The following is a 129321-nucleotide window of genomic DNA, read 5'->3' on the forward strand; positions in this document are numbered from 1 at the left end:
TACGCAAATTGGTCAGTAAGGTTGTCCTTAAGTAAAGGACTATTTTGTGTTCAATGAAATTTTGGTAAAGAAAGAAGTTTATTCACCTGTCATGTATTGAGAGGAGGTTATAGAAAGGCCAATGGATTGATAAATTATCCATCGCTGGCCGGAATCGGCAAAATCTTTATGGTGTAGGAGAGGTGAAGGGTTTAATTAGTGTAATTCATGAAGAGATCATTGATTTTCAGGCTTTGTCGGAAAGTTGTCTGTCCTGTTTAGAAGTGGTAACGAGTATAATGCGATCAATAATGCTTCGTGTTCTACGTCATACAGAGACCGCTATTCCTTTTGTTGTCTTTTAATGTAGTCGCTGAAATTTAGGGTGTTCAGCAATCTCATATCAATGGTTTAAAAATTCTTTACGACGGTATGTAGCACCATAACCAGAGTATGACGGTTTTAGTAACTGGAACATTCTGGAATCTTTCATAGAACTTTTTGGCCTAGTTCATGAAATTGTAACAGTATTCACTGCAATATTATTAAATTATAAAGTTTAAAAGCGGAAGGTTTGTCGTGCCACATATTTAGTTTTTAGCAGAAGGCTAATGTGATGAACCAGTATAATTTGATAAGTCTGGTATCGTCTATGATTCCATTGTTAGTATTTCAGCCTAGTTAAAAATGCCTTCCAATGGAAGTAAGCCGAAATACATTAGCATGAAATATTGTTTAGTTCATTTAGTTAGTACCGGTTAAATAATTTTAAAATGAACTTACACAAAATTTTATTGGATTTCATCAGAAATCATTGGTATTCTATGATTTGCGATTTTTTGTGATGTTTGAGGTGATCCAGTTGTCAGGATGTTTCAAGATTAAAATTGACAAAATTTGATCACAGAACGCTCAAAAGAAAAATATGAGCAAAATGATTTCACTAATTGCTTTAGTTGATACTTGTTACTGCGTTAATTTTGCATCGTTACGCCTCACTATTCTCTCGATCTTTATGGAACTATAGATGTTATAATCGCACCTTCGATGGATCTGAGGGTTTTAACCGTGATCAAGTTTTGTTGATTTTAGTCTTAAAACACCCTGGCAGTCAGATTACTTCAAAGGTCCAAAATAATCGCAAATCTTAAAAAAATGTCGAAACTTGCGAATAAAATTTAGTAGAATTTTGTGCAATTTCACATATAAATGATGTTTCACTTTAAAATTGAAACAAATAAAGATTTCAAAATTTAGAAACACTCGCAAATGATAAAAACACACCGATGCTTTCTGATAAAATCTATTAAAACTTTAGATTAAAACTAAAAGATTAAAACTTTAGATTAAAACTAAAAGATTAAAACTTTAGATTAAAACTAAAAGATTAAAACTAAAAGATTAAAACTTTAGATTAAAACTAAAAGATTAAAACTTTGAGTAAAAATTCATATTTAACGACTTGTAGAATGTAGAGATACTGAATGTAGAGATACATCTAGTAGCTGATAGGCTTAGGTTAAAATTATGAAATTGCCATTGGCCTGAAGGCTAAATTTGCTCAAGTTCGGTTTGTTAAGTAATAACTATTATTGAGACAAATAAAGACACGAAGCTCTGCTCAACTATAGCTTACTTTTGATTCCATTACGTCAAGCATATCATCAAATAAGTACTTGACTCATTATGGTTATCATTAAATGATCATTTAAATGCAATGCAAGTGGCTTTCAAGCCAGAAGGCAAAATTCTAAGGACTTGGTATGGTTGCAGGGCAAGAACTCCGTTCATTTTAAACGCCTCACAGTTTATGCACTTAGCAATTAAATGGGCGTTTAATTGAACGCTGGTGGCTAGACGGCAGCAGACGGGCCCTTGGCACTTTACTACGATTGGTCTCATTGAAAGAGGTCGTTCTGGCTCTGCGCCAAACTGCTACACGCAACGTACTTTATAGTACGATTAGATGGCCCGCATTCAGTCGAATTCCCTCGGCACGAATCGTCGTGGTAAATGTACTGGATGTATTTCATTAAAATGTCAACGCTCTCCGCTATCTACCAACTGTCAGGAGAGCTGCCTGAAACAAAAGAGTTAATATTTCTCATTTAGCAGCAATGACTTGTTGGACCCCCAGCAATATTTTTAAACTATACTTCCGTATCGAGTACAAAAATGAACTGTACTCTTTTTATATAGTTTTAATAAACAAGCATAGACTAGGAACCAACAGTGTCCTGATAACTGAGCAAGTAAGGGTTAGGGCTCATCCCTTGGAGTTAACTGCCTGAGATAAAAGAATTCAGTACATGTTGATGAGACACTTGCATTAGCTGAAAAGCCAGGTTTTAGGGGATGTTTTAAAGGAGCTGCCTAGAACATTTCCATCCCATCGGAAATGCTGTACCAAAGCTCTCAGCTGATCACTAGTAGCCTACATATAATGTAAACAATTCCAGTTGTTGAACTTTACGGATTTGCTGTGGCAGGGAGTTGTTGCTTTTATACCGTTTGCACTCAGCCATCGTGTAAATTTTATTTTTAGTTTTTTTTCATAAAAATTTAAAATTTAAAATTAGATTTAAAATTTATGAAACAAAAAGTTTTAATAATAAATTTCATATTCGAGATTAAACTGAATCTACATTTATATGATGCTGATATGAATATCTGCAACGAAGATAATGATATGCAGTCATAACTAGAAACAGGATATTAGGTGTAGCATGTACCAGCTCTCTTATCTTAATAATAGTCCAGTTATTGCTGATTTAAATTGGAATTATTTTAAATGTTTTATTTAAACTGTATTTGATTATTCAAATAGACATTTTTCCTAAAAAGATACAACAGTCCTGAAGCCATCAGTTGTGTACAAATTCCACGAAACTTCAATCTGTTTTTTGCATTTTAAATGTTGTTATTGTTAAGATTTGTATTGGCATTATGTTCTTTTTTCAAATAAATTATTTATTATTTCATATTTCAAATGTTTAATTAACATATTGATATTTGAACAAAGGCTTGGTATTTTCCATTTTGTTTAACCATGTTGAACGCAGAAGTTATATATAGTTTTGAATAACAAGCAAGGACAAGCATTTGCTAACGCGTGGTTACCATTTCGGCTGCGAGTCTTCGGCGGTAATCTAGCGTAGTAAAACACTTGTGGCACTCGGCTCACTGGCTGGTGATCGCATAAAACTGTGTTGCTGATTATGGCATAAAAATGGCCGCTTGCCATGTCGTTTCAGAAGTGCTAATTTTCGCCTGAACAATGCATTTCGAAAAGGTAGACAGTGCTGAATTCTTGCGTTGACCGTACTCGACGCGTAGGTTTTCATTTCACTATCAATAGCTCTGAGATCCGACCACCGGTGCTTGTGGTGTACATGGGAACCAGGCTTAAGCAAAGCATCTCTTTAAATGCCTTAATGAAACTCTTTGGTGTTTTGACAATTTTTTGGTTATTGTGTTGTGGCCTGTACTTTTTTATTCTCTGAGAGAGCGTTCAAGTTATCTGGTTCTATGTAAAGGTTATAAATCTGAACCGAGCAGGCAGAGCCCAAAAGCTATTGGCCATTAATAAAAGTACAGTGTCTTAATAAAATGAATCCGTTGTCATTTACAACTCGATTCCTTGATAAAACAAACTTTGCTGCAAGTGGTCACAAACAAGAGATTTATATAATATATATATATACAATATCATTTCAAAATTTTTAATGATTGTTAGTTATTCTTACTATTAATTATTTTTGGTAAACTTTCTGTCATTAAAACCTTAAACTCGTTATCCTGAACCTTCCGCAATACTATTAGATTACCAACTTTTAAAACACACTTTTGTTTAACTCACCAAACAATTCCTGATTTCTGTTTTTGCAATCCTTCGTTTTTTCATGATGTAATTTTATTGTTGTTGGCCATCTTTATAGACAGTTTTATCGTTAAAAACACGAACCTTTTGCAACAAATGTTTGAAAACGATGCTTTTGTTTGCATTTTTTATATTACAGTATCAAAACAACACCTAAAGTATTATTACATAAAAGAAAAATGATCGTGTCTTACAAATATGGCGGCTTTTTCATGCACGAGCGCATGTGCAAACGGCTTGATCACGTCAAAAAAACGATGGATTGTTTTTTGGCATGTAGCGAAAAACACCATTTAGTTATTATTATTAATGCTAATAAAAGGTTATAGCCTACATACGAGGCTTGTTTAACATAAAATGGGAGAAACTTTACAAAAATGGGTCTTCAATTAATTTATCAAAAGTTTTCAAAATGTGTATTAAGTCGTTGCTAGGCAACAGATGTACCTTATAAAGGCTGCTATAAAAACAATAACTTCAAGCACAAAGTTGTTTCAATATACCATCAGACGTAAAATATAAAAAAAACACTTCATATCCTTTGAACTTTTGCTCACTGTTGTGCTCAGGGTAAACAATAAACTTCAGTTACCATGGTAACATTAAAGCATACGGTAGAAGTTACTCTTCCATGCAAGGATCATAAGCTGCAGGATTGAGCCAATCAGACGCGAGCGAGACAAAGACGCTGAAATTGGCCGGTCTGTGACAATAGCGGGCTTAGTTAAGTAGCTATCATTGCTTTAGAAAGGCTTGGACTGAATGTTTGCATGCAAATAGTGAGCTGCTAACGAAGGAAGCATACGCACGTATTCTAGCTCTCGGGACTAACTCGGAATATAATAAGTTTAACAGCGATCTGTCTACTACTATTGCACGATTATAACCAGACTATCGACGGTTCCTGAACAAAAAGGTAATTTTTTAATGCGTTTCAACGCTTTACTTTGGCTGTTAATTGTCTTAGCATTTGTAATTTGTAGCAAGGTTCCTCAAGACGAGCATGAGAAAGTTTAAAGTTTTATATAGGTAACATAAAGATTACTAACCAAAATGCGAAATTTTTTAGTAACAAAGTAAGCGCAAACTTTCAATGAAATCATGCTTTGATTTGGCCCTATAGTTATGTCTGGCTTTTCCATTAGACTTTATGATTTCATCAAAATCAGGATCTCTTGATTCACTGCTTTGGATAATGGCCCTCCATTTACATAGACTATTCATTAAAATGAAACGAATGGTACATTGTTTGGTTTCTACTCTTGCGTAATATAACCCACAAGATCAAAGACTATAGTTCTTGATGTACAGTAGTCTTTGAAGTTTTATGCCATTTTATATAAATTAAGCTACTTCCAAGAGATTGAGTGTGAAATCAAGTAAGGTTTTTCATGAAAATCGGCAGCAGATCAAGGAAAAGATATTAAAAACAATATATCTTTTTGCTCGATTGTCTTACAGTGTGAGGTAGCGCACTCCGAGCTGATGCAGTGAGTGTTGTGACAAGTAAATGACATGCTTTTTACTGTTTGACTTTTGCACCTGTTGATGAATGTCATTCAGTGACATGTTTAGACACATTAAGAAACTCTATCCACTACTGTTGATAGTATGATAAAAAGATAAATGGCTTTCTAGCTATAAACAAATTACAAGTTTTCAATATGTGTGTTTGGTATTAGGAGCCTGCAAGGTGATCATAAGATAGGCTCAAACCTACAGGTTACAAAATTGAAGAAATTTTGGTGACTGGCTTTGGACTTGACGAATGCTTTCTAATTTTGTTTTTCAAATTCCAAAGTAAAAATTTTTGACAATTTCTCAGGATGTGGCTTTTGTTCTAAAACTAACAAAGCAGAATGTTTTCGACACGCGACTGACCCGTCTTTTCAGGTGATGGCTGTTCTTTTGTTTATTTTTCTTTTGTCGTAACACCTTGACTATAGTTAGGCCTGGGAAACAAACAGTAGTTGGGCAGTTTTCTTTGCGATGCATCGAAGTGAACTGAAATACGTTGTTCTTATCAGCTCATTGAGTAAAGGATTCGTGTTCCCTTTTCAAAATGCTGTGGCAGTAATAGAGATACGTGCCTGCTTAGAGTTGTGAGTGAAGAAGGCATGGAGTTGTTAGTAATGCTGTTATTTTGGGTATAGGATGTAGTCTACCTGTATTTTACAAATACAGACATGAAACAGGGTAAGATGAGGGTTTTTAAAGATCAACTTGGACTAGACTTTGGTAGCCTTTATCAAAAAGTATCAGTATTTTTTCTATCATTTGCAATGTTTTTTGTGTGATTTGAAATGATCTGATTGTCAGGATGATTCAAGATTAGATTCGACAAAACTTTGTAGAAATTAAAACGCTCAGATTCAAGAAAGTGTGATGATGATGTCTATAGTTGCAAAGAGACTGACCGAATAAAGACGCAAAGCACCAGAACTTTGATGCAATGGTCGACATCGATAACGAGGGACACAAGCGGCTAGCAACTAGGGAATTGTTTCGACACGTATATTTGCTTCTGTGTTTTAACCGCGATCAAGTTTTGTCGATTTTAATCTTGAAACATATTTGAAGTCAAATCACCTCAAACATCAAAAACAATCACAAATGATAGAAAAATACTGATACTTTTTGATAAAATCTCTCTAAAGTTTTGTGTAAGTCTATCTTTAAAGATATTTGAGTGGTCTCACTTGACACCAAATATTCAGGGTACCTTTTGAAAGTTTTGCATCTACCGAATCCAGGCCTTCAATGCAGGATTAAGCTCCGAGAAACCAGCTGCCAAATATCTTAGATTCCAGCTGATCGTTATTTCATAACAGCTTTGACATACTTCAACTGTTCAAACAATCTTGATCAGATGCCATGCTGAGCTTCACAAAGCTTTGAAAATGTTCATTCTTTTTGCCAAAGTCTGGTATTCGAGCCTTCGAGGTCAAACAGTATATAGTCATGAATCACAGAGGGAGAGAGCAACCTTTCAGTTGGTACATTGTTAAACAGCCTTAAAAACTACTTCTACTCCTCAGCAAAGAAGTTTTGTAATTCAACTGCAACAATACCTGCACAAATATACCACAATTTGTTAAGAGGTTTGATTGGTGCAGGTATTAACAATTAGTCTACTAAGCGGAATGCCACGAGTTCAACTCTCGTGTGATGCAAATGTTTTTCTCAACATCTACCTGCGGCTTTAGGCAGACAAACGCCGTTCTTACTATGCTAAAGCTTAGAGGATAGGTGAATAAATTTTAATTTCAGGAGCTTCTAGAATATCAGCTATTTTAACAGAGTAAAATAAAAATCGTTGTAATAATCAAATAAATGTATTATTATGTTTTTTTGAAAATTTCTGATAAAGTAAAGCATAAAATAAATTCTTTTGTCAACCAAGTTTTGCTCGACCACAAAGCTAATACAATGTGAAATAGGTATTCACAACTAAATAAAAAATGGAAGTGTTTTATCAGACAACCAGTTCGTTAAAAATGTAGTTGTGAAGGGCAAGAATTGTCATGATTCTTTGAACAACTTAGTCACTGGTCATATGATTCCTCCATGTGTCAGAAATTCCTCGAAGATAGTTTAACGTCTGCTTAGAAAAGGCCTTGCACGCATTTTAAGATCATTGTTGTCCAAACAATGATCTTGGTTGGGCATGTCTAAGCCCATTGGCAAGGAAACCTCGATGACAGACGGTATGCCGAGTGCAGAAAGCAATGTAAAGTTAGATGTAATTCTTGGCCTTTTCGGGGATTGCACCCGACCAGTTGTTCACATATCAGGCATTCTAGACCACTATGCCATAAGTACTACAGGAAAGTTTTAGCTAGTTTCATGATAACCTAGAGTAAGTACTGTAGGTGCCAGGATGCGTCCCCGCTAGCTACATTCTTAACTAGGAGCTTGTCAAACTGGTGCAACTTTTCCTTTTTAGCCTAACAAGTCTATTTCATACGCTGCCAGATGATGTAAGCATCTCTAGCTTGCCCAACAGCCGTTTCCTTCTGAGATATCACACTTTTAACCTACTTATATCGCTATGGACCTAAGGCTAATCATCCTGTTGACGTCTATCTGCTTAATCTCTGCGGAACTCGACTCGGTGAAAGGTAAGCTAGTTTGGACTATTGTCGAATGTGAAGATGATCGAAAACCCTTTGTAGATGATTTAACGAGATTTCTTAATCGTGTTTGAATAGTTATCAACTAAGCAAACAGAACTCTGAGTCCTTTCGTGATAGAGCAGAAATAGCGGGTCTCTCACGTGAAAGAGATAGTAGAATAGCGAATCACGGCATTTTTTGCTGTAATATTGGATTTCTGTCGCATCCTGACGTTAATTAAGTTCTATCTATTATCTCTTCAATCACCACTTTGTTGGAAACAAGTTCATCAGCACAACCGACCACCTACTCGTAGTTAGTGTTCAAACCCACTATTTACAACAGTGCAGTATTTCAGCATTTTGATTTATTGTAACATTATTTAAAACAAAAACAGCAAATAAATAATTGATAACTACTAAAAAGTTCTTTTCCAGAGAATTCAGTTCATAAGAAACCTATAGAAATGATCGAAGTTACCTCACAGAAGTTTGAAATGTAATCGACAATTTTTTAGCCTGTGATCTAAATGATAACACAATAATTACCGGTATGCTGCAGATAAACATATGAAGTGTTGTAATACGGTAGTTATAAGCTTTTAAGCTTTAATTAGCTGTTTAGAGGTAGCTCAAAGCTTTATTAGTATTTTAGAAAGCTTTTTAGTGTTAGAAAGCTTTTTAGCAGGTGAAAACTTTTGCTAGCGCTGAAATGCATTTTTCAGCGTTTGAAAGTTTTTTTTTCCGTTTGAAAGCTTTTCACCGTTTGAAAGTTTCTTTAGCATGTGAAAGCTTTTGTGTTTAAAGCTTTTTAACGTTTGAAAGTTTTTTAGTGTTCAAAAGCTGTTTTTTGGCATTTTAGAGTTACAAAGCTTTTTTCGCATTAGAAAGCTTTCATTGCATTGGAAAGCTCTTTTAGCATTGGAAAGCTTTTTTGCTATTTGAAACCTTTTTTGCTATTTGAAGGCTTAATAGCATAGGAAAGCTTTTTGGCACAATTATAAAAGCTGTAGGTTGATTTGTGGCTTACTGGACTTCTCCAGTTAAAGTCAAAATAATATAACTAACAGCAGGTTTTTTTTCATCTCATCAATAAAATAAATCTTAAAACTTTCCCAGAGCTTGCCAGTTTTTAACGGAAGACAGATGCATGGGCAGAACGGATTTACGTAGCGTTGAGCAAAAGTAGGTGCGATAATGCTATAACACTAACACTTGGGCTGTTAGTTTAATGAGGCGGTTTATTGGCAGGTTTTATGGCGCAAGGTGTAACACAACGTAAAGCTGCCAAAGCCCCTACGCAAGGCAACCCATAACCGGCCTTATCATATCTCCTTCCATCTGTCTGGCATGATCAATCAACCTTTTTGCTTGGCGCCATATCGAACCTTGTCAATTAATATTTGATAACATTAAAACAAAATATTTTCTTATCCCGATGTTTGATTAGCTCAAGTTACAAATATTGACTGCGGATATTTTACTGAATAAGAACTACGTGAAGGTTTGAGGTAACCTTGTGAATGTGGAATGTGTTTAGGAAAGGATTACTACATGACATTAGCACTACTAGAGATAAGGCAGAGAGAGCTTAATTCGATAAGACCATACAATTTGCTAATAGCATATTTTGAAAAGGCTATCAAACATGTTCATAACCTGTTTAAACAGTCTTCCGGGCCAAGGTTTACCAAAAAGTAATATGAACCAAACAATCTACGGCTGACAGCATAAATTCATCTCATTTATTATAACAAGTAATTATTTAAACGATAATAATTTCTACCTGTCATTCGGACACTCGACTCTGAGGCATAAACATGAAGTCATTCTGACACAATATTTACTGAGTTCTTTTACATGGAAATAGAAAGCTGACAGGTGCTCTGCGTTTTGTCTGTCTGTTATTAGAAACGTTACGCTACACACTTTGAGTCACCCTCAAGTATGTATTGTCAGTGACAATTGTAGCAGTTTTTAGTAGATTTTGTCAGAAAGTATCGGTATTTTTCTATCATTTGCGTTTTTTTCGATGTTTGAGGTGATCTGACTGCCGGAATATTCCAAGATTGAAGTTGATAAAAGTTGACACGCTCAGAAGAAAAATACGCAGAAAATAATGTCGCTAGTTGCTATAGTTAATATCGGCTAATGCAATCAAGTTAGTGTTATGCGTTTCTATTCTGTAGGTCTCTTTGCAACTATCGATGTTATAATCACGCTTCAACTTGACCTGAGCCTTTTAACCGTGATCAAGTTATTTGGATTTTAATCTAGAACCATCCTGGTGGTCAGATAGCCTCAAACATCAAAAACAATTGCAAATGATAAGAAATATCAATACTTCCTGATAGAATCTACTGGAAGTTGGTGTACGCTTATCTTTAATGACTGTATCTGTCATATACTTTTTTAAGTTTTTGTATAATTGCAAAAGCCCTGTTCCTACTAGTAACGACAACTCATCAGGCAGAAAGCTTATGATGAAAAATTTATTAATGCCGTAAGTTAGTTTATGATTGGGACTGGTCTGCAATGTTTTTATAAAACAGACCTCTCAGTCGTAAGGTGAGCCAAACAAACCTGCTATGTCGTTGTCTGGTCAAAGTGATCTTTTCTCTTTGATTTTGGTCAATGTCCATAATCACTCTAAATAATTTAGTTAGAATGAAATATTTAAGGGATGAGTCTCCATTGATCTGGGGTAATTCGCGAGCATTCAAGCACGGAATGGATTGGCTAGGGGAGACAGTGCTTTGTTGATAGAAGTAATGTTTGTCACTGTTTCTAGGTGAGAATGCCTGCGTTAAGGCGTTGGAATGATTAAGGGGTAAAAGTTACTGCAAAACCTCTATTAAACCACATAGTTGCTAATTATATTGTCTTGAGTATATTTCTACCTAAAAGAATTTGAAGAGACAGACACTAGATCATGGTTCGGTGAGGTTGAGATGTTTAATAGAGAGGCTACTGTAAAACCTCTATCAAACCACATACATTTAGGTGTTGATTACATTTTCTATCAAGTAGATCTCCAAATTCCAATGTGGCTAGCGATGATCTCTAGGTTGTGGCACCAGTTCAATATCAGTTCAGGGAAAAACTTTGTGCGATCTAGCATATTATCTATGTCTAAAGTGTGTCGAAAAGTAAACGAATAGATCAAGCAGCAGAAGGATAATGAATTTTGTCAATCCATCAATATCGGGGTTATTAATTATAATTGGTTCTTTTTTAAGTCGTATCCATCATTAAACATAGACTTTTATTATGTTTCCATGATGCAGTCACCGCGAATGAAAACTGCAAAAACCCGTCAAAAAGCGAGTTTTGTCACTCGCAAATTTATATCAAATTTTTCGTGCTTGCGAAAGATGGAAACAGATGGATTGAACGGAAAGAATGGAATCTATAGCCTTCTTGAATCTTTTCTAATTTGAATCAATGAGACAGGAAAGCGCTGCTGAAACCTCTGACCTTTGAGTTCCTCTTTTTCTTGAAGCATCTATATTAATACCCAAAATGCAGATGTTTATTGAAACACTTATCCTACGGTAACTCAACATACGCATGATTCCAAATCTGAACCATCTTCTCAATGCAAACATAGTGTACTTGAAAGCTAAGAAGACTTGATGATTTATTGTTGGCCTACTCACTTATATTTAAACAATCAAATTAGTAATTGATACAGGTGACAGGCCTTAACAGGTGCTCTAGCACAACCAAATACCCTATGAAAATATCGAAAGCTCCATCGTCAGCTATTTTCTCAAATTCTTGAACTAGAAGCTGCGAAGTCAATGTTTACTTTGGTAATGAATTTTGCTGTTTAATTGCCCCGTACAGACATAGCAGTGGTCATAGCATTTTTCTCATCGCCCTTGCTAGCTTTTGACAAGATTATGATAACTGAGGAACGGAAGCTATGCTCTGCACCTGGTCACTAGAGAGATGACAATGCCTAGCGCTGACTTATGTGAATAGGCTATTGATTCTTTCTCTTTAATCTCACACCTTCCGCAACGAATCATACAGATGCAATCAATATGAATGGCAATGCACGGAATACCCTCGCTCAGTCGTGAGGAGACATTTTTCATCGATCTTCACTCACTCTCTCTCTCCCTCTTTCTAGCAGAGTATCCTGCTAATTGCTTAAGTCAAAAATATTATTGTAGATACCCTTGAATTTCTCTCCTTGCTAAAAATTGAATTATAAATTTCAGTCATTATTGATACCTGCAACTGCTGATAAAGCGTTCAATGATATCGGTTATGTTCTTTATAAGTTTTTATATTGTTTTAAAACCCTGAGTGTAAAACAAAGTTTGATTAAGAATGGCTAGAAGTCTCAAATTATTTTGATGTAAAAATAGTATTTTTTTGTGTTTTTTGATTTGGCATTTCAAAAGGAAACCAAGAACAATGCCCTGTTAACTAAGTCGAATCATCCATTATAGGTATTCAGACTGCCGCCTAGACTTTATAAGTTTTATTAAGTGAAGAACAAGATTTTATACGATTAAACTCCTAGACTGCTTTATTTTGCTTTCTGATTTTCTGAAATCAAAATGAAACTGAAACATTGTTTTTACATTAACTGTTTTAGAGTTATAATTACTGTCATAACCGTTTAAAGACATCTCACTTATCAGCCATATTATTTGGGCTAATCTTTTCTAATTGGTTCAAGTCGCCTCTAATTGGGTGGTCACTCCAATTGGGTCAAGCTGTCTCTAATTGGGTCAAGTCATCTCTAATTGGTTCAAGTTGCCCCTAAACATTCAAGTTCCCCTAATTGGGTCAAGTCGCCTCTATTTGGGTCAAGTAGTCTCTATTTGGGTCAAGTCATCTCTAGTTAGGTCAAGTCGTCTCTATTTGGGTCAAGTAGTCTCTATTTGGGTCAAGTCATCTCTAGTTAGGTCAAGTCGTCTCTATTTGGGTCAAGTAGTCTCTATTTGGGTCAAGTCATCTCTAGTTAGGTCAAGTCGTCTCTATTTGGGTCAAGTCATCTCTAGTTAGGTCAAGTCGTCTCTATTTGGGTCAAGTCATCTCTGTTTGGGTCAAGTCATCTCTAGTTAGGTCAAGTCGTCTCTATTTGGGTCAAGTAGTCTCTATTTGGGTCAAGTCATCTCTAGTTAGGTCAAGTCGTCTCTATTTGGGTCAAGTCATCTCTGTTTGGGTCAAGTCGTCTCTGTTTGGGTCAAGTCGTCTCTGTTTGGGTCAAGTCGTCTCTGTTTGGGTCAAGTCGTCTCTGTTTGGGTCAAGTCGTTTCTATTTGGGTCAAGTCGTCTCTATTTGGGTCAAGTCGTCTCTATTTGGGTCAAGTCATCTCTATTTGGGTCAAGTCGTCTCTATTTGGGTCAAGTAGTAAATGGTGCGTTTCCGTAGGACAAAGCAACTTTGTAATATTGAAAGCTCTAGTGACGGGAGCAATATCAATACTTTAAAATAGATTGAACATCTCGTAAAAAGTTTTTTGCCCGAACGGCTTTGAAGTAATCTTTACTTCATGGCCAACACTGCTGTAAAATCTATCATCTGTCTCTTTATGGAAATCAATATCAGCAGTAGAAATGGTTTGACAGCAATGGAATTTATATCAAGTTAACACCAACACAGACCACTTTCAGGGTAAAACATGTTAAAACTGTCAAGGCCTTCTAAAACGAACTTTGTCGAAAAAAGTTAGCAAAGGTGAACTTTCAGTCTTCTCTGATAGCAAGTAGAAAAATACTAACGAGTACAAAGACTATCTACTAATCAGTGCCATAATTACTTATCTCTGTAACAAAAATTTTTAGATGATTGAAAGCGTTGCCAACTCCACCCAACTCCGATAAGATCCAACTCAAGTTTACTACTAAACCCTAGTATTGCTCTATATGATGTGCTCTTTGTTTCGAATAACTAACCAGTTATAAATAAGAGCTCAAAGCTGTCCTCTATGGGACGATACACCAATTAAAACCGATTAAAATACAAGCAAAAATATTAAAGCTATACAAAAACGATCATAATCGGAGCTTTATTACAAGTAAGCTGTATCGTGTTTCCAAAAACGCACTGTATTCATATTTTATTTGAGTGTTTTGGCAGATCTCTCAAAATTGAGTTGAAGATTTGAGTACTCACTGATAATTGGTTGGGTTATCTCACACATTTCAGAAATCATTGACGACATAATTGTCACTCTGTTAAAGATTTCAGAGATTTTTTATTGCGCAATAATTTTGTCTTTGTTTAAAATAATGTTATTATCTTAAAAAGCAGTGTAGAGCCACTAATTTAATTATTCAACCACGAAAAACTCCCAGAAATTTCTATACCAATGCATGCACAATTGACTAGAGTTTCACAACCTGACAAGCGCCAGCCGTGTCACTAGCGCCCTGGCTGAGTGAAGACTGTGATAAACAAAGATAATTATGTTTGGCAACAAGTGTCAAGGTCGCATAAATTATGGCCATATCATGGCATCTGCCAATTTCCTGAAGTCCTCATGTCTATTGTCGAGTGTTTTCTACAATGTTGAAAAAGCTTTTAGACTTCATTCGATTTTTGTCACGTCTCTCACAAATCGCTTTGGAACAGACGGAGTATTGATTTAACATCATGCGACGGTATTGAGGCGGGTAGAGAGAGTTGTAGGGTAAAATGAGGAAAGTTGAATATCCATTAAGGTTTGATCATCTGTTAGATCAGACAAAAATCTAGGTTTGCTGGGAAAACCATTAAAACTTTTTTGATTAGTTTGTTATGGCAACCAGTATAAACTACGCCGTACCAAATGACCACAATTGCATTTCATCATGCAGGAGGAGTAAGTTTAGTTGTGCCTACTACATATAATATACAAAAAAGTAATAAACGATAATATACTATAACATACTATAAGATAATACAATCTGTTAAAATATAAAATAGTTTCATATGAAACAAAGTAAAATGTTAAAAAATATTGTGATTACATAATATGAGATAATATGACATAACACAGTATATTATAATGCAATCTAATAAAAGATAGTTCAGAGACTGTTGAAGTACCTAACTGAAATTTCTTCTAGTTGTCATTTTGATTGTTCTGAATGTGTTTTTCTGGCTTTTTATAATAAACCAATAAATAATAAATTATATAATAAACAAATTTATAATAAAATATAGTATTTTTATAATAAACCAAATCCAGAAAGCTTAATCATATGTGTCAATGATAATCAACGAAAATAAACACTATTTGTAAGTAAAGCAATTATAGAGATTATTTGAAACTTCTATAACAAAAAGTTTCATATTATAAGTTGCTATTTCGGTACACTAAAGAACTCAATGTCTGTAAAAGAACATGAAAAATGTATTTCTTTAAATAATAAAGATTAGAAATTTGATAACGTTCTTTGGCAAGTAAAAATTCTTTGAAAAGTAATGCTAGTGTATAGCTATGCTATATTAGTAGCCATTTATGTTTACCTCTTATAAACTATGGCATCAATTAGGAAATGTTTGTATCTGGCTATGAAAAATAAAATAAAAACTAATGAGAGGACAACTCTAATGTTGACCACCATTTCCTGGTATTATGAAACTTTTTCACACATTGAATGCAGCGAATGATATTCGTGATTGTGATAGAACTTTACTAAGTGACCAGAATACGCAGGCCTAGTAATCATATCTCATCAATACAGAGTCCATAAATAGATGCGGGCATGTTGATATTATTCCATTTAATGAGTCTCTAGTGGCACTTTTACTGGAGCAAAGCACGCCGCCCCGGTCACACCCAAACAACACGTGGGCTAATTTATAGCAATTATTATTCACTTAGACCGAGTTATTACCCTTCTGGTTTAGTATTTATTGACTGTAAATCTGGCTGCTTGCTGCCAACAAATGATCTGCTAGTGTTTGCTGCCTTCTTTCAACAGGAAGGTCGCTGCCGATGAGTATTGCCGTCATCGGGTAGCAAAACAAAGGGATGGAAGCCTGTAAGATGAGTGATCTATTGGTTACACGGTTTCGGTTTTCTTAGCAATTATCTTAGACACTAGTGAGAAATAACGGTTTTAATGAGACAAGGACAAATGTTCCCACGACAGTTTTTTCTTTGTGAATAGCAATAGTGACTACTTCGGAAGATTAGCTTCTTTCATCAGATACTAATGGCGGAACTGTTTTTTGGTAAATATGGTAAATAAGCATAATTTATATTGTTTAAAAATTGGAAAACTGTAAGAAAATTGTGTAGTCATTTGTTACATAATATTGGTAAACTTTTGAAAACAACTCTTAAAGATGTTTTTTGCCCAAAACTGTTTCTTCTTGATCTACCACTCCAGAATTTGAACGAATTGCATTTGTAGATAAATCCTTGATAAATGATTCTATCGTAGCTGGAAACCTTGACTAGCTTTGCCACCTGTTCACTCACTAGGAAATGATCAATTGCACACTTTGTTTCATAAATTGAGTTTATTTCAAAACCAGACGCAAACACACGCTTGATATGGATATAAAAATGACAAGTGATAACAGGTGTAATTATTACTAGCCGATTGAAGGCTCAGTAAAGAATTATGTTAGTGCCATAAGTGGCTCTGGAAAAAGAGATAGCATGGGTGAATCACACCATGTCAGTGTGAGGCAATGTTGTGGGCAAGCATTGGTCAACCAGTGTCCCTTTTTAGTAGACAGAATTTTCATGATTTCTTAGCTAAAGGTTGAAAGTCTTTACTCTATCAGAATAATGGCTGAAACAGAAACGGAAGTATTTTTTGTTTGTTGTATTTTTTGCTTTGGTTCTCATTGTCCGTAATTTACTGCATACTTAGAATACAGTGTTACCAAAACTGGATGATTTTGGATATGTGTTCATTAATTCACGAAAAACAGTTTAGACTGGGCAAACAAGGGGAACTGCTAAAAATGACTCTGTTAGCATGCTTTTTTTCAAATCAAAATTTTTTTGATTACGATCATCAGTTTCCGATTTGGCCGCCTCGAACCTTGAAAACTCAAACTAAACCAATACTTCTTAGCCATAAATTCTATATTTGACTTGTCTAATTTAAACTTTGGTTTAACTTCAACAATAGAAACGCGATCAAAACTAAACATAGAGGCGTTGCTCTCACTCATAAAATCAATAGAGGACACAGATTTAAAAATAAGCGTCAACTAGCGAGCATAAGTGGGTGAGTGAGTCATACGATTGCAAATACAGAAACTGTCGAAGTAGGAAATACACTACTCCAGTATTTTCAGCAGCAAAACTAATTTGATTTTTCAAATGCCGCCTTAAACAGTACCTTATTGTTATTGTTCTCTTATGAAAGAGGTAATAAACCAGCTGTCATTTCTATTCATACAATTTCTGATAGGTTGTTTGTTTTAGGAATGTATGTTTAAATTTGTCGCTAACTCAAACTGCCATGTTGATTCTATAAGCTGGAGGTTATTTGTTGATAGGGAGATAAGCGGTGGCCTTTTTGACATATAAAACTCAAGTTTGTGAATGAAAGAGTTACACGTGAACCATTTCATCAAACCTCTTCACCTTTTTACTATCCCCCATTCCTATCCTTTTTTTGTCATTTTACTAACACTTTCCCTGTTTACCATCTCCCACCATTTTCCGTCCCTTCGTACTATTTCATTGATACTTTTCCCATTGTGTTCCCACTTGGAAGAGCACAATTGGGAAAAGGGTTATCTATTTTTTAAAGTGTGAACTTTAAACTTTTCTAACTTCTAACTAAGTTCTACCCCCCCCCTTCTCGGTCTGTTCTACTTTTGGATCTCTGCTAGTCAAGTCTTTGTGTGGGAGTATAATCCAGACAGCGTAAAGAGATCATAAAAAGCCAAGATGTGGGTACTTTAAAATTCGATTAGTAGAAAATGTCTGGACAGGAACTGCTCTTGTGTCTTATTGCGTAGGATTCTACTACAAATAGATCGTATCGTATTGTATTAGGTGGAAGTTGGGTGCCATGATTTCCTGTTACTAGGCATCACATTTAAATGATATTAAATGGTTGCACTTGCGTATATTAAATGATAATTTTTGCTGCGTAAATTAGAAAAGTATTTAATTTAAAACAAAGAAATTTTGCTGTAGTTTAAATTTTCGAAATCATGTCATTTTAAAAAAGCTGAGTTTTTATGATACATATTAAATTTTTTGACACAGGTCTTTGAAAAGGTTGTGGGACAGTAACTCTGCTTTGCGGTTCCCTTTCATCATCATTTTAAAGCATTGTTAGCATTTCAACATTATACTAGCATATTAACATATGTTAGCTATATATGTTTATTTTTAGTATACTAACATATGTTAACATATGTTAACATAATGTTAACATGTTTATTATTAGTATATTAACATATATTAATAGTGTTAGTATATGTTAATAACATATATTAACATTATACAAGAGTTTCATGAAGTTAGTTTATTTCTTTGTAACACAGTGACAGCCATGTGCAAGAGACGGCTAAAGCACGGAAAGAAGTTAGGTAGTCGTTGCAAAAGGTTAAGCCCTAATGATTCACCTGCAGCAGGTACTGCTAGCTTTGCAAAACACTGCATAATGCTGCCTACTATGTGTGTGTATTTGTACGGGTGGCTCGTGATAACAACGCTTTAATGGGCTAAACTGTCCAGCTAGTAAAACTTTCACAATTTTCTGCAAGATGATTGGTCTGTCAAATGTGAATCTTTTCCTGTTATAACCTTCCTTCCACACAATCTTATAAGCGTGATTGGTCGTCTTTCTCGTAGGTGGCCAACGATCTGCTGTCCATAATTTAAGGTTGGTCAGTAGCAGGTCTCTATGTTGAAAGGTTGGTAAAGATAACTGACATCATATTAGCAAAGATTGGCAAAATGCTAGAATTCAATCAAAATAATTTTTAATATAGTTTTGAAGTTCGCTACGGTTACAGAAATATCGCTTCTTGAAGAAATACGGGTCTGAACAATTAAGCCAAAATTTACCAAAAAATTATTCATTGCATCGTAAAAAAAACAATGGTTATTGGAAATTTGGGGAGCAAAATGTTGTCATAAATCATAAAAATAAAGTAAAATCACACATTTTTGGAAAACTAATGCTTTGCTAGTGCTAAGGTTTACGCTTTGGCATTCATTTTTTGTTAAAGCTAATTTTAAAAAGGTCAATTTTAGGATGACTAACACATCAAATTTATTTGTAACACAATCGCAAGTACAGAAGATCGATTTACTTTTGAACCTGAAAACCAACTAATACCCTTTCTTCTAAGACCCTGACAAACAAAATCTGTAAGCTGTATGTTTTTATTAATTGGTTTCAAATGTAAAAATGTGTGAGAAAAATATTTTTTTAACCATTTCAACTTGATACGAACATGCCGATACGAGGAGCCAGACAATTACTCTCGCTGCTAGAAACAAGGACACATGAGTAACTCCTCTCCTGAAACCCTGATACCTCATCAGAGCTCTTGTAATTACTGTAATCGTACACACATTAATTTCTGCTGGCCGATAGCATAACTCTGCGTGTAATTACAGACTTGTTGTTGGTAGGTGAAAGGGCTGTTTAGCCCATTCACTCTATTGTTTTCTCCTTCATAAAGAGTGTTACATTTGTGAGCTTTCCTGACAACAGGGTAATTCTCTGTAATCAGCGCATAGTTGCCTTTCATTCCGGCATCGTGTCAGCATCAGGTGACGGCTATTATACTTTTATCTGATCTTCTGAAAATGATTAATCTGTTTTCACTTTTGTTGCCCGAATCACATCAGTAATCAGGTTAATAACATATCAGTTACAATAAAAGTGTGCAGGATTTGTTGTAGAAATAATCAGTTGAAAGAAATCGAGGAAAATGTTTGAACTAATTGGCATAGAGAATTTGATACTTTGACTAGTTGGCTCAAAGAGCTCAAAACTTTGACCGAGTTAGCTTAAAGAACTTTTTTGACTAATTAAGATCTCTGTCTTGACCAATTGTCCTGAGGAATGGAATATTTTGACCAATTGGCTTAAAGAACATAATATTTTGACCAATTGTCCTGAAGAATGTAATATTTTAACCAATTGGCTTAAAGAACGTAATATTTTGATCAACTGGCTTAAACAACTTAATATTTTTACCAACTGGTTTAGAGAATGTAATATTTTAACCAATTGGCTTAAAGAAAATAATATTTTGACCAACTGGTTTAAACAACTTAATATTTTGACCTACTGACTGATAGAATGGAATATTTTGACCAATCGGCTGAGAGAACAATATTTTGACCAATTGGCTTAAAGAACATATTTTGACCAATTGGCTTAGAGAACAATATTTTGACCAATTGGCTTAAAGAACATATTTTAACCAATTGGCTTAAAGAAAATAATATTTTGACCAACTGGTTTAAACAACTTAATATTTTGACCTACTGACTGATAGAATAGAATATTTTGACCAATCGGCTGAGAGAACAATATTTTGACCAATTGGCTTAAAGAACATATTTTGACCAATTGGCTTAGAAAATTTAATATTTTGACAAATTATAAAACTGCTAAGAGAAACTAATTCTGAAGATTGATGGTGCATGTCTCTGCTCTCTGCTAGCTGCTTTCTCTTGCTGAGACTGAGGAACTTCTTTGGGATTTTCATGCTCTACCCAGTTTTTCATTTTTACCATCTTTTCTTACTGCGCAAGATTCTGCCAGCAGCCAGTAGATACCCATATAATATCTCCTAGCTTTAAAAAACATTTATGAAAAAATGTTGGTAATTATGTAGCACTCTTACTTAAAAACTGCAAGTTTTGTGAGAGATTAGATTTGAAAACAAACTTACACAAAATTTTAGACTATTCCATAAAAAACATCGGTATTTTTCTATTGTTTACAAATGTTTGATGTTTGAGGTGATCTGACTGCCATTGATTAAAATCAATAAAACTTGATTGCGATTAAAACGTTCTGAAGAAAATACGTGTGATATGACGTCACTAGTTGCTATCATTTCTATAACTGATATTGGCTATTGCGTTCAAGTTACAGCATTATGCTTCTCTATTCTGTCAGTCTCTTTGCAATTATAGATGTCTTACTCAAACTTTTTTATGATCTGAGCACTTTAATCGCGACCAAGTTTTTTCAATTTTAATCTGGAAACATCCTGGCAGTCAGATCATCTCAATCACGAAAAATAATTGCAAAATGATAGAAAAGTTTTGGTATATTTTGACAAAATCTACTAGAATGTTTTGCTAGTTCATCTTTAAAATATTAACTAGTCTGGAGAAATCTCTTGTTTCAGCTTTAGGAAGGCAGTTGATATAATTACCTACTAGGCATTCTGATTTGTATTAACAACCATACAAGTTTTGCGCTATGACTAGTGACAACGAAGGGAATATATGCATGCATCATTGGAATAGCTGAAGAGTTTATAATAGAGCTAAACTCGGCTGATAGCCTGATTTTTTAATCATTCAGCAGAGGAAGTAGAGGTTTGTCCAAGAAAGGAGCATTTGATAGGAGGACGACAGTGTAAGAGAGCTTGCACCAAAGACTCGGAATGCAAGGGAAGAAGAAAGAAATGCGTGTGCGATGATATCTGTGGGCTTACTTGTCTCAACCCTAGTAAGTGCTACAACTACAACTAGTGATGACAACTCCTTGTCATCACTTGAGTCAATTTTGTTACTTTTTTATTACAAGTGGTGACAACTCCTTGTCAACGTTTGTGTTAATTTGGTTACTTTTCTATCACAAGCAGTGACAACTCCTTACTACCAATTTGTTACACTGGCATATACTTGCAAAAAATGTAGCTTTACTTGTAGGCCTGTAATAGCTGTACTTTCAAAATTGAAAATGGTCAAAATTAAATATAGTTCACGATCTAAACTGGTGGCTAGAGCTTTGACTGCCTTGGTTTGATATTTTATCTATAGCCTAGAAGTTGAAACTCAGTTAGGGGTCAGTAAGCAAAAACGCTTAACTTGTTCATAAGCATGATCAACTAAGGTTTCTCATGATTTTTAGAAGGCAAATGTCCAACACCATTAGAAATGCCAAATGGAAGAGCAAAAATTCAAGGAAGAAATAAGCTAGGAGCCATAGCTAAATATTCATGCAACAGAGGCTACGAGCTAGAAGGGGCGGAGACAAGGGTAGGTGCCTTTACTAACAGCTTCACAAATTGACTGTCTACACACATCAAGTAATTTGTCTTTTATTTAATTAAAGTAAAGTAATTTTTGTTTCCGAAGGATTTTGGTGTTGTAAAATGTCATCTAGATGTTTGATACTTAATTGAGCCTTTCAAAAAAATTTTAAAATATTGAACTTTTGCCAAATTTGGATGTACATGGAGTTTTTATTCTTTTCAGTTGTCTTTTGACAACTGCAGTAAGTATTAAGTTAATACAAATTCATCTTGATTGTCATTTATACAGAAAATTAAAAAAAACTTCACTTTCTCGTTTTACTAAATAACTCAAAGAAATATATATACTAAATAAATGATAAAAGGTAAAATAGAGAGAAGACACCAGGTAAAAGATACTAAATTACTAAATATTTACAGTTCGCAAAAAACCTGTTAGAAACAGTAATGAAATATTTCTCGTAAATTTGAGTGGCACGTATTTGTGGCACAAAAAATCAGGTTAGATTTATCTTCTCTCGGACCAACAGCCAGCTCTACCGTTCTTCATTTAATGCTCATTAATATATCATTTACTCATGTAACATGTGTTTGCATTATATTATTTAAATAACGTTTATTCAAATAATGTTTATTCCAATAGCGTTATTCAAATAACGTTTATTCAAATAACGTTATTCAAATAACGTTTATTCAAATAACATTTATTCACATGATCATCGAATCAGGTAAAAAAGTTTAGCACATCCCAAATAAAGATTTAACACATGAAATCTTTATATAGATATGCAATGGTGATCGAGAATGGTCAGGAACCGCCCCAAGATGCCTACCGGTGTCTACCTCCAGTGATAGAGAGCTAAGGGATCCTGTGTCTGATCTACCTCAAAATATCGAGAGCCAGAATGAGAATGTAAACGCAGGAGGTAAGAAGCAGTCATTCTACAGATGACCCCTTGGTGACCAGCTACTCCCATGCGTAGCTCTTCGCTGGTTGCTGACGGTATGCTAGTCATTGCAACTGCGGTGCTGCGCTGAGGAAAGACAACTCCTCACATTGTGATTTTTTGTTCGCATGATTGGGAACCTTCTTCTGACTGTTGTTGGGAACTTCTTGGCTTACTAACCCTATCTTGTCCTAGTCAGGAGTGGACAACTCTTGTATCTCATCTACAGTACCTCGAGGGGCCAAACTAAAAATGAGCAAAAATGCCGTTATGGTTTATTTAAAAGTTTATTTTATGTGAGTTGTGCTGACTATTACATCTATAGTGGCTAATTTTTATACTTCATTACTGGAAGTTGTCTTGTAAAAAACAACCTCTGTTTCGGTTGGCAGCAAGGAACTTACTTTAAATGAGATCTCTTAGAATCTTCAACTCAGGAAGCTATGATGAAGCTGTGTACTAAAATTATTTGCACTTCGTAAAATTTGATATTAGGAAAACCCAGTTGTAATTCTCTTAGATATAAAAATATTAAATTTTAAATACAAAGTTTATATATTCCACCATACTAAAAAACAATGGATGGCAACTAAATTATCCTCTTTCAAACGGGTCATCACATTTTTTATTTCAGCCTCCAAGCTAGAAGTTGAGGTTTTATAAAATTTGAAAATAAAAATATATAAAATTTGTTTCAGTTTTCATCCATATTAAGAAATTGATAATAGCGGCATAGACGTGTAGATGTTGTACCTTATTCATTGCATATTTCTGCAGTTATTGTCAGCTATGGTCAGCTGGTCTCACCTAACGTGTCGTGTTGGTGAAAGCTTCAGTGCGGCTCTGTTAACCCTCGCTTATAATTTATAGCATCCAAAATGTGTCCTGAACCTCCCTCCGTCAACTATGCTGACCACAATGCTCCAAAGAAAATTTGGTTTAAGCATAAATTTCAAGTCGCATACAAGTGTCGCTCACCTTACATCAGCGAGGGGATAACTACTGCTGTTTGCTTGAGCAATGGAACGTGGGCGGGGCCAGTGTTTGTCTGCAAAGGTGAGAAACTTGGGCTGCTAACTCTACTGTCTCTTCTATTAAACTACTAACGCTATCAGCCGCTGTTACATCTGTGAATCATGAAGCGTGGTTTCTGCTATTCCAATGAGAGAAAGCAACTCCAGATCCCATTGTTATTTGAAAAGAACTAAAATGTATTTTAGTTTTTTCTTTTTGCTAAACAGGTTCGTGTATTCTCATGCTCTAGATGCTGCCTCTAGTTGCTGCCTCTAGATGCTGCCTTTAGATGCTGCCTTTAGATGCTGCGTCTAGATGCTGCGTCTAGATGCTGCGTCTAGATGCTGCGTCTAGTTGCTGCCTCTAGTTGCTGCCTTTAATTGCTGCTTCTAGATGCTGCCGTAAGAAGTTTAGCAGACGATAATAGCTACATAGGGCAGTGTTTCTTTTTTATATTAGCACAATGCACTCACCACTTGTTTTTGGTGGCATAAGCATTTGGTTTGTGCAAGCGCTGTTTAATGCTTTTCGTTTTACTCCCTTTTCCCTTGTTGCTTAAAAAATACATGTTTTAAATTTTTGAAAGTTATCAAAAACAGTAAGCTCATCATTTTTACTTCCTAAAAATGAACTAAATTAAAAATTAAATTAAGTCAAGTCTAATTAAAAATGGCTGGACTCAAGCCAACATAAAGCCCTTATAAGTATGTCTGAAAACTCAGTTTCATATAAATTAATGCAAAAAGGTCAAAAGGTCAGATCCATTCAGCTACGTTGAAACTTTAGTCTGCAAACTGCTGTAACAAAAAATTGCCCTGCATTTAATAACTCTGGGATTTTTATGAAATGAACAACATTGTAGCTGCATGATGCAACTACAGCTGAAGTTACCCACTCGTGCAATTGGCTAAATATTGTTGTTGCTCATTGAACTTCAGCTGAAATTGAATTTGGGGCAACCAAACACTAACCAGTACTTTAACAAATTAAGATAGTGAAAACTGTTTTTTTAAATTAGTATGTCATCAATAATAAATGTCAAAAATATTTAGCATAAGTGATTATCATTCTCTTGCTATCTGGCAATGTGCTTCTGTCTAGTCTGGCCAATAAAGCTGTGTGTTCGCTAACTAATACTTTTGCCGAAATCTGGATTGGTTGAGAAATTAAAAAATTAAAGGAAATTTGAAACTTTGCTGAGCTAAAACGGTTCCTTAAGATTTTGCCTAAAGACTGTTATAATTTGTTAGATTTGCAAACAACTTTTCACTATCGGCAACCAATCGGTCAATTTTGTAGACAAAAAAATGAACATTTTACTGTAATGTAATGGTGTAATATCAATCAGCGGTGCAGATCAGTTGAATATGCTTATTTGCAAAGCAAATTTTCAGCCAAAAAATTAAGCGAAAGGTTATAACAGAGGATCAGCTAGCATACACACAGCTGAAAAGATCTTGCTACACGATTGAACCAGCATTAGGCTTTTAACTTCAGTGGTTTTATTTGGGAGAGCCAAAGCATAAATCTGTTAACAGCATGCTTGATCAGGCTCAGTTTAGATAGGCCAGGTGGGGAAAACTCACATTCAATAAAACAACATACTGTCAGCAAATGCAATATAAATTAAGATTCTCCACAAATAACGGACTTAGTTAAGAATCATAACAATAAAGATAACGATGCGAAAATAAAGCAAGTACAGTAACTAATCGTCTTACGACCGTGTTTGGTTCCGGGTGGCCACTCGTAAGACGAATTGGACGTAAGTTGATTTTGTATATTCTGTCGATCCTGATTTAGCTTAAATGAATTTAGCTTACTAAACACATACTGAAGGAAGTCTTATTATGCATTTTAGTAAATTTCAAACTTTAACAAAGATTTTATCATTTATCTGTTTGGGAATCCGTTTTTAAAATAACGGATAACGCTGATCTCGCCTTTGCGAGCAACGTATATCTCGTAATAACGTTTATAACCATTACACAAATTGCCAAATTTTAGTTTTGAGAGAAATTGTTGATTTCGTGTGGCAGAAAAAAATCGCCTTAACGAAAAAAGGAAAAGTCCTAACAAAAATAACCAAGAAGGCTTTTGCTACGCTTATGCAAAGGTTGCATAGGTCGTAAGCCGACGATTTACTGTACTAGTTATAGTAACGTTAGTATTTTGTGGTTTGTTTGATCAGTGTAGATGCTCTTTGCACACCTTAACTGGTGACCTTTGGGGCCACTCATAATCAGATAGAGACATAGAGGTCTAGAGAAGCTAAAAAATGCTACAAAGACTGTGTAGAGTGATGCTGCCTTTTAAGGAGAATTATGAACAACGATATGAGGCCTTCGGACTCGATGAACTTTTAGTAGTCTTGAATCTCTGTTGCATAATTTGTTCTGATAGAGTAAATTATTATCATAATAATATTATGATAATATTATTATAATTAATATGATCATATTATCTAATAATTATAAAATAACAAAATTAATACATTATAATATTATTATAATATAACAATTATATTATATATAATTATTGTAATATTTATAATATAATTATAATAATTATTATAATTATAATGTATTATAATATTATGCTATATTGATAATTAATTATTAATATAATATTATGTCATAACAACTTATTTTAAATATTTTTGAATTTCCATGTTAGTATTTTTTTCTCAATACAACCTGATTTGCTTTTGTCAGCCTTGTTTGCTAAAATTAAGGTAATATCTAATCAAACATGTTATATCATGAAGCAACAACTCCCAAACATGTCATAGCATTGTTGCATCATCGTTACTTATACACACTATGCTAAGTTTGATATGTGATATACTATAAATACTGTTCCAGAACATTCTAATGATTCATTACTATATATAAGCTGTAAGCTATACCTATAAACTGCAAGCTATATCAGCTGTACTAAGTCGGTAGCTGTGTAGTATAAAAACTCTTGGTACAGCAAGTTGTTGTAGGTAAGCTGTCTCTGATTGAGTTAATATACCTATGATAATTGGAAAATATACACCAACTTACTTCAACGAACATATGCAAATATAAAAGATGTCATGAAGTGACAACTCCCAAATGTTAGTGCAGATTCAAGTTTTCATTAGTACGTGCACCTTGCCACACAAAACTTGTACAAATATATAATCGAACCATTTAGTACTTGTTTGCGATGTTATGTTGTTTTACAGAAGACAAATGTCCTGATCTTGGAGAGTTGACCAATGGGGTGAGGTATGGAGACTCCCTTGGGGTTAACTCAAAGGTCAACTATGAATGTGACAAGGGCTACAGGCTCATAGGAAGTCCGACCTTGACTTGTCAGAAGGGTCAAGTGTGGGACAAAAGCAAGCCAGTTTGTGAACTTACAGGTATGTGTTAGTTATCACAAGTTGAAGGGTTTATTACAACACTTCTAGCAATGAGGTAAATTAAAATAATATGAAAGTTTAGATACCCATTTAGGATGTCGGTTACACAGCAAACAATTTTTTCTGTTGAAAAGAAATCAGTTGAAAATCTTTTGGAAGGAGTGTTAGTTCATGATAATATAGTTATGCAAAGCAACTCTAAGACTACACATGTACAGCTTACCCATTCTATGAAGAAAATGCTGACACTGACCAAAGTTTTCTAGTTAGAGTAGTGGTCTAAGTGCCTGACCCTCGAACACAAGGTTCTTGGTTCAATTCCCAAGAAGGGTATTTGAGAAGTGAAAGAAACAAACTATATAAAGAAAATGCTTACATTTGCCGAAGTCTTCTAGTTGTTGTGGTAGTCGAACTGCCTAACCCATTCTAATGAGGTTCTGGGTTCAACTCCCAAGAAGGGTATTTGCTCTTTGGGTGCCCTTTGCAGCTAGCACATGTATATGCTGCCACCCTTGCTATGGCATGGAATATTATACTAATATTTAGTGCTGTCGAAGAGTTTGTCAATAAAACTATTACTATTTAATAAATCTCTCGATGGGTGTGTAGGCATTTTTACAGATATAGTTTGTGTCCTGCAGCCAACCTGTTCAATAGTCCAGGTAATGTTACTCCAACCACCTGCATTCATCAATACACTCGCTCATCCAGTTCCATTGGAAAAGTTTGTGTTGAATTCTATTTGCAGCTTCAAACACCTGCGAGAAGGTCAAGTCACCCAGACATGGCACCAAAATAGGCCGGTCTTATGTATTCGGTGACAGCGTGACAATAGTCTGTGATCCTGGGTACAGGTTGAGCGGTAGTGCTAAAAGAACTTGCATGGAGAATGGCGAGTGGAGTGGAATTTCGCCTGAATGCTTGCGTAAGGAGTCTACAGCTTTCCTTTAGCTTGCTATCAGAAAATAGTTAATTTATAGTTGGTAGTTGGGTTATTTCTTACAAAAAGCACCTGATTATCTAGCAAAGACTATGAACCTTCAGATTCAGATTCACCTTTTGCAGCAAATACAAGTGATAGCAGGGATACAATTCTTTCAAATGCATCTATTAAAACAAACGCGATAACATTATATATATATTATACATATAAATGTTATAAATACATTTAGTATAAAATGTTTTTATATCAAATTTATTTAAATCAATTTTATATAAATTACTATATCAGATTTAGTATTACTTTTACTATGCTATATATTATGTATATATTTTATTTTTATTATATATTTTATGTATATTATATATTTTATGTATATTATATATTTTATATATTATATACATAAAAAGACAGGTGTTGGTAGGTGGCGTCATAAATGCAAAAGCAAAAATTTCTGTAAGGAATCCTTGAAATGAATATTAGTTTTTGGTTAGAGAAAAAAATAGGAAAAATTAATGAAATTTTAATGAAATGTTTTCAGCGATAGACTGTGGTCCTCCAGGTGACCTTTGGAATGGCTACATTGAAGGTCAAAGATACACGTATGGCTCGATCATTCGCTATCGGTAAGTGTTGAATAATTTCTTATGTTTTCACTTTCTAGTTTGGCACAACTAGTTTCAATTGATATTTTTGAGTGAAATTCAAGCGGAATAGCATATTCACTGAAAATAGAACAACATTCATTCTATAGAGCAGGGATGGCCAAATAATCTTGGTCATGATCCGCTACAGCCAAATCTGACAAAATAAAGATCCACAATAAGCTGAAAATGTGCATGTTTTTTTTTTACCATACATAAACATGCAACTATTTGTGTATATCTTGAAACAAAGCGTCAAATTTGATTTTTTTTAAACGTTGATTATATACATAATTTGACTAAAAATGACTGAATGTGTTATAATAAATATGTCTGATATTAATGAGAAACGTGATGACCGGGCTTTGACTTCACGAATACTATCAAAACACGATTTCCTGCTATTTACAGCGACTCTTAAAGTTCATGACGAGGAGTGTTTGTGAGTCGTGTTCTAGGATTGTTTTTTTACAAAATTCATTGCTGAAAACAATGAGTTTACAAAAATGCTAAGAAAAGTTTGCAAAAATCGTTTTTAAATCGAATTTTTTTTAAATATTGGAAAAATATCTTTTGACAGCCAACTTGAAAGATCCACAAAAAAGCTACAGAGATCAGGATCCGCCATTTAGCTTTAGCTGCTATAGAGTACTCTTTAAAACTGGCTGTTGATATGTGATAAACTAGCTATTTTCTCCTTCTCCCCCTGCTTCGATTCTTAGATTTATCTCCCATGTCGTTGCTCTATAAGCTTGAGCTAGGCTTGAATATTTGGAGAATAAAGAATGTGACACTTGTTTGCAGGTGCTTGGATGGGTCAAAGTTTGACGGATTGGCTGTTACAGCCACATGTTTAGAAACAGGGCACTGGTCATTCCCAGTACCGCGATGCCACAGTAAGTTAATAACAGAGTTGTTACGCTAGTTAGTCTTGTGGCACTACTAGTTGGTACGAATGAACAATTTGTAGAAACTTTACCTCGTCTCCAGCTATTCTGACATTTGCCAAAGAAAGACTTAATCCATTATTTGTTTATTTCAAGTTGTATGCATGCAGATAACTTGAAATAATCAAATAAGATTTTATCTGATGAAATCGTATCTAAACAGATTGTTATCTTTAGCCATTAAAAAATTAAACATTCACAACTTAGCCTACATAATCATTCTAAAACATAATTTCACAGCTGTTCAGTTTATGTATTTGAAAGCAGGACAAATAAGGATTAATTTAATATATAATTAAATTTATAATAATATAACAATATTTAATTTAATATATACTTTATGGTTATTGGCTAAATTCACAACTGCCAAGTTTCCATGCTTCGAATGGATTCGGAGTGGACCTCTGCCGACGAATTTCGCACTTTACCGTTTCAATGATTCGAAGTTGCACTTGACCAATATTTCCAAGACAAGCGATGTCTTCCTTAAAACTGAACTTATTAAAGTAGACGCCCTTTTGGGTCATGGTTACTTTTTAATTCACGCTTCGTACACTTGTTGCAATAACTCATCCAGGAAACCTAATCAGAATTTTCTTTTTGATCAGAACCTAATCAGAATTACTATATTAGATTTAGTATTACTTTTACTATACTGCATATAGTAAAAGTTGTTTTTTTATAGCTGCTCCCTATATTACAAAATAGAATATACTACTTGCTATACAGTTATTACTTTAAAGGTAGCATGAAAGACAATCACTTTTAATATAAAAAACTATTTCTATGCTAGAAAATTACAGCCGAGGAAAAGTTCAGCACTTGCAGTGGGAATCAGTTCAGTCATTTAATGAGTAAGGTAATAAAATAAAAAAAGTAATTAATTCATCATTTTCATATGGACGACTTATCGTTGGCAATAGTAGTTAGAATACACCCACATGGGAGTGTGATGAAATGCCCTGAATTTTATACCTCCGCTGCCGAAAGCTTAGCCATGTATTATCGACCCGAATTGATCCATCATTGTGACATCGAATAGCAGTTTCACTGTGAATGCCTTCGCACAAATTTTGTGATACAAAGTGGCACCAAATCCTTTAAAATTTTGCCGCTTCTGTGATTTGGAGTGGAAGACACTTTGAATCCATTCAAAACATGAAAACCCAGTAAATGAGTAACTATGCTGCAATTGAAACTTTCAGTTTTCCAACAAAGGAGTCCGGTTTATTTCACACACTACTGTAGATGCGATAAAATTCTGCAGACTAATGACACAATTCTTTTTGCTAAGACGATAGCTGGTTGTCAATATCGCGGCTAACTTCCTGCGAGGTCTTAAATATTTCCTCGTTGCTTTTTTTTGAAGCTATTAGACTGTAGCCCCAAGCATACAATGATTACCGGTATATTATTTCTGACTGATAAAAATACTCAATTTCCATGATACCATTCCATCAGAGGACGCCATTGCTTGCCATTCCCTGAGCAACTGGGTACTTTGCGTTGGTCCACACTAGATTTTGTTTTCACAGGGAGCTGTGCACGTCCTGACATAAGCAATGCACAAATTTTTGTTGGATCGAGGCAAGCCCCAATAATTCTTGACCATGGAGATAGGCTGAATGTGGTGTGTGATGAAGGACTGGCTCCGAGCGATTCAAACCAACCCATATGCAATAACGGAACATGGTCTAGCCTTCCTATGTGTGTACAAGGTATGTGTCAGCATTTGGCAGCAAACATCTGGATAAAATGACGAGAATAAACAATGGGGTGCAAGGTTTTATGTTTATTTAACTTGGCACTGCAAAAATGGATCAGGAAGAGATTTGTCACTGGCATTTTCATGAAAATTTACAGAATCTTATAGGAGATTGTTGGAAAATGAACAAAGTTTTAGTTTCACTTGACAAAGCTTTTTCTGTTTAGAGCGTAATCGAAGCAGGAATGTGAAGAAGCTCTGACGTTTCGTAGCTTTTAACATCTATGCGCGACCAATCGCAAAGAACATCAAAGATTTTTTTCAACACAAAACTGTTTAAAATGTAAAAAAACTACTAGGGCAACTTATAAATTGTACTAAAGTTGAAAACCCTTTTTGCTGCAGGTGGCTGTGACCACAGGCCACAAGAGATAGCCAATGGTCTTGCATTGTACCGAGGCACCAAATACGGAGACAGGGTGAAGTATCGGTGTAATGCTGGCCATAAGCTCTTTGGCGATCAATATCTCACCTGCAGCGGTGGCGAATGGACTGGAACTATCCCAGAATGCAGAGCGGGTGAGTACAGAGTTTGTTAAATGTCCTTGAAATATTCTTGAAAAACAATTAAAAGTGAATGAACCATTTCGAGATGTGAAAACATTTTTTGCAGTTAGGTTTTGGTTATTCTATGAAACTGCTTGTTTGTAATTACAGTTTTCTGTGACCATCCTGGCGACCTTGAAAATGGAAAAATACTTCTTGTGGGGGACATTGGCAAATTTGCATATCGTCCGTATGTGAGGCATGCAGGACATGGAGAGAAGATTGAATATTATTGCAGTACTGGCTATAGGTGAGTTCATACTTTGTGAGAAGTGATATGATTGGCCATCGAATAAATAGGTTTCCTTATTGGCTGCAAGATGGAAGTTAATGTATTGACTTGTTTTATTGGAAAAGAATCTGGTTGATGAAGCGAAACTGTTTCACTATGGAATTTTCTTCCTTATTCAAGCGGACCTAATTTGTGCGGAACAATTTTTTGCTGATTTTCAATTGGTATTTTTGGCTGTTAAAGCTAAAGTTGTAGTAATTTAATCTTTTATCTAAGGTTTTTGGAATCGGCAGAAAATTCTACACAACAATCCATGCAATTGAAAAACAAAGAATATTTAATAATTTTTGATAGCTTAGTAAAATCAGATGCAAAAAAACGCTGTTGTTTTTAATTTAGCCAAAATGCAGATCCCTGTTTTCTAATATTAAAATGGAGTTATCAGAAATATCTTACCACCACTGTTAAAAACTTTCACCAGCAGAAATATGTTTAGGTAACTGTCTACAATTTTTTTAATCCATCCTAAATCAAAACTGCGAAATTATGCAGTGAATCTTGACTGAAAAGTAACAAAAATTGTCCACTTTTTAAGCAAAATGATAGCTCAATTTCGTACATTTATTTTGGCAAAATTTTGGTTTAATTTACGAACTCTGTAAATTAACTCTAGTAATAATTCGTGTTCGAAGTTTTTGTATAAGTACTAAGGTGAGCCACAACAAAGGCTTTTAGGGGTGAAAACTTATAACAAACATTACTTATCCTTTGGCAATCAAGAGAGGCAGTCGCTGCTCACCTGGTTTCAAATCTTAATGTTCAAACATTTTGTAGAATTTTTAGGCATGGTCAACAAATAGCCTACTATTGCACCAGAAATTTTCGGTGAGAATAATCATTAAGAGCTTTTGTTGTCTGTGCTGTCGTAGCGTAGTTTTTGTAACATCATACGTATTTTGTACTATTTCTAGTTGTACTAACAAAAATGTACTTCATTGAAGATGCATGTGTTAATACGTTTATGTTAGACTAAACGTTGTTTCGCAACAACTGATACAATAGATTATCGAACTTAATAGGACAAACAACTGAAATTTTCATCTATGTTAATTTCGAGAGATTACCAGTCTAGACGTGAGAATCGGCACTGATAGCTTTTGAAGTTGTCATTGACTTTAATTACAAACGAGGTCAAAGGTAAAAACCTTTGATGACAAGTTCAGCAGAAAGAATTTTTGTTGTTTAATCGAATTATGGTTTTGGCCAAAATTCAATTAAACATCACTTTGCTTGCTTCTGTCGATGCTAAATACCCAACTCTTCCAATCTAAAGGTTCTCTCGGTATTACATCAAATAATATGAACAAATTAAAATATCCATTGATTTACATGATGATTGTTCCTGAACATGAGTTTTATATTCTATTGTCAGACTGGAAGGACCATCTGCAGCTACCTGTATAGGTGGAACGTGGTCTCCAGATTCGAGACCAAGATGCATAAATAATCAACATCCAATGCTACCTGACACACAAGAGCTCTTCACGAGTTAGCATTTGTTTGCCATAAAGCATCTGATGACGACATACTGTGATATACTAGCGTATCAGCATGAGGAACTAAGGCTAAAAATAGATGCCAATGATGACAATCGTACAAGCAGGGCTATGCAGGAACAGGATCGCTCAACTTTACCTACTGGACCTATTAATATGGCCAACGTGTATAATTTACTGATCATGAATATAAAATAGTTATTTTTAATATATTATTGTTGTTATCGTTTAACTTCAATCAAACATATTTAAATTTCAGTACATATTTTTGCAAAATTACCCACAGTAAGTCGGGATGTTGTAGTTTGATTTATTGAAGAGCATTCCAATTTTACTGTTTCATGTCAAATTTTTTCCTTTTATTGTAAATACTGATTTACTGACCACTATTTTAAAACTACTTCTCTATGTACATTAGGTGTGCCTGTCTAGAAGAGCTGATAACTCCCAACACTTGTATCTATTTAGTAGGGCAGATAACTCCAATACTCATGTATTTCATCTTGTATTGTCTCAGTGAATTTTAATTGATGATTTTGTGCAATATGTTAAGAATCGCAAGCTATTCGAGGTCAGAGATGGATGACCCAATTGTTCGCCGAGCACACGACTACATCCTATAACGATAAAAATATAGCTGAATCGTAATGTTTCAAGGTTACTTCCTAATATGGTAAACCATTGTTTTAGAATGTTCTTGCTTGTTAGCGGTACAAAGCAATGAGGAGACTAATGAACTTTTAAGAAAAACTAGGGATACCGACCATGTAGAGGTAGAAACTGGGTGATCTCGACATAGTCGCTTGGTTTGCCTTGTTGGTGTAACAAAATTAACAAATTAAGTGTCACTCCAAATGCAATGCTGGAATATGAATTTTAACAGCCATATATGAGCTCGGTTGTGAAAATGCAAAGATGCAGGATTTTAAAATCTTGTTAATAGATCTAGGCACTAGATTGCCATTGCAATAACTAAAAGATTACAGCAGTGTATTTCAAATACAACAGCATATACTTAGAAATAGACTTCTCTGTCTAAAAGAGCACAAAATGTAAATTGTGAAAAACCAACGAATATGAACCAATGAATAAATATTATTGTTATAAGAGTGATGTTCCGTGATGTTAACAAATTTTCACGTTAGGACGAGCGATAAGTGCGGACTTGCTGTGACTTATGTGCAAAACCAGTTCACCTCAAGCATTAACAGTATCAATTGGGAATCCAAAGACTGGTTCACACTATATCGTCATTGTCCACTCGGCCTTTATTCGTCAATTATGTGCACTGTAGACTGAAGGCATTGTCATGAGCTAATTATTCTATTCGAGTATGAAACTCTGATTTTGAAATCTTGGCTGAAACCGTCACAAAGAAAAAGTAAAATATGTAAGCCATAATTTGAATACTTCTTAAAATATTGCTTTGTAAGGGTCCCAGGGTTGATACCCCCCCCCCCAAAAGGCTCATTAGGCTCGTCCCAAAATCACGTTTTAGGGGAGGGTTTTCAGACCATGGGACACTGTCAGTGAATTTGCTACTTTAGGGGCCCAAATAAAATTTGCTAAGTTTTGCTAACAATTTCTTTCATTGATTGGCCTGATTAGGTGTTCCCCTAGATACATAGGGAATACATATGCTTAGGCCTAATGAAAATTATTTTTATAGTTTCTTAATCATATTGGATGTTTAGCGGGGCGTGGAACCTGGGCGCCCCTTAGGGAACTCCCAGTGTTTAGGGGTTTATTTCAAATTGACCAACCACGAGATTGGGGGTACAATATGCAAGTCTGGGCCTAGCCAGGTGAGTGTTTCTTTCAGAGTATCGACCCTGGGGTAAGGCTCTTCAACCGTTGACAGTCACCTTGAAATTTGGTAAACTAACACATTACTAACTACTATAGTTTAATTGGTATTGAAAAGCTGCAAAAATGTTTATTATAATGAGAAACAGGAATGGTTGTAAGAGCAGACTCGCTCCGTCCCATTTAGTGTGTAAATGAAGGTCGGCTTCAAGCGATGGCAGCATGAATTGACAATCCTAGAACCTTGGGTTTCACTATGAATCTGTCACAATCTATTGGATAAAAAACTCCCAAAATTCGTCTTCAAGTGCATCAAGGACATTTGTACTCAATGAATGAGTTGATGCATTTTTGATATCTTTTATGAAGTTGGCAGCTTATATACCACAGTTGACGTCTATATGTAATATTTAAAACCTAAAAAGGTGCTACAAGAATAACTCGAATTCAATAACAATAATTCGAAGAACAATCAACACGTCAATGAACACGAATTTTGGTCATGGAACGATTTGCGTTGATAATGAAAAAAATTCCAAGCATCATCAGGCTTATTGCTATTTTATGATAAAATATTTTTCTCGTGAAACATGATAACAATTTTATCATATTTTATGATAAAAATTTAATTATAATATTTTATGATAAAATAAGAACTTAGTGGAAAGAGACAAACAGAAACTTAGATATAGAAATTTTATTTATTTATTATTTGCTATTATTCCATAGAATATTCAGATAATAATAGAACATACGCTAATAAATAGTTGAGGCCAGATGCCATGAGCTATTCATCAAGTCAATAGAGAACTATTAGGAATGATGCATATTTGTCCCTGAAGGTATTAGATGAGATCGGCTGGAATAGAACTCCGCTTTCCTCTGCACAAAAGCTAAATGACTAGCAACATGGAATGAACAGAAAAAAGAAAAATTAGACAGGCCTTACAGATCAATTACAGCTCGTCTCGCGGTTTCCGAGTGAATGCCCAAAAGTTGACTGGGAGATCTTGGACGCGACGATGCCTCACAGCAAATGCAGAGAATGACGATACGCAGTTTCCTATGAAGTGCTCTGCCTTGCTTAGGACGGCTAGGTCAAGGTGAGGATGGTTTGAAGGCAACCAGTACACGGGCACCTGTAAAATATTTTACAACAAATTATGTTGTTGTCAGAGCACGCATTCGCTGCCTGTTCCGCCCACAAGCAAATCATCGACCTGGAATGGCAAGTTCTTTACAATGTAGTAAAAATTCCCCAACAGACATTAAATTTTTCTTCCTTTTTCACTCATCCTTCTAGCGACAGCGAGAGCCAATGCTGAATGATTCTCAACATAACACGATCATTTCATGGACTGGGCAATGAGCCTTACACTAGTGAAAAGCTGTTTATCACCGATGTTTGGGACATGGAAACCGATGTATGGCAAATCAAATTCATTGTTAATAATTTAAACAATCAAAAGTTGTTTATTCAATATTTTCACAGAATTAGTACTGTACTTTTCGGACGACAAGCCGCTACTTCTTTCTGATGATTTGAGCCATGCGGCTTATATAAGGATGCGGCTATTCTGTGGCTTTTTCTTTCATCACTAGGGCGCATTAACAGGAATCTCCGGTGAGTGCGCTTCTAGCAGTGAAAGAAAATATGAAACAATGCCTAACAGTACTGTTCTGTTAGGCACTAGGTTAAAAAGCGTCGGTTAATACGACTTTAGACTAAAACGGTTAGGCACTATTCCGTTTTAAACAGGAAAGTTGCTGCCGTGTTAAAAAGCACCATCCTGGGTTCTGCGACCTATGTATTGTTTTATTATCGTTTTCTGGAAAATAAAGCAGATGCCGCTTATATAGGGGTGCAGTTTATAGTCCGAAAAGTCCGGTATATCGATGGGCAGCTCGAGGATGATACACTGACAATAAAAACACAAAGTGATGACAAACATACCTGGCTAAGTTTCTAATAAGGATGAAGACTCTTATAGTAAGAAAAAGCAAACAACCTGACAATAAATCTCAAACCTGATTGGTTTCTGGTCTGGTGTATGAACTAATAATAGCATTGATTGAATGAATCTCCAGCTGCTTTATTTAAATATTTAATAACTTTCTCACTCCTACACCTAACTCTCTCTCTCTCTATCTCTCTCCTAAACCTATCTCTCTCACTCCCCCACCTATCTCTCTCACTCCTACACCTATCTCTCTCACTCCTACACCTATCTCTCTCACTCCTACACCTATCTCTCTCACTCCCCCACCTATCTCTCTCTCACTCCTACACCTATCTCTCTCACTCCTAAACCTATCTCTCTCTCACTCCTAAACCTATCTCTCTCTCACTCCTACACCTCTCTCTCTCTCACTCCTACACCTATCTCTCTCTCACGCCCCCACCTATCTCTCTCACTCCTACACCTATCTCTCTCTCACTCCTACACCTATCTCTCACACTCCCCCACCTATCTCTCTCACACCTACACCTATCTCTCTCACTTCTACACCTATCTCTCTCACACCTACACCTATCTCTCTCACTCCTACACCTATCTTTTACACTCCTACACCTATCTCTCTCACTCCCCCACCTATCTCTCTCACTCCTAAACCTATCTCTCTCTCACTCCTACACCTATCTCTCTCACTCCTAAACCTATCTCTCTCTCACTCCTACACCTATCTCTCTCACTCCTACACCTATCTCTCTCACTCCTACACCTATCTTTCTCTCACTCCCCCACCTATCTCTCTCACTCCTAAACCTATCTCTCTCTCACTCCTACACCTATCTCTCTCACTCCTACACCTATCTCTCTCACTCCTACACCTATCTCTCTCTCACTCCTAAACCTATCTCTCTCTCTCACTTCTACACCTATCTCTCTCTCACTCCTAAACCTATCTCTCTCTCACTTCTACACCTATCTCTCTCTCACTCCTACACCTATCTCTCTCACTCCTACACCTATCTCTCTCGCTCCTACACCTATCTCTCTCTCACTCCTAAACCTATCTCTCTCTCACTTCTACACCTATCTCTCTCTCACTCCTAAACCTATCTCTCTCTCACTTCTACACCTATCTCTCTCACACCTACACCTATCTTTCTCACTCCTAAACCTATCTCTCTCACTCCTACACCTATCTCTCTCACTCCTACACCTATCTCTCTCTCACTCCTAAACCTATCTCTCTCACTCCCCCACCTATCTCTCTCACTCCCCCACCTATCTCTCTCACTCCTACACCTATCTCTCTCACTCCTACACCTATCTCTCTCACTCCTACACCTATCTCTCTCTCTCTCACTCCTAAAACTACCTCTCTCACTCCTACACCTATCTCTCTCACCCCTACACCTATCTCTCTCACACCTACACCTATCTTTCTCACTCCTAAACCTATCTCTCTCACTCCCACACCTATCTTTTACACTCCTACACCTATCTCTCTCACTCCTACACCTATCTCTCTCACACCTACACCTATCTTTCTCACTCCCACACCTATCTCTCTCACTCCTACACCTATCTCTCTCACTCCTACACCTATGTCTCTTACTACCCACCTATCTCTCTCACTCCTACACCTATCTCTCTCACTCCTACACCTATCTTTCTCACTACTCCAACACCCATCTTCCAGCCAACTCACCCAAGTGCTCATGATAAACTTGTAGAATATTCCATTATTATCTCCTTCGTATTATTACAGGGCACTTACGTTCAATTGCTAGTTACATGTATTTCAATCAACCAAAAAACATGCTTTATAGTTTTTTTGGGTCAATGTGAATGTTACTGGTGGATAAATTAGTTTTCAGTGAGTTTTTGCAGAAAAGATCCATTTGAGAAATGTACAGACAAATATTATCTAGAAACAAAATAATAACTTATTTAGAAGATTTACTGTTATAAAATGTTGGTCACCCTGAGTTCGATAATCGTTTTAAATGCTCTGTTTTACATAATTTTGTCATATACAAAAACCTGTAGTGGAAAACCTGTAAATCAGGAGTTCCCAACCAAGAGGGAATTTCCCCTAGGAGAAAATTTTGAATATACAGGGAGAAAACAAAGAGGTGCCTAACTTGCTAAATCTTTGATTAATGTCCTGCAATGCCTTGTGAGTTTGGGTATTTTCTTCTACATTTCGCTTTTATGTATAACACTAGCCCCTATAATTATCTACTAGTCAAACCCCAGATGTATGTGAACAAATCTATTTGGATTTTGATTGGATAAGTTAACCAAGTCATAAACCAATTCACCGCCATGCCGAAGGTCATGTAGTGTAGAAAAATTATTAATACAGTGCACCCTCGAGATACGATGTTAATCCGCTTCAAGACTGGCATCGAATGGCGAAAAAATCGTATGTCGGGGTATAGAAACTATTGTAATTATACAATGGAAAAATGCAAGGTAAAAATCGTCCAAAATTTTATAAAAATGCGGTACATTTTGAAAATTAGTAACAAAATGGTATGTTAATTTATGTTTTAGTATGTATTTTGAATTAGTTTACTGAATTTCAACTTATTATCACGAAATTTTATCCTTCATAGGTTTCTGTCTTCACTTTCATTATAAAATTTAGCGTGTCTGGTTGAAACCTTTTTCAACCAGAATTCAATAAGGCCGAGCGATGCAGTTATCGAAAGCGGCCTCTCACACACCTGACCATTTAATGGCTACCAAAAAGAAAAATGAAATTTATTTACTATTATACAGGACGTACATATACCTTTGGAGTAACGTGACTTTAGCTGGTACATGTAGCGAATAAAGCAGAGAGGAGGTAAAAACGTATCAATGTTAATTATGTTGCTGTACATTTGAAGGTTAATTTAATACGTGATGAAACGGGATTTTTTGCAGACGAAAAAAAGTTGTCTAGTCCTGTCCAATTTTTCTTCTGATTTAAAAGATAAAATGCTGGTGCAATGCAGAAAACTGCTAGCTAGCTAACGTTTGTAGAAGGATCCAGAGAAGGTGCTACAGTAGTTTTTCTTGTATGAAACGTGCACAAGAATCAATGTAACCATACGTACAAAGTTTGTACGTATTTATACACTAAAGGACAAGGCTTTAACAAGTTTCAGAAAGTAATGTAAACGCATCAACTATCTTGAGTAGCTAGTTATATGAGTTACATACATACGATGAATTGTATTCACATAGGAGATAACAAGCCCATCTGCAAAGACATAATTAAACAAGAAAATAAAACATAAAATCAAAAGGAAACAAATAAAATGAATAAAATATGAAAAACGTGCCACACAAGAGATAAATAATATATATTATACATGTATTGTTTTAATGTACCATTCCACATCAGTAAATTAAACATTTGAAATATTTCTGCCAATGTGGGGGTTTCCTGTATCTTCTACCTCCTCGCCCTTACTAATTGGTTGCTCCTTTTGAATGCTGATCGCGTGCATGGCCTTCTAACTCCTTCAAATCTTCAGTCGTAAGCTTATTCTTGTGCTTGCTTTAATGGGGTTCTTGTTTTAATAATAATTGCAAATGCTGATTGGTCGCAATCATATTCCTTGACAATGTTAATAATACGGGTGCCTTCTTATTTGCGACATCCAAATTTGTTGACATAGAAATCATTTTTCCTTCGTTTTGTATCAGTCTCAGATTTCATAGCTAACGAATTAAATGTAGATACCCGTAGTTATATACGTATGCTGACTAAAAGTATATAGTAAAAGATATTATAACGCTACAAATGAATATTTCCTCTGCCTTGAGTACTTTACACGAAATTTTCCACGCGGAATTCTGACATGAGAGAAGTCGATCATCGTGTCCCTTCTAAACGTTCAGAAAATGTTTTCGGCGCACTATGTTTCGGTGTCTTCTTTTATTTCGACGTGCGTTATGAGCACACCGACAGCCAAATTTTAACTCGGGCGAAACTTTTCTCACAATCGTATGGTGAAATAAAATTCGTATAGCGAGGTGAAGATCTCACAATGTTTCACTTCGTAAGGTGAAAAAATCGTATATCAGGGTATCGTATCTCGAGGGTACACTGTATGTTGCTATATGTTAAGATATGTACAATAAAATGAGGTCATAATTTGTATTGGTCGATTTCAGTCCTGTGAGCTAAAAGTGCGTTGAGGGGCATCAAATTTCTGAAAAGGCCTAAAAAGGGGGAACTGAGTGAAAAAGGTTGGGAACCCCTGTTGTAGGTGAAAAGAAACTGACCGAAATGTTCTTGAGTGATGAGACTATGTCTGCGTGGTAAGCCTGGTCATCTGATGCAAGGAATACACTTTTGACTGAATTTTTCTTTACCATGGAAACGATCTTCATTACTGTCGCTTCCACAGAGGGGAGACACATTTCCTAAAGTAAATTGAAACAAAACCTCAGCAACGAAATTTTTCGAAAACCTCAAAAACTAATGACATAAATCGACGGTGCATTAGAAGCTTCAGTAATCGTTTGCCGTTATCAAATCTAAAGCAAATTTCAAACTGTTGTCAAGAATGTAATGTTTGGAAATGTTAATTACAATTATTAGAATTATCGATGAAAAAAAATTGTAAAATTTACAAAAAATCTATTTGTGAAATCACGACATTAATTAAACAGGCTTTAGAATTCATGCAATAATGAGAAACAATAATAATAATAAACAACAATTATAAATAACAACAATAATAAACAATTCACAATTGTAATTGTGAATGACTTATAAGATTGGCCTGTATTTCCAGCTCTAGATAGCTGTAATATCGCAACTTGCTAGGAGAGTTGTAATCAAAACGTTAAATTCTACTTTTCTTGTTGCAGATTTTATGGATACTTAGTATTTTTACAAACTGATTTTACAAGTTGGCAATATGTCTTTTATTCCTTTGTTACATGTGCAGACGAATCCTATAAATGGGTATGGTTGCGCCATAAAGTTATCTCCCCCTAGAGTGATTACTGTGCCTTCAACAACACGAGCGTTTCCGGTGCCAACAAGGAGCGTTTGGGCCACGCCTCTTTTTTGTGCTAGTCAGTCGTAGTGATTGACAGAACAATAACATCAGCCATGAGAATGATCATGAATTTCCACAGTTAAGATGGTAATTATTGCTCATATTAAAGAAATGATGATTATAGTTTATTACTTTAATATACGCTTATTATTTAAAGCAATTCAATACCTACATGCCTTGCAAAGACACTGAATAGATAGTGTTAAGTAAGTGAGTTAATGCAATCAGTTACTCCAATGATATACAGCCCACCACACATGGGGGCTGTATATCATTGGTTACTCATAGATAAGATAGATAGTCATACTGGGGTTGTAATACATTGGTGTGATGGGAAGCTAATCGACTGCCATCAACTGAAAGTATTGACATTGTATGGTGATAGAGTGATTCATTGACACCACAGTTCACAAACAGCCCTTGCATGTAATATTAGATTTCAATACATATCAATCAAATACATAGACTAGCTTGAAACAAAGATGTCCACTAGTTAGTGGACATCTTTGCTTGATGTAAACAAGCAAAAAACTTGAAAGTTAGAGTGGCAAATGTTGTTATATGTTAGATAAAAATAAATTATACTTAATTGTACTAAATTATAATTATTTAAAAATAACATAGAATTTCTTAGTACCTTATTTATTAAATAATTTTTTATTGTAATCATAGCTAAAAAGATTATATTTAGCCATTACTTGCTAATTATTTCACATTTACATGTAAACACATTTGGAGTTTCATTTTTCTTCCTAATTCATTTTAACAAAAAACTTATTTCATGATATGAAATTTAAAAGTTGTAGTTGTTTGAAAAGCTTGAAAACATTTAGTTGTTTTTATTTTCTCCTCTTTATTTATTTCAATTACACAAAACACTTCTCATAATATGTAGTTTGAAAGTTAAAGTGGCAAATGTTGTTATATGTTAAATAAAAATAAATTATACTTAATTATACTACTTATATTTAGCCATTGCTTGCTAATGATTTTACATTTAAACACATTTATAATTTTATTTTTTTTCTTAAATTATTTCAACAAAACACTTCTTTCATGATATGAAATTTAAAAGTTGTAGTTGTTTGAAAAAGCTTGAAAACCTTTACAGTTGTTTATTTTTTCTTCTTAATTCCTCTTAATTTCCATTTCCATATCAATTCCATTTACATAATTCATTTCCATAATTCATTTCCATATTAATTCCATTTCCATATTAATTCCATTTCCATATTAATTCCATTTACATAATTCATTTCCATATTAATTCCATTTCCATATTAATTCCATTTACATAATTCATTTCCATAATTCATTTCCATAATAATTCCATTTCTATATTAATTACATTTCCATATTAATTCCATTTACATAATTCATTTCCATATTAATTCCATTTCCATATTAATTCCATTTACATAATTCATTTCTATAATTCATTTCCATATTAATTCCATTTCCATATTAATTACATTTCCATATTAATTCCATTTACATAATTCATTTCTATAATTCATTTCCATATTAATTCCATTTACATAATTCATTTCCATAATTCATTTCCATATTAATTCCATTTCCATATTAATTCCATTTACATAATTCATTTCCATAATTCATTTCCATATTAATTCCATTTCTATATTAATTACATTTTCATAATAATTCCATTTACATAATTCATTTCCATATTAATTCCATTTCCATATTAATTCCATTTCCATATTAATTCCATTTACATAATTCATTTCCATATTAATTCCATTTCCATATTAATTCCATTTACATAATTCATTTCCATAATTCATTTCCATATTAATTCCATTTCTATATTAATTACATTTTCATAATAATTCCATTTACATAATTCATTTCCATATTAATTCCATTTCCATATTAATTCCATTTCCATATTAATTCCATTTACATAATTCATTTCCATATTAATTCCATTTCCATATTAATTCCATTTACATAATTCATTTCCATAATTCATTTCCATATTAATTCCATTTCTATATTAATTACATTTTCATAATAATTCCATTTACATAATTCATTTCCATATTAATTCCATTTCCATATTAATTCCATTTCCATATTAATTACATTTACATAATTCAATTCCAAATTATTTCCGTTTTCATAGCATTTCCCTACTTCATTTCCATATTATTTCCATTTATTTCCATTTCCAAATGTGTTTAAATGTAAATGTGAAGTAATTAGCAAGTAATGGCTAAATATAATCTTTTTAGCTATGATTACAATAAAAGATTATTTAATAAATAAGGTAATAAGAAATTCTATGTTATTTTTAAATAATTATAATTTAGTACAATTAAGTATAATTTATTTTTATCTAACATATAACAACATTTGCCACTCTAACTTTCAAGTTTTTTGCTTGTTTACATCAAGCAAAGATGTCCACTAACTAGTGGACATCTTTGTTTCAAGCTAGTCTATGTATTTGATTGATATGTATTGAAATCTAATATTACATGCAAGGGCTGTTTGTGAACTGTGGTGTCAATGAATCACTCTATCACCATACAATGTCAATACTTTCAGTTGATGGCAGTCGATTAGCTTCCCATCACACCAATGTATTACAATCCCAGTATGACTATCTATCTTATCTATGAGTAACCAATGATATACAGCCCCCATGTGTGGTGGGCTGTATATCATTGGAGTAACTGATTGCATTAACTCACTTACTTAACACTATCTATTCAGTGTCTTTGCAAGGCATGTAGGTATTAAATTGCTTTAAATAATAAGCGTATATTAGAGTAATAAACTATAATCATCATTTCTTTAATGTGAGCAATAATTACCATCTTAACTGTGGAAATTCATGATCATTCTCATGGCTGATGTTATTGTTCTGTCAATCACTACGACTGACTAGCACAAAAAAAGAGGCGTGGCCTAAACGCTCCTTGTTGGCACCGGAAACGCTCGTGTAGTTATCACTCTAGGGGGAGATAACTCTATGGGTTGCGCATACTTGCTCTTTACAAAATAATGTAGAATGGATGGCAGCATGGGTGAAAGCATTGTCCTTATTGCTGTTTTTGGCTTTTTGCACTAAATGTATGTTTTTGTAAATTTATTTACTTTATCAAAACTGGAACCTACAGTGTCGAATAATAATTAAACCGATTTCGTAATATTTTCCTATCTTTTCATAACAACCATCATTTGGCAAAACTAACATTACTCAGTGTAAGAACTATTCGGTCGACCGAAAGCCGTTAAAAACATAGATGTAACGAATTCATTTCAAATATTTTTTAAATACAGTGAAACTCGGATAACTCAAACTTCAAGGGACCGAGCAAAAGTGTTCGAATTATCAGAGCGTTCAAGTTATCAGAGCACTGTTACAAGTCCATGTATTTACTTATTTATTAGTAGATACATGTACATATACAAACTATAATATAAATCAAAAGCACAAATGACTTGTTTCAAATTTAATGCTTCTAATGTAAAGCTTAAAACGTTTTTATCAAAAAGTATAGAGACTTTTCTATCACTTGAGATTGGTTTGTTGTTTGAGGTGATGTTATTGCCAGGACGTTTTTTTAGATTGACATTGGCAAAACTTGATCGTTGCTGAAATGCTCAAAAGAAAAGACATCTTTTTCTTTTGAGCGTTTTACCCACGATCAATTTTGCCGATTTTTTTTGAATTTTATGCAAAGATTACCTCACTTTACCTAGGATTCGTTAAGAGCAACACTCCGAGGCAGTTCAATTAAAAGTTTTACGAGGTTTTACGGTACATTGTATATCACTCACGCTTTTTGAATGGATACTTATTGAATGTACACACGAATTCTGTGTTTAGGTCAAACGATGAATAGTTTTTAAGCTAAGACAACGTATACGTTTAATTACTTACAACAATTTTTAAGACGTTTTAAACATTCAACATTCCGACGTTGATTCAACACGGAATCAACGTCGGAAAACTATTCATCACGGGCTAGCCGGGTCACGCACTCAAAGATTTTCACCACGCAAATACAAAACAAAAACAACATGCTGTTTTTGTTTTGTATGTGCGTGGCGAAAATCCTTGCGCGCGTGACCCGGCTAGCCCGTGCTATTCATCGTATAGCAGGATAAATCAAATTTCACCAAACCTTTAGAAAAGTCGTTGACAAAAATATTTTGCCGATGGAGGTAATAACGACGCTTATGAATGACGAAAAGTTGAAGTTTACCTTTATGGCTTGAAATAAAGAGATTTTCTAGAGCGATAACAACCGTTTCAGTAGCCGTTGGGCAAAAAGCAGTTCGTTATAACAGTGTTGAGTTCGAGTTATATAGAGCCATTTATCATTGCGTGGGACCAGGCAAATCCATTCGAGTTAACCATGTGTTCGCTATATCCGAGGGCGAGTTATCCATGTTTCACTGTATGTATAGCAGCTCAACACTAATAGTAGTCTATTATGAAACCAAATTTTTTCTATAAAAATGTGCAGATCAGGCTTATTATATCTCTCAACTTATTGATCGTCATAGAAAGTTTTTAAAGAACAGCAGTGATTTTATCAACACTGTGAATTGCCGATATATTAAGTAACCATGCCAACAACAACCCATCATTTTTTTTGACGTCATTAAGCCGTTTGCACATGCGCTCGTTCTCGGAAAAACCGCCATATTTGTAGAAAACGATCGTTATTCTTTTATTCAATAGCACTTGTTGGTGTTGTTTTGATGCTATAATTAAAAAAATTGCAAACCAAGGCATCGTTTTCAAAAATTCATTGCAGAAGCTTCGTGTTTTTAACGATAAAATTGTCTATAAAGATGGCCGGCAACAATAAAATGACGTCACAAAAAAATGAAGGATAAAGCTTGCCATGCGACATGCTGCAAACAACATGATGCATTCATTGCTTCTATCGATAAAAGGCAGAAGAATAACATTGCTTGTCAATTATCTTAGCTATAAGTTTTCAGAGAGAAATATGTTACAAAAACAGGAAGATTTTGTCACACTCATGGCTAACCTTATATTGCCCTCAAATAAATTGCTATTAATGACGCTTTTCCAATTTAATAAATTCGCTAATCATTCGTTCATTTGCTAATTAGTTAATCTACGTATACGTATAAATCTCAAAGTCTGTCGTTCGGTCTGTCCAGATATAACTACTAAAATCTAGAAACAAAAGATTCAGTTCATGCTGGATTTGATCTTGGAACTCAACCTTCCCCAGGAGATATCCTTAGCAATTAAGCTACGCGAGATGCAATGATTCGTTAGGCGATATGAGTCGTTGTGTCAGCTAAAATACACATAGCACTATGAATTAGACAATGCTCTAAAGCTTGCTCTCACGGCTCTTATTAAAAAGTTTAGCATTATGGATACTAGCTTACGCAAATTAGTCATTGGCAATGTGCCAGGCTAATGGCAAGTGGCAGACAGCTACATTAGCTGTCACTGTTTATAAGCTGTTCTTTAATACCAGTGCAACACCGGGCATTCAGCTAGTTTTTTACTAAGACATAATTAAAAATCGGCAACATCTAATATGTGACAATGGCACATATACATGCAAGTCATTACAACTTTTAAACCACAGCGTCTGGGATAAAGATTTTGATATCAAAATAATCGGCATAAAATTATACATCAGCCAATACCACAAAAAAGCTACAAATGTGTTGCAAAATGTGCTTGGGCACTTTTTAGTCCCTTATTAGCGTGAGTAGCAACTTGGGCATGTTCCGAGCCAGATGAGATATCACTATTATTATAGTTTACAGAGTTATTATTATTCTTCTTGAAAATAAACAATAACTGTCACTAGTAATTATAGATAATCAGAAGTCCTTTATCTGTAACTTGTGAAGCCTCTCGGTAACTGTAATGGATATTGCAAAGAAGAAATTACAATAAAAAATTAAGTTTTTGCGAAGCGAAACTCATGTCAGCGTGGAATGTAAACATGTTTTCTATTGGCTCACTGCAGGTGGATAACTATTTCCTTTTGTTTAAGTAAAGACACGATAGGCTTATTATTAACTAACAACTCACTAATTAGAAGCATTTACTACTCAGACTACTACAGCTAGAGGTGGAACGAGACAGGTTTTTTAAGTTCGAGACGAGACTCGAGACACTGTCTTGTAAAAATTCGAGACTCGAGACAGTAAAATAATGAGCATTTGGTGATGATTTCCCTACACAAGGACTAGCGTACTTGATATGTAAAATTGATAAACCTCTTTTTAAATTGAATTTTCACCTGGTATAAACGAGTTAAATACAACATTCTAATAGTGATATGCATAGATTTTTTGTAAACAAAAGTGACACAAACAGCTCTAAAATAGCGAAGTTATATATTTCTAAGAATTTTGAGCTTGAATGATAATAATTATTTTATACATATTACTTTGTACATGTATATTTTTACCGTCTATTGAATAGGTTTTACTTTTTAATGTAATAAAATGTGTAATGAAACCGATAGCCGTCGACCAACAAAGAAGTACCGCAACTAAAAGAACACACGATAACACTTTCATTGTAATTGTTTCATTTATGTTAAGTTTTGTTTGTGTATTAACTGTAGTATGTGAATTGTATTTAAGTTGTACTTATGAAATTACATGAATTACTGTATATATTCTTATATTGAACTAACGAAAATGTCATTGTTACCCGAACACGGACTATGGTTGACACGGCCTTTAGTTTGTTTCGTCGTGTCCGGGCAAGTTTTACCCGCAATTGGTAGTATATAAAAAAGGCCCAAATTTTATGAAGGGCAGTTGGTGTTTGGACACGATACGATAAAATACAGACATTTTACCCGCAACAGTCTTATTTATTAAATCGGATTACCCGGAGGGTAATTGGATACGACCCGGTATCTGTTTCAAGGACACCGAACCGGACTACAAAATATTAACAGGGCCGCTGTCCGGACTACATAATTAGACTCGGTGGCCAACATAATCAATAACGGCAAGTAGTAACGGACCGGGTATAACTCTAAAGGCAGTTGCCCGCAATCACTTACAATATATGGAGTTGTTGTTACCGCGACATGCCATGTTTTAACAGCCGTGCGCAGGCGCTTTAGTTCTATTTCCTGTCTCGAGTTTGCAATAGTTAGGTCGAGACGAGACCGATACAAGACAGGTCGATACTCGAGATGTGTCATGTCTAGTTCCACCTCTAACTACAGCAGCACCACGCAAAGGCTTTTCAATGAGTCAATACTTCAACGAGTTCACTTAAAAACTTTTAATATGAAATCTGGAATTGTCTTCCCAGCTTCTCCATTGAGAGTTTTAAGTTTAATTCTCCTGATACTGCTTAAAAGTAGGCTGACCCAATGCTACTGCTCACCCGATTTGGAAGTCCGAACTCAAAACGAGATCCAAGGCACTGAGCGGTGGAGAAGAGGTGCTGAGGCTTTCCATCTTCCATGTGTCGACATGACCTTTGCTACAGAAACCAGGACGGTATTTGAGAGATTTTATTTGTGGTCTGGCCTGATCAGCAAATGAACTTATGACGACATGGTTTAAAAAACAAGTTGTACCCCTGACTATTGTACAGAGTTTGTAATCCTAGCTTTTGAATAGTGTACAGAGTTTGTATTCCTAACTACTGACTAGTGTACAGAGCTTGTACTCTTAACTACTGATTAGTGTACAGAGTTTGTGCTCCTAACTACTGACTAGTGTACACAGCTTGTACTCCTAACTACTCACTAGTGTACACAGCTTGTACTCCTAACTACTCACTAGTGTACACAGCTTGTACTCCTAACTACTGACTAGTGTACAGAGTTTGTGCTCCTAACTACTGACTAGTGTACACAGCTTGTGCTCTTTTGCCACTGATCCTGCAGTTTACAACTACACAATTATGGGAATCTTTAGCTAAGTGATTGCAAAAGCTATGAGACACCTTGTAAATAATGTCACCCATAGTAGCGGAAGTAAGGCAAACTCAATCTTGGTGATCAAGGTGTGATGTAGTGGAGTGAGAAGACAACTTATAGTGGCTAAAGTCAGAATCTAAAGATATGTGTGCACAGTACTTGTGCTGTCTTCATCAAACATTAAAGGTTGACTTGCAACAAAATTCACATTACAGTTATTTGGTATCAAAAGATTCACCATGTCTTACTCTGTTGTGTTGTAGGTGCCAAATACGTGGAAATGTGATTACAAGCTCTTAAAAGCTCAAAAACGAAAAGCCGCCGTAGATTGCAATTTCTTTATTTCTATGATGTAGTCATGAAATTTATGTATTGTCTTGTCACGTGATGTTCTCACGTGAATTGAAAGGCCAATAAAAAGCTCAATATAAAACTTATCGTAGCACTAGTTTATGACAAACACTTCGGGTTTTACTGAAGAACCCGTATCAAATATAGATGCTTGCAACTTTACAGTTTTGTTTCGGTTTGGTCTAATCGGCAAGTCGTAATCGGATCATGTGACCCAATACTTCTCAAATAATTTCTGCAGCACTTTTCGATTATCACAAGTGACCAACAGGCTCGTCATGATTATCAGACAATGATATGTACTCCTTCAAGGTAAGGCTAAAAAATTAAATGAATTTTTACAGTAAGTTATAAGATATCAGTGCTAAAAGTGACAGAATTACAATGACGATAAAATAGATGCATAAGAACAATAGACATGGTTTTATTGAATGCGTGAAGTATATTTGTGAAAATATTTCGACGAAAAAGGTTGCATGAAAGTGTAAATAGAAACCATCTACCACAACTACGTCACATTTGAGCCATTTTGGAAAGAGAATCCAAACTACGGCGGTCTGGTGTGGCTGCGCTTAACTGTTCGTTTTTGAGCTTTTAAGAACTTGTAATCACATTTATACATATTTTGCGCCTACAACACAACAGAGTTTTATTTGTGGAGTTGTGTTTCCTTGCAAGATTTTGCATTTTGTGCTGTCTTCATCATACAAACTCTACAACAGAAGCTGATTCAAAGGTGAACTTGCACAGAATTTTGGTAGATTTTATCAAAAAGTATTTTTAAAAGGTATTTTTCTATCATTTGCAACTGTTTTTGATGTTTGAGGTGATCTGATTGGCAGGATGTTTCAAGATTAAAATCGATAAAACATGATGGCCATTAACGCACATAAATTACATAATTTCTTTTATTATATAGTTCAATACATCAGAGTCTTGGCTTTCGAATGAGCCTATATTCAATACACAAAGAATAATAGAACTATGAAAAACAGGGTGTCAAAAGTATGTCCTGCAATGAAAAAACACTTGGTTGTGGTTTTCAAAATGTGATGTCATAATTATCATTTAGCCTTAAATCGTCGATCCCGGTTGCTGCCATTAAGGCTACGCTTTTCTGTGACAATCGTGGCTGTTAAACACAGAGAGCGTTAATAATAAACTAGGATTCTAGATAACCGACAATGCCCGGGGATCGTGCTAACGCCCGACCAATACAAACACATGTTCTGGGTTAATTATGCTTCAATAAATATACTGTTGTTGATAAAGGTAATGAAATCACATCGATTAAATTGTGACCTGCAGTTGCGTGGCCCTAGGACTATATGTCAATTGCACTTTCACGAGATCACGCAATGCTTGAAATTAATTAGTCTCAGTCGTGCCCCTCAACATCACAATAAAAGGAGAGGGCTAGTGCATAATATCACCGAGAAAACATAGTATGGTGCTTGGAATCTAAGTTACTTATCATAGAAATAATCTGTACATGGAGAGCTAATGACACTGATTCCTTTGTCATCTTCATCGGTTCTCTGGAGCTGTCCTACCTTCGCCTGCCACTAGCTTCATTATCGTAGTTGATCAATATAAGCAGTAAGCAATAAAATAAGCGGTAAGAGCATACAACACCGACTATGAAAATTGTGACGTGTGACATCACAATTTTCGAGCCTATACTATTGAATATTTCTGCGGTAGAACACTAGGGAAATCATATAAACACCCACCAATGTCTGTCTCACCATGACAAACAATCGCTCATTCGGAAGCCAAGACTAATGTATTGTAATATATGATGTAATATATGATAAAAAAATTATGTAATTTATGTGCTTTAAGATGCTCAGACGAAAAATAGATGAGAATTGGTGTCACTAGTTGATATCCGGCTACTGGGTTCAAGTTGCATCATGACGAGCCTCCATAATGTCAGTCTCTTTGCAACTACAGACATCATAATCACACTTTCGCTTGATCTGTTTTAACCAAGTTTTATGAATTTTAATCGTAAAATATCCTGGCAATCATATCACCTCAAACATAAAAAACAATTGCAACTGATAGAAAAATACCTAAACTTTCTAATAAAAGCTACAAAAAAATGGTGTAAGTTCATCTTTAAATGCAATTTTAGTGCAATTTATCTCGGGCCGTATTAAAACTGAAAGGTCAGAAGGTAGCCTGTGTTGTATAGGCCAACCAACACCTATCTATAGGCTGGTTCACACTATATTACCATATCTCGGCGTTGATGCCACCATACTTCAGTGATTGTCGATGATAACAATGTTCACACTATCACAAACCCATCCACAATTGCATCAACGAATACTTCGTGACGTAGTGTTCTCATTTTTCTTTTTGACTCTGTGCGAAGAAACCTCTTTGTTTTTGCATGCTCGAATCAAATACTAGTCTCGCAGCGACTATTATAAACGGAAATAAATCGCACTATAAGCGACCGCAAATTACTATCGCTGAAATGGTTCACATTGTACAGGCGGTCATCGATGCTTGGCAAAATATCGGAAAGTTTGACAACTGCAAACTTTTTCGAGGCGTCCGCGTTGCTTCGTCGATGTCATCGGTTTATGGTTCACACAATCGACGATACATACGGCGATATAGTGTGAACCAGCCTTATCCACTAAATCCTGATATCTTTATAAAAAACCTTTAATTTAATAAATGATAACTAATAAACCGTCTGATGATGAATGAGTTTCAGGGTACATTTCGAGTTTCAAAGATAAAGCTTTCAGATGCACTCGCCTAAACCGAAGAGAGCACATTTGAAAGGGCTCGGCCACTAAAGCCAAATGAGTCAAGCACTAAGGTAACACCGCATTTTATTTCATAGATTATTTTTGCCTCATAACAAACGCATTTGATGTATTCTATACATTTATATTGAATTTGTTCGCAGCACTTTTATAGATTAATTACCGTTAAAATGGTATGTAGGAGGCAACTCCGATTTTACAGGTCGGAAAACACTTTGAATTCAACTCGACGCATAAACTAATGAATGTTCATGAAATACCCTACAGGATGAAAATATTTGATGGGTTTAATAATTCACAATTTCGCGAAGTCTATTTAGCGAATTATTAAATTCCGCGAATTATTAGTTCTATGTTTAAACACAAAGGAGAACAACTACTGCCTGAAATTAAAAACTAGCCGCTAGGCAGAAGTAGTAAACGTAGCTGAGTTCCAATTTTTTTAAAAATCTTCGCCGGGGCTTTGAGTTAACCCCATTGCCAATGCATCACACTTCTTTACGAAATCATTCAAGGTTGTCACAAGTTATTCAGCATGGCGTCGTCATCGCAAAATTATCTTTTACATTTTTTTCATTGAAATCGACTCCATCAACCTCTAATACCAAAGTTGATGACGATAATGATTCCGATCTGGACATTATGGTATGTATTTGATTTGCAGTGCAGATACGTTTTTCTAAAATTAACCAATTAATTTCCTTGATCGACTTGTAGTTGTCAGCTAAATAGAAACCTAAACACGTGGTGTACGCACATCAAGAGTTAACTCTATTGCTAGCTGCAATAGAGTTAACTCTTATTGTGTTCATTCGCGAATAAATTAGTCCGCGAATATGCATGAAAAAGACAATTTGCGCGAAACTTTACTCCGCGAATATTTTCATTCTGTAGGATAATTTACTCCACTACAGATATGGTCTCATATTTTGTCACCCGCATCCCTCTAACATTGGAAATCTGAAAGCATCGTATACTACAACCAAATAATTTACTGTAAAACCTCTATTTGACCGCCACCTCTATTTGACCGCCACCTCTATTTGACCGCCACTATATAGGAAGGGTTGAAAAATAGTCGCTATGGCATTCAATTAGAGATTTTACAGTACTAGTGTCCTTATGCCATGTAAGACACAGTGACGCAGTCAAGAATATAATAGTTGGAGCCCCTCAACCACTCCTCACAACAACACTAACTGATAGAAGAACTTAAACCATAACTGTCACGTACAACTTTTATTGTATTTTCTAGGTAAATCAAATATGCTGAATCCGATTTTGTACTCAAAATAAAGATTGGTCTGCTAACTTTTAGAATAATGAAGGCTTTTTTACAGGGTTTTAATATCCGTCTCGAAAACAACACGATCGGCACAACAAGCTCCGCCCATAAATACGTGACGTAACCTAGCTTTTTAGGAACGGATGTTAAGTAGGGATGTTTAGACCGATTTAGAATAATAGAGATGGTTGTTTTAAAATCAATTATCATCTAAATTCAGCTTTAAAAATAATCTGTCTTTTCTGACAGGTAGATAAGCTATTGTACATTGCATATTTAAAAATGAGCTCAAAAAACCGCGATAAAAACGCTAGCTTGTGATAAAACCGCGCTTTTTAAGCTCATTTTTCTGGGCGTTCAGCCTATTTAAACATCATGTAACAAGCTTTAGAAAATCCAATAAAAGTTGTACATGACAGTTATGGTTTAAAATTGGGTCAAATAGAATTTTATTACCCAGTCTATTCCGATTCTCAAATGTGCCCCAAGAAAAGGCCTCTTCAAATGGCTCTCTATAACAGCCTGAGCCTTGTTCTCCATATCATCTGACCACTGCAAGTACCTGTGCAACTTGGCATTTGCCTCTGACACCGGGAACTCTGCTGGAGCACCTGTGAAAGCTATCACTGGCCACAGATGTGGAGGATATCTGCAAGATTTGTGTGAATGTGTATTTTATCAATTAGTAGAAATATAACATTAAGCGAAATAAAGATATAGTTATAATAATGATTAAGTTTTAACAAAATAAATGAAAGCTTAGTTCCTATTTGTTAAGGCATGACGAGGCCCACATGCGCAGTAGCACTGCAGCTAGTCGAGGCAGGAGTCGACAGGAATTGGCAAACAGCGAGTCTGGATTAATCTAAGCTTAACAAATGGCTTTTAACATCAACTATAAAACTAGTAAATGCAGAGGTTTTGGTTAAGTCTATTGGAAAACTGTTCTATTGTGATGGTACTCTGTATTCGATCGTTTTTTGACCTGAAGCAGAATAAAATAATGCTAAAGGTAGATTAGTTTGTAAGTTAATGCTAACGTATTAAGACATAAATTGACACATTATGCATCGTTCGTTTGTTTTTGTGGTTTTGGTGCTCACGTCAAGTATCTCGCAAAAATGTAGGCATGTGGCTGTGGGCGACTGAAGATACATTAAAACTCAGCAACTTGGTATAGGATTTCAGTTTTAAAATCACCCGTGACAAAAAACTTCACGCTAAATTGCTCGAACAATTACACTAGCTGCACAGGCTATATTAGAGCAGCTATACATCTAAAGGGATCTGTCATAGCTGATCTATAGTAGACAACGGTTGCTTTACAGAATGTAAACTGGGAAAATATAAAGGCAGATTCTGTGTTATAAAAAAAGAAACTTTACTCTTTGTTCCTCTTGCTCATCACAAAGAATTTCATAAGATTGCCTCACTTCCTAAGATAGCATAGCATCGCAAAATAACATAACTTTTCAAGATAACTCAACTTGGCAAGATAACATAACTTCTCAATATTACATAAGTTCCTGAGAAACAGCTTCCCAAAACCAAATAACTGAGCAAAAAAAACTTTGCAGACTAGCATAATTTCTCAAAGATAAAAGAACTTTACAAGATAACACAACTTCTTAATCTATATACAAAAATCTCAGTCTTTGTATTTTTGTTACAACCTATTCACCTATCAAATCATATCCTACAATAATAATAATTTATATATAGGAAACTCAGTGTTTGTCTTTTTGTGAAATCCTGTGTCCATTTATAGCAAGTAAAAACTAGCGATGCAAAATTCGTACGGCGCTGAATTTAATCTTCAAACCTCCAGATCTACAGGCAGTGAATTTAACCATTAAGCTACATGGAATATAACAGACTCATTGGGCAAATAGTCGTTACATTGGTTAAAATACTCATGCTTAAAGTGCTTGCTTGGGGTTAATAACTAGCACTGTTGAATGTTACACGTAACAATTGTTAAGCGGGTCAAAACATGAATATTGTTTGGTAAAGATCCAGCCTTCCAAGTAAGTTGCTCACATTCATTAGGTAGTTATTGCTGGGCATTTGGCTAGTCTATATAGGACACTCAATGTTTGTCTGTTTGTTCATGCGCCAAGGTATACAGATACAGCATTAGGAACGAAAAGTCCACTGCACTCTGAATTTGAACTCACAACCTCCAGTTTTGCAGACAGGCATTTATCCACTACACTAGACTGTCCAACTGGCTACACTATGGAATAAATTAGGCACATACTTATTACACCTGCTAATATTTCATGGCTTCAGGCTCAACACTGCAGCTCTAGCTCTATAAAGCCATATGTGAAGAATAATGTTTCAACTCACATGTACAAGACTATTGCAATCAGTGTAGATCTGTAGTGGGCACTGCAGTCGGTACAGTACGAATTAAAGAGAAATAAACACAGTGCCCAAAAGTAAAGAAAACACCTTCATTTAAAATCTAAAATGATAAATGTTGTATGAATATCAAAAATAAATTTTCGGTGCAAAAACTTATTTTATTCCCCGTGCAACACTGGGTATTCAACACCATTCAGCTATTATGATATATAATCTTTTAAGACAGAAGAACTTTTAGCACAAAATAACTTTGCAAGATAGCATAACTCTGCAAAATAAACTTTACAGAATGTTCAAAAGATTACAGCGAGCTTCTCATGAGTCTTACCAGCTACTGGAGTTGAACTACATTTTACCCGATGTTAGTCGTGATTATCGTAACAGAGGCGTCTAACTAAGGGAAACTCTAAAATGTAGAAGTGTATAAACACATAAAGTCTATAAACACAAAGTGTATAAACACATTATGTGTTTATAATTTTTATGTGTTTATACACTTTGTGTTTATAGACTTTATGTGTTTATACACTTCTACATTTTAGAGTTTCCTTTAGAGAAGTCTATAAATACATAAAGTGCATAAACACATAAAGATTAAACACATAAAGATCATAAACACATAAAGTCTATAAATACATAAAGTGTATAAAAGATCCTGTGATATAAAATGAACTGAAACTTTACTGGCCATTCCCTCTTGCTCACCACAAATAATTTCATAAGGTAGCCTCACTTCCCAAGATAACATGAGTTTTGAAAATGACTCAACTTTGCAAGATACATAACTTCTCAATATTACATAAGTTCTTGAAATACAACTTCCCAAAATAAAATACCTGCAAAATAACATGACTTTTTAGAAGAGCATTCATTATTTTATTATTTATTATTATATATATTTATATTATTATATTATAATATTATTAATATAATACTATTAATAATATTATATTAATAATATTAATATTATTATATATATTTATCATTATATATTATTTATATTTATTTATCAAGATGTTTAAGATTTTGTGCCAAACTTTTTATGGACCTTACCGGCTGTAAGAGAACCCAAGTAACATTTTCTGTCTATTACTAATTCACTAATTTTATTGTCTTTGAAAATTAAAACATTGTCGTGTTCGGGTCTAAGGCGCCACGAGAGTTGTTTGTATGCTCGGCCAACTGTGCTGGTAGTTTGGCAGTGGAATCGGACTGTCTTCGGTGGCCGGCCCTGTGCCTCTACACGTTTTTACTTGCGGTAATTATCCTCCATCCAAACTTAGCATTATGACTTTTGAATTCCAATGAGCAACACGCAGCTGATGTTTAATAGCCCATTTTTCTGATCGGAACATTTTGACATTTATTCTGTTAATTGGTTTCGTTGGACTACTTGAATTAGCTCTGTGAGTGTTTTTTAAAAACGGCAAAAGGTTTGTGTCGATAAATTTCCATCTTTTAGAAAAATGGTTATTTGTTGTATTGCAGTAGAAGAACTTGTCGTAAATATGTTGTTCAATTCAGTAGATTTCATGGTTTCGATGTTGATTCAATACAACATCAACGAGTCATCTCCAAATCAGTTATTCAATTCCACCTTTAGATACTCGCAAGCTACGAACCAAGCGTAAACCGGTACACGGGGTATCAGTATTACACTATGTTTTACCAAATACTCCTCTTGCTTATATTAGCAAAAGGCATCCACCTAAAGGAGGATACAAGAGGTGGGAAGTGTACGATAATCTCCAGGTATAAACACATATCCATAAATATTATTAACAGACTATAGAAGCTAAGAAGACATGTAGGTATGTTCAACAACTCACTTTTGCCTCCACTGATCGAAATCTCTTTCATTCCAAAGCAGCGGAGCATAAAACTCATCGCTGTCAAAGTCGACATTGAAAAAGTCCCAAAAAGGCCCGAAAGGGTTTCCATCCTTGGCATTGCATGAGTTGGGTTTGCTTGTGCTTGTTATATCTCTGACGCGGTAGCAGAAGACTGCAATGTTGAAGGTCAGTCAGAGGTCACTAAACATGCACACTGGTTTAAATATAGTAATAGCAACAACAATCATATACAAAAAACATGTTTTAATTGTTAGATATATTATCAATAATACATTGATAATATGTCAAGAGGTCAATACATATCTTTGTAAGATTATTTCAATTTTGCTATTAGTAATATTGTTTTAAACATATATATAACACGCTATATAACATATATATATATATTAGCCTACATATTATATACAAAATATCACATATGAATAATTATATCAATTATGAAGGAACCATATTATATATTCAAACACCCTGGTCTCATGTAAACATAGAATTATTTACAACACCAAATTAATTCATTTTTTTTACATCTAGAACAAATATTTTAATGATAATATTTTCTCTTTTTTGCCACATGACCTGATTTGCTTTTTTCGGTATTGGTCGGCAAATTAAAGGTAAGAGCAGATCAATTCTAATATCGAAAACAACCTATTATTGAAATATTAGCACAGAGATAGTTATTCAGCTCCCTACACTATTCTATTATTTATTAATTGTCAACTTTTATAATAGTTATTATTCTTATTATTTCAGTTATCAACTATTAGCCCATTTACCTGTTCTCTTGCCTTTTGGCCAGATTTCTGGAGCAAGCTTATCCATGAAATCTTGCATCAGCATCACCCTGTGGTACTTGAGCAATGGTTCCACCTTAAAGTACTTGTTAAATGGTATCTGCATCTGCAAGGAACACAGGCTACCTCATGAAATGTGCCCGAGAAGAATCTGATAGCAGAGAATACATTGGCTGACTTGACTTAGAAAAGAAAGACTATTGCCTTTAAAACATGGTAACTTTCAAAGTCCTGGCATTTAACCTGTGTTAGATGGAACCACAGAAATTGATTGAGGCAGTTTAAGAAGTTTGGCAAATTTTATTCCATTTACCTATACAATATATATATTTTCAAAAATTAATGTACCCTACAGGATAAAATTATTCGATGGATTTAATAATTGGCGTATTCGAGTACTGTCAATTCTGCAACTTATTAAAACCGCGAATTGGTTATATTTTTAACACAATAGAATAACTACTACATCAAATTAAAAACTAACCACTCGGCAGAGTTAGTAAACGTAGCTGAGTTTCAAACTATTTTGAAAACATCACCGGGGCTTTGAGTTAAGCCCATTGCTAATGCATCACACTTCTTTACAGAATTATTCAAGGTTGTCAAAAGTTATTCGGAATTCGGCACGGCATTATCATTGCCAAAATCTCTCCTCTTTACGTTGAAAAAAACTCATAACTTACCACAAGTTGTTGATTCACCAAATGCCTCCAAGTCGATGAATATTTAAGACAACCTCTGGATTTAGTCAAAAATTTATAGCTTAGCATGAACGACATAAATTTCTTAGTTAAATAGAAACCTAAACAGGTGGTATACGCACGTGAAGGGTTTTACTTTATTGCTAGCTGCTTTCACGGACTAATTTATTGGCGAATGTGCTCATCCGCAAATAATTTCCTGTAGAGTAAATTTGACACTTTCAGTGTTCAGTAACTCATAAAAGATTAAGAATCACTGTTTTAGAGTATCGGAGAAAAAACTTGGTCACCAAGAAATAAATGAAACCAATCCAAACAAGTGGAACATAAATTTGTATGGTATCTGGTTGCCCTCTATTTCACCACAACCTATCAGCATTAAAAAGGAGGAATACCTAATAGGGGAAGACAAATCTGCATGATTATAACTAGATAAACAGCTGCTTTAAAAAGTCATATTCTTCTGGTTATATATTTCTGCTGAATACAGACAACAGTCATTTGCTTAGAGTTTAGACTAACACAGACTGAGTCATTGAAAAAATTGAGAAATTGAAAATGTCCATACTGTTCGGTTCTGACATATTGTACTTAACTGACAGTACTGTACTTCACTGTACATTAAACAGGCTATATTGTCTCACACACTCCTAGGCTATAGCACAGTACACTACGCATATGCAGTACATTAGAGAGTAAAATATGGTTATATCTGCAATAGGATACAGTACAGTAATACTTCAACTTACGAGTGCCCCAACCTACGAGAACCTTGAGATACAAGCCAGCTTTTAAGCAAGTTTTAGCACTAACATACCAGCCATGTTTGAGATACGAGCCCGTGAGTCAATTGCCAAGTATGTCAGAGGTGTTTTATGAAAACGGCATCACTCTGTATTTTTCAACTGCTCAGGTTATACTTTTGTACCGTGTTTTTTGTGCGCGATTTTCAGTGCAGAATTATGTGAATTAAAAGTACTGTGCGTAGACTGAAAGTTTGCCAGTAAAATGAAAGATAATGCAAAGAAAAAGCATATGATAACAATTGATATTAAACGAAAAATTATTGAAAAATATCCGAAATGTGTATGCGTGATTGAGCTAGCTCAGCAATATGACAGAAATACACCCGCAATCATCTAACAGAAGGATTATATTTAGGGCATTTAGTTTGCAAAAGGACTAACCATAGTTTCTAAAAGGCGAAGCGATCTTCACGACTGCTGATGGAAAGACTGCTCAGGCATTGGATAAAAGACAAACAATTGGCCGGTGACAGCGTAACTGAAACGATGCTATGCGAAAAGGCCGGTGCTATTTATCAAGACTATAAAAAATAGACATTCGGACAAGTTGGCTAGTGGTCGTACATTAACCCTTTGTAAACGACACCTGTGTTCATCCTAATCGCAACATGTTGAAAGGGTGACAAAAGCAAACGTCCTTAGATAGGTTTTTCTTAAAACGGCCGGCTGGTCGTGAGAGCGAAACAAAAGAAAAATTAGCTAGCCAGCGAGAAACTTAAAACTATGAACGACGAAGAAATCTTAATTACGTTATGATAAAAATGAAAGTTTGCTTTTAGGTTTGCTTCTGAGTTTGTCTTTTAAGACTTAGATAAAATCCAAATTTATCAAAGTCCACTGTTGTAGTGAAGGATAACTTATCTCTCCCTCCTTGGCAAATGCTAGCGTTAGCTGCTATTGTATGCATTTAATTTTACATTGTAATTAATCACATTTCCTTGCATTACTTTTTATTTGTTGCTTTTTGAAAGCATGTGGTAAGTTAGGACATTAACCAACATGTTCTTTTTGTTACAATATCTTGTTTTGAGTGTTTTATTTGCATTTTTTTAGAGTATGGAAACCAATCAATATATATTTAATTGTTCTATATATAAATAAAATGCACCAACATGCAAGTAAATTGACAAACGAACTCAGTCTCAGAACGCATTAAGCTCCTAAGTCGAAGTATGACTGTATAAGTTTAATATAATATTAATAACAGTAACAACTAACAAATAATAACTAGTAGAACACTCTGGCAAGAAGCTCACACACACACACACAATTGAATTGCCTGTCGCGAAAGCCATCTGTCAGTCAAAGTTGTCATTCTTCGGACAGACACGGCTACATCGAATAATCGTCTGAACAATTGTAAGTCCCCAGAATTCAAGTTCAAAGAAGTGGGGTCGACTGTATATCTGGTTTTACATTTTATTTTGATCAGCGCATAAGATAAACAGAATACGACAGCTCCTATATCGACCTCCGTGAGCCAGCTTGCGTGGAACAAGATGGCTGCTTTCAGAGAGCTTATTAGTACAGCGCTAAACACAGCGACGTGATGCTACAAACATTATTAAAACATGCCAGGTAGCCTGGAGTAGCGAAATTATAGAGAAAACAATCAAAAAGAGAAAACAAATCAAAAAATTATTATAGAGAAAACAAATCAAAAAATGAAGAAAAAATCTCCAATCGTGAATAACAAAACTTTGCTAACACAGTGAGCCCTCGGTTAACGATGACCCAGTTATATGATTTTTTTGATTAGAACAATATGATTTTTCACCCTCTCCATACAAAATATTTCTAGCCATACGATATCAACAAAAATTTCTTTCGACTTTCAAATCTGGCAGTCAGTATGCTGAATATGTCGGAATAATAAATATATGGCAATATGCTATTCGCTGAAATCTCTCCCACAACGCATGAGAGAGATACGATGCTCGATCAGTTCGGCATTATTCGTTACTATTCATTATTAGTTATAGTCAAAAAGAAACCGGAAACAGATGAGTGATAAAATTTGTGCCAAAAATAGTTTGAGTTCAGTAAAGTAGTTTAAAATGCATGCTAACACTTAGCTTTAAGTATGTCAATAGTAAACTAAATTCATTTAAGTTAAATTTAATGGCTATGTTATACGTCTGCCTCAAAAAGTAAGAACTCCCTACGATATGTACTGTATGTATTACATTGTAACGTTACATTTTATTGCAGATCGTAACCACTAAATACACTAAAGGTACTGTAGGTAACTATAGTTACTAAGGTTAACATATTATTTTGTTAATAATTTTAAACATGTATGTAAAATTTGATGATTTTTACCAGGAGACCTTTGCATTGGATATTCACTATGGGCTTCTATACCTCTCCATACGAAATTTTGCCTTACAATGCCAACACTGCAACGAATTAAAACCGTATGGCAGGGCCATAGAGTTATCTCCCCCTAGAGTGATAACTGTGCATTCAACAACATTAAAACCGTATGGCAGGGCCCACTGCATATTACTGAAAGCTCAACACGTGATGTCCATAACCTGAGAAAATAATTTAATCCAATTTTATACTCACTGTGTTTCCATACCTCAAACGGATTCGACGTTGCCGAATGCCGACAAAGTCGCACCCTTCCGTTTCAACGATTCGGAATTGCACTATATACATGTCGATCTTTTCAAGATTCGTGATGTATCCCTCGAAATAAAACTTGGTGAAATGGACTCGCTGTCGAGCCACGGTCACTTTTCAATTCATGCGTAGTCAACTAGTTCTACTAACTAAGCCAGGATACCTGATCACAATTCTATTTTTGTGTTCCTTATTGCTGTACTCTATATTACAGGCTATCAACTATCTTGCTGAAGGAACTCGTCTCAATTACCAGATCAAAAAATATAATTATTTCGCCATCCTCATACGGACTAGCAACCCATCCTTGGCATGTAAATGTTAATGTAAAGGCGAAATGTCAAGCAGAAACAGTAGTGTGTTTTCCTAACTGAGATTCGCGTGATTGGGTGCTGAAACCTTTTACTTTCACTGGGAAGAGCTTACCAGATTATCAATTGGTGCAGCCTCAATGGCAGTAGAAGAGATCGACGACCTCAGGCTAAATGATAATTATGACATCACATTGTGAAAACCGCAGCCAAGTGTTTTTTTATTGCAGGGCATACTTTTGACACCCTGTTTTTCATAGTTCTATCATTATTTGTGTATTGAATATAGGCTCATTAGAAAGCCAAGACTCTGAAGTACTGAAATATATGATAAAAGTACTGATATAATTTATGTGCTTTAACAGAATATTATCGATTTGGATCCATCAGTAGTCAGTTTCTAAGACATCGAATAGTACTTTCACAGTAAATGCACAAATTTAGGGAAGCGAAACGGCTTCGAATGCATTCGGATTTTACTAGTTTTATAATTCGGGGTGGAAACAACTCCGAACCAAGTCAAAGCAAGGAAACACAGTGAATCTTTTTAATGAAAATGAGCAAAACCTCTTGATGTATGTCAAGGTTACAAGTAACAGAACTCAGTAAAAACCACCAAGAAAAGCACCAAGTACTACCACAAACTCCCTTACTGAGGTAGCTCCACGCGTGAAGTCAAACTCAATCCAGTGCGGCAAGACCATAGTCCTGTTGAGCTGTTTCGCAAAATTGAGTGCTCCCAGGAACTGATCTGCCTGGTTGCCAAATCGTCCTAGAAACAAGAAGAGCATAGCTAAACAACTGACTCTAGCTACTGTATACATAGATGTGGTCAAGTCACAATCTTTTGAGAGGAAATGAATTTTGATTGCATTATTTAAAACACATTTGATGACAAAGGTGGTTTTTCCAAGGTCGTCGAAAAGTGGACAAAGCCTTTCAAATTGCTTGCTTCAAGTTTAACAAAACTGATAGAAGACAAAATTTGATGTGGCAAATATTAAATGACTAGCTGAATGCCTAGCGTTGCACAGGTTTTAAAACAGCTTATAAACAGTGGCAGGTAATGTAGTTGTTGAATATGTACTAGTTTTTGACTTTGACCACCATCATTATCTTGTATTTGTATATAGCCTTTGTTATACACTTTGTTCATATTGACTCACTCATCTGTTATGTAATAATCCTTTTACTCTCTTGTCTCACTTATGTAGTAAGTCAGTTGCTGTTTAGCTTTCAAATAAACAAGACTAACAGTAGTTGCCTGCCACTTGCCATTAGCCTGCCACATTGCCAAATGCTAATTTGAGTGAGCTAGTATTGGGATTGCTAAACTTAGTAATAATAGCCATGAAAGCAAGCTTTGGTGACGGTGCGTATCGCAGAGTGCTATGCATATTTTGACCGGGATAACAGCTGATATTGCACATTGAATCCATTGCATCTCACGTAGCTTAATTGGTTAAGTTATCGCCTGGTGAACGAGAGGTTCTGAGATCAAATCTTCTGTGATATGTATTTGTTATTGCTAGATACCGATTGCTATAGCTAGGCGGCAAACATTGAGATTTACTATACTATAGTATATATACTATAGTATAGTACTATACTATATACTATAGTATATATACTATTGTATAGTATATATACACTATTGTATAGTATATATACAATAGTATATATACTATTGTATAGTATATATACTATACAATAGTATATATACTATTGTATAGTATATATACTATACAATAGTATATATACTTGGTGGAAATTTTACGGTAGGTTTTGAGATATCAGTGCTCAAAATGACAGCATTACAATAATGATGAAACAGACAATAGTATAGTATATGTATGGTATATATGTATGGTATAGTATTGTATAGTATATATACTATACAATAGTATATATACAATAGTATATATACAATAGTATATATACTATTGTATAGTATATATACTATAGTATATATACTATAGTGTAGTATATATACTATACTATAGTATATATACTATACAATAGTATATATTATAATATAATACGTCGGCTAATACGAAACAGTGCCATTAGGCACTGTTCCATTTTAAACAGGAAAGTTGCTGCCGTATTAAAAAGCACCGTACTGAGTTCTGCGGCCTATGTATGTTTTATTATCGTTTTTGGAAAATAAAGCAAATGCGGCTTATATAGGGGTGCGGTTTATAGTCAGAAAAGTACGGTACTTAGCGCTATTAATACCATCTATGGGGCGCGGAAGATGCCTTTACTACGGTGTACTATGCTTGTGCCAAAGTAAGCTAGTAGTGAAGCGCAGGAGCCTTTAACATCTTCCGACATGAACCGGATTGCTAACCTTAAAAATCTATTTCAAAGAAAACTTTACAAGGCTTACACTCAGAAAAGAAAATATTGCTCACCTATACATGGACAGTAGAGAACATATCCATTCCTATCTACATCCGTCTAGATAAAAAATATTGCTTACCCATACATGGACAGTAGAGAATATATCCATTCGTATCTACATTTATAGAAAGCGCCGCAACAAAAGACGAACAAGCGATGAGTAAAAGTGTCCAGATCATATCTCAGAGTCAAAGTGTATGTGAGATTCGAATAGTTCCAAGTTATACAGCCTCTAGATTATCAAGTTGAACTCTACAATACAGGATATAAGACTTCAGCATGATGAGCATGTTATAGCAATAGCCACAAAGACCTAACCGCACGCTTGAATTTTACAAACCAGAGATATGAAACTTCAAAATGTGAACCCTTTTTAGTACACTTTAGTGAACATCTAAGGTTTCTGTTTACTTTCTCGACTTGTTTTATAATTTCAACAATCTTGAAATTAACGATGATCCAACCAGACACACACAGTAACTTAATGAGCCTAAAAAATAATTTGAAAAATGTACAACTACTCAAAGTCAGACATCTTGGTAATCTGTTAAAGGTTGACTTGCAAATTCACTTTACAGTTATTTGGTATCAAAAGATTCACCATGGCTTACTCTGCTGTGTTGAAGGTGCAAAATATGTAGAAATGTGATTACAAGCTCTTAAAAGCTCAAAAATGAACAGTTAATTGCCGCCATCACGAAAATGCCGTAGGTTGGAATCAATTTATTTCTCTGATGTACTCAAGAAATTTGGTTATTGTTTTGACACATGATGGTATTACGTGAATAAAATGGCCAATAAAAAGCTCAATATAAAACTTCTCGTAGCAATAGTTTATGACAAACACTACGGGTTTTACCGAAAAGCCCGTATCAGATATACGTAGATGCTCGCTACTTTACAGTTTCGCTTCAGCTTGGTCTAAGCATCTAGTTGTAATCTGATCATGTGATCCATAATTCCTGCCAAATAGCGCGAACAATTTCTGCAGCATTTTTCGATTATCACGGGTGATGTTTGTCAGAGGATGATATGCACTCCTTCGAGCTAAGGTTGAAATATTAAACGAAATTTTACGGTAGGTTTTGAGATATCAGTGCTCAAAATGACAGCATTACAATAATGATGAAACAGACAATAGACATGGTTTTATTGAATGCGTGAAGTATATTTGTGAACATATTTCGACGGATGAGGTTGCATGAAGAGTTGCATTGAGTTGTTTTGGAAAAAAATTCTAATCTACAGCGTTTTCATAATGGCTGCGATTAACTGTTCATTTTTTAGCTTCAAATCTAGTTTGAATTTTGAATTTTAGTTCATTTTTATTGGCTTTTCAATTCACGTGAGAACATCACGTGACAAGACGATAACCAAACTGTAATGACTAGGTCAGATAAATAAACAGATTCCAATCTACGGCGGCTTTTCGTTTTTGAACTTTCAAGAGCTTGTAATCACATTTCCACATATTTTGCACCTACAACACAGCAAAGTAAGACATGGTGAATCTTTTAATACCAAATAACTGTAATGTGAATTTTGTTGCAAATAAACCTTTAAAAGGACAGAACTAAGCAAGTCCGCAACTACAAGAAACATCCTTAACATTACAAAAGCAATAATAAAAATATCAGAGCACTACAAAAACAGTAGCAATGATAGTGATTTTGTTCATGACATTGCTTAGTTCAGAAGTACTTATTTTTCATCCCATCAAGTTAAGTCTGTTAAGTCACATCTCTTAATTCAACCGCTGGATGTCGTTACCTTTCAATAACTTGGGCTTCTTTTTTATAGAAAAAACATGATTATGTGCAATTCACAGCTAATTGATTTGATGATGACCATAATCCATCGTTTTTTGACATCATCACCCTGTTTGCACATGCGCTCATCTACGAAAAAGCCGCCATCTTTGTAGAAAACGATCATCATTCTCTTGATTAATAGTATTTTTCGGTGTTGTTTTGATACTAAAATAAAAAATTTGCAAACAAAAGCATTATTGCAATAATTAATTGCAGAAGCTTCGTGTTTTTAACGATAAATGTTCTCCATAAAGATGGCAGACAACGATAGGATGGCGTGACGAAAAAACGGAGGATAGTCAAGCTAGCTAGAACTTGAGCTATCATTATATGATAACTAGGTGAACGCAAGGTGTTGCATGGGTAATAAAAAAGGTTTGTGCATAAAAAATTTACGTTTAATCCATCGTTCTTTTGACGTCAAGTCGTTTGCACATGCGCTCGTTCACGAAAATTTTGTAGAAAACCATCGTTTTTCTTTTATTTAATGGTACTTTTTGGTGTTCTTTTGATACTATAATAAAAAAATTGCAGTTTACTAGTGATAGTAGTTTTGCTTATTTTTACAACGTTATGTTCTGCTCACAGTTATTCTTCTGTCACAGTAATATAAAATGTATCCAAAAACATTCAAGATACAAGAATAGAAGTAATACTTCTACTTCATCTACTTACTACTCTTACTTACGCATACGTACATTGCATACACGTACTTGTACGTGTATGCAATACAATTTACAATACAACTTATACTATGAGACTGTTTGCATTAATGCACTATTTAATCAACAGTTCTTCCTCTATTGACATTTTTCAAGATTAAAATATTTCAAAACGCTGGGCAAAGAAATGGGAGATGTATTATAACTTTTTCGCTACCGTAAGCCGATGTATTGGCTATCACGGTAATACAAGTACAAACAGTAAGCTGATGTGCCAGCTTATCACTATGGTTTCACGTTTCTTTTTATTACGAAGCCCACTCATTAGTTAGACCAATCAAATGTTGTCTCCAACGAAGCAATCGTTACCAATCACGTGCAACCAATAGAAAATCTTTTTGTTAAGCAATTATATATCTAATTATTTTTTACTACGGGGAAAACCAGACCGCTATCGTCATGGCAGTAGAAAATTCACCGTGTTCGTTCAATGCAAAGCGTCAGAAGTTTTGCAAAAATGGAATTCACTAAACAATTTTATAGAATTCGTCTTGTAGAAAATTTTGTTCTGAATAAGATACATTTTACAGTAAAACAGTATCTGCATCGATTCCCGATATATTGCATAAATAATAAAGGTTTATCAATTTTTCGAAAATCCGTTGGAATTAATTTGGTAAGAATAGTGAATTTAGCATAGTAGTGAAAAAGGTAATATTACTTCTAAGCGGTCTAATATAACTTTTGGTACTGCCAAAGAGGTCAATGTTCAGTTTCCAATACCGACTAAACAATGTGGTTTTAAATCATGTGAGTATTAAATATTTCAGAGCTTTTATATCAAGTGATTATAACTGGAGTGACCATATACATATATATTGACCATTACCATAAAGTGATCATTACGCTGCTTAAAAAACCGCAATCGTACGATGCATATTGATGCTCATTCTTAAATAAAAATTTACGAACTCACTAATTTTCATATAAATAAAAAACTATCGGGAGAAGTCTTACAGGCTTTGGGCATGCTTGATGTAATCATTCAGCAGCATATAAAAGGTGTACAAAACACTCGGTCGACCAAAAGTAGAGTTTGTGTCAGATATGTGGGATCAAAACAGCTAAATCACACAAAATCGTTTGGGATGCTGCAGAATAAATCGGTTCACTTTATTATTAATTTGAAAGGAAGGGACAGTGTCATGCTAGAGAAGGAACTGTTGGATCTTGATGCACTACAACACCGAAAACAATTGCAATAAGTTAAAACTGTTTGCTCTATTTTATAGTCAAGGGAACAGTTTTTTATAGAGCATAAATGATTAATTATAAATGATTTTATCAAATACTCTGTTAATGATGAGCATCCAAACACACATGCAAAATACCGGGGTCAATCGGTATGTTCCCACAAACCGTAACACTTATTTTAGCACTTTTATACCAAAAACTTCTAGAGACACGCGTATTTTTAAATAAATATTTTACATCATTGATGGTTTCCATTTACACCCAAAGGTGGTCGAGAAACTCTATTTCAGCTTGAACAATACATAACATCAATCTGTAATAAAATGAACAACCTAACCCATCTTGTAGAACAACTACTTTGCGTTTTAGATGTTTCGGGTCAAATATTTCCAAATCATCCAGCGATTCAATATTTGATTTGAGCGCATCGGGTGATTTGATTTGACATAGCAGGTGGTTTTATTTTAATCTAATTAAAAAGAGAATTTGATACAACTCTGCTAAACAGCAGTGACAAATGGGCACATCCATAATTTATGACGTGACAATCAGAGGTTTTTACTAAATTCCGTTTCTCCATTTAAAAATATACAACTTTGAACTGACTCATCTAAATAAGCAACAAACTTTGAGATTAGACTAGTTCTTGAGGTCTTGAAGGCTCATTTAGGGCATGTATGAGGTGACATCACAATAAAACTTGTTTTAGTGGACTTATTTCCCATGTATAAACTTTCTGAAGTGATTAGAACTACCCATTAGACTTCAACATGCGAGATGTGCAAAGTGTCAAAGACGCATCTTATGGAAAAAGTAAAAGGTTTCTTGAAAAAACAGTTGAGGGTATGTGTATGATGTGACAGTGTGATTTTCTTGTTATTAGCCATGTATTAGTGCCGAAAGTTATCTGAACTTGTAATTTGATGTTTAATATTGGACATGTGAGGATATTAGTATGAGAGTATTAGTTTCTCATTTACCCAGAACTGGTCATTTTCCTTTATAACAAAGTGTAAACCCGTAGGTCCCAACTTTCTTTAGAAACTGCTTCAAACTCGATGATTTTTACATCACAAGCTTTGGTAAAGGCAACAGTGACCGCCATTCCTGCATTTTCTCTGGTATTTCATTAGATTATGATCGCTCCACAGAAGGTTTGATTCAATTTCATCAGTTTGTAACTTAATGATTTTATGAACAGTTTTGTCCTCAGAACCACAGACACAGACAACACACAGCTCTTCGTGACAGGCACATGAGAAACCCGTTGAGTTTCTTTCACTCCTAAGAAACCCTTCTATCTTGGGTTTAAAAAGGCTTCACTTATGCAAATTTCCTCAGGGCTCAGCCCTGATGGCAATAACGATTGCCATTCATGATGAACATGAGCGTTGAATGAATCTGTATCTTTTACAATAGCTCCACCAAGGACTTATATCTTGCCATCCTTTTCAAAATATCCTCCAGCCCATCTAGAGGTTCTTTTCTGTGACTAGTGGCAAAGAAGTTCTATTCAAACTTGAATTCAAACTTTTTCAAACCAGCTTGCGATTTTCTAACTGCTGGGTGCGCACATCCAAATAAACCTTTTACTGCCTTGACTTCTAGACACAACTCTTTGATTTTCTCACATATAAGACTCATGAATTTGAATGCGGATACTTATCCATGTTCAAGGTCAGATATTAAGCAAGATACTATTGACACCTTGTGGTATATAGACCATTTTATAATGTGCTTTCTAGCTCTTCCAACATTAGTCTTGCCCACGTTGGCTCATAAGTAAAAGGTTGTAAATCAAACTGATAGTGTAAATTTAAATTGTGTAAACTCAAAAAGTGCAAATTCACTACAAAAGTAGCCTGTGATAGCCTTGGTTCCTTTGCATATTTGTAAATAGTATCCACCAAACGTTTTGTTTCTCACAGTTCGACTATGCTGGAGTCCTCTAGATAATTCAACCATCAATTATGACAAACACACGAAATTCCATAATTCAGAATCATAAGTGAATTGGATCAATATAACTCATTAAACTAGGGGTGTCGCGCCATACATATGTATTTAATACATACGTTATCTAATCTTATCACGCCATACGTATGTATGTCGTGACAAGATTAAATATTACTTTGTTGAAACTTGATGAGGCCAACAAAGAAACTTGCTGATATATAGGTTGGTGTTATAAGCTAATGAAAGAATATGCAAGTTTACATTTGAGGTCAAATGTATTTACCTTGCATCTACCTTTATATATTTGTTCATGAGTAATGTGACAAACATATCTTTTAGATAGACACATCTAACCAGAAACATAAGTTTTCAATGCAGCTATGCTTTTCTGCCCTGATTCCACCAACTCTCAATAATCTCTAAACAAATTTTAATTTAATGAATTAAGACTTTGTTCGAGGGTTGTTATAAGATGAAAAAATTTTGAAAAAAACTCGACTTTGCCAGAGGAAAACGCTTAAAGTTTGAGCACCATTGATCCAAATGTTGTGAAACTTTAGACACACATCATTGAATTGTAAAATTAATAAACGAAAATTTGCAGCTCAACTCATATGTTTGCAAAATAACCTCTCAAAACCATAGTTTATGGACAGGCCCAAATGTGTTTCGCCAGCCAAAACCAACTTATTGGGTACAAACATAGTTACATCTGAAATTGATCTGAAACATCTGACATTATGCACAATCAACAAAACGGTAAGCATTGATTAGAGCCTTATTAATACAGGTGTACAGACAACCCTCATAGAGCATACAATAGATACAGATGGAATATGGGTGTATAATCTGGATTTGTCAGCGCCAATTTCAACTTCGAAGTTAAGCTCGCTTTCAAATTTGTGAAATATTCACTACACGCGTTTGTTTTCCAGTTATTAGAGTTGGAAACGCTGAAAGTTAGAGCATAGCAGCATAGCAGGAGCTGCAATCATGCTAGGATTGTCATCATAAGAAGTGTAAGGTTGAAATAGAAACGTGGAAAACTGCGAAGCTAAGAATGTGTCAGTGTTGGAAGCTTTGCCACATCATCGTGGCAAACATTTACAACTGACAAGCTGAGAGAAATGGCAATCCCACGCTGCTGCAAACAGCGTAGAAAACAGAATCTAGGACAAGTACTATACTGATGAAAATATCAACCATAGGAGCCATCATTACAGCTGAATACAAATGAATAGTGATGAGCTGCAATAACATAACAAATCATTATGAAAGCAGAATGACCAAATGAAAAAAAGCAGGGATGAGCACTGTTGTATTATGGGATTTGTTAGGCTCAGGCTATATTGGTGTCTGAGCTCAAGGCAGTACAGGTGGTCTTGGTAATTACGGTGAGTGCATATGGTCTTGGTAATTACGGTGAGTGCATAAAGCTGGATAAAGCTAGTGGGTAAAGCTAGTAGATTAGCTAGTGTAAGGCAGTATGGGGAGGATATAAGGAAGTGTAACGAAAGAAAGAGGCTCTTCTTCATCTTCACATCAGTACATGTAAGTACATCGATTTATACATTATGGCGCAGTTGACGAAGCTCTGATTTTTTTTCCCTTTGTGTTATCATTAGCGAACATTTTTCTGGTTACGGGTCAAGTTTAACGGTTGATTAGACCCTTTCACGGGCGTGCAGGTGAGGTGACGTGAGGTAGGGTAGTGTTGTGAGGTGTTGTAGCGGTGAAGCATCAGTGTTGGTGAGGTGTAAATATTTATTACGTGTTCAGAGGTGAGAATTACATTAAATTTATGCGAGTGGATTTGTGGGGAGAGATATATTGTGTTGTGAGGGGATGGAGAGTGGTTTTTCGAAGCTGGTGTTCGGTGAGCACGGTGATGGCTCATGGGAAAGATTTATAGAAGAGATGAATTTATGTATAGAGAGTGCTGTCGAGAGGAGAGGTTATGTAGATGATGAAGATGGCAATAGAGCACCCATTATGAGAGGTAGAGCTAGGTTAGTGCCCCTATTGAGAACTATCAGGCACGGTGGTAGAGAAGTATTGAGGAGTGCAGGGTTTAGCGTAGATGGTGCAAATTCTACTTATCAGGCGGCAGTGGAGGTTTTGCAGGATTATTATGGTAGACAAGAGAGTATGTTCGTAAAGGGGCATAAGTTTTTGACGGCTAAGCAGGCACTTGGAGAAAGTGATAGAGAATATTTGCAACGGGTAGAGAGTTTGAGCAGATATGCAGAGGTGGCTAACAATAGTGATAGGGTAAGGTTTGCCCTTATAGTGGCGGTTAACGGATTGAGATATAGAGAAGTAAGCAGAGATTTAATGAAGAATACCAATCTTACTTGGGCGTTATTGCATGAGGCATTGAGGGCTCGTGAAATGGCCAACAACTCGGATAATTTCTTGAGAGCTGAGGATAGAAGTACGAATTTAAAAAGCGAGGTTAAGAGGGAAGTAGCAAAGGTATCAGAGTTTGATAGCCGAGCGCAGTACAGGAGTAATGATATAGATAGAAGCTATGATTCAGCGGGTAGATCTTCCCCTAGAGGTAGCCCTAGGAGTAGTAGAATGCATTATAGTAGTGAGGAGCATGATACTAGCAGATATGGGACAAGAGGCCGGGAGTATAACAAGGACAGTGACAGTAGGAAGTATAGAGATAATAGCAGGGAGAGGCATGTCTATAGATATAGAGCAAGCAGTAGAGAAGGCAGTGAAGATAGAGTATGCTACAATTGCAAGCATAGTGGCCATGAGATGAGGAGTTGTCCCTCCAATACATGTTTTTCTTGTGGACAGCGAGGACATGTATCCTGTTATTGTAGGGATAGGAGAGATGTAGGTTACGACAGACGAGGTAGCAGCAGGAGTCCAGGAGGTAGTCGGGATAATAGCTATGAGCGATATGGTATCAGGGATAGTAGTAGGGAGAGGTACAGGGGCCGAGAAAGCCCCCGTGAGATGAGAGACAAATTGAGTAGGTACAGGGACAGCAGTATGGATAGGTTTGAAGGGGAAAAGTATAAGGAGAGGCGCGAGACGAGCCGGTATGATGAAGGGTACAGGGATGATAGTACGGGCAGAAGTGTTAGATTCTCTGGTTCGAGGGATAAATATGATGATGACAGTTGACTAGGCCAGAGAATTGTGCAGTATTTAGAAGTTAATGGAGTAAATGTAGAGTTTACGTTTGATACTGAGGCTGAGGTGTCAATATTAACCGAGGCAACAGCCGATAAGTTGAACCTACGGTTAAAGAAACCGTCGACAGTTTTAGAAACTGCTGACGGTAGTGAGTTGAAAGTGGTTGGAAGTGTAATAGTTCATTTAGAAAGTAAAGACAGGCATATGGATGCTGAAGTTCATGTGGTCAAAGGATTGAGAACGAACTTCTTGGGCATAACTGAGTTGAAGCAGCTTAAATTATTTGCTGTTGTAAACGCGTTATGCGAAAATAAGTTTGAGCCTGTTAAGGAGTGTAAAAGTATTAAGGCAGTTAAACCGTTTTCGTCGAGAACCATTATTGCTGGGTCAAGTTATGTGTCAGATGTCGAGTTGGAAAACCTGATAAATAAGTCCGACAGGGAGAGCGAAGTTAAGAAAGGTCGCACAGGTCAAGATTGGTGGACTTGTAAAACCAAGGGAGTGAAGAGTAGCGAATACGTAGAAATTGGTAGTCAACGGGGGACAGCCCAAGGCATAAGAGATGTGCAAGTGTCTATGGGGTATGATAGAGAACACAGTCACGAAGAGGTAAGGGAAGGTGCTGAGAAAGAAGCTGAACCAGTGTCTGTAATGGAAAAGGTTTGCTATTTTTTAGCCGAGGTATCAGCAATGGAATGTTAGACAGAGAAGGTCATGAGAAAAAGGTAGCAGAGATTGAAAGAGAGGAAATGGAGGTGCGGAGGAAGTCGAAGGAGAAATTGGCTAAACTGAAAGCCAAACGAGAGACAGCAGTCATGGAGTTGGAAAATGTCAAGGCATTCAGGGTAGTGGTGCAGGAGTTACCCGAGGTTCAGAAGAGAATTGCTGGTAGCATACCTGCACTGGTTGCAGGTGAGGTCGAGCTAGATAGGTCTAGGCCTATGCCAACTCCCAGCTCTGTGGTGCCATCCCCTGTGCAGCCGGTTACGGCCCAGGTGGAGACCTCCCACAGGAAGCCTGTCGAGCCTGCCTCTTACTGGGGAGAGCGAGGTAAAGACGGAAGAGACGGAGATGAGGTTGATGAGTCATTACTGACCCAACCAAAAAACTCCGGGCTAGTCAGGGTTGGTGGAAGTAGTGTTGGAGATGTTGGTGGTGTTGGTAGTGACAGTGGTCACGGTAAAAGTATTGGTAGCGGCGGAGGTCAGGGTTACGGAAAAGCCAGTACAGACTGGCAATGGAGCTGGCAGTAGCGAGAAGAGTACTTTAGACGGTGGCACAGGGTCAGACAAGCCAGAGGCATAGCCTATGGAGACTGCCCTAACGAAGTCAGGTAACGAGCAACACAAGTAAGGTAAGTTACTACGTCTGCATGTTGGTAGTGATGGAGTGGCCCAAAACAAAAAGAAAAAAAGAAAGGGCATGTTGTATTATGGGATTTGCTAGGCTCAGGCTATATTGGTGTCTGAGCTCAAGACAGTACGGGTGGTCTTGTTAATTACGGTGAGTACATAAAGCTGGATAAAGCTAGTGGGTAAAGCTAGTAGATTAGCTAGTGTAAGGCAGTATGGGGGAGGATATAAGGAAATGTAACGAAAGACAAAGGCTCTTGTTCATCTTGACATCAGTACATGTAAGTACATCGATTTATACAACAAGCACAGACTCGCCAAAGCATCAGAGAAAGCACTACAAGACATGAATGTCTAGACACACAATATGTAGAATTGAAATAAGTAATGATATCTCACCTCAAGAAAACCGAAGAGTTGTACCAGGTACAAAACAGCCAGCAAAGAGAGGATGTGCTCCTCAGCAATGGCTATAGGGATGGTTGCCCAACATTTGAGACAGCTGATATCACCGTAACAACACAAATAGCCTCCATAAATAAAGCTTCATGACAGCGAGAGCAGTCGATGTGACCACAGCGATATACATAACGTCTGGTTACACCCTCGTCAGTGCAGATGTGACAGATAAAATATTCGATTCTTGAAGAAGAAAATCAGAAGAAACAGATATGGGAGAGACAAAGAGGGCAAGGACCTCTTATAGTAAATGGTCCAGACAGAGTTGCTATGTTCAAGCCGTGGTCTGGTTTTACCTGAGGGCTGGTATGTGTCAAAGTTGGAAACGTTGAAAATTAGAGTCTGTCGCAAACAGAGTAGCAAGAGCTGCATTCATGCTAGGATTATCATCACAAGAAATGTAATGTTGAAATAGAAATGTGGAAAATGTGGTAGTCCCGGAAGTGTGACGCAGCGGGGGACGATTCAAGACGCTCCAGCTCACTCTCTCTGATCTGCTAGCGACCGAGAAGGACGTGCCTTGACCGACGCTCCGGCTACAATCAGCTATACTGCAACGCACTACCAGGTATAGTACATGGTGTCAGATAGCGGACTTCAATACTTACGCGTGTAAAAAAAAACGAGGCAGCCGAGGTTTGGTTGAACCTGTGTTTTCGAACAATAGTATTAGCATTTAGGTTAAGGATTAAACAATAATATACACTAGCTAGTGTGGTCCTTTCTCAATTCAGAGAGCGCATTGTTTATTTACGCAGCGCTGGGTTGAGTAACTGGCAAAAAAATACATTGTTGTAATTGCAACAAGTTTGATTGTTCTAATACTTATAATCCATTGGTGATCTGCATTTTCTCTGTGGTACGTCAGTGTTCATCTGTTAGGTTGAGTTTGGTTGAACTCCCTGGTCACTGGTGAGCGTTGAAGATCCACAATAATGGCCGAAGACAATCACTCTAAGGATGACCGGTTTGTGCAGAGATTGAGATGGGCTGATGGAAATTTAGCAGCAAGTTGGAAGGTTTTCAAGGGACAACTGTCAATTTACATGATTGCAAAGAAATTCAGTACAATGGACGAAGATGAGAAAATTGCCAATGTATTGTTGTTGATGGGTCCGGAGAGCGTTCCTATTTATGATCAGTTTGTGTTTAATGAGGAACAAGAGGCACAGAGGAGGACCTTGACGAATGTGTTACGTTACTTTGATGCACATTTCGAACCTGTAAAAAACATATATGAACGGGTCAAGTTTAACAGTCTGGTTCAAGGAGACTTATCAATACACAAATTTATTATTATGATTCAATCTCAAGCTGATGTATGTGAATACGGCACCATGCGGGAAGAAATAATTCGTGACCGCATCATAGTGGGTGTCAGTGACAACCGTTTGAGAGAATACTTGATCGACCTTGAAAATAATGACCTGCAAAAATGTATCAGCAAAGCTAAACAGTATGTCAGTCATCATGAGCAATCAGCTAAGATGAGTAGACAGACTGAGGTCAACCTAGATATGATAGGCAAAGGTAAGTCTGAATATCAGCCTAGGGGTCAACAACAACAGCAAAGAAAGCATCAAAGTGAAACTGCAAAATGTTTTTACTGCCCCTGAGGAAACCACAAGGCAGAGTTCTGCCCTGCACATAAATCAGTTTGTAGAGTATGCAGACAGAAGGGACATTGGGCCAATTCACAGGCATGCAGAGGTAAGCAGGGAAAGCAAAGAGCAGCTCATGAAGTTGAAGACATTGATGTAGATGGCTTATATCTCGGATCAGAATCAGATTGACTAGGGGTGATAAACGCGAGCCCCATGACAGAAACTAATAAGGCATGGTTTATTGAGATATTAGTCAACAAACAGCCGATTAGATTTAAAGTAGATACTGGAGCAGCAGTGACCGCAGTCCCAAGTTCATTGTCTAGTATGTTCCCAGAAATGGAGGAGTCGTCCAAAACTTTGAGGGGAGCAGGCAACTACAAGTTAAGCATAGCTGGAAAAACAACTGCCGAGCTTCACCTACGAGATAAGCAGGTGATGGAGACAATCTATATAGTTGAGGGGTTGGTTGCACCATTGTTGGGGAAGCCAGCTATCTCTAAACTAGGGCTGATAAAGTTTCTGCATGAAATACAGGAAGACAGGTCCTGGGTTGAGAAATTTCCGGAGGTCTTCACAGGACTAGGCGCAATGCAAAATGAAGTTGTGGTCACACTTAAAGATGATGTCAAGCCCTTTGCCCAAACAGTTCCCCGAAGAGTGGCAGCTGCAAGGAGAAAACCTCTCAAGCAAGAGTTGCTGCGAATGGAGAAACTCGGGGTAATACAGCGTATAGAGGAGCCGACAGATTGGTGTGCACCGTGTATTGTTGTGCCAAAAAAAAACGGAAAGATCAGGGTATGCATCGATTTCACCTGATTGAATGAGGCAGTAAAAAGGGAGCTTCACCCATTACCCAAAACAGAGGAGACGCTGAGTGAGCTTGGGTCAGCAGTAAAACTTTCAAAGTTGGATGCAAACTGGCAAATGAAGCTCAGCCCAGAGAGTCAAAAGCTTACCACCTTTATAACACCATTCGGCAGATACAAATGGAAATGTTTACCGTTTGGGATTAGTTCTGCACCAGAGATCCTCCAGCGGGAAATGCAGAAAGCATTAGTGGACAGCGAAGGCGTAATCTGTCAAATGGATGATATTCTGGTTTATGGTGCTAGCCAACAAGAGCATGACAAAAGAGTAGAAGCCGTCCTGCAGAAGCTGAAATTAGCTGGAATCACCTTAAACAGTGACAAATGCCAATTTAACACACCAGAGGTGGTCTTTCTGGGTCATGTTGTTTCTAAAGAGGGTATTAAAGCAGACCCGGAGAAAACTGAAGCAGTGCGAAGTTTTAAGGCACCTACCAACAAGAAAGAGTTAAGGCGGTTTTTCGGAGTCCTGAATTATCTCGGAAAATTTTTTCCTACATTGTCTCGAGGAACGCGCAATCTATGACAATTGCTACAGAAAGACAAGGAATGGGTCTGGGAAAGTGCGCAAGCTAATGAGTTCGATCAGTTGAGACAGACGATCTCCAAGGCACCCACGTTAACACCTTTCTGTTTGGAGGCACCAACAAGACTGAGTACAGATGCTTCTTCATATGGGCTTGGAGCCGCTGTCCTGCAGCTAGTCAATGGGGAGTGGCGACCGGTGGCATATGCATCGCGCAGTCTCACTGCAGCAGAGCAAAGATATGCTCAAATAGAGAAGGAAGCACTCGCAATCTGTTGGGGATGTGAGAAGTTCCATTACTATTTGGCGGGTTGTGAGTCTGAGATAGAAACAGATCACAAGCCTCTCATATCAATCCTCGGAGACAAGGAACTATCCAAGCTGCCATTACGTGTTCAGAGGTTTAGACTCCGAATGATGGCTTACAGCTACAAAATTATGTATACACCAGGGGCAAAACTAGTTTTGGCAGATGCGCTGTCTAGGTCTCCATTGAGTGTAGCTGAAGTTGAGGGGGACGCAGATTTGGTTGAATGTCTTGTTGTGTGTGAGTTGGTTGACTCACTGGCTATATCTCCTAATCGACTTGAAAGGATCAAGGCATCTCTTCTGGAGGATGCTGCGGGGATGAGATTGTTGAAATACATTGCAGAAGGCTGGCCGCAATACAAGGATGTAGACCCGACTGAGCACAGTTTTTACACTTTCAAGGATTTCCTCTCAGTAGTACAGGGGATTGTGTTTTACAACAGCAGGGTGTTCATCCCGGAGCTGGAAAGACAGTCAGTACTAGCCTCAGTGCACAAGGGCCATCAGGGGGAAACGAAGTGTATACGTTGGGCTGTGGAACTAGTCTGTTGGCCAGAAATGACCACTGAGATCCGGGAACTAGTTAAAACGTGTCCTGAGTGTGACAAATTCCGTAGACGGCCCAGAGAACCGCTGATCTGCGCAGAACTGCCTGAGAGATCATGGTGGAGGTTGGCTGTAGACATAATGGAGAAAAAGTCTCGGTCATACTTGGTAGTAGTGGACTACTTCAGCAGATTTATCACAGTGCATGAATTGGTTGACTCAACCTCGTCAGAAGTCACCGTTAAAATTCTCCAAAAGTTGTTCTGTCTGATTCAAGTACCAAATTCAGTTATGAGTGACAACGGTCCACAGTTTAGTTCTGAGAGTTTCAAAAAGTTCATGAGAAAGTGGGACATACAGCATGTCACAAGTTCACCTAGGTACCCTCAAAGTAACGGTGAGGCTGAGCGGGCGGTACAAACTGTAAAAGCTCTGATGAACAAGAATGTCAGTCTTGATGCGGCACTCTGTTCATATCGAGACACACCATTAGCCAATGGCTACTCCCCTGCACAACTGTTGTTCGGAAGAGGGCTAAATTCGATGGGATTTTTGAATGGCCGCAAGATCGACTATGTGAGGCTACTGGAGACAGAGAAGTTGCAACGGAACTACCAAATGTATCAGTATAATCGAAGGTACAGGACTAAGGCACAAGAATCAGTCCCGATTGGACAAGATGTAGCCATACAAGACCCAGGTAAAGAGCCAGTGAGGGCAAGAGTTGTGGCGGCACAGGGGCGTGAGGTTGTAGCCATAGGACAATCACAAAGGCTGTGGAGGCGAAATCGGCACTTAACCAGACCTTGTAGGGATTCAGAAGCATCGGTTCCATGTGTGGTAGCACCTCGTGGTGAAAACTCAAGTCAACAGTCAGAGTCAGGTGTGGTTGCACCAGCGGTTCAAGCTGAGTTCAGCACAGGGGTGGATGTAGAGGTACCAGCGGTACCCGACTCTAGACAGATGCCGACAATTGCTGAACCGGAGCCATTAACGGGTCATGACAGTGGTACAACGGAGAGATGGTCAGAAGAAAGTCAACGAAGATTTGAGGTTCAACCCTGTGACCGTCGTGCCTCACCAACAGTAACCAGGAGGGTGACAACCAGAAGTTGCCGGGTAAGTAGGGCACTTGGGAGACTGAATATATAACTTTTGTGTGTGGTTTTTTTTAGCATGAGAAATAGAGGTTATTATCGCCTTCGGCTTAGGTTTTTGAAGGATGGCCTTCACCCAACCCGAGAAATTGTGAGGCAGTGGGTGAGGGAGCTTAGGGAAGTCGTGATGCTGAATAATGCTAAATGGAGGGGTCTCCATTAAATTTTAATCATATTGCTGATAGGACAGCTAATTAGTTAAGTGTACCAGGAAAGACCTTTCGTTTTTGCTTCAGTTTCCTGTGAGTGACAGTTCATAAATGAAGAAATAAAAAAAAACCAGGAATGTAACTCCATGCACTACTCAACTCGTGATACTGCACCCGTGTTTGGATTGTCGGTTTTAGGTGTGGTTGCACCTTCACTAACACTGGATTGGAAAAGAGCTTAAGAGGGAGGTGTGGTAGTCCCGGAAGTGTGACGCAGTGGGGACGATTCAAGACGCTCCAGCTCGCTCTCTCTGATCTGCTAGCGACCGAGAAGGACGTGCCTTGACCGTCGCTCCGGCTACAATCAGCTATACTGCAACGCACCACCAGGTATAGTACAGAAAACTGCTAAGCTAAGAATGTCAGAGTTGCAAGCATTGCCATGTGAGCGTGAAAACTGCTAAGCTAAAAATGTGTGAGTGTTGGGAGCATTGCCCTGTCAGCGTGGGGAACATTGAAAACTGACAAGAAGAGAGAAATGGCAATCCCACGCTGATGACAATCCTAGCATGATCACAGCTCTTGCTATGCTATTTGCGACCGACTCTAACTTTTAGCGTTTTAACTATGATACAGCTGAATTAGTGCGATATTAGGTACCAAGCATACTACAGTAACGCACGATTGCAAAATTCGATGAGATTTTTGTACGTGTTATGATTACCAATACGATCAGTAACGCAAGCTTGCTAAAAGTTAAGTAATCAGCTATGGTTTTCTTATTGTCTGCCAAGAAAAAATGTGGAGAGATGAGTCATTAAGTCCACCGTTGCAGCAAACTTTCACATTGCACCAACATTTATTTACATGTAAATGGCTGTAAATAGCGCCAACAACGCATTACCTAGATGCACTGGTAAAATTGATTGTGGCGCACACATAAAGTTCTAGCGATATTCTTCAACTCGTGGAACGTGTGCTTCGGCCTTCAACTGTAGACTAAAACCTCCATTCACTATTGGGGCAAAAATGAATCTAGGTCATAGAAAAACTGCCGAAATAATTCTGTAACTTAGGCGACTTGGCTACACCGTGCGTTTGCAAGCGACGTATGCATCGAGTGCATATTTGATAGTTGTTGTGAATATTATTTATTGAGGTTTTCATGAGAAAAGAGTGTTTTGTTGACCTCATAGTTAAAAATTAAAGCTAATATAATGTGGTATAATATATTTGAGAGTGAAATTGATAATGGCTACAATAATATGATTTCTAAAAGAGGGTAATAAGGTCGTTATTATTGTTGCAGGTTCGTATGCATATATTTGTCTGTAAGGCTTGACTGACTAACAATAACTGCTTGAGTACCAAGATACAAGAATTTATCATGCAGAAATAGCCGTTGTACAAACATTATTATCTGCCGCAAATGGTCCATTGTAAGCAGGTATATAAACATTGCAGCAATGTGGATGTAATAATAGCCCACAAAAATGACACTAATAAAAAACACATTCAAAGCTATACAATAGGGATAATGGGATTCCAATAAGGCATAATACAGGTGTCTGCAAAAACCCTTATATTATTACAAAACCTGTGACACCTCCTTTCCCATAAATTCAAGCAGTGAAGCAATGGTTATAATATGCGTGATTACTAATACACATATAGCAAGCTATTTAGAGGTTCATACGACAAGCAGGCAGCCCATTTTAATACAAAATATAGTCTTTAAATTTTCCAGGTTTCCGTAGAGTACGACCTGACCTAGATTGTTGCACTGTCACCACCCCAGAAGGCTCCAAAGTGCAGGGGGCTGCTGGCAAAGCATGAGTTTGAATGTTAACATTCTGATTTGGCACAGAACTAGGAGTTGTGTGTGCATGTACCTTAGTTCCAGCTGCTGGCACAGCACTGGGCAGCGACTTGCTAAATATTTTAGTTGGATGTTCAACACTACCTAACCTGATATCCTTCCTGTTCCTACGAAATATCTGTCCACCCTCTACCTCAATTGCGTATGATCTCTCACCTACCACGTCTACAACTACCCCTGGGATCCATTTGCCTTGAACAGTTTTGAAGTAAACCTGCTGGCCTAGTTTGATGGTTGTTTTGCTTGGTCCACTGTGCCTATCATGGTGGTATTTTGACTGACACTGCCGAGCTGCCAACTTTTTGCGCACATTAACCAAGTCATAGCCTATAACCTTGTAACTATCAACAGATTCTGGCATTCTTTCGCGCAGCTTACGGCCTTGCAACAACACAGCTGGAGAGGGCAACTCCTCACTGATAGGAGTATTTCTAAGTGCAGTTAAGCCTGGATACCAACTCTTGCCCTCAGCCTGACATTTAGTCATCATAGCTTTCACTGTGCCTACTACTCTCTCCACTTGCCCATTTCCTGAAGAATGGAGAGGTGAACTGGATTTGTGCTCAATGCTATTTCCCTTGCAGAATTCTGAAAATGCCCTAGAACTGAACTGTGGCCCATTGTCTGAAACAATTTGTGCAGGTGTGCCAAAATCACTAAATATTTGTTGCAGTGCCAAGATAACAGTTTTGCTTGACATGTTTCTAGCTAATTGCTTTATTATTGGCCACTTACTCAGATAGTCAACAGCTAGCAGATAGTCTGCTCCATTCAAGTGGAATATGTCAATACCTATTGCCTCGAATGGATAGTCTGGCACTGAGAATGGTATCAAAGGCTCTTTTCTCTCATTCCTCTCAGCCTGGCGACATGGTTCGTATGACATGCATTTCTCTTCTATCCTACGTCTCAAACCAGGCCAAAACACTGATTGTGAAGCCCGCTGCACTGTTTTTGTTGTACCCTGGTGAGCTGTGTGCAATGACTCCACAACCTCGTCGCGCAATGCAACAGGTATGATCAACCTTGAACCATAGAAAACCACACCATCAAGAGTAGACAAGTTGTGTCTCAAGTTCCAGTAAGGCATTGCCATTGCAGCGCAACTTTTCTTGCATGTAGGCCATCCATTTTCTACGTAGCGCTTAACCACTGCTAATTCCTTGTCACTACTTGTAGCGCGTTGATACTTGCTCATCACATCAGCTGATCTAATTACTACTTCACAAACAGACAATAATGGATCAACCTGTAGGTCATCATGGAGGTCAGTGCCCTCACGGCAAGCTCTAGACAGAGTATCTGCCAACACCATTTCTGCCCCTGGCTTGTACTTTAACTCGACAGTAAGTGGATACGATAACAACTGTAGGCGCATAGCAGCAAGTCTGGGAGACAAGCCATTGATATCTTTCTTCAGCAATCCAATGAGTGGAAGATGGTCAGTCTCTACCACTACTTTTTCACGTCCCCAACAATAATATTTGAACCTGCTGCAAGCAAAAACAATAGCCAAAAGCTCTTTTTCAATTTGGCTGTAACGCTGCTGACAATCAGTCAAAGGCTTAGCTGCAAACTCTATTGGCCTCCCGTCCTGCATTAGAACGGCACCTAGGCTATGAGAAGAACTGTCTGCTGACAATACTATGGGCTTAGACTCATCATAAAATGCCAGTGTTGGTGCTGCACTTATGAGCTCTTTGATTTGGTTGAATGATTTCAATTGTGGGGATTCCCAAATGAATTGTGCATGTTTCTTGCTGATCTCTCTCAAGGGGTGTGTGTGTTCGGACAAGTTTGGAATGAATTTTGACAAGTAGCCAACAAATCCCAAAAACCTTTGCACTGCTTTCTTATCTTCTGGCACAGTCATGTTTTTTACTGCTTCGACTTTTGACTTACATGCTCGCACCCCCTCAGCAGTTAGATTGTGGCCCAAATATTGAATAGACTGTTTCAACAAGACACATTTTTCTGCATTCAATGTAATGCCTAGCCGCATACATCTCTCTAGCACTTTCCTAAGCCTTACGTTGTGCTCATCTACTGTTGCAGCATGTACAAGAATGTCATCAATGTAAATTTCCACCCCTTCAAGACCCGACAATGCATCTGCCATGCGCTGATGGAATAACTCAGGTGCATTGCTTACACCCATGGGTAGCCTTACATATCTATACTTGCCAAATGGAGTGACAAAGCTAGTCAATTTTGAGGAATCATGATCTAGTTGTATCTGATGGAACCCCTGCTTAGCGTCTAAAGTGCTAAAGTACTTGGACCCTGAGATCCTGGCAAATATTTCCGTGTTGGTGGGAATTGAACATTGAGTTCTAATTAATTGGCTATTCAAATACTGTGGGTCTAAGCATATTCTGATGTTACCATTCGGTTTATTCACTATTACCAATGGTGTCAGCCACTGTGAGGGCTCGTGATCACGAACTATGACACCAGAATTCTCAAGTTTTGTTAGCTCTGTTTTTTATTTCTGTCGCATGTGGTGAGGCACTTGTCGAGGGGGCACTGCTTTTGGTTCTGCCGTTTGTTTCAACTCTAATTTTGCTGGTTTCTCAAAACATCCCAAACCTTCAAAAACTGCAGGAAACTCTGATACCATGTCAGAAATAGCAATGGCATCAAGCTTGGAAGCTTGCGCAATTTTTGCTATGCTAGGTATTAGTCCAAGTGCTCTGACAGCAGGTAACCCTAGCAGAGTTGTGTCCCTAGTCTCAGTGATATAGAATGTTGTTTCTGTGCTTAAAACATTTTCAGGAATTTCAACACTCAACTCAGCCTTGCCAACAACTGGTATAGCCCGCCCCGAGAAACCCACTAATGTAGCTCCAGTTCTAACAACCCGTGTCAAGCCTAACTCTAAAAACATTTGTTTGGGCATCACACTAACTTGGGCACCTGTGTCAACCTGAACATCAATAGGCTTGCCATGAACCTTCACATTAATTAGCCACTTATTGTCTGACTGATTAGTACTTACTGGTCTAGCATGGTTAGTAGGACTATCTACAGCATGCACGTAGAAAGTTTCACTTACGTCTCCGTCGCACAGGCTTTCTTTGGAAGCTACCGAAAGTTCGTTTACACGTTTCTTGTGAGATGATGCGATGGAGCCCTGCTGTTTAGATTTGCATACCTTGGCAAAATGTCCCCGGCGTTTACAGTTCATACATTCTTTGCCATATGCAGGGCATCTTCCTCGGTCGTGAGATGATCCGCAGTATTTACATCCATGAATATATTGAGGATTGTTACTGTGTCTGTTTATAGTCGTCGAGTTTCTTCCTGATGTCGTTGGGTGAGATTGCGTTTTGGCATGTGAATGATGTGATGTTCTTTTGTGAAAGCGAACGTGGGTAGTTAGTACAGCTTTGTCGCCATCTATTTCCGCTTTTTGGTTCTCCAGAATTATTTCCTTAGTGCGAAGTTGTTGCTTGATTTCCTCTAGTGTAACGTCGGGATTGATCTGTAAATCTCGGGCTAGTGCTTTGTCTCTCATTCCGGCAAGTAAGCGAGTGCGCATCATGTCATTTCTCTGGTCGTCATTCCAGCTGCACTTAGAGGCTAGCTCATGTAAGTTTCTAATAAACTGTTCGTTGGTTTCTCCGGCAAGTTGAAGACGTGACCCAAAGAGAACAGCGTAGTGCAAGTGGTTGCTTCTAGGATTGAAGTAATTATCGAACCCTTCTAAAGTTCTGAGGTATAATGTTTCTTCTGCATTTTCGGCTTCAATTCCTGCTGCTTCGTCTGCTTCTCTAGGTGGTCTAATCTGGATTTGATCTGCTATAGCTTCAGCCTCTTCTCCCATGGCAAATATCAGCGTGTCAACTTGTCTCTGTGCTGATCTCTCGCATAGCCCTGAAGCGCTTCTGTATCTTTCGAAACGCTTCCTCCAGTCCGGCCAAGCCTTTTGAGAGCTGCTGAAATCTAGCTCCGCTGGTGGTTTCAATGAACTCATTTTGTTTGTGAAGTTTCTGTGAAGTCTATTTTCTTTGTTAAATCCTGCCTACGACGCCATGTTGCAGGTTCGTATGCATATATTTGTCTGTAAGGCTTGACTGACTAACAATAACTGCTTGAGTACCAAGATACAAGAATTTATCATGCAGAAATAGCCGTTGTACAAACATTATTATCTGCCGCAAATGGTCCATTGTAAGCAGGTATATAAACATTGCAGCAATGTGGATGTAATAATAGCCCACAAAAATGACACTAATAAAAAACACATTCAAAGCTATACAATAGGGATAATGGGATTCCAATAAGGCATAATACAGGTGTCTGCAAAAACCCTTATATTATTACAAAACCTGTGACAATTATTATTATATTTTCCCACTTAGACCGCACAGCAGGTGCGTAAGGGGCGTGGGAACACGGTGTGTTTACACTAATAAGTGGTTTCAAAAAAAATTTTTTTTTAAATTATATTATATTTTTCTCATCTTATCAGGATCTTAACTCTCTTAGTGTACAGGACCAAAAGGACTGATAGAATACATTAGTTCTTATATATGGAGTATAGGTGTTTGATTTTTGGCGGATATTGTATCCTATGTTTTCGCATTTGAATGGTGGTGCTATGCCCTCGGCAGCACATCTTACAAACTGTTTATGCCTACCCTCTCTTCTTCTCTCCTGTAAGGACTCAACACTTGTATCTTCTCGTAATTTTGTAAAACTTATCTGGCCCTTAATGTTAAAAATAAATCGTAGTGCTTTATTTTGCAACTTTTCAAGCTGTTTGACATGTTTATTTTGATAGGGATCCCAGATTTGTGACGCATATTCTAGTGTTGGCCGTACTAAAGAAAAATAGGCAATCTTTTTGTAGGTGTATCTGCAGATTTTAGCACCCTTCTGATCATTGCCAACTTCTGTGTAGACTTAGTTGTTATTTTGTCTATGTGTTCATTCCATTTTAGATCTGCTTGTAGTTGTAGGTAGTAGTTGATAAGGAAAAGAAGACACTTTATTTAGATTTTGTCCACAGAAAGTATATCCAGGGTGGCTATTAATGTTTTTACCAGTTTGTAAGAATGTGCACTTGTCAACATTAAATTTCATTTGTCACTTAGAAGCCCAAGCCTCTAATGCAGGAAGGTCTTGTTTTAAAAGCGTTAACTTGTCACTCGTGTTATACAGTATTGCATCATCGGCAAAAGGATGACACTGTGATTGAAGACAAGATGGTAAATCATTGATATATATCAGAAAAAGCAAAGGGCCCAAAACTGAGCCCTGTGGCACACCTGAACTGACTAGTTTTGTGTTAGACCTCTGACCCTCGATTTCAACAAATTGATGTCGATCGCTAAGAAAGTCAGATATCCAGGAAAGGGAGACGTTGTTAATACCAATATCTGATAGTTTAAAGATGAGTTTTCGATGATTAACAGCGTCAAATGCTTTAGAAAAGTCTAATATTATAACATCAGTTGTTTGTTTTTGATCATATAGGTGTGAAAGGTGTCCAACAACAGTATGAGCTAATTGAGTCTCGCAAGACCTATGAGGTCGAAAACCATGTTGACTGTCTACAAAAATGTTACCCTCCTTAAAAATCTTATGCAAATATGAGGAAACTATGTGTTCTAAAAGCTTGCACAATATGCTAGTGAGGGAAATAGGTCTATAATTGTTTGGTATTTGTTTGTTTCAATTTTTATGTATAGGTTGGACTCTACCAATTTTCCAAATCGAAGGTAGTTTTGCTATTGCCAGAGAGTATGCAAAGATTGAAGAAAGGCTATTATACACCGCCGAAGCAAATGTTTTTAGCATGATGCCTGTCACATTGTCAGGTCCACAGGACTTGGTGGTGTCCAAGTTATTGAGCAACTGTAGGACTCCTAAGCTATCAATGTCAATTAATGTTTTATCAGAGATCCTTTCAGTATTGAAGCTATGACATTGAGTTACATGATCAACTGTAAAAACTGATTCAGAAAAAGGATTGAAAGAATCAGCTTTAGCTTTCGGTGTGGATATAGTGTGACTATTATACTTCAAGGTAGGAATAACATTTGAACTGTTACTATTGCGTTGGCGAAGGTAACTGTAGAATGCTTTAGAATTGCCATTTAAAAGTGGCTTGTATAATTTTTTATTGAGATAGCTCTTTTTCGCTTTTCTAACAAGTAATTTGTTTTTCTTGCGAATGCACTTGTACCTATTGTTATTATATGCTGATGGACACCTTTTTATTTCATTGTAGAGTTTTTTCTGAAGTTGTAATGATTTTTTTAGAGACTTAGTCATCCATAAGGGCCCTAATTTCTGATTTTTTGGTGTACAGTTGTCCCGAAGGTGAAATAGGGACTGAACAAAAATGTTGTACACTTCATCGATAGAATGTTTTTGTTTAATAGCATTCTGGATATCCGAATCCCATTCGGCATAGACATTAAATGCTTTTGTCATGTCTGCTTTACTATATTGATGGATGATCAGCTCAGTTTGCATATATATATATATATATATATATATAGTAGCTAATAGCACTCTCGGCACGACTGAAGCGGTACACCTAAGAGCGGGATAACAAGAGAATGAACAAACTGTTCATCAATAATCCATCTAGAGTGTATTCCCAGTTCAAAGGTGAACTGCAGAGGCCAATGTCTGAGCCTCCCTGATCTAGCACTTCAAAGTTTTGGAGGGACACCTGGGAGAAAGAGACTACTCATAACACCACTGCAAATTGGCTGAAGAGGCTTAAAGAGAGCCATCAACACACTGGCCCAGCAAAGACTCACCATCAGCAAAGAGGACATCAAGTGCAGAGTGCAGCGTATGAAGAACTGGGCAGCACCTGGCCATGACATGATTCAAGCCTTCTGGTTAAAGAAATTGACATCACTTCACACTAGAATGGCTAAGCAGATGGAATGCCTAATAGAACAAGGTGACCATCCAGGATGGCTGACCAAAAGACGAACTGTACTTCTGATAAAAGATCCAAAGCAGGGGCCGATTCCTAAAAACTATCGACCAATAACGTGCTTGCCCACCAATTGGAAACTGCTCTCAGGAACAGTTGCAGACAAACTGGAAGAGCACATGAATCACTATATGACCAGTGCTCAGAAAGGAATTGGGCGCAACACCCGAGGAGCTAAACATCAGTTACTGGTGGATCGGACGGTCTGTCAAGACAGCAGGAGAAGGCAAACCAATCTTGCCATGGCTTGGATTGACTACAAAAAGGCCTATGACTCAATTTGCCATAGTTGGATAGTTGAGTGCCTCAGTATGTACAATGTTCACCCTGCTCTTGTGGCATTCATCAAAATGTCAATGACCAAATGGAAGACAGAACTGGAGGCTAATGGCAAAAAGCTGGCGAGTATACAAATTAAGTGAGGCATCTATCAAGGTGACGCCTTATCACCGCTGCCCTTCTGCATATGCCTAAACCCTCTTAGCAATATGCTGGAGGAGACTCAACATGGGTACCAGTTTAAGAGTGGCACCAAGATAAACCACCTCTTCTACATGGATGACATCAAGCTGTTCGCTAACAAAGAAAGGGACATTGATTCGCTAATACACCTCACTCAGGTATACAGCAGGGACATCGGAATGACTTTCGGTATTGAGAAATGTGGAAGGCTAATTCTTAAGAAAGGCCATTCTATGCTCACAGATGGCCTAAGAATGCCAAATGGTACCATCAAAGATATAGAAGAAGGGTATAAGTACTTGGGGATTATGCAAAGCAACATCAACCACGAAGCCGAGGTACATCACAAAGCCATTACCGAATACAAGAAACGCCTTCGGCAGGTCTTACGGAGCCAGCTCAATGCCAAGAACCAACTCATGGCAATAAATACCTACGCACTGCCAGTAATAAGATATCCAGCAGGCATAATAAAGTGGACTGAGGAAGCCATCAAGGAAACAGATATAGCAACTCGTAAACTGCTGACCACGCATGGAGCACTCCACTCAATATCTGATACTACTAGATTGTATCTTGATAGGAAAGATGGCGGTAGGGGACTCAAAAGTGTACAGCAGACAGTGAAAGAGGAGGAGCAAAGCATCAAAGCATATGCAGCCTCCATGGCCATCTCAGATAAGTTGCTAGCTGAATTTCAATCGGCTGCTAATACAACGGACCTACGCCCTGGTGATGAGGAAATTGACTGGCACACGAAACCTCTTCATGGTGCTTACCACCAACAAATATCTAAAGTTGGCTATCTTCACCAGAAATATATGTGGCTGAACAAAGGAAACCTAACGGCCAATACAGAGTCGCTAATCATGGCAGCCCAGGAGCAAGTGTTCCCAACAAGGCAACTCCAAACGAAAATCTATCACACTAGAGACGATCCTAGATGCAGACTGTGCAAAAATGCACCTGAGACCATCCAACACATCATCAGTGGATGCAAGCAGCTAGCAGGGAACGCGTACACTGAGCGGCATAATCATGTCGCAGGTGTTGTGTATAGAAGTCTATGTGATGAGTATGGCCTTAATAAACCACAACACTGGTGGGAAGCTCCTGGTGAGGTCAATGAAAATGACCGGGCTCAGATCCTCTGGGACTTGTACATCCAAACTGACAAGCATGTCCTAGCAAACCAACCAGATTTAGTGGCGGTAGACAAGAAGAACAAGAGGGCTACTATAATAGATATAGCAGAACCCAATGACTACAATATAGCCAGCAAAGCAAAAGAAAAGGTAGAGAAATATCTCCCTCTTGGAGAAGAAATTGAAAAATGCTGGAATGTAAGAACAACCGTAATCCCAGTAGTCATTGGGGCACTGGGCGCAATAACACCGGCGCATAATATGTGGCCTGCCCAAATACCGACAGCAATCAACTCAGGTGAGTTGCAGAAAAGTGCGCTATTGGGAACAGCTAAGATCTTGAGACGAGTGCTCAAACTCCCAGGTCTCTGGTAGGAGACACGGGTTAAAGCAGGATTTACCACCCATACAGGGTATCCGGGGTGAGGAAACAATTTTATATATATATATATATACAGTGTATATATATAGATAGATATAGATATATATCTATATATATAACCACAGCACTAGTGGGAAGCTCTTGGTAAGGTCAATGAAAATGACCGTGCTAAGATCCTCTGGGACTTCTACATTCAGACTGACAAGCATGTCCTAGCAAACCAACCAGATATATTGGTGGTGGACAAGGAGAACAAAATAGCTACTATAATAGATATAGCAGTACCCAATGACTACAATAAAGCCAGCAAAGAAAAAGAAAGGGTAGAGAAATATCTCCCTCTTGGAAAAGTGTGCTATTGAGAACAGCTAAGATCTTGAGGCGAGTGCTCAAACTCCCAGGTCTCTGGTAGAAGACCCGACTTAAAGCAGGAATTACCACCCATATGGGTTAACCAGGATGAGGAAATATTTTTTTACATATATAAGGTACAGCGCACCTCTGGGTTACGTCGACTCAGTTTTATCATTTTTTCGCCTCACAATATTTTTTTCATTTCCTCTATACAGCATTTTTTGCCATACAACAGCAACAAAAAAGGTTTTATGGGATTCCAATTTGACAGTCAGTGTGCTGCATACGTTGTAATAAGGAAGAAGCTGATATTCTCTTTGTTGAAGTCCTTCCCACAATGCCACAAAGATATATTATGCTAGCTCTCTTTCAGCTCAGCATTATTCGTTATAAGTTATTGCGAAACCAAAGCCAGAAATAGGTGATATATATATAAAATAAATTGTTTCCTCACCCCGGATACCCCGTATGGGTGGTAAATTCTGCTCTTAACTCGGGTATATATATATTTATATATATATATATATATATATATGCAAGCTAAGCTGATTGAATATTCAGATTCCAAGTTAGTAATTAGTATAGTCATTTTTCAAGTTTTTTTAACGCGGGTGGCACAATACTCTACTATTCTTATGTCAGTTATGGTTGTAAAGTGACAGCCGATGGTTTTTAATAATTTTAATTCAATGTTGTTAGTATTGTACTGGTTTTGGTCTACCAGCGTACTTAATGGTGACCTCGCTGGTCGGCTTACATTAATCTTGCCGTGCACTATAATTATCTGTGATAATGGAAGACTACGTCGACCCTAAGGTCCATTGTCTGATTAGCTTGGGCCGCCCTCTCTTTCTGTGATTAGGTCGTCCCCGTCAGAACACACTAGCTAATGACCCCGTAGTCAACTAGACGACCGATGATGCCTATACTAGTCGTCTATCAGCCATTAATTCTTTTACTGACTGCTCAAGCATGAAATGAAGAGAGTGTCTATATGCGTATAATTGTATTTGCTATCCTACGAACAACTGCCCCCACTGCGGGCTATGCATTCCTTTATATAGGTTGTTATGTCAAGCGTGCAGCCCGCGCATGTAAGAGCATCATGGCTATGTATGGTAATGATGAACATATAAGGATAAACTATGTGTGGGTTGACTAAGAATATGTGTAAGCATGCACATTAACCAAACTGTATAATATGGATAGTAGCAAATCTGCCACATACGCCGCCCCTATAGACGGCTATCCGTCTATATATAAATAAAATAATAAAAAAAAGAATAGTAATGAGGTGATAAAATAGAGAAGGAAATGAGTCTAAACCACATGTTACTGTCGCAGTTACGGTCTGGCCTCTTGCTGGTCGGCCAGCTTTTCTAAGTATGCGGCCGTTCTACGCAATTGCTGGGCCTCTAACCTCAATTGGGCAGCGTCCGACATTGACTTCCTTGGGATCGAGATTTCCAACCTCTCTGGACATACACTCACAGTCCGAACGGAAATCTGAGGCGAGGGGTTGGAGGGTAGCGCCGGCAGGCACCTTGAGGTCGTGGTGGGTCGAACTATCCTACTTTTCACTGCGACCGGGGGTGATGGAGATCGACTGGCTTCGGTTGCAGGCGTTCTCCTTTTTTTTAGCAGAGCTAGCCGGGGCCTCCTTCCGATTGTTATTAGACGTCCGGGAATACTGGTTGTAAGGCTCAGGCTTTGGGAAGGGATTCGGGTCATCTAGAGAAACGTACTCGGCCCACGTATAATAGTTGTTCGCGTCAACTTCATAGAGGAGGCCCTCTTTACCTCCGTGTTCCTTAGCCGCATCCATCTCCCTCAACCGTTTTTGATGCTTAGACATCATGTCTCTGGAGGTAGAATTCCGTCCACACTGAGAGTAATACCTAATGAAATGTTGTCTAATATGGATTTTTCCTCACCTAGGGGTCGTACAGCTATATTCGCATATTGGACAGGCAGTTCCTTTCTTGTCTGTATGTTTCTTTATTATTCGTTCAGTACGATCGTCTACCCGTCTTAGAGTAGCAGGGGCGACTCGGACTGTCTTGGCCTTGGCTATAATCGTTTTGTAATCGTCCAGGTACCCTTTCTCCTCTATAACTAGCTCCGCAGGGTCGTCTTTTTTGGTAGCATTGGTAACACGTTAGCAGGGTGAGGCGACCTTTTAACTGTTTCCGAAGTAATATTCATGATGTTGGCACAGCTTGTAGAAACCTCCTGACAGTAGGGCTGGTGTTGACTGAATGACTGGGGCATGGCAGCACATTTCAAACTAGCCGCCGCCGATGACGTCATCGCTTCCGGGTTGTTTAATTGGATATTGTTCAATTCATACTCTCCCAGGTGCGGAGGCAAATCCCTGCTCCTTTGAGGTCTGCTAGCATTATCTGGCTGTCGGTGGGCAGTTAACTCCCCTGCTTTTGCACTTGCTGGAGTGCAGTTTTCTGCATCTCGACTTTGTTCACGGGAAGGCCGGTCTTCCGGGTTGTCTAAAGCTCCCCTAGGAGTTGTCCCATCGTCACATTCGGAGTTGTCTTTCCTACTTGTCTTTTCTGTTTTCAGCTTCTAAGATGGGCTCTGGATAAGTTTTACTGTGGTTTTTTTACTCCACGCATATTAGGTCTTCTACTAGGCTCAAGCAAGACTGGGGCTCTTCCATGGTAGTTACTGCAGGGCTTGTAAGCTCTCAATCGGTGTTCAGACTGTACAGAACGTGCCCCCGGCGTTCGTTTGTGTACGTATGATTTGGAAAGCTTTGGATTACCCGGTAAGGCCCAACTCTCTTGGCCGACAACTTGGAGTTCTCCCGCTTCCGTCGACGTCTGCGGGTCATCCAGACCAGGTCGCCAGCCTTGAACAGTGGTGGTTCAGTGGTGTCTTCAGCCACGTTTTCTAATTGCCTCTGTCTGAGAATCTCATGGGCTTGCAAAAGCCGATCTTGGATTGCAATAGCATACTCATTCGTACTCTGAAAAGATTCCACTGAACTCCCATGTTGGAGTTGGTCAGGGAGGCGCAACTCCCGACCGAGCATCATGTAGTTCGGAGTTTCTTTGGTAGCTGAATGGGGAATCCTCTCAGTGTTCTCATTGAATTTGGTAACACGAGATCCCACTCCTCCTGTCCTCTTCCAGTAAGGAGGGCTCGCAGGGAGTCTCCGAGTATTCTGTTATTCCGTTCCACTATACCGTTACCTTCATTCCTGTATGGAGTCGTCCTTGACTTCTCGACCCCCCAAAGTCGACATAGCTCCTGGAATAGGTCAGATTCGAACTGGGCCCCTTGATCAGTATGGATTATTTCTGGCAATCCGAAATAACTGAAAATCCTTTCCTCTAGCGTACTGGCCACGATAGGCGCGGTGGCATCTAGGATTGCAATGGCGTCCGACCACGTAGTGAAGTGGTCAGTCATCATAAAAGCCCAGATGTTTCCTCGAGTTATTAAGGGTAGGGGTCTGACCAGGTCTACAGCCAATCTCTGCCACGGTCGACCAGCGTATAGCCTCTGTCTATTGGAGGTTGTTATACCAGTGCCATGTTTGGCCTGTGTCCGATCTATGCCACTGTGGGCCTGTCTATGTGTCTCCCAGATTAGGTCTTGCCGCACACATAAAGGGCAGATGGTGACTGTTTTGCTTCTACCGTTTTCTGAAATTGTTGCTGTCAAGACCCCGTCGGGATCGATCCGTAGTTGCGAAAACATGTTGGCTAGTCTCTTCAACTCGGGGTCGCCAAGTTGTAAAACTTGTGCATCTATGGGTCTGCCAGTCAACACTGCCTGGTAAATTTCCTCGATTGCCGTCTCAGCTTTCTTTTGTAGTGCAACAATTTCACCAGCTTTCGTCTGTATGGGAGGCCATTTTTTATAATAGGGTGACGCTGACCTGAGCCTTGGTCGCCCTTCTTGTTTACGCTAGGGTCGACCTCCTGGATTGACCTGGGGCCGGCCTCCATGTCTTTCCAAGGCCCGCTGTTAGGTCCGACCTGGTCGATTTCTACATCTGCCGAGAAGCCCACTACTTAGTTCCCCCATCTCTGGGGTTGTCGGGACAGAAATGGCCACTCAATCTCATCAAGGTTTCTCGTGGGTACTTGACTTGGAGGAATCGTCCCCTTCTGTAATTCTTTACAGATCTTCGAGCGGGTAGGCCCACCATCTCGTCTATCTATTAAGGTACATTGCTTGCAGTCTTCACATTGTTGTCTACTCAAGCCATCAGCATTTCCATGCTTCTTTCCATTTCGGTGCACAATCTTGTATCTGTGTTCTGACAAGCTTTCCAACCACCGGGCTATCTGACAGGAGGGTTCCTTCCTCCGGTGCAGCTAGACTAGAGAAGCATGGTCGGTCCTGATGACAAACTCCCGACTGTACAAATAGGGCTGGAAATGTTTCACAGCTAATACCACAGCCAGAAGTTTTCGCCTCATAACACAGTAGTTCCTCTCCGCAGGGGAGAGTGTCTTGCTGTTATAGGCAATAACTCGCTCTTGTCCTTGCTAGACCTGAGACAATACAGCCCCAGTTCCGACATTGCTGGCATCTGCATCAAGTATGTACTCTAAGGTCGGATCTGGGTAGCCTAGTACAGGGGCATGTGTCAAGAGCTGCAGCAGCCTTGCTGTAACTGCACTTAACTGTAAATGATTCCACACTTTACAAATGAATTTTGCAACTTACGTGTTACTGAAACAACTAAGTTACAAAATCAATATCAACTGAAACAACTCTTTACATGAACATAATGCTATTTCACTACTTTAGCAAGTTAAGTCTTTTTGAGTGTGGTATTTCTGGAAGCAGGGCACTGGGCATAGGGCAATGTTTACGCATTTACCATTTTTACATTGTCCACACCCAAAGCTGGTTTGTTGTCTTTTGGGTCCAGTATGGGAAGAACTACACACAAAGCATTTTGGCCTAAAAGTTTTTTTGACATTACTTGTCATGAAGTGGCGCTTGGTAAGGCGAGCTGGCAAGTCGGACGTGATTGAATTAGCTATACTGTGATGACCTTTGTATATATTCGGGTTAGATAGTAGTGGGCTGCATAAAGCTTTTGTGACCTTTCTTCTAAAGGCTGCCGCATCCAGAAGTGAATGCGGATTATCTATTTGGAAAATGGATAATCTGCATATATTCTTTGGTAAAGAATATATGCATTTACCAGTGAAGTTTCTTTAAGGAAATAATGAATTGCTTGGTACCATTTCTTTACCTTATGTGGGTATTGGTGAGTAGAGCATGTTTGGTCAAATAAGTCAACACCACCCATTGAAGCATTGTAATTTACAACTACATTGGGTTTTTGGATAATTTTGAAACCAGTTAGGCTATGCCGATGTGACATTTCTTTTTCACGATAACCCGCTCTATCAATATTTGATAAAAAATTAACCCTGGCAGTATCTTGTCATGTGCATGCAAGTAAATCGCCTTTCCTCATAAATACTGGATTGTCACCCTTTGTCAACTTTAGTTTAACTGGTTTCAGGGAGCTTGGCATGTGCTTTCTGATAATTCTTACAGTCCCATAGGCTCCAGTGTGCAGCTGTTGCAGTACATCAAACAGATCTCAACTTGAATAAAAATTATCCATGTAAACAGGGTGCCCACAATTTGAAAAATAATTTTTCAACAATGCGATTGCAACATTGTGGCCAAGGCCTTTGTCTTCGCCGACAGGGTTCTGCTCATTCCCAGTGTTAACTTCATAGTCCAGTAAGTATCCTGTCTTACTTTCGCAAATTGACCATATTTTTATGCCCAATGTATTGGCTTATTTGGCATATATTGTCGAAAGAAAATCTTCTCCCTGAACTCTTTTATCGTTTCATCTATGCTTAGTTCACGATGAGGTATGTAAGACTGTCTTGCACGAGGATTCAGCAAAGCAATAAAGGGAGATATCTTTTATAAGAGATCATATCCTGCTTGCTTTCTAGGTATTCGCTCTTCATTGTTCGAAAAATGTATGAATGTGTTCAGGAGTTGAATCGGTTTCTTGGCATTAATGAACGAAAACCTGGAGATTCATCTAAATCACCAAGAGCCCAGTAATCCTCAATTTTAGGTTTTGAGATTAGACCCATTAGGATTGGCAAGCCCGCATAAGCTTTGATTTCTTCAGTAGTGGTGTTTTGCCATTTGTTATATCGTGAATGTTCACCAAAATCCATTGGGCCAACAAGAAACTGCAGAGCGTAATTGGTTGTGTGGTTGGCTATCATTTCAAAGGCTTCCTCAGGGAATAATTGATAGAAATACTGTACAGGGAGTTTGTCTACAAGGCTAAAAAGTATACCTTGTCTTTTAGAGTATTGATGACACAACACGGGAATGTATTGTCCATCGTGTGACTACCAGTTCGAGCTTCTGTTACCATCATCCGAAATGTTTGTTTTTAATGCAACACTACTATTAATTTCATCATCATCAGAGCTGTCACTTACTTTATCTGAGTAGTCACTCAAATCTGAATCAGCTATAAGTCATCATCATAAGTAATTTTTCATTTTTAACTCGGGATGTACTTGTGAAAGCCATAATAATACTAAATAAATCAGATTCGGACGTCATCAAAAAAAATTATCGTTTTCAGATTAGAAATTCCCGAAAAAAAATTTAAAATTGCCTTGTTATTCTAGGCTAATTTTATCGAAAAATCTTCGGACTACACTGCCAATATCGTAAAATTTCTAAAGATCATGGGTTATGTTGTCAAGGAATAATAAAATAATGTTACTACGCAATTGCTGGGAGAGTCGCTAAAATGTGTCTTTGGCACTCGACCCCAGAAAACGCATAAATGCATTTTTGGCAGCGAAAGGGTTAAGCCATTGGCATTCCAGGTTATACATTATTTTTATTGAGTTTAACATTTTCTTAGTTCATCTCTTGAGACCCTATATATCTTGTTGTTTTTAAACTTTTATTTGTATCATAAGGCCAGTATTTGTCAGTGTAATAAAGTTATATTGAGTGTCAATTGCATGTGTAGAATGCGTGTAAGCGACTAACATAGCTAGAATAGGTAACATTATAATATGAGGATGAGCTGACTCAGCTAACTGTGAAGCTGGTAAACTCATCAGCACTCAGTGTGAGCACACAATAACATCTTCCTCATTTAGTTGTTGTTGCACTTCAAACTGCTCTAAGAATATCACAAGTCAGACAATCATAGGAAAGTACCATATCTGTATAACAGCTTAAAATAACAGAAGTTGATTGCAAAAACACAATTGTACAACAAACCGATTCTTGGTACAAAATTGACTTGTACAAAACCTCATAAAAACAACATGACTTTTTTAATAAAAAACTACAAAAATCTGGTGGATGTAGCTTATAATAATTTGTCTTAATCAAAAGAAGCCTAAACTATTGGGTGGTTTGGACACTTGTCCTGACCTAGTGACAACTGAGGAAAAGCTTGAACTCATTTCATTAAGAATGGCTATACCTGTCGATGCAGGAGTGGCGCCCCACTCTCGTCAGCAGAATTGGAAACAACAGCCAGCTGACCCCGCTGAGCAGTCTGGACCGGAACCAGAGTTCTATCAGAATTAGGGCTTTCAACGAGTCTCTGTTGTTTCTTAAAGTTATCATAAAACTAGGTTTTATTATAAGTGTGAGAAGATCGGTTGGGTCTCAGAGCCTTCATGTTGTGCCTGAAAACTTTGCCATCCGCTAATTTGATGTAGTAACTTCGATGCGTTTCTGTGTTTTCAACAATAACACCTTCTGCCCACCTTCTATGGCCTGGTCTACACCAAACCCTCATTCCTACGCAATACTCAGTGAGCAGCTGTTTTGTTCTGAAATCTAGCTTGTGATTGTTTTTTAACAAAGCGATTGTGTATTTCTCTTAGATGTAGTCCTTTGGGCTTCAGTTAGTAGGCTACGGAATGTAATTGTCCTCTTAAATTTCGGGCCTGTAGCAAAATTGCTGAGGATGGAAGTTGATCACCCAATTGAGTTAACTGTAATGTGGCTAAAACATCACACAACGTCTGTTCAGATATCAACACCTTTCTTAGACTGTTTTTGTTGGTTTGATTCATGCGTTCAGTCAACCCATTAGAGCGTGAATGGTGGATAGAGGAAGTTGTGTTTAACATCGTTATCCTCAACAGAGCATTTAAATTGATAAGGTTGTGAAATACGGTGCATTGTCATTGACCAAGGTCTCAGGCTGACCAAAGTCGATGAACTTCTTTTTAAGTAAGTCTAGGACTTCTAACGACCGAAAAGTTTTTAATTGATAGCAGGCGGGCCACTTCGAGTATCGATCCACTGTTACCAAATAATCGTTGACATCCAGGTGGAAAATATTCATACTAACTGCCTGCATAGGATATTCTGGGATATCATATGGTTCAAGGGTATACTGACTGTTCGATCTCATGTTTTTCTGACAAACAGAATACGATTCTACCAAATCTTTAATCTGACCAAAATAGCCTGGTCATTAAACTGCACCTTTGGCTCACTCAGTGCATTCACTAACTCTCGAGGGACCAGCATGTATTTGGTCTAATGCCGTTTTCCTCATTGCTATAGAAATAACTATCTGGGCTTGGTACAACAGCAGGTCATCTTGCATCGTGAGATCAGATTTTACATTCCAGTAAGGCTTTAGTGACTCAAGGCAAGCATTTTTAGTCATTGGCCAACCAGGCTCTAGGTATGCCGCTAGTATCTGGGTTGTGGGATCTAGTTTGGTTGCCTGACTTAACTTTTCCTTGAAAAGAGGTTGTGTGATAATGCCTGTTGTTATTGAATCAATCTGACCATGATCTAGTGCTTCAAGTTTATTAGCCTCATCACCGTAGCTAGGGTGAAATGCGCATGTCAAAGTATTAGCCAAAATTAGGTCTTTACCTGGTTTAACCCTGCGGAGCCCAAAGGTGTTATTAAGCGAGTGAAAAAATTTTCCTGCTGGTTTTTATTTGTTTATAGGGTCAAAAAAAATAATCTTTTTTTTCGAATTTTAGATTTTTAATGACTTTAAACTGTGTCAATTTTAACAGTGGGCTAAAGAGGATTCAGTTTAAAGAACTTTAATATTATGTTGACAAACTTAGCAATAATGTAACAAACAAAGTATAATAACTATCAGAGCAGAATTAAAATAATGACCTAAATAAATAAAAATCTTACCCAGGCAGTCAGAATGTACAATCGTACCAAAACAACATGTTTGAGTTACTTAAAGATTTAAAATCAGCAAATTCTGAGGATTTTAATGCATTTTAAGTTCTTTAAATCCAATAATATATGCCCAGGTTATGCAATATTCAGTAGAGAAGGTCTCGCGATGAACTAAAACTGTTGTTTTGAGTTTAAGCAGAATAAAATTGGCGATTCATGAATCGTAAATCATGGTATTTGTTTACAAATCAAAATGACATAGCAACCGACCACTTAATCTCAACCTATAGTGACGAAACCTGGCAGTCTACACATTAAGACCCTGAAAAAGATGATGGTCACATTTTTATTCAAATTTTGTCGACCGTTGATCTCCCTAAGGTCATGGAAAGGTCAACAATATATGTGGCTAAAAGCTCCACCGTCCTGGAGATTTTCATTAAAAGGGGTATGCTTCAAACTGGGCACTTCACATCAAGCTATATTGCTATGACTGCATATAATGACAATCTAACAACTTATCAAAGTATTGAAAGTGTATTCAGAATTGTCCACCTATACAGAAGGTCATAGTAAGGTCAATGAAAGGTGACCACAGAGGCCATCAGGATGCGGAAATATCAATGTAACTGCCCTCCTAGACTAGTGAACATGGAGCTTTAGACGGGTGTTTTTATTGCTGAGTTTATTCATCTTTATTCACCAATTAACACCGAAAAACTACAATTACGAAATAAACAAAGATAGTAAGCTAGCAAGCAAAATGCGAAACAGTAATAATTCACAAATATGCTATGTAACATTAATAGTCAGCAAACAAATTGAAATTAGAATAAAGTACGATATTATATAAACTTCATAAAAACATACCTCAATCGCCTTGTCCAGGAGAGAGTTAAGAATGTTTAGTATCTGGTGAGGGTTTCTATAGATATGTATGTATCTCTAGTATTTTATATGACATAAGCAAATAAAAGTAAGCAAGCAGAACCTCATTTCTTGAGGTATCCAACAAAACTGATGTTTTTTTAGAGAACATACGCTGAAAGTATTAGGAAATTGCGATTCATTGTTATTGCAAACCGTGAGAACACAAAGGCAGTGGGTGCTTCCACTCGTGAAATGTTGTTATAGCTGTTGAAACAAGTCCTATAGGGAAAGATGATTTAGTTTTATAAACAAGTTTGGCCATGGTGTGGTTGTATGGTGGTTATGGCTGAGTTGGTAGAAATGTAACAATGAGCAAGCAAGTTGATTATTGGAAGCAAAAAATAGGGTCAATGAAATTTTATAACGGATGAAACGCTACACTTCCACCTAAAATTTAATTGTTATTTTCAGCAAATGTTCTAATTTCACATGAATTCTGTTTTAAGTTAGGTCTCGATAATTGTAATCAATTTTGAGACTGGTCTGAATAGATATCTTGCATAATTTTATGGTCCTCGGCGATTACCTAGCAGCAGTTTAGCAGAACGCACCATTTGATCTGCCGAGCATTTACACTCAACTTTTACTAACGGCTATTCATTGGGTGATGTGTTGTCGTCTTTTATCAGTACTATAGAGCCAACTCTAATGTTAGATCGAGGGGTCACCAATTTTTGACGACCTTGCATTTGTGCCATATTTTTTTGTTTTCCAGCAAAAATCTGCACTAAATAACTGCATTATTGTCCCTTCCACACTTTCGTCTGGTGTATCGGGCATTAATTTGAATGTGACATGTTCCCTGCTCATTGGAAAATTCACTGCTCGATTTGTCACAATAGCTGTCTTGGCACTTGGAATTGACTTTTCTGTGGGTAACCCCTGTGTTGTTGTGCTACCCATGATGATCCACCCCAGATTCGTTAGCGTGGCAAATGGTTCATGGTCAGCCCTCAAACGTTCTTTCCTGGAAATGAACACCTGGGGAAGGTTTTCACCGATTAGAAGTCCGAAATGAACAGTCTTACTTTCTCGCTCCGAGATGAGTTCCGGCACTATATCACGGAGGTGTGGCCAATCTTGTACAGAAAGCGAGTTGGGGATTTCTTCTCGATTATATGGGATCTTGCTTCGGTTTATGCAAGGAGGCAATGGTATTATCTTCTGTTTTTGGTAACCTCGAACCAAGAGACCTGTGGCATGTTTTTTGGTTGATTTACATCCATCAGCATCTGTTAGGGTACTGATGTTTACGTCTTGCTCAGTGGTTTTAGCATTCAATTTGTTCAGGGTATTGTTCGTAATAAATGTATTGTTTGAACCGGAATCTAGTAAGGCATAGACTAGTATTTGCTTTTCAGGATTTTCAATCGTTGAAGCATAGACAGGTATGATCCACGATGTGAGATTTGCAGGTCTAGTGCTTATATCTGTGCAGTTTTTAGCTGTCGCTGTCTGTTTGTTTGATCGAAATTCAGATTTAGGATTATCGCTTGTAGGTGTTGATATCATTGGTTGTGAGGTCTTGCTTTCGCTGCCTCTGAATTCATCGGATCTTGTTTGGGAAGGTAGCGATGAGGACTTGTTTGTGCTGCCTCTATTGTAGTAGTCATGAAATATAGTCAGATGTTGTTGCCCGCAGTTTTTCTTGTTATAGTTTTCAGGATGACGACATTCATCCATTTTGTGATTAGGTTTGGCACACAAGAAGCAAAGATTTTTCTCTGTAAAGAGTTTTTTCATGTCAGTGTGAGATTATGTCTCTAATTTAAGGTCATTTTGTACCTTAACACCTATTTTCGCTCAAAATGGACATAAAGAGCTGAAATTTTGCACACTGTTTAGAAGATATGTACTTATTAATCACACAAAGAATCAGTGTTTGATGCAGCAGTTTTTGAGATATGGCCATCAATAAAAAATTTTAGAGCTCCACCCATTTAGACTGTGAATCAGCTTCTACACCAAAATGCTTGTTCTTGGTGTCAAATTGAAGCTCAGAATGTGCTTCTAAAAGTGGTAGAAACAGAATTTTGATATCGATTACAAAACTAATTTTTGAGCAAAAAATTTAATACCTATCGATATGACAAAACTGTGACCGATGATTTACAGAATAACAAAAAAGGTACTGATTTCAGGCATGCAAGCAGTTTCTCAACTCTTTCAAGAGAAAGTTCCCAACCAACTGCAAGAGAAAGTCAACTTTACCAATCCTATCTTCAACTGCTTGTTTGTAGTTGCTGTTGACTTACTTCAGCAGTTGGTCAATACCTTACTCAACCTTTTCAAGTGTATGAAACTGAGCAACTGCGAAAGAAAGTAAACCTTACCGATTCCCTCTTCAACTTCTGCTCTTTATGCCGCTGTTTCTGTTGCTCAGTAGTTTTGCGACATGCTGTTGATCTACTTCGGCAGATGGATGAAAATAATCTCAACTCTTTTAAGAGATTGTTCCCAACCAACAGCCAAAGAAAGTCAACCTTACCGATGCTATCCTCAACTTCTGCTCTTTATGCCGCTGTCTCTGTTGCTCAGTAGTTCTGCGACGTGCTGTTGACTTACTGCTACAGACAATTGGCCTTTTTCTCAAATCTTTCAAAAGAAAAAAGCCAATGACTTACAGGAGAACGTAAACCTTACCATGTTGTTGACTTATTCTGTCTTGACTGTTGCTCCTTCTTTTCAATCTCTGCTCATCTTGCATGCAACTATTTCTTCTTACCTACAACTAAACCAAAATATGTTTGCACTCTAAATACTTCAGTATTACTACTATTGAATACTACTATGTATAATACTCTAACTAGCATTTCACTATACCTCTGAATTGGGTACCAAATCTTCCGGCCGCATAGGTTACCCCTTCTTTATGCCGCTGTCTTTTTTGTTCTGTAGCTCTGTGATGTACTTTCGACTTCCTCTGGCTGCCACTGACGATCTTTCTCTTCATTCTGTCCTCATTTTTGGCTTTTGCATGCAGTAATGACTTCTCGTCTACAAGCAAACCAAAATACTTTTGTACCCTAAATACTTCAGTTCTACCACCATTGAAAACCATCAAAGCCATCGTCGCACCCACTGTCACTGCACGCCTACCATACCAATGGGTCTTCGGGCAACGTCGCCAGATTTCCCCAATCAAGCATTCGTTCACATTCTGCGTACTCACATTCGCACACCACTCCAACGATCTCTCGTCTGACAATCTCTCGTACACAGGCAAGATCATACTCGACATCGCATTCGGTAAGTCAGGTTTCGAAGGCAACCTGCTGGGATTCTTATACCAGCACCAGGTATCACGAGGGCAATAATCATGCTGCGGGTGCGAGTCATCAGACGTGATATGATACGGCGCGACCAAAGTTGTTTTTTTCATTCCATCAATGTTGCCCGGATTCTGAGTGATGGCGTTGCGATAATAAGACTGCAAATCTCGCATCAAGGTGTCTGTAAGCTTGCCTTTACCGGAAATAGGCGTCGACGTCTTGCTATATGAAACTTTGAGACTTTTCAATTGAGTCGTCAAACGCTTAGCAACATGATTTATACACTCTTCCTTCTTGGCACTGACATCACTGTATACGTTCAGACTACACACCGTATCATACGCTGCACTGTCACCATTACCAAGAAAAACAGTATATCGTAAAGGCCCTGTTGTAGATCTCTGCCAGATGATATTTGCTGCATCTGTCCATAGCATTGCTCGAGCCGTCATGGTTCTTCTTGCAAGCATTTTGGTGTTTCTTCCAAAACTCGTTGTAATCGCTGTCCTCTTTCTTTGGTCCTTTCTCACATACCTGGCAGTAGTTTGACATCACTTCAAAGTCTACAACCTGTCCAGTAAGAACATCTATAGCAACAAATACACCCTTGTGTGAACTATGTCCAAACTTCTGCCATGTACTGTCATAACTTACAGCTTTATCTACAGTATCTACATCAACATCAGTCCTACGTTCCTCAAGCTTCAGGTGCTCTTCCTTTACAATATTCCTATACAATATTCCTAATGATTTTAAAATGCTCCTCTAAAGCTGTAGTGCATGCAGTAGATAACTTATCTAACTTAGTGTAGTATGCACGAGAAGTAATAGGCTGAGGTAAATTTAGATCTGAAATAAAGCTACACGCATGTTCGCGTCCTACCCCGTTACTCTTACAGGAATAAACAACCCTATCATTGATATCATAAGCCCTACCATTTACCACACTCGGGGATGTGTGCTGCGACATAATTGTGGTCTCACAATCACGACAAACTACTTCAAATAAACTAGACATACCGTAGACATTAGCATTCTCAACTAACCCTACAATCCTACTAGAACAGGCGTAGCAAACTATATAAGATACTAGGCTATTTAAAAATTCCAAACTAACTACCCTATAGCTGTCTGCACAGACACTGCTTGCGGCAGCATCACCAAAAGGAGTGTCGGCACCAGCAGAAATAGGGTCACTAGCGGAATACTCCCTGAAGGATGCCAGCTTGCGCCTGGACGCAGAAACTGGAATAGCAGCAGAAACTGGAACAGCAGCAGAATCTGTAGCAGCAGCAGATCTGAAGCAGCAGCAGAATCTGAATCAGCACAAACTGGAGCATAAGATGTTAATGGTGCTGATGACAGAAGAGATGTGCTCGGCGGTGTTGTGGCAGCATCAATTTTCTACAAATAAAAAATAATTTATGATGCTTAGAAATTATTAGTTACAGATAATTAATTTTTGCTGAGACTTCATATTTATATTGGGTTCATATTCTGTGATGTATACAACATAAACAGCATACTGAAGCACCATAGCGAACTTTACCACTGATAGAAGGGCTAATAGGAAATCTTCAACACGAATGTTTTGTAGCGAATAGCATAACACCAACTAGGTATTATCGATACATAACCAACATTTTATAATTGATACTGTTGAATTCATTGGTTTAGCCTAATGAAATAGATAGAAGCTGAAATGATATCTAGTAACTAATTAAAACTAGTCATGGCGACTAAAATTTGAATCGAATTAAATAAAAAATAGCAAGACGATAATACTAACATCATCAGTCTTTTTAGATGGAAAGACTTTTCTTTTTCTTCTTGCCGTATGAACTGGGTGTATATGTCTTCACCATCTTGTAATTCGAAATAGCAACTTGTAATAATGTGTGAGAGTTTTAGAAACACGTGTGTTTGGGTCTTTGGTCAGAGACAAAAGGAATGAGCTTATTAATGGCTTCGCAATGTTTACAATCGCTACCTACGTCACCGCGGCATTTCATCGGTCAATTTCAATTATGCGTTGATTTCATTTGATAAGAAAAAAGCAGCTCCGACGCAAATCAAACCAGCAGGTTTCATTTGCTTCAAGGTTATCCTTTTGGTGGGAATAAAAAGACTCTCACTCTTTATTGGTTGATTGAAAGTGAATATTATCAGTACTATTGAAAAGATCACGTGTTGAGCTTTCGCTTGGTATATAGTTTTCATTTGATATCGGCCGATAAGGAGCCATTTATTATGCAAATAAAGAGGTCGTAAGGGTTGCATTTTTGCGGTTTTCTTGTGGTTTGCTTTATTATAGGGTCGCAATAAAAGGCTTATTTGTATAGTTTGCATTAGTTTCTGTCAATAAAATGCATACCTGTTGAAATAGCACGTTCTACTGCTTAGTGCTTCATAAATCTGCAATTTTAGAAAATTTGACAAAAATTTTGTACAAAATTGCCTTAAAGTATATGCCTGTAGTGTGGTTGTCCATGTTGCAATGCAGACACGGGTATTTCACACATCTGGGTTTTGTGTTGTATTGATGCTCTTCCTTTGGTGTGTTCTCTGTGGTAAGCAGTGTGTTAACCTTTTGTTCTTGCTTGTTTGCTTTGCTCTGCTTTTTATTGGCATTTTTGTTTGTTATGGCTCTTTTCGCTAGAGCTTTGTTCAAACTATTTCTGGCTACACTAGCTTCTTTTGACAGGATTGGCAAAAATCATGGATGGTTGGGAACTTCGTGGTACTTGCTTCAATTTGTGTTGCTGTTTGCACCCATCGATTGCCAACTGATGGGGGTAATTTCTCTAGAATTTTTACATTTTCACGTCTGTCGTTCAAGCAGTGTAACTCAGGTAGCCCTTTCATCGCTGTTCTGAACGACTCAAGAAAATCTACTAACTCTTCCAGTGACTCCCCATCATGCTCGCTGATCAAGGGCCACTCCTTGAGCTGTGAGCGATAAGCTTCAGACAAAACATTAGGTTGTCCAAACCTCTTGTCAAGTTTCCTTTTTGCTTCATGACATGCTTTTTCCGTGCCAATCTGGAATAGATTGGTTACAGATTTTTTTGCCTTTCCACCCAAGTACTGCTGGAGAAGTGCCAACTTTTGAAGTGGTGTGTATCCGCCACTCTCAATGAGTCCTTCAAAGCTACTTTCCAATCTAAATAAGTCAGAGCATCTCCGAAGAATATGATGGGTTCAGCCGGTTTCAGTTTGCTAGTATGAATAGCTTGTGTAAATGTGGTGGTAAAGGCTTGTTGGTCTGAAATAGATGAACCATAGTTAAATGGACTGACAAGGATTTAACCCTGTTTCGATTTTTGCACGGAGTTATTGGGTGTTAGGTAAAGGGCCTGGGGTGCAGAGTTTCGGTCTGGCGGACTTGTCAGGAGCTCTGGTAGTGGTGCAGGATGGTCTGCATTTATCTGAAGGCGGGGGAACCGATTTGTGGTCTTGTGACAGATTGGAGAGCAGGGTTAGTAAGGTCATGACTTGGTGGTTTCGGTATTTGGGCAGGTTGAGAGGGTAAGTGGAAGAGAGCAACAGCATCCTCCTCCTCCATTGCCTGGGATATAACTTGAGCTTGTGCAGCATCTAACTCAGCTTGCATTTTGCTTTGCTCAACTGCTGAGCTTGTTGTTCAAGTACTTGTGTTGTCTTGGATGCTTCCAGTTTCCTTTTAAGAGCTGCAGCGTTAGCCTTTGCTTCCAGTTGCATAAGCCGCATCCTGAAGCTTGTCCTAGATGACCCAGACAATGAGGATATGGAACGAGATTTGACAGAGCGGCCCAGAAGCAAGGGCTGGTGACACATCATTGCAGGCATTGGTGATAGCTCAACAGGTGCATCATAGTTGTTTTGAATTGTAGTCTTGTTTCTATCTGACAAATTATTCATTTGCTTCGAAACCTGATTAATGAGTTGCTCGTTATCCGCTTCTATTCTATCAATTGTATTACGAATTTTTAGATCTGGCTCAAGCTCACCAAGTGTTTTTCGCCATTGTTTGTGTTTTCCAATGACATTGGCTTTACTTTCAAGTAACTGCTTGCTCAGATTTTCTAAATTACCATAAGACAACTCCTTTTCTGAGAGGTCAGAAAGCAATGATTTATGAAATATGCTACAGTTTTCTAAAATTTGGTTTAGCTCATCAGTAAAATGCTTGATTTCAGTTCTTTTGGTTGTTTTTGTGCCACTGCTTGGCTGATCTAGTGTGTCCACCGGTGCTTCTGAAGCTGCAGCGGCTGGGGTGCTTTGGTCATGTTGATTGCTTTCATCAACTGAGGCACCATGCTCATGGTGTTCAGATTAACTGGTTTTATCAGCTGCAGCTCCTAGTAAATCGTCATTTTCATCAACCATGATAGATACTGCTCAGGTAAACTATTTATTTGGAAACAATTTCAAATTTTGCTATTTTGATGACAGTGAAAGGTTCAAACTTGCTCACTGTCAACAATGCTTCAGTGCAATCCATCCAGTGATCACACACAACCACAACGTGAATAAAAAAAACTGAGTGCATTAGCCTATCTGCTATCGTTTCCTAATTATTGTCCAGAATAGATGCGGCTCTTTGTTTGTGTTGTCAGTCTTGCAATAACAATGTTACGGGGGTATTTGTTCTTTGTTTAGCACCTATTATGGTGAATGGAAATTTTCTAAGAAAATACAGGTCAAAGAAAAGGTTGAAATTATTACAGCAAATGAAATCCCTAAATCTAAACTATTAAAGCAAACACAATCCTGAAATTTAAAATTAGCTTCAAATTGAAAGGCTAAAGATGATACAATATTGAAATACGACTTATCTAAGCTGGAAGTCCTGTTGACTGTGTAGCTCTGACTATGTAGCTGACTGGCTTTGGCTGACTGGCCCTGGTGCTTGGCTGCGTGGTTCTGGCTATGTAGCTGACTGGCTCTGGCTCGGTACAGCTTGTTGGACGATGATTGTGAATAGTAGTCAAATTCACTAGATAGATTAGTAATAGCCCATAGATATCACTGGTCTCTCAGTTTGTGATTATCCATGTGTGATGTTACTCAACACAGTGCATAAATATTGTAAAGGCCTGGCCCCGGTAGCTGAGCCAGCTTTACTGCACTAACAGGCGGATGCAGCCTGAACTCTGGGTCTTCCCCTTGCTGGGCCGGCCTGACACACTTGAGGGTCAGATCAGTCCATGGCAATTACCCAACCTCAGGCTCGCGCTGAACCCAAATGCAGCCTGCCCTCTGAGTCCCTATCGTGGGCTAGTCTAGGTCTCTAAATAGCTCGCTCTAGGGCCTGATCTCCTATGCTATTGCATATCCGATCAGGTCTAGTCGAAGCATAGACCAACCCCTAGCCTTTTCTAAGTTCCTCTCAGGCAGTTCTGTCCGGAGTCAGGTCAATCCTTGCTGATATGCCATCTTTAAGCCACCCAGATAGGCGTAAATACAATCAGTTTGTGTAAGGTTTCAGTCTATTTATTATCTATAAGCATGAACACGTGTGTACAATAACATAAAGCTCTCAAAAAATCCCACTGATCCAACTTGTGCCACTGCTTATATACTGGCACTTTCCGCCTACTATTCTATTCTTGCCCATAAAAGGATTGCACCAAATCTTATGTAATAATACATAGTTTAAGTAAGGCATGCGTGCGTAACAGGGTTATATACAAAAAGGTTACATAACAAAGACAAGACGAGAAAGGTGTGTATAAGGTTATAATACTAGAACACAGATATTGGTTGATGGTGCTGTTCTGACGATGTCAATAGCTATACTCGTAGCTATTGACGAGTGTAAATGTTCAGTCCTTCACAGTCTCCCCCAATTGTTCAGCCTGGGGGGTTAAAAATTAAGGTCGGTGTTGCTGATTGGGTCTTACTCGCATTGGCGAGCGCGGCTCCTTAGGCGTTGTGTTTCTCGTTGGCATTTTGGGCTAGCCGGCTGTACCGTTGGTACTCCTTCTCTTCGTGTTCAGCTCGGTGGAGGTAGCTCTTTCATCTACTGCAGGGGTGTCAAAGTCATTTTCACCGAGGGCCACATCAGCGTAATGGCTGTCCTCAAAAGGCCAGATATATCTGATAATTGTAATGAAATGCAATTGATTAATATACAATAACTTAAACTAGTCTTTGATATTAAATAACTCTGACTTTATTGCTTAAAGTTGCAAACAGAACAGTTGCACAGCAAAACATGCAGAACACTTGTTTTCGAAAAAAATCAGAAAAGTTACACAATACCCATCAACATGGGCATACTTTCAGTAAAATCAAAAATTGTGAGCTGCTAAGAGCATTAATTTGTTGGCATACACACATTAAATCTGCAAACACTAAATAATTGCAACAGCAGCAACACAAAATCAATATGTAAGCAGCAAAAAATCAAAAAATTATTTGCTGAAACAAAGTTAGACTTGCACCAAAGAAATTACAAAATATACAGTGTTTGACTAAAATTAGTAATTTATTACATACAATACAAAGTTATGAATATTATTTATACATGTACAGTTAGTCATGAACGTGAAAATCATGAAACTATAATTTCGAATTTTTCCTCGCGAGTATTATCTTCATAGCAAATCTACATCCCAATATAACTCAAATAAACTGTCATAAACAGGTTTCAAACAATAACATTATGTTCAGTAACTCTGTTCTTGACTTTTCAGACTTCAGGGGCTGCTCTAAGAATGAATATGATCCTATCAAGATTGAATAACTTTTGTCTGACTACGGTTGACAGCCTAAAAAGTGCATTTTTATTCGAGTGTTACGATTCAAATTGACAAAATTGAAAGTTAGTAAAAACTTTGAAACGTCAAAAATAATGTTTCAATTTGATTTATGCAGTCTTTCACTGTCTTACCCTTTCTGAATCTGCATATTTACTTCTGGAGTTGAAAAAATTGATCCCAAACGATAAATTTTAAAGTGACAGCGATGATTTTCGGTTCAGTTAGATGTCGCAATGGGCGTAGTAATTTAGTTATACATGTAACTTTTGCCAGAGAGATCATTGAGGTATATATGTACGTTTGATTGATTGGCCAGAAAAAAAATTTTCTGATTAATCAAAATTATTCTTATGTGATGTAAAAATAACAACACAAGGAATAGATAAATTTCGGAGGCAAGATAACTCGCGTTGGTGTGCCTAGCAACGTTATATATACAGGAGAATGAGTCTCGTGCGAATGAGTATTTAAGCCCTCGCGGGCCACATAAAATGAGGTGGCAGGCCACATGTGGCCCGCGGGCCATGTGTTTGACACCTGTGGTCTACTGCTTCGGCTGACATCTCTACGGGGCTCCATATTACTGCTAGCTGGATTATGGACTTTCGTATCAGAGTCCGTATCGATCCCCGCTGTGTCGGCGGCACTAGCTTGCACCTCTTGTGCCGGTTCATCAGTTCCTTCGGTTTTCTTCAGGATTTTCTCTGAGGCCTGAGTAGGTGGGGAAATTTCCTTCTGTTGTGTGCCTGTCTGGCCTTCTTCGGGATTGTGTATTCTCGAAGGAATGGTCCATCCTGTTCCTCCTTTCCTCCCGTCGCCCGACAGTTATTTACCCTGATCGTTAGGTTAAGGAGGCCTGCCTTTTTCTTCTGGGTGGTTTCTGGGTCGGGGCTTCCCACCTTTTCTGGTTGACTAGGCCTCACCCTTTTCTGTCCCGCCTTTCTATTTGCTACCCATCCCATTCCATCCTTCACAGGCAGACAGGTTCCAAAGGGGGGGTAGTTCTCCCAATCCATGTACTTGCAGAAATCTGGAAATGACTCCTGGTACACCATTCAAGGGTGGTCTTCTGTGTTCCCTGCCCTCCGCTGGTGCTTGTATATAGTGAAGAAGGATGAAGAGCTCTTCTGGCATCGGCACCAGAAACGCCAGTAATGTTGCCGGATGTGTCGTCTGACCACCCGGCTTTCCTTGTTGTGGAAGCCGCAGAGGCGGCACTCTCCCTCCACCCGATCCTCAGCGGCCTCCGTTTTTTGATATGATGCGGGGGTATACCAGATATCCCTGGCCACTCCATCTACGGTGTCTTTTACCAAACGTTTCCGTTTAGCCGGGATGGTTTCCAACACGATAGAACAGTCTTTTATTGGTATTAGCTTGTCTATATTTCTGTCTTTTTTTCTATTTTGGTTTTTGATGGGGGATCCCGGAAGTGCATATCCTTGGTCTCTAGTGGAGGCCTGCCCGAAGGCAATGCCGTTCCATTCCCGACCCGAGAACTCTGGCCCGCGGTATCAGGTTTACCTTTGTTTAGGCTAGCCTTACCCTGGGGCACACTGTTCTCCTTCTCTAATTTCCTTAGCGATCCCTTTGGCCGCACTATTTCATCCGATTTTTCAAGAGTCAGGTTTCGTGACTGTTTTTTGTTTGGCTCCACGGTTATTTGTATTACTCGTATGGTGGCCTCACTGCATTATTCTGGTCTTACCCCCTTGTATGCAATGGGTGCAATGCTCTTACCCGGTTTCATAATTTTGGAAGATTCTCCTTGGCCTGATCTATCGGGTGTTGTCGAGGTCTCGGTCTTCTCCAGTATACTGTCTAACTCGGCTAGTAATTGTTGTATTTCTTCGTTTTCAGTAGTATCGTTGTTTAAGTTTTTGTTCTCCATGTAAGTTAGATCGAGATAGCTTTTTAATGGTAGAAGTAGTTGATTGTTTCGGAGTATAGTATGAACGGACTGTCCAGGATTAGCGCTAAATGTGAATGATTTCAATGGTGGCCAGTTTCTGGTAAATTATAGTCCTTGACCCCGGTCAACTCTGTCGCCAGCATTTTTCTGGCAAGATCATTCCCGGTCAGAAAAATTTTCTTCTGTTGGTATTTCCACGGCCTCTTCGATCTTCGCCCCTTCTCCCGAGACTTCTCGCTCTTCTTTTATGGTCCTTGTGGGCTGGTCTTTAGTGGTTAGTATTTCTTCCAACTCCGTCATTGATTCTTTCAGTGTTCGGTATTGCGTTATTACTTTCTTATCGATGCTAAGGCTTCCTTCTTCGAACAGCTTTTCTAGCTCTCCGACCATGGTTTTTACTGCTTCATATTTTTCTCTGGCTCCGGCATAGCCCCCTGCCTCTTAAGGTTTTAGCGGATTGGCTAGGGCTCCGCTCTCAGGGTCAACCTGGTGGCATACCGCCTGCCCATATCGTATACATACACACACACATATATATATATATACATGTATATATAGGGAAGTGGATGCTGCACAGTTCATTACAGAGTGCTCAATGATAAATCAGAGCTAAATTATAAAATATGTATAAGTGGAACTTCCCTCTATAAGTTAAACATTTTATTACTAATAGTTTCATGTCGTACTGTAAGTATCACACTTTTCAGATAAAATGTCTAAAATGAATTTCATACACCAGTAATATGCTGTTATGCAGAGTTAGATAAGCTGATAATTGGATGAGTGTACAGAAGCCAAAAGCCAAATAGTTAAGTGACACAATTACGTAGCAAGAACTTAGATGAATGTCTGCATGATGATAATAGCTCGTTACGTTTATTAAGAGTGCCTAGTGATGGTCTGTAAATAATAAAGAATTTCTCCCATAAGCATAAGTTACACTTGTTGGAAATAGTGTTGTATGCTTTAGCATGTCGTAGATTCTTCCATAATATTGAATAGTTGGTATTATTGTCCTTTAATGACCATATATATTTACTTAATTCAGTAGAGTTTCTCTTAGATGGGTGGTTGAAAGAAGCTTTATGGTTAGTGAATCGCGTCTTGAAAGTGTTCTCTGTTAGTCCAATGTATGTTTGGTCTGGTGAATCGGTGTTGGTTTTTAAAGTAGCCTGGTAAATTAATGATGTTTTCAGGCATTCTCCATTCATCGGGCACTCTTCTCTTTTTTTACAGTTGCATGTTCGGTCTTTATTTGCGGTGTTGGCAGTCAGTATAATTTTGTTGTGAGCATTGATGGACTCTCTTATATTGTTCATACAACGGTAGCTAATTTTGATATTGTTGCTGTTAAATATTTTATGTAGTGGGTGCCTTGTCGTAAATTCCTTCTTGACTAGTTGGATGAAGAGTTTGCCGATGTTAGTATAGACATTACTGCTGTAAGGTGGGTTGTACCATGTAATCGTCCTGCTCTGTTTGCATTGTCTTTTTTCAGATGTAGATAGATGTTCTTGGTATGTTAGTTGGTGGCTATATCCACTCTTGGTTAGTGCTTCTTGGTAGATATTTGCTGTTTTATTGAAGCATTCAGCATCAGACGAAATTGTAGAGAGCCTTTTATTTATACTTGCTGGGATGTTTCTGATTATGCCAGGTGGGTGGTTGGATTCTTTGTTGACATACACTGGTCTCTTATTGGGTTTGGCGTATGGCACGTGTTTACCATTGTCTAAGTTGAGGGTAACATCAAGGAAGTTTACAATTCTTTTATTAACATTGATGGTAATCTTTAGTCCATACGAGCTGAATATAGTACAGAGATCTTTTTTCAGAGATTCTGCATTACGTGCTGAACCTTCTACTATGCCTAGCCCATCATCTCTGTACAATCCGAAGTTGTTACCATATTTTGTTGTGATCTGATGAAGTAGAAATGTACCGACCAGCTCACAAGTTTCGGCACCGTCGAAACTTGCCATTGTTACATCAAATAGTCATCAGCTGATGTTTTTTCCCAGCATTCTCCTTCACTACATAGAATTGATCTTTTGGAGTGTGTGATGATGTTTCTCTCTTCCTTGGTGATGTTTGTAAATTTGGTGACAAACTCTAGTTCTGGCAATTTCATATTTATTGATGGATAAAACTCAACCGCGTCAAACTCAATGAATGAGCATTGTGGTTTGTGCTTGATGTTGTTGAACTATCTTAGGACTGCTGTTGTGTTCTTCCATTGTTTGAGTGGGTTAGCGCTGAGTATCTTTGTGTTGATGCAATCTAATAGTTGTTTACTTATCTTGCCAATTTCAGGTTTAGTTGGGTTTATTAATCTGCATAAAGGGTTATTCACAAAGTTTGGCTTGTGGTCTTTCAGTGTTATATATGCCTGTCGTTCAGCATGGGTGTTAATTCTATTCAATCCAATCTTTCTGCAATATCACGAGCTTCAGTGTTTAGTTGTTTACACGTATCATGTGGGATCTTCTTATGACTTTTGGTGATGTTGTTGTGTAGTATCGTTTTGTAATTGTCCTCATTTAGTTGGTAGAAGTTAGAGGTTTTGTCAGCACGTACAAGTAGGTTTTGGGAGCTTTTAACTTTGTTGTTCACATCTGCTGATAGCTCTTTTTGGAACTTTGAGGTCGTTGTTCTAAATTTGATGTTTCTAATTATGTGTATGAGCTCTTTCTCAAAGTTTGCTAGTCGAGGTATCGGTGGCAGTGCTTTCTTAGTGTTAAATCCATAAGTCTTTTTAGTGTTAAGTTTTCTGTGGATGTAGGAAGTGAAAGGCTTTCCACCTCATGCGTCTGCATAGCTGTTCAGTTTTTTTCTATGAGTTTCATGGTGTAATTCCTCTTGGTTGGTATAGTGATGTTCTTTGTGGAGTAGTCGAAGCTAATACGTTCCATTTTAACGAAACGAAGTGTTGCTTAGAGTGCTCAACGTATATAGGAGCATATGTAGACAAAGTGGATGCTGCACAGTTCGTTACAGAGTGCTCAATGATGAATCAGAGCTAAATTATATTATAATTATATATAATTATATTAATTATAATATAATATATTAATTATATTATTAATGATATTATAATTATATATATACATGTATATATATGTGTGTGTGTGTATATATATATATATATATATATATATATATATATATTTCGTGAATATATGCATATGTATGTATATATATATATTATTAAATCAGGAACTTGGCCATAATAATGAAATATAATTATCAGTTCTGACACCAGCACTTAATGTGTGGGTAGTGCAACCCATAAGCAGTAAGCTACACCATTCAACTAAATGAATTATACTTGCAAAATGTTAAAAACTGATATTTTACAAATTCTTTAAAGACTAATGATTATTATCAATATTTTAATATAGTGATATTCAATAGGAGTGCACATGCGCTATGAATATTTGATATGTAAATACATTTATTTCATAGAATCAGTGTATATGTATGTATGTATTCCTATATAGACATTCAGTCATTCCATATACAGACTACAAGCTTGTGTTTAAAACTAGCACTAGATAGGATTGCTACTGTCATGACCAACACCAAGAAAAACCTACCATACCTGTATATTTACCTGATATTATCCAAATTATGTTTTCCTAAATATCAATATTTCACATTAAAATCATGAATAATATCAAAAATATTTAACCGGAGTTATACTTAAGATTAAATGTGTTTTGTTTAAATATAAAACTGATTTAGCTATGTATAGTTTAAATATAAAACTGATATGAAATCGTATGGGGGCATTTCGGTTTTCTAAATTCTATTCAGAAAATAAATAGTTGGGCACAATATCCTCTAACGACAGCCTATCCTGGCTGATCTGGGACATTTGCCTGTTATAATATATCAAACATTACAATATTTTATACTGAGCGATAATAAGTTGAATTATTGCCAAGCTTTCATATTTAGGTTCAATTTGCATTAGAAAAATTTAATGCTTATACTGAGTAATACTAATAGATATATAGTGAATGGTTTTGATTAGATATATTGATTAGAATCTAGCATTCCAATGCAGTACTTTCTTCTGTGGAGGCAAGTGGTTGTATGAGCGTAATGCTGCCATGAGCACATCGAGTGCTGACGGGTGTCTGATGTCCGGTTCACATTTGATAGCGTCTGTGCTGTATCCGTCTTCAAGCTAAACAGTGATATAGTGGCAGTCAAAGTCTCTGACTATGGTTACCACTGGCATGTCGAGCACTGCTCTAGTACCGGATCGACCCTCCTTCGTGAAAGTGAACACAGAGTTTATACATTCTTTGTCCACATTTAGTTCTAGCGATATATAGTCGCCGATGTTCTGTGAATTTGAAAAACCGACTCCATGAAATGATTTCTTACCGTTGCAAGAAATGTTGACATAACAGTCCGAAGCCATTTTGCCATCACGGTGGATTCGCACGTGGTTTATGTTGAGGTAAAGCGGTCGCAAATCACATGGAATGTAAAAGATTTCCGTGGTTGAAAGTCAACATAAGTACACACTCAATCGTTTGCATTTACGTTTTTCCTTGACAGATAAGTTGGTGAATTGGATAAGCAACCTCTCAATGGTAATTGCCAGTATCCCAGTCGAAAATTTACAACAAACAGTGTTTACGACATGTTATTCCCCAGTGTTAACTGGGAAAGTCATTTTTTCCGATACCGAGTTTGACCCTTTGCAAATCATTTGCGGTTAGATTGTTGCACATCGTGACCAAACGCAAATGTATACTCGTAATACCAATGGGAATTTCCTAACCGAATTCGACCGAATGCAGTAGATCTGTTTAATAGTACTGTGTATATGATGCTGTTACAAGAAAGCTAAAGTTGCATTTTCAAAAAAAGCATTAATCAACAAATTGCAAGTTTTGGCGGTTCAAATAAAAATAAAAGTACACATAGACTTTTTATTTTTTCAGCGGTAGTTTTTATCTCGCGTCAGCGGATCTGTGAACCTAATGATCAAAAATGAGTGGTCTAACAAACAAAAAAACAATAGTGCAAGAAAAATTCAAAATTCTGTTACAAAAGTTAACGCTGCATTCACAACACTGGTTTCTTGTGAGCAGTTGGACACTACTAATATTTTTGACAATACATTAAAATTAAAAATATTAAGCAAAAGAAAATATAAAGATAGGGTAAGTAACGAAAAGAAAACACGGCTTAGTAGGTGCTCTTCAGCTCTCCTCCTCAACTGACGCTTTAGGCTAAGTGTTAACTGATGGCGCTAAGTCTTTGCACAACATCTCGAATCGACGTTGAAGCACTCCCAAAGCTAACAGACGAGTCAGTTTTTAGTGGCTTTTCTACACAGGAAGTGCCAATTTACCGTGACAAACTTTTTTACTAGACGATGCCTTAGCTGATGTTAGCAGCTTGACAATGTCAGTCACATTGTCCTGAGTTCTAAACATTAGTTAGTCAATGCTTCCGTTATTTTTGCTATATGAATTGTGGCAGCTTCATAGGCACATACATCAAACTCCCATTTCATAAGCTCATCAAAGAGCTCATCGCTAACTTGAAAAAGGGCACCATCTTTAAAATTCTTGAGCTGGGTGAACTTTGATTGGTTTTGATAACAACTGTTCTCAACACAGAGTTGGTCTTGCACAGTTGTCGCAGTTTCATCGATTGAGCGCATTATCCACCAAGATAATAGAGAGACTGCTGCTCGACTTCACATAAAACACCCTCAGTTGTGAATGCTGATGGAATCTCAACAGTTAAGTCTTCATCGACCAAAAGCATTAAGTTAGCGGGCAGAAACTGCTAAATACTGACATTCATCAATCGCGGTCTCCAGTTTTTACTTTTTTTTTAATACTGATTAATGCAAACGTTTTTTAAAGCATACTTAGAGTCACGGGATGATGGTACAAAGTTTTTACTGTGAATAACGAATAAAAAATATTTTTTACAAAGTCTTGTGTCAGCGGTGACGTTAACAGGAACTGCAACTTTTCAGAATCTACGAGTGACTTACAAAAATTCAAAACAGCAGTTGTAGATAGTTGTACACCTGCCTGCACTGGCTTCCATGTTTTTTTCTGTCTGATTTGACTCATTTAGACAGTTGTGAAAAAATCATTGAGAAATTACGCTTCTGTTAAATGCCTGTAGCGAAATATGCCTGTAGCGAAAACCCAGAAAGTGCTTGGTCCATTCGACATGTAGATGAATATGCCTTGTTGAAAATCCCAGTTACATCGGAAGGTGTAACAACCTTTCCAGGAATTTTCAAGAGCCACAATTGTACGCTCTCTGCATAGTTAGTTTTTATTCGTTTAAAGAAATCACATCTAGTGGTTGGACTCTATGTGACGTATGTGGAGGAATCGTTACAAAGTGTATGCCAAGGTCACGTAACAACTGCCAAATTTCTAGCAAAGATGGCCGCTATGATTGTCAGTGATAAGAAGTACCGCATTGTCTAAAGATTAATCTAATATTCACAAACTTTCTCACTAGTTTCTGTAATATAGCATGACAAGTGGGCAATTCATGTGGCATATCAATATTCTCCATGCATTTAGAAGCTATCAAAGTACCTAATTGTTTATTCTTTAGATGAAGTTCAAAGCTTCTCACAACTGAATCCCATTTTTTGAACAGAGCAAATGTGTCACCAGAAATTTCATGCAAAGCACCCTCTTTAAAGTCTTTTATTTGCAGGAAACCTGAACTACAGTGTAAAACACCAGATGTGTTAGATAGGTTGGTGCAACAACCTTCACATACTTGCTTCAACTTTAGAAAAGCCTGTAGACAATAGCCAGCTATGTAATATAGTGACTCTTCAGCTGCGCTGATTTTTTCATGTGAAGCGAGAGGTATATTTATGAGCTGAGGCTCTGTAGTTGGTACTTTTATAGTAGATCACAATAAATCTCCGAGGTTTGCTCATTCATCTTCTACATATTAGAAGTTTTGGTTGGTTTTGGTTGTGCCACAGTGATCAGTTTTAGAACATATTTAACTTCTCTCGCTGTTGACACAGGACTTCTACATCTTCCCGAGCTAAAAAGGCTCTCGACATGTGTCGACGCGCTCTCTCTTATGTCAACCTAGAGGTGACTAAGAACTCTATATTGTCAAGCACATCACCACATACAGTATGTTGAGTACAGATCGTGTAGATAGGTGAATACCAGCTTGGACTGGCTGCCATGTATACTTGACTCCTATCTGTATTGACTGAACTATTTGTATATAATCATCAAGAAATGATCGAGCATAAGCATCAAGTTTGTGTTCAGATAAAGTGACTACCAAATTTCGAAAGGACGTCAAATTAGAGTAAACGAAAAATTTGAGAGATAAACAAGGAAAACATTAATATGAATACTACTACTGCTAAAACTAATAGGGCTACTACTATTACTATTCAACCTATTCTTGGGCAGCTATACAAGTTTTTCTAAGAATTTTAACCAGTTATCTATTAATGAATGCAACGTACTATATGCTATTGTTATCAACTTCAATAATAACATAAATGCGAAGCAATACAACAGATGAGAAAACTTTTGTAATTATAATAAAACATGATAAAAAACAATAGTGGTACTATGCAAAAAACTGAACTTATGAAAAGCATTTGTTATCATTATACTTGTAAAATGTATTCTAACAGCTAACAGCAATAATTACAATGACAATAAGAATATCAATATGGTTTAAAAACCTATACGCATGTACGTATAACAAAATAATTTTGAATTGTATTTTGACTAACCTCACAAAAATAAAAAGGAGTTTGCTGCAGAAGTTTCGGATTCCTCTCATTTCTTCCAGGATCCAACCTGTTGTTTTTACATTGACACTTATCCCACGACCAAACGAGCGGATGCGAAGTTTGGGAGTTTTTATGATAAATGCATGTGCACACAACTTACAAAAACTATTCATCAACAATAAGACGAATCCTCGTATCAAAATTTCATCTACAAATTTAACTATCGTTTTGTAGATTAGTTGAAGTATAATAACGATACAAAACACATACAGGCCTATTCAAATATGTTACCAAGTCTTTGTAAATTATCGAAATTCTCTAAAAACTTACCCATCTGATCGGATTATACACAAATAGACAGATTTATTTGGACGAAAATCGTCACAAGACGCTTGAAAAGTTTGGTTTAATAAAAGTTAAGACCGGAAATTGAAACGCCAGGCGACAGAGAATAGAACGATTAAATCGTGCGCATTTCACGAAAAAATAACGTGCACATTTCACCAGTCTATGGCATTGTCGACGGTTTCTGTAATTAATGTAGGAGTACTGAAATCGTTTCATTTTTGCCGATTTCAAATTTACATTTTAGACACTTGAGTACTTTGGTATTCTAACTCATGTCCAACGCAGTGTAAGTAAAGGAAATGACGATATTTTTACTAACGATTCTTATGAGATTATTACGATATTTAATTATAAGTTTGGATGACTACAGAACAATGACTACGTAGTACAGATTTTCTAAAAATCTATATAAATATCACAACTTCTTGATATCGCTATGACATTTTTAAATATAAACGAAATTGTGCATTGGTTTTATATTATTACTATATTAATAATATTGATTATTCTAATAATATCAGTGCATTTTACTTCTAATATTGGCTAATATTGCATTTCTCCTATTGCAGGGGGAGAGATATAAACATATAATCTTTTCCTTTCATTATTGCTGTTTGTTGCATATAATAACACCCACACCCAGTACATTACAGCTACCATTGCAGTTATCCTATTGCACAGCAGTGCCATTTGACTGCTAATATTGCATTTCTTAAAGTTGACCATATATTCTCAAATGACGATGATATTTTTTCTAACGCTTATGAGATTATTACAATAATTAATTATAAGTTTGGATGACTACAGAACATTGACTACGCAGTACAGATTTTCTAAAAATCTATATAAATATCACAACTTTGTGGTATTGTTAGCTATGACGTTTTGTAATGTAAACAAAATTGTGCTTTGGTTTTGTATAATTACTATATTAATAATATTGGTTATTCTAATAATATCAGTGCATTTTACTTCTAATATTGGCCAATATTGCATTTCTCCTTTGCAGGAGGAGAAATATAACCATATAATCTTTTCCTTTCATTTTTGCTATTTGTTGTATATAATAACACCCACAGCCAGTACATTACAGCTACCATTGCAGTTATCCTATTTAACTGCTAATATTGCATTTCTCAACCATCAGTACCCTTTCTTTTTTTCCAATATCACTTTGGTCGTGGGCTGTATGACAGTGGAATTTCTAGTTAAATAAAATATGTATTGTATAAAATTTGTTGCAATGCGTATGCTGGTGTAATGTGTGTGCCTGTGCAATGTTTACGCTGGTGCAATGCGGGTGAAGTTGAGCTAGTTAATTTTCGTAGGAAGATTCAGTGAAGATTGCAGTATGTCATGTATTGTGCACAAGAATGAGCGAATTCATACAGGCAGGGTATTTATATCTCAAGAGGGCGGGCCTTAGCAAGTGCTACTAGGTTAGAGAGAATAGCTAGGTGCATGAGAGTTTGTAATAAAAAACAGGCCTTGCCTTCAACACGTGGTTATATAGTATATACACATTTAATGACTACGCGTACAGAAACAATGAATAATTATGGATATGTATGATTGGTTATTTGTATCAGACCACATCACTCTCATCCCCTAGGACTAAGCACTAATCCGATTATTCCACAACAGCTCGCTGAGAGAGTGACAGTGTCTCTACTTGTTGAGTCTTTTCTTGAATAGAGCGAGAAGGTTCTTTTGTTTGGTCAATGGGCTTTCCATCTCCTGTGGGTGTAAATGATATATTTTTTCATCATTCACGGGTCAATCGGTTTATGATAGCAATGCATGAACTTGTCGTGTTTTGGAAAGCTCCGATGAATATTAGCGACATGGTATCTTATGCTAAGTACCATCTCAACCAAGAGCTCAGCATTGCCTTTACATTAAACCGCAGAATACCACACATGGCTTTTTATTTCCTTTTATCCAAAGGAGCGACTCCTTTTGATCTTTCCGCATACATGCTCTAGTGAGAATTTTGGCCAGATTCTTGGTCCAATGCCATACATCCCACCAAAAAATTACACATAAATACCACTACCGTTAATGTTTTAATTGCTTTTAAACCATTACCTACAGTATCACCACCACTATCACCATCTTTGTTACCATAACCGCTATCTACCACGATCATCAACATACTAACACTACACATAGTTAAATAGTTATACCTGATTGTAAGTAATTCTATGCATATTTTGTTTCATGTGTTTTGCAATGCCAAGATGACCATTGGGTGTCACGACCTTGACACTGAGATCTGTGGTGGCCTCATTTAATGACACAAATATTTGCTTCTCAGCTGCTGTTGCTGATGTTGTAGTAGCCGTTCGTAATGAAGAAGAGAAGTCATTAGTCCAGTATTCTGAAAAATGAAAATCCGACTTATATTATACTATATTGCAATCGTTACCTTGAGAGATAATGTAGAAATCACTTACTTGTTCCAGAAATTTATATGTGCAATATCTAGCTGAATGACCGGGATTGTCAAATCTTCCGTCACCTGATAAACAGATGTCTTTGTATAAATCAACTAGCTGCATTACCCGCCTACAGTAAAAAATTCACGTGCAGCATAAGGTTTATTGAGAGTTGTCTTTCATACTGTAAAACGACTCCAAATATGCAGTCTACTGAAATTGTTGCCCTGAATATGCATACACATACTATGATGTCAATAATGTTGGGAAAACAATGGAAATCTACAATGTGTTGTACAGCTAGATGCGTGTAAAATCTAGTAAATATTCTAGATTCATGTGTCTAGATTCGTGCATCCGTTCATACCCGTCTATGGCCTGGCCCGTCATACCCATCCATGGCGGGTCTACTCGCCTTGGCTGATCAGTCTTTACCCGCCGAGCAGTTGACCATCGCGCTCTTGCACTCGCTTCGCTATCAATCGCCTCGCAATCAATCGGCCCGCTTCGCAATCAATCGCCTTGCACTCGCCTCGCAATCAATAGCCTCGCACTCAATCGCTTTGCAATTAATCGCCTCGCACTCGCAATCAATCGCCTCGCAATCAATCGCTTCGCACTCGCCTCGCAATCAATCGCCTCGCACTTGCAATCAATCGCCTCGCACTTGTAACCAATCGCCTCGCAATCAATCACCTCGCAATCAATCGCCTAGCACTCAATTGCTTCGCAATCAATCGCCTCGCACTCGCTAACTCATCCGGAAAGCCGCGCCTGGATACTTTCGCTGCACTCGGGGCGAAAAAGGTCTCCCGCGCATCCCCGAGTGACGCCACGGCCCTAAACCGCTAGCTGCATTACCCGTCCACAGGAGCAAATTCATGTACAGCGAGAGGTTTATTAAGAGTTGTCTTTCATACTGTAAAACAACTCCAAATATGCAGTTAACTGAATTTTTTTGCCCTGATCACACTATGCATACACATATGCAGTCATATAGGTCAATAATGTAGGAGAGAACAATGTAAATCTGCCATACGTTTTACAGCCAGTCTACAATGCATCAGTCTCAAACCACTCAAATCGGTGTTGCCCTATTCGTGTACAGAGAACTGACAATGAAATTGACAATGCTAGGCAAACTGAAGTTCTTCAAACTGGCAGTATTGAAAAGTTTTGCATCTTTTAAAAAATTATACAAAATGTTTTGCTATCGCCAGCATTTATTGAATGGAGACTTCTACATTCTTAAAACACTAATCATAGCTCACCAGTTTTCCGTCTATAGCCTGTGTTTTGACATGGTATATACAAACAGTAATGAAGTTGTGTCAATAAAATTTATATGTATAACAGCAGAGACAGTATGATGTCAAGGCAGATACAGCGTTAGCACCTTACAATAATAAAACAAAGTGCCAACATGATAGCCTTTGTATGAGATACAATAAAGAAAACAAATGCATGAAAAGATATATATACTGAAAAATATGTTAGAAAATGCTGCATGTGGTATAGCAGAACATGAAGAACATAAAACAATAACACAATGTTAGTTCAACGCAACATTTGCGGATAGACAACATTTTTGGTTTTTCTGTCGGGCGTATGAAGAAACAGTTTTTGGTTTGTGCCTACTTTTGAGCAGGCGACGTATAGCTGGTCATGGCTGAAGCAGGGTGACAGTAAGTCGATAGCTGCTGCTCTCTTTCTTTTCACAATAGCGTATCGCAACCCTCGGAGTACTCGTGCAAGTTCTGTAATAGTAAGTTACAGTAGGCCTACTCGTAGCTGGAAAAAAATTAGTAACTCAGCTACTGAAGGAAATGAACATGTCCCACTATCACGAACAGCGACAAATCCAACGTTATTAAGTAGTGGAGATGTGGCAATTCATAGACAATACAACATTGTATAAGAAACACTTACCTTTTTGATGTGGAAATTTAGTAGGTGAGAACTGCGTTTTTCCAGTGGCTCCAAGAAACAAACGTTTACGTGACCTTCTCGGTACACGTTGGCAGTAAATATTAATTGCATGTAAATAACTACTCATTAATTTATTTTATTTAATGAATAGTACATTTGTATAGCTGTATAGACACACCTTTGTATAGGCTGCAGAACTCAGGAAGGTGCTTTTTAACACGGCAGAAAATTTGCTGTTTAAAAAGCGTGCTAACCGGGGATTTCGTTTAATGCGCCCTAGCGGTGAAAGAAAAACAACAGAATCGCCACACCTTTATATAAGCCGCTTGGCTCAAATCGTCAGAGAAAAGTAGCGGCTAATAGTCCGAGATTACGATATTTAGTACTCATATTAATTCAGTTGGCTTCGTATGACCGAATAAAAAAAGAAAGACCGCTCTATAATTTATTTGCTGTTACTACACATATTAATTCAGTTGGCTTCGTACGACCGAAATTCGTACGACGATAAAAGGAAAGACCGCTCTATAAGGCGGACACATACACACGCAGACAGACAACGATTGCCGTTTATATAGTAGATAAAACAAACTAGAGTACAATAAACT

At 37.4% G+C, this 129321-nt stretch overlaps 3 protein-coding genes across 7 annotated transcripts; 1 reads left to right on the plus strand and 2 right to left on the minus strand.

Annotated features, from left to right (window-relative positions):
- The first annotated feature begins 4617 nt into the window (after positions 1-4617).
- LOC137398574 (protein lev-9-like) lies at positions 4618-34633 on the plus strand. 4 transcript variants are annotated; one of them, XM_068084727.1, is made up of 15 exons: positions 4618-4775; positions 7806-7980; positions 18450-18539; positions 21467-21613; positions 22019-22146; positions 22927-23068; positions 23960-24145; positions 27318-27497; positions 28246-28422; positions 28979-29063; positions 29886-29977; positions 31564-31746; positions 32139-32312; positions 32451-32589; positions 34004-34633. In XM_068084727.1, the coding sequence occupies exons 2-15, from the start codon at positions 7911-7913 to the stop codon at positions 34122-34124; spliced, it is 1914 nt and encodes a 637-aa protein (XP_067940828.1). In that variant the 5' UTR covers positions 4618-4775; positions 7806-7910; the 3' UTR covers positions 34125-34633. The 4 variants fall into 4 exon arrangements, with proteins under 4 accessions (XP_067940828.1, XP_067940831.1, XP_067940829.1 ...); XM_068084730.1 differs by lacking the exon at positions 23960-24145; XM_068084728.1 differs by lacking the exon at positions 18450-18539.
- Positions 34634-36692: 2059 nt separating this feature from the next.
- LOC137398523 (GDP-fucose protein O-fucosyltransferase 1-like) lies at positions 36693-83969 on the minus strand. Of its 2 annotated transcripts, none has more exons than XM_068084641.1 (9): positions 83900-83969; positions 67265-67437; positions 65433-65551; positions 60316-60439; positions 59516-59690; positions 55773-55965; positions 50351-50449; positions 42170-42310; positions 36693-37072 (listed from the first exon to the last, which is right to left on the minus strand). In XM_068084641.1, the coding sequence occupies exons 2-9, from the start codon at positions 67362-67364 to the stop codon at positions 36890-36892; spliced, it is 1134 nt and encodes a 377-aa protein (XP_067940742.1). In that variant the 5' UTR covers positions 67365-67437; positions 83900-83969; the 3' UTR covers positions 36693-36889. The 2 variants fall into 2 exon arrangements, with proteins under 2 accessions (XP_067940742.1, XP_067940743.1); XM_068084642.1 differs by lacking the exon at positions 83900-83969 and adding an exon at positions 77776-77888.
- Positions 83970-87359: 3390 nt separating this feature from the next.
- LOC137397990 (uncharacterized) lies at positions 87360-88850 on the minus strand. The gene has a single exon (XM_068084091.1). The coding sequence runs from the start codon at positions 88848-88850 to the stop codon at positions 87360-87362; it is 1491 nt and encodes a 496-aa protein (XP_067940192.1).
- Positions 88851-129321: the final 40471 nt, after the last annotated feature.

The sequence above is a fragment of the Watersipora subatra genome, chromosome 6, assembly GCF_963576615.1.
Source record: "Watersipora subatra chromosome 6, tzWatSuba1.1, whole genome shotgun sequence".
NCBI classification, from domain to species: domain Eukaryota; kingdom Metazoa; phylum Bryozoa; class Gymnolaemata; order Cheilostomatida; family Watersiporidae; genus Watersipora; species Watersipora subatra.

Coding starts and splice junctions, on each gene's coding strand:
- LOC137398574 (XM_068084727.1), top strand. CDS start 7,911: ATGGACCTAAGGCTAATCATCCTGTTGACGTCTATCTGCTTAATCTCT. Junction 7,981..18,449: donor GGAACTCGACTCGGTGAAAG/GTAAGCTAGTTT, acceptor TTTGTAACACAG/TGACAGCCATGTGCAAGAGA. Junction 29,978..31,563: donor CCCAGTACCGCGATGCCACA/GTAAGTTAATAA, acceptor TTGTTTTCACAG/GGAGCTGTGCACGTCCTGAC.
- LOC137398523 (XM_068084641.1), bottom strand. CDS start 67,364: ATGATCTGGACACTTTTACTCATCGCTTGTTCGTCTTTTGTTGCGGCG. Junction 55,966..59,515: donor TTCGATCAGTGGAGGCAAAA/GTGAGTTGTTGA, acceptor CAAATCTTGCAG/ATATCCTCCACATCTGTGGC. Junction 37,073..42,169: donor CATCACTCAAGAACATTTCG/GTCAGTTTCTTT, acceptor AATATTTTACAG/GTGCCCGTGTACTGGTTGCC.
- LOC137397990 (XM_068084091.1), bottom strand. CDS start 88,850: ATGAGTTCATTGAAACCACCAGCGGAGCTAGATTTCAGCAGCTCTCAA.